The sequence below is a fragment of the Pelodiscus sinensis genome, chromosome 2 (assembly GCF_049634645.1).
Source record: "Pelodiscus sinensis isolate JC-2024 chromosome 2, ASM4963464v1, whole genome shotgun sequence".
NCBI classification, from domain to species: Eukaryota; Metazoa; Chordata; order Testudines; family Trionychidae; genus Pelodiscus; species Pelodiscus sinensis.
In genome coordinates, this window is record NC_134712.1 from 175793320 (window position 1) to 175935171 (window position 141852).

Consider the following 141852-nt stretch of genomic DNA (forward strand, 5'->3'; position numbering starts at 1 on the left):
GACCACACTAGATACATCTCTTCAGTTGATAGTGAACCATTGATAACTCTTCTTTGACTATAGCCTTTCAGCTAATTGTGTACTCTCCTTATAGTAATTTAATTGACCATATTTCCTTAACTTTCATATGAGAATATCATGTGTGACTGAACCTTACTAAAATCAAGATATATCATGTATAATGCTTCCTCCATCCACTAGACCAGTACTCCTGTCAAAGAAGGAAATTAGGTTGATTAGGCTTAATTTGTTCTTGACAAAACTATGTTGCCTTTAATTTATCATTCTATTATCTTCTACAAATTGATTGTTTAATAATTTGTTCCAGTATCTTTCCTGGTATTGACATTACGTTGACTAATCCAGAGATCCTCAAACTGGGGGACAGGTCCCTTTGGGGGTCATGGAATGTAAGGGTGGGGGGAGTGAAAAGTTTTTAATAGAAAACAATTACTGCATAGATTTTTACCCACAGCAATGAATAACTAGAAACGCTGATTATTTCTGGTGTTTGATTTAGTGGGTCTAATAAGGGTCTGCTAAATCGAACACTGAGGACCTCTCCATCGGTGCCTTGATTTGGTAGGAGTAAGAGAAGTCAACGAGACCATTTGCTTCCATCGACCTCCCACTGTGGAGACAGCGTAAAGCTCAGCTTAAGGAACGTCAACTCGAGCTACATTATTTACATAGCTGCAGTTGCATACCTTACGCCGACCTTTTAGGTCTAGTATAGACCTGGCCTTAGAGACTGAGTGAAGGAAATAAAACTAAGCCTACAGGATGAGATTGCTTGCATTTAGTATTTACAAGGTGTGATAGGCCATTAACCAATCTTTTGTATTGTGCTGGTTATTGATGGCACGCCTGTTTTTGGTAGTAGTTTGGGACAAGCAAGGGACTCTTCCATCTGAATTATCAAGTTTAAAGCAAACATTTTCAAAAAAATTAAGAAGAAAAACTTGCATAATTCCTTATGGATAGTATTGGTTTTCTTTGGTATAAGATTGTGTGCAGCAACTAACAAACATCATACAAAATCTAAAGCAGGGGTGAGGAATCTTTTTTGGGTTGGGGGCTGCTGCCCCATAGAAAAATCAGTCACACATATGTGAAGGAATTCACCACCAAACTCACCCCCCCCCCAAAAAACCCCACACAAAACAAAAAAACAACCAAACCCTCACTGATGTGGCTCTAGCCTGAGAGAGAAAAACACTCCTCATGTTCTCCTTGCACACCAGAGCCCAGGGGGTCCAGGCTAGTAGATTCTGTGTGTGCCAGCCCCATGGGGGACTGGAGGGAGACTGGAGTGCCAACATAGGTTCCCAATGTTGGGGGGTGGACCCCAAGCCTTGAGAGCTGGATCTAGGCAATCCAGGTGCCTCATCCGTCCCCTGGATATTAGGTACCCCAACCCTGCTCTGACCACCACATACATTCTTACAAAACTGCTGCCTATTTTGAGCAACTCAAATCACACAAGTGAACTGGTCTGGCCTCAAGTTTGTCCATTCTTAGCTAGTGCTGTGGCAGGAGCTGGCACCTGCAGCTGTGGCAGGAGCTGGCACCTGGCCAGCCAGCATCAGAGGGAGGTCACCAGAAGCCAGGGACCTTCATCAAGTAGCGAAAGAGGAACACACACCAACCTTCAGGAGGATCACAGGAAGTCAAGAGGCAAATTGGCTTAGTCAAGAGAATGCAGAAGTGGATGCATCTATATGCGGGAAGGGCGGTGGCAGAAAATAACTAGGGTGGGACTGACTAGGCACGCTGAGGTCTCCCCACCCTGCTATAAGTGAAGGCTGGTCTGAAGCCAGTGCAGGCACACATATTTCAGCATTATCTAAACATACCTCCCTGCTGGGAAATATGGTTAAGGGAGAAAACCCACATCTGTGCTGGGTGCGCTGTGGTCCTGCTTTGTTTGCAGATCACACAAGAGTTGGACGGAGGTGTGAAAATCCATTAGGGTTCAATTTCGGAGTGCTACACTGCCTGTCTCAGCAAGGTGTTGGTCACACCCGCTTGAGAACATCTAAAATAAACCTTTGGCTTTTATATTTGTTGCACCTAACATTAATGAACAGCAGCAAATTGCTGAAAGATGAAATAATTCAAAACCAAACCTTTGTCAGCAGTACTGCCTGTTACGCAGGGCACATCTACAAAGAAAGGCAATGCACTCTATAGGGCTGTGATTTCTAATGCACACTAACATTTAGCTCATTAATTGGTCAGTGTAGATTCTGCTGGTGGGCACTTATAGACCCCTTATGCACATTGATAGTACCACAACGCTTCATTACAAGCACTAGGGAAGTGTTAGTGAACATCAGCATCATCTACATGGGCAATTAATACCTAACATGTTAGTAAACTTTAAAAATCATGTCTCCACGGTGCAGCAATGTGCAATACGGGGACAACTCCATAGACTCTTTGCATGGCCTAAAAGTGGTTAGCATGGGTGTTAGCAACATCATGTTGAAATGAGAGAGAGCAAATTTGCTTGGAAAGATGAGAAAGGTAAACTGGTTTTTTCTCCTTTCACCAGGTGTGTGGCTCATGAACACTAAAGACTGAAAACAATTTATAGGTTTGAATATAAACACACACACACACTATAGCAGGGTCAGACAAAATACAGCCCATGGGCTGGATCTGGCCCACCAAGCCACTTTACCTGGCCTACAGTTGCAGCAGCAGCCTTAGTCAGATGCTTTGCCTGTCCTGTTCCCACATGCTACTCAGAGCAGCTGTCTGCAGGGCCCTGTTTGTGAATAGCTGCAAGCCTGGGGGGGAGAAGCTTTGCACACTGCCCTTGCCCGCAGGACAATCTTGCAGCTCCCATTGGCTGGTTTCTGGCCAATGGGAGTTGCCTATTTGAAGAACAGGCAGTTCGCAAAGTAATCCTCCCCCTCTCCCCTTGGGCTTGCAGCGGTTCACACACAGACACACACATAGCCCCACAGCCAACTGTTCTGGGTGACCTGCTGAGCCATGGAAGTCAGGGAACCTGCTGGGACACTGGGCAGGAGTCACCCAGGCAAGTGTTTCCTGCCCACTGCCCGCCTCTGGCACCCCTGCCTGTCTCTCCCCCCAACCCCTTGCCTCCCCGCTCCTGCGCCCTACCTCACATAACTCAAACCTCTGCCCCCATTCTGTGTCCATGCCCCCTCCCAGACCTTGCACTGCACTCTCTTCCCCTAGATCACAATCCCCTCCTGCGCTAGGCCACAACCCAAACCCCTGCATTCTCTCCTGCACCCTAGTCCCCTGCCCCAGGTCACATACTCCTCCACTCAGTCTCCCTCCCAGATCCCACACCCTCTTCTGCTGCAAAGAATCCCAAACCCTTTAAAAGCAACAAGGAGTTCTGTGGCTCCTTATAGACTAACGGATTTATTGGAGCATTAGCTTTCGTGGGCAAAGACCCACTTCGTCAGATGCACGTAGTGGAAATTTCCAGAGGCAGGTATAAATATGCAGGCCAGAATAAGGCTGGAGATAACAAGGTTAATTCAGTCAGGGAGGATGAGGCCCACTTCTAGCAGCTGATGTGGAGGTGTGAACACCAAAAGAGAAGAAACTGCTTTTGTAGTTGGCTAGTCACTCACAGTCTTTGTTTAATCCTAAGGTGATGGTGTCAAATTTGCAGATGAACTGTAGCTCTCTTTGAAGTCTGTTCTTGAAGTTTTTTTGCTGCAGGATGGCTACCTTTAAATCTGCTTGGGAGTCACCGTGGGGGCAAACCTCCTCGCGGAGCCCCTCTACACAACCTCCATCTACGTGTGCAGGTGACGGAGTCCTCCTTGGTGCGCCAGAGGTCGGTCCTGGCAGAAGTCACCAGAGTCGGAGACCTCCTGGACTACGACCAGGGAGACTGGGTGGATTTTTGGGCACTCGCTCAGTGCATGGGACTCTCTACCCTACATACTCCCCGGCGTGTACTTCAGGAGGAGAAGGACGCTTTGACACTCACTGCTTGGGTTTATCTTAACAAGGTCCTGCGAGAGGGTGCACCCCACCCACCCCTCATCCCTGGCCCTCCCAATCTCTCCATCGGCCTCTAGCCCTGTGTACCTTCCCAACCGCCTGCCCCTCATCACCCGAGCCGGCTGCACGCGATACAGCCAGTCCCCTACCAAACCACGCCAAAGAGTCACCTGTACATGCTCGTGCTTCACTAGCTCCACTTCCCCACCCTCGTGTCCCACCCAGACACCAAGTGGTGGGACCTCCTACCACCAATAGAGGGTGGGGAGCCCTGGTGGGCCAGCCTTTATTCGACCTTGGTTCCACGGCCCACCGGGGACATTGGCTGGAGAATCCTGCATGGCGCGGTGAGCACAGGCGTGTACTTGGCACGGTTCATCCCCATTCTTGACATTTGCCTCTTCTGTGGTGTGAGGGAGACCCTGGCGCACGACTACCTCAAGTGTGCCAGGTTACAGCCCCTCTTTCAGCTCCTCCAGAATGTCATGTTGAGGTTCTGGCTGCACTTCCCCCCCCTCCTCCTAGCAATGGCCAAATTGTCAATCTATAAAACCAGGGAGAAGAGGTTGGCTAGAGAGGGGCCTGCGACTGTGGGGCCTACAGGCAGTCCCCGAGTTACGCGGATCCGACTTAGGTCGGATCCGCAGTTACGAACAGGGCTTTTCTCGCCCTGGAGGACGGGAGCGGCGGGATGCCCAGATGCGCCGCGGTCCGCCGCCCCTGTCCTCCGGGGCGAGAAAAGCTGCTCCCCGTCTCCCTGGTCTGCAGGGAGATGGGGAGCAAAGCCTTGGAGCACACCCGCAGCGGGACAGCCCGGGCGCGCTTGGGCTATCCCGCTGCGGGTGTGCTCCGCGGCTTTGCTCCCCGTCTCCCTGGTCTGACCAGCAGACCAGGGAGATGGGGAGCAAAGCCTCGGAGCACGCCAGGAGTGGGACAGTCGTGGCGCATCTCGACTGTCCCGCTGCCCGCGTCTCTGCGGCTTTGCTCCGCGTCTCCCAGGTCAGCAGGCCAGGGAGACGGAGCAAAGCCGTGGAGGACTTGGACGGTCCCGCCACCCCCGTCTCCCTGGTCTGCTGGGGGGGAGGGTGCAGCAAGTGTCCCCCCCCAGGAGACCAGGCTTTTCTTGCCTACCCCATGGGGTAGAGCAGCTGGGGGCTGCCGGGTTGGTCCCGCAGCGCCACTCCGGACCAACCCGGCAGCACCCCAGCTGCTCTGCCCCAGGCATCCTGATTCAGCTGCTGCTGGTCAGTTTCAGCAGCGGCTGAATCAGGACACCTGGGGCAGAGCAGCTGGGGTGCTGCTGGGTTGCTTCAGTAGCACCGAGGAGCCGTGCTACTGGAGCAACCCAGCAGCACCCCAGCTGCTCTGCCCCAGGTGTCCCCAAGTCAGCCGCTGCTGAAACTGACCAGCGGCTGACTACAGGAAGCCCGAGGCAGAGTTGCTCTTCCCCAGGCTTCCTGGAATCAGCCGCCTATCAGTTTCAGCAGCAGCTGACTTGGGGACGCCTGGGTTTCTTAAGTTGAATCTGTATGTAAGTCAGAACTGGCGTCCAGATTCAGCTGCAGTTGAAACTGATCAGTTTCAGCAGCGGCTGACACCAGTTCCAACTTACATACAGATTCAACTTAAGAACAAACCTACAGTCCCTATCTTGTACGTAACCTGGGGACTGCCTGTATTTCTGTTCTTGTATCTGCTCACGTATCTGGACAGAGTTCCAGTAGGTGGCATCCACTGGCTCTCTCGAAACCTTCAATGGTCAGTGGGCGCTGTCTGGGGTTCTCTGCTCGGTATCCCAATCCGGTTCCCTCGTTTTAGCCCTTTGACCCTCACACCTGTCCCTGTTTTCTCATTATTTGTCCCACATAATCAGTTGGTTTCCTAGGTTCTGTGGACCCTCCCCGTAGGCTTGGGGAAGGTCCTTTAGGTCCCAGTAGGCTTGGAGAAGGACCTCCCGGACACCAAATAGTCCCCGCATATCTGCAGCACCCTGCTCTCAGGGTGCTGCACTTTCTCTTGCACCCTCCTTCCTTTTTGGGAGGGGGTGTCTGTGAAGAGAGGTTGCTGCTTTGGTGGCAGGCGGGCCCTGGCTACTATTACATTCTGGGCCAGGCCCCCTTTTTCTACCTGCCTTTTTGCTGGCAGCTTTTTCCCACCCCTTTACCTCAGCTAGTTGCTGAGGGTGCTGGGTGCACAAGGGTGGGGTGGGGAGGTCTCTGCTGCCCTGCCTTTGATGGGGGAGGCCCCCCTCCCATCTTCTTGGGGGCCTATTTTGGCCCCCCTTTCTTTTTCACCTCGGCAGGCCTGAACTCCATTCCTGATGCTGCTGCTTTCCCTGAGGCAGAGGAGGTAAGGAGGCTGCTTATGGGCAGCCCCTGGGGTTCTCTCTCCCCACAGCCTGCCCTGTGTTGGGAGGGAGACTAAGGGGCTTTCATCAGGATCCCTGGGTGGGGGCTGGTGTGGGTTTTGTGTGGTGCTGGGGACAAGGGGTGGTTCACCTCCCCCTGGTTCCCCTTCTCCTGCTTTCTACTGCTGCTCCCTCCCAAACCCCAGTTGCTGTAGGGGCCTTTTCCATTTTCAGCCCCACTGCTTGCCTCCCCGCCCCTCCTCTGCCCTGCTGAGCTCTTCAGCAGGTGTTGCTGGCCTGTTACTCAGGCACCTGTGATCCCATGGGTTCCCTTCCCCCAGCCGTGTCTAGCTCTACCCCGCCTCCCTGCCCCAAGCAGGCATCTCCTCACTGCCTCCCTCCCTTCCACTGCTTGTCCCACCCATCTTGTGTACCCATGCCCCCCCCTTTTCTCGTGTTTGGTGCCTGAGCTTCCCCCTCTTTTTAGTTACTCTTCCCACACACACAGATCCACTTGTCCCCATGTTCTTTAAATAATAATTTACCCCTCATATCCCCAGTGCAGCCGGAGGAGCCACTCTTTCCATCCTGTGCTGGGAGCTGTATTCCTTACTCCCTTTTTCCCCTTCCCCTTCTGAGGGTATGTCCACACTACCCTCCTAATTCGAACTAGGAGGGTAATGTAGGCATACCGCACTTGCAAATGAAGCCCGGGGTTTGAATTTCCCGGGCTTCATTTGCATGAAGCCGGCCGGCGCCATTTTTAAATGCCGGCAGTTCGAACCCCGTGCCGCGCGGCTACACGCGGCACGGAGTAGCTGGTTCGGATTAGGCTTCCTAATCCGAACTAGCTGTACTCCTCATTCCACGAGGAGTACAGCTAGTTCAGATTAGGAAGCCTAATCCGAACCAGCTACTCCGTGCCGCGTGTAGCCGCGCGGCACGGGGTTCGAACTGCCGGCATTTAAAAATGGCGCCGGCCGGCTTCATGCAAATGAAGCCCGGGAAATTCAAACCCCGGGCTTCATTTGCAAGTGCGGTATGCCTACATTACCCTCCTAGTTCGAATTAGGAGGGTAGTGTAGACATACCCTGAATTATTGCCCTCCCACCCACTTCCAGCCTACTAGTGAGGGAGGAAAGGAGCAGGGAACCTCCTTCCTCTCCTCCCTTTCTGCTCCTCCGTATCCTCCTCCTCTGGTGGGTGCATTCTGCTCCCGGCACTGTGCAGAGAACCAGACCCTAGTCAGATCAATTAGCTAACAAACAGACTCACTGGCAGGCTCCTTTCTTCCCCCACTGTCTCTGGTGGGGCTGGTATCAAGCTCGTGCCCTCTGGCCCACAGCACTGACCAGGAGAGGCCAAACCCTACATGTGCCAAAGCACCATACAGTGTTGCCATGGGGAAGCTTCTCTGCCCCTCAGCTTAGCTCTGCTGTGGCTGGGAGGAAGCTGTTTCAAGCCTGTTTGCATCCTGATACTGCACGCCTCCAGGGAGGGGCACTTAGCACCCTCTTCATATGATGTTCCCTGACCTAGATCCTGCCCCCAGGGAGCATGGGGCTGCTCCACCCCTAGGCACCCTCCCCTGCTGAACCACCACATTTTGGTCCAGTTCCCTGAAGCCCCTACACTCAAGTTCCCTGGGCTCTGGTGCTCAGCAGGGCCTTAGGGCTTAACTCCTTCTTGCCTGCAGTGTAGCCAGAGGACAGGAGGGCTACGTCTACACTGCTTCCCTTTTCCGCAAGAGGAAATGCAAATGGAGTGCTCATTTGCATATTGTTGCATTTGCATTTCCTCCTCAGATTCCTTTCGCACAAGAGGTTTTTGCTCAAAAAAGCACTGTGTACACGGCTCCTTTTTGCACACAAATCCCCTTTTGCACAAGAGCCGTTCTTCCTCATTTTTTCAGGAAGAACGGCCTCTTGTGCAAAAGGGTTTGTTTTTGTTTTTGTTTTTTTTTGCACAAAAAGGAGCTGTCTACACAGCGCTTTTTTTTGCGCAAAAACCCTCTTGCACAAAAGGGAAGAAGTGTAGATGTAGAAACACTGGGTTTGGGCTGAGGGGATGTTTAATTGCGGAGCAGAGGTTTGTGTTTGGGATGCAGCCTTAGCTCTGGGAACCTCTCATCTTGCAGGCTCCTAAAGTCCAGGCCCTAGCTTGAGCCAGAACATCTACTCCATAATTAAACAGCCCCTTGACCCAAGTCCTGCGAATCCCTTGCTACACTGGGTTTTAAATTGCTGTGTAGGCACATCTTAACATGACAGGCATGTGCCAGTTGCAAGAGGATGTAAGATGCCTGGAATAGTTTTGATTTTGTTGAAAGGCAGGGGAAGTCAGAGAGCCAGCCTCCTGCCCAGAATAACTTTCCCTCACGTTGCCCTTCACAGAGCTCTGAAAGTCCAGCCGCTGCGTTTGCAAGGTTCTTTCTACTAATGGTGAGCCCTTTCATTTGGAACTATTTAGCACAGGTCTACTTGTTCCCCCACCACTGTTCAAAGAACAGAGCTAAGTAGGCATCTTAAGGTGTCTCTCTTCTTATGGTAATTGTGCTGGCATGGTGATTTTTTTCTACTCTGCTTGGTAAGAGTTGAAATCACTGGGAGCTGAAATCATTTGCGACTCAAGGGCAGAAGTCACAGCCAAGGAATGGATGGGAGTGGATGGAGATTGATAGCCAGCAGGTTGGTAGCAAAGAGATTCGATGAATGGCCATCAGGCTGACGATGGAGAGGCATAATGAGCAGCCAGCAGGGCAGCACAGAGAGGTGAGACAAACGTCCAGCAGGGCGGTGGCAGAGGGCAATGAGCAGGTGGCTGGCGAGTGACCAGCAGAGTGAGTAAAATGCTTCTTTATCTCCCCCGCACTCAGGATGGGAGGTGAACTCAGTGGATACACCTCTGAACTCTGGTTCTGCCCTGACCAAAGGCAGCAACTGTGAGTGGGGTGCAGAGAAGGGCTGGGCGTGTGAAGGGGACATTTACATTGTTGGACTTAAGAACCTGAGAGTGAAAGGACATTGCCCAATCTACTGGGGTGGGACTGTTACTCACAGTTTGTTTATAAATTCTGTGGTGTTTTCCCAAATTAATGCCAAGTTGCTTCCCTCCCTTTTATTAAAAGTTTATTTTCTACACTCAGACTCTGGGCTTGTGAGTGGGGAAGCATTGCCTCCCAGAGGCACCCAGAGGCTGAGAGAGAATTTCCCAGGTTACTGGATGGAGGCTCAAGCCAGTTCTGTGTTGGACGGAGAGGAACCCCTAGATATTGAACATGGTCCTGGCTGCTGCTGACTCCACTTGGCATAAGGGTTACACAGGGACTTTATATTTCTCAGCTGACCTTCTCCGTAACAGAGATTATTGTTGTACTAGTCTCTACACTGTGGTCAGTGACCTGTGGTTGAACTGGGGCCTTATTCCTCTCATTCAGGCTATTGAATCTGATGTAGATTTGCTGTGTGAGTGGAACTCTGGAAGCCAGAGTGCCAGTGTTGTCTTCAAGTTGTCATTGTCAAGTCCAAGTCGACAAGTCACTACAATTCAAGTCTCAAGTCGAGTCTCGAGTCCCTAAAGTCACTTTTGAGTCAAGTCCCAAGTCGAGTCTCAAGTCTTAATTTAAAACATGTCAAGTCACTTTTGTACAAGCCATCAATATCAGCATTTTCGGACAATTTTTTCACCAAGTCAATTTAATAAAATTAGCAAGTCTCGAGTCACAAACAATGAACCTGAGTCGAGTCTCAAGTCGAATCACCTAGGTGATTTAAGTTGGACTTGAGTTCAAGTCGTGGGACTCGAGTCAACAACTCTGCAGAGTGCAAGCTGATTTGGACAGACATTGAAAATTAACATTTAAGGTCCGAATCAGCTAAACAATAGCTTCCTGTAGTAGCACAATCATGCCTGACTGCATGCGCAGAATATAGGAGTTCATGTGCTGGAAAGTGTCTCTTTTAAAGTGCTCTTTTTTTCTTTTGCATTCTTCATAAGAAAAACCTTCTGAGCCTTTTAAGAACATAAGAATGGCCATACTGAGTCAGGCTAAAGGTCCATCTAGCCCAGTATCCTGTCTGCCAACAGTGGCCAATACCAGATGCCCTAGAGGGAAGAAACACGAGGTAATTCTCACGTGATCCCTCCCCTGTCACCCATTTCCAGACAAAAAGAGGCTAGGGACACCATTTTCATTTTACCACAGTGTTGTTTTGTACATTCCTTCCTCTTCCTCTTACTGTGTAGGGCTTGTACATATGCTTGCTCTGACTCTGTCATGCTGCAGTGACATGAAATGAAATGCTGAATCTAATTTTCTCACTCAGGGTCAATGCACAGTGTATCAGCACCACCTTGGGGGAGAGAGGAACAGCAGCAGGGCTTGGAAAATGCTGTTAATTGATTTCCTTGCCTCTAGTGCAATATTTGTGAAATGTTTTGGCCTGTGGCCTCCCTGGCTCAATGCAAATCTTTCTGTGGACCACCAGTTGTTAACGGAAACTCGTCATTAATTACATACTTACATCAGAGCCATTTTGCTAGTGCAGCAGCAAGGGAGAAGGGTTTAATTTAACCAGCAAGAAAGGAAATATTAATTTAAATTATGAAACAGATTAAGCACTTTAACTTTCTCATGTTAATCAAACTTTACTTTAAATAATGTAAAATATTAATTTATGTCCAACACAAACGGTTCCCATGTTTTATTTATTTATGGCAGGGATTGGTATCCTTTTCTGGGTCAGGGACCACTGACCCACAGAAAAATCAGTAAAAAAAATCCCCATCCCACCTTGATATGACCCCCCAGCTGTGACACTTCACTCCTCTGGCTCTTCGGCCCCACCAGGGGAAGGGGAGAGACAGGGAGAACTAAGATTCAGGGCTTCCCACATAGGCCAGATTAACTCTTCTGGGGTTCTGGGGTCAGTGTATTTTGTGGACTTCCTTTCTCCCTGGCTCTGTGGTTGGGACAAAAATGAGGGGTTCAGTGTGTGGGACAGCAAGAGAGTTGGGGGTGCAGGATCTGGGCAGGAGGTGAGGTGAAGGAGGGGGTGAAGTCTGGATGGGAGGTAGCGTTCAGGAGCAGGCTGGGAGTAGGGTGTCTGGCCGGGGGAGGGTGCAGGAACAAGGGAAGGATGCAGGAGCAAGCTAGGGGTAGGTGTCTGGCCAGGAGGGAGGGTGCAGGAGCAGCCTGGGGGTAGGTGTCTGGCTGGGGAAGAGGGGTACAGGAGCAGGCTGGGGCGTGGGTAGGGTGTCTGGCCGAGGGGAGGATACAGAAGCAGGCTGGGTGTGTGGGGTCTTGGCAGGAGGGTTATGTGAGGGGGCTGAGGTGCGGGGGCTGGGTATGAGGGAGTGGAGGGCATTTACTTGCCTTTACATCCTGTGCTGGTCTCAGGTACCACCTCTCGCTGCTCCCATTGGCTGGATTCCAGCTAATGGAAGTAGCGGGGAAAGCCTCCAGGCAGCATGTCCACATGCAACTGTTCCCCCAGCCAGGAACGGGGAGAGGGAGGAGGAGTGCTTCTTCACTGTGTGCTGGATTGCACAGCAAGGCTCAGGACTGTCTTTCCCTCCCCCTCACAGTGGGAAGCTGGTGCACCAACCGTGCAGCAGGTGTAGAAGGCAGGGCAAAGCTGGAGCGCCAGCACGGGCTCCCTGTTGCAGGGGGAGAGGATGCTGAGCTTGAGCCATGGGCCTCCTGGAAAGTAACTGCAGACTAGAAGTGGTACACAGGCCACAGTTTGAGAACTCTGCTCTAGTGGCTGAGCTCGGGCACAGTGGAGAATGTATGAATAGTGTATCCCATGCAGGAATCCAGGAGTCACCTCAAAAAATCAACCCAAATCTGAGAATGGTGATGGAAGATCCTGAGAGCAGTGAGACACTGGGGCAAAGGACTAGGAGACAGGAGACCTGAGGTCTTTTACATTTTACATGCTGCCAAAAGTTGAAACTTTTCACGGCACTTGCTTCACTTGTCTTGAAGCTACATGGTTTGAGCTCGCCAGTCACTTCCTTTCCCACCTTGCACGTTGTTGATTTCTTCTTTGCTTCTCCCAAAAGCTCAAATTTGGGTTTTTCAAATTCAAAAGTAAAGACATGGTTGAGATCCTTTTCCGTAAATTGGCTATCAATCATAGGGGGCAGATCTGATTTTTTTTGTTGAAGCCATGGCCAAATCTTGTGCTGCTACTGCATCCAAATGTTTCTTGTTATGATCTTAGAAAAGCAATGAATAAAAGCATCACATTTTTTTTTATAATGTACCTGCTTGTGATGTGATATAACCACTTAAGGTACTTTGAATTTATTTTGGATTTTCTGGACAAAAATGATCACATTTTCTTTTTACACAAAACTGTTAAAGTATATTTTAATATTTTAACATGTTTCTTGCAGTTTTAATGAAGTAAGAAGTATTTTAATATACATAAGTAATATACATTTTTATTTATAAATTGCAAGTTAGTTTTTCTTATGAAATTTTGCTGTAAAAATATTTGAAATATTTTCCAAGTTTTTAATTAATATCTCAGAAACTCTTTAATATAGATATATCAATGAAATTTGGTATGTGCCGTAGCATTAGTACGTGCTATTGCTGTTCTGCAACATTAATTGTTGGGAAGTAACAAGGCTACAAATTACAAGGTTGAAAATAAACACATACTAATCTATCTAACTCAGCGTTTCCCAAAATATGGGCCGTGGGGAAAAAAATACCGGGCCTCAGCATGGCTGCCGAGAGGGGAACAGAGCAGGGCAGGCTGGGAGGAGGTGTGTGTGTGGGGGGGGGGGGGGGGAGGAACCAGCCGCCGGGAAGCAGAGTTGGGGGCAGCAGGGCTGTCCCACAGAGATGGGGGGTGGCAGGTGGGCAGCGGAAGCAGGGTTGGGGGCAGCAGGGCTGTCTCATGGAGATGGGGGGTGGCAGGTGGGCGGTCAGCAGAAGCAGGGTTAGGCGTAGCGGGGCTGTCTGGTGGAGATCCGGGCGGCCGGCTGGCGGAAGCAGGGTTGGAGGCAGTGGGCTGTCCCACAGAGATCGGGAAGGGCAGGTGGTGGAACCAGGGCTGAACGGGGGTCTGGCCGAGGGAGATCGGGAGGAGGAGGATGGGAGAAACAGCTGCCGGAAGCAGGGCTGGACGGGGGGCAGTGGGGTGGGTGGGGGGGTCGCCGGGAGAGATTGGTGGGGGGCGGGGAGGGAAGCAGCTGCCAGAAGCAAGGCTGGGCGGGGGCACAAGGGCTGGACTGGGGAGATCGGGAGGAGAAGTGGTGGGGAGAGAGGGACTGACCCGGGTACATGAGTGAGTTTGGCCTCGGGGATTCCATTTTGCCCCCCACCCCCACATACCCTCCCTCAAGTAGTTGCGAACTGCCTGGCTAGTAGACACACTCAGACAGCCTGAGCACATCTAGCAGCCAGGCAGTTTGCAGCTAAGGACTGATACACCTAATAATAATAAAACTTACCTAATTAGAAAATACTGGACATTTTATATGTCCGGTATTTTCTCAATTTGTTTCCTGGACAGAAGACTTAAATACCAGACTATCCAGTACAAAACTGGATACCTGGAAACTCTACCCCTCCTTGCACCCTCCCTCCTAGCCAGTTACCCTACCCCCAATCTGTTCCTGCCTCCTGGAGTGCCCATGTGGCGCCAGGTCCCCCAAGCCCTGGCCCAGGCTGGGTGGAGGATGCATCCAGGTGAAACACTGAAAATTATTCTTTTTTTATATGTGTTTATATTTTTGGGCTGCAAAAAACAGTACTGAAAAAAAAAACTCGGGTTCCAACTAAAGTAAAAAGTTTGGGAAACCCTGATCTAGCCAGCTTTCTATCCATCTTACAGTCCATTTCTCCAATCCATAGTCCCTTAACTTGCTGGCAAGAATATTGTGGGTGACTGTATCAAAAGCTTTGCTAGTGCTGGCACTGGGGGCTTTGGGAGGACCAGAAACAACTTAGTTGAATATTCATCATTTGTTTAATGAATACGCAAATATGCAAATGACTGTTACCGGTCCTCCAAAAGCTCGGGAATGGATTTACTGGTCCCTGTGTCAAAAAGCTTGGGAACCCCGATCTAACTAATCTACGTAAGTACTTACTCGCCTAACCGTGGCACAAGGGTGGGAGCAGTCTGCAGTGTTGCTGGATTTGTGATAATTATCTGATTCTTTAATAAAACATATCTCCAAAAAACTTTGGAATTTTGAATCTGTACATTAAATCTTGATTTTGGCCGAAGTGAGAATAACTGTGACATATTACGTAAAGTGGTAAAGTAGATGTTAATATCAATTGTTATACAATCTGAAACTTTTTGGCACCTGTAGGACTTTCTTGCTAAAATATCATTCATTTTGGATTGAAAATGAAAAAAAAAACCTGGAGCAGTCAAGATTTTTTTTGTGCTCTGACTCCGCTCCAGCTCTGGGCAAAAACCTGCAGCTCCACTGCTCCGCGCTCCAGCTCTGGGCTCCGCTCCAAAGCCCTGGATTTTTCAGAGGTGCTGAGCACCCACAGTTCCCATTAGCTTCCATTAGAACTGTGTCTGCTCAATGTCTCCGAAAAATCAGGCCTTAAAGGGGGAGTTTTTGAAACGTATTTACGTTCATAATGACACAGCAAGGTTCCTACAGGGATTTTAAAAAAGCACCCAAAGCACCTGGTATATCGTAAATGCTTGTTATGCCACTAGAGACAATGGGATTGCTGACACACCAAATTTAGGGGTAGAAATGTAGCCGTGTTAGTCTGGTGTAGCTGAAACAAAATACACTTCCTGAGGAAGTGGGTCTGGCCCACGAAAGCTCATCATCTAATAAACCATCTTGTTAGTCTTTAAAGTGCTACATAGTCCTGTCTTTTGTTTCAAATTTAGGGGGTAATCAGCTGGAGGGTTTTTTTTTTCAACTCATTGGATGTATATACCTGTTGGATTCAGGCCTCACCTGTAGCTTATAACAATCCATTATCCTCTAATTATCATAGCATTTCTATGCTAATAGGCCAAATTCAGCCCTATGTTAAAGCCACCCACTATGCTGGCACAAGACTAAATTCATCCAGCTACATTTACATGAGGTGTCCATGTTAGACACCTACCAGTATCAATGTGTCATTAATTCTGCTCTGGTAGGAAAAAGTCCCCATAAGTCTAGCTGTAGATGTGACAGACGCATAAGTGGGTAATAGGCAAAGATTATTTCCACTGATACTGAATCATTAATATCACCTCCGAGTCAGAACCAAAGAAAAGGCCAGATTCTTTTATTGGTGCCACCAGTGCATATCTGGAGTAATGCCAGATCTACACCACTGTGACAGCTGAAATTGGCCCTGAATATTTAATAATTTTAACATGAATGGATACGAGTCATTTCCTGATTGAATGGAGGCAGAGAGCTATCAATACTGATCTACCTTCGTGTCTGGTAAAGGCGGAAAGCAGCCTTCCGATTCCTCTCATTTTCTTATAACATAAAAGGTGAGAAGCTCATTTTGAGCTTGATGCCTGTGGAGTAAAGAGAAGAAGTTTGTAGGGTATAACTCTATATAATGCAGAAAATGCAACCCTTAATGGTCTCTCTCTAAACAGAAAATCCATGGTGGCACACATACACGTAAGGGCCAGGTTCACATAATGTTTGAGTCGTCAGATCATTCATATTTAAAAACCCCTCCAACCCATGCCCAGATCCTGTGCAGTGCTTTTGGAACCTGTGTCTCTCAAAGCATTTGACAATGGAGGTAAATATCATTATCCCCATTTTATAGATGGACGTAAGAACGGCCATACCGGGTCAGACCAAAGGTCCTTCTAGCCCAGTATCCTGTCTGCCGACAGTGGCCAGCGCCAGGTGCCCCAGAGAGGGTGGACCGAAGACACGATCAAGCAATTTGTCTTCTGCCATCTCTCTCCAGCCTCTGACACCAATTTATCCCCTGGCTAATAGCCTTTTATGGACCTAACCTCCATGAAATTATCTAGCTTCTCTTTAAACTCTATTATAGCCCTAGCCTTCACAGCCTTCTCTGGCAAGGAGTTCTACAGGTTGACTACACGCTGTGTGAAGAAGAACTTTCTTTTATTATTTTTAAACCTGCTACCCATTAATTTCATTTGGTGTCCTCTAGTTCTTCTATTTAGGGAACTAATAAATAACTTTTCTTTATCGGCCCTCTCCACACCACTCATGATTTTATATACCTCTATCATATTCCCCCCTCAGTCTCCTTTTCTCTAAACTGAAAAGTCCCAGTCGTTTTAACCTCTCCTCATGTGGGACCCGTTCCAAACCCCTAATCATTTTAGTTGCCCTTTTCTGAACCCTTTCCAAGGCCAAAATATCTTTTTTGAGGTGAGGAGACCACATCTGTACACAGTATTCAAGATGTGGGCATACCATAGTTTTATACAGGGGCAGTAAGATATTCTGGGTCTTATTTTCTATCTCTTTCCTAATAATTTCTAGCATCCTATTTGCCTTTTTGACCGCCACTGCACACAGCATGGAAGTTTTCAGAGAACTGTCCACGATAACTCCAAGATCTCTTTCCTGATTTGTTGTAGCCAAATTTGCCCCCATCATACTGTACGTCTAGTTGGGGTTATTTTTCCCGATGTGCATTACTTTACACTTATCCACATTAAATTTCATTTGCCATTTTGTTGCCCAATCACTCAGTTTGGTGAGATCTTCTTGGAGTCCCTCACCGTCTGCTTCTGTCTTGACTATCCTAAACAGTTTGGTATCATCTGCAAACTTTACCACCTCACTGTTTACCCCTTTCTCCAGATCATTCATGAATAAGTTGAAAAGGATTGGTCCCAGGACTGACCCTTGGGGGACACCACTAGTTACTCCTCTCCAATCTGAAAATTTACCATTTATTCCTACCCTTTGTTTCCTGTCCTTTAACCAGTTCTCAATCCAAGAAAGGACCTTCCCTCTTATCCCATGGCCATGTAATTTACACAAGAGCCTTTGGTGAGGGACCTTGTCAAAGGCTTTCTGAAAATCTAAGTATAGTATATCTACTGTATCCCCCTTATCTGCATGTTTGTTAACCCCTTCAAAAAACTCTAATAGATTAGTAAGACAGGATTTCCTTTTACAGAAACCATGTTGATTTTGTCCAACAAATTATGTTCTTCTACATGCTTCACAATTTTATTCTTTACTATTGTTTCGACTAATTTGCCCGGTACTGAAGTTAGACTTATCGGTCTGTAATTGCCAGGATCGCCTCTAGAGCCCTTTTTAAATATTGGTGTCACGTTGGCTACCTTCCAGTCATTAGGTACGGAAGCTGATTTAAAGGATAGGTTACAAACCACAGATAATAGCTCAGCAATTTCCCATTTGAGTTCTTTTAGAACCCTTGGATGAATGCCATCTGGTCCCGGAGATTTGTTAACATTAAGTTTTTCTATTTGTTCCAAAACCTCCTCTAATGACACTTCAATCCGGGACAGTTCCTCAGATTCATCACCCACAAAGGACGGTGCAGATTCGGGAATCTCCCCAACATCCTCAGCTGTGAAGACTGAAGCAAAGAAATCATTTAGTTTCTCCGCAATGGCTTTATCGTCCTCGATTGCTCCTTTTATAGCTCGATCATCTAGGGGACCTATAGGTTTTTTAGCAGGCTTCCTGCTTCTAATGTACTTAAAAAACATTTTGTTATTTCTTTTTGAGTTTTTGGCTAGCTGTTCCTCAAAATCTTTTTTTGCTTTTCTTACTGCAATTTTACAATAATTTTACATTGAGGTGAGGTAATTGCTCAAGGTCTCACTTGTTCAACAGGCCAGAACTGGGATTAAAACTCAGGTCTCTTGTATTTTAGGCAAATATATCTACTGGGCCATACTGCCTCCCAGACTGCCATTGCCAAAGCTGTTTCAAATTTGCTAGGCCCATCACCAACATAAATCCCCCTTCCCTATGCTCTCTGCACCATGGGTCAGTTGCCCATTTTTGCTCAGGACTTAGTTTTTAATAAAGAGGTGCTCAAGAGCACAAGCATTTTTTTAAATTTTCACAACTGATGTGGCAAATCCAGAGGAGCCAGAGCTATGAACTGTCAAGCGTAGAGATGCCAGGGCTCAGCCCTGGCACGTCCCAGCACAAAATTAAGCATTGTGTGTGCTGTGTGCAGTAGCTGGAGTTACATGGCTACCAGAGACTGCTTTCCACTGTTGTCACACTTCACGTGGGCCATGGCCTGATGTGATTTGGTTCTGATTGAATCAGGGGTGCATTTCCCTCTGCCAGAAACTTGCTTTATGCTGTCTTCCATTCAGTTCACTCAGGCTACATTTACACTACAAGTTTTCTCAGCAAAAAATATGCTAACAAGGGACTCGTTTGCATGAGTCACAATCTCATTTACATATTTCTGCCGATCCGTTTTTGCACTCGGGGATTTTGTACAAAAACAAGTAGTGTGGATGTTTTCTTTTTGCACAAAAACCCCTTTTTCCACAAGATTGGTATACCTCCTTATTTGGGGCATAAGGATCTTGTGGAAAAAGGGGGGTTTCGGCAAAAAGAAGACATCCACACTGCGGCTGTGTCTACACTGGCCCCTTCTTTGGAAGGGGCATGCTAATTTTGAACTTGGGAATAGGGAAATCCGTGGGGGATTTAAATATCCCCCGTGGGATTTAAATAAACATGGCCACCGCTTTTTTTTCCGGCTTGGGGAAAAGCCGGAAAAAAGCGTCTAGACTGACGCGATCCTCCGGAATAAAGCCCTATTCCAGAGGATTTCTTATTCCTACTTTGAAGTGTAGACACAGCCTGCTTGTTTTTGCACAAAACCCCCTAACACAAAAACGGATTGGCAGAAAATATGAAAATGAGATTGCAACTCATTGAAATGAGTCCCTTGTTAGCATATTTTTTGCCAAGAAAATTCGTAGTGTAGGAGTAGCCTCAGAGCATAACACTTTCCATCTGAACGTACCAATGAGCTTCCCAAACATGAATGAGTGTAATCACCAAACAGAGCTGTGATATAGGTAAATAGCATTAGCCACACGTTACAAATAAGGAGATTCAAGCACAGAGATGCAGGTGGGGAGAAATGTAACTTCAATTCCACACAATTTTCAGCAAATCCAAAGATCTTAAAGTATCACCAGGCCTTGTATTGGTCCCCTGCACAGGGTGACTGTCACTAATAGACTAAACACAGCCAACTGAAAACAGCAATCCAAGAGGAAACCATTGAAAAAGATACATCTTACTGCACCCCTAAATTTGCCTTTGCATAGCCGCTGAGGCACAGATAGGTGGTAACTTACAGAGATGGGGAAAAAAAACCCTCACATCAAGAGCAACCTATTATCTATCCCTTTTTGACCTAGTGGTTAGTGGAAGTTTGGGGCGCTGCAGGCTGTTTCCATTCGGAGGAGACACCAATGGTACAGCCACGTCGTTGATGTAATCCTGTTTGCAAAGAATATAAAAAGTTCTGTTTCCTTGAACACTGAAGGAATTAAACAGCAGGTTTGCTCCCTTCTCTAAGGACATGTCTACACTAGGAAATTATTTCAAAATAACTAAACTCAAAATAACTCCTGAAATAACAACATCGAAGTGCATGTCTCCTCCTCAGGAGAGCCTCAAAATTAGTCCAAGGCAGGCTCTGTTATTGTGGATGCGCTACCTTGACTTACAGCCCCAGGAAGCACTGGGGAGTAATGACTTTGAATTACTCTGGGAAGTAGTTATTTTGAAATAGCAGCAGCAGAGCATCCATACTATCGCAATTTCAAAATAAGCATTATTCCCTGAAGAAAGCAGGAGTACAGATTTTGAAATAGCCAGCCCATCATTTCAAAATAATGGGCTTAGTAGTGTGGACGCTCCACTTGTTATTCCATAATAACTCTCTAGTGTGAACCAGGGCTAAGTGTCTTTCAGTCAGTACTCAAAACTCCACAGCATTCTTTCCCTAGAGCAGTGGTCCCCAACCTTTTGAGGTTGTCGGGCGCCAGGGGGCGTGGCCGTTCGCCTGCCGGGCGCCAGGGGGTGGGGACACTTGCGCGCCTGGGGGCACCCCCCCCATAGCCACATGCCTGGGGGCGCCCCCCCCCATAGCCGCATGCCCAAGGGCGGGGCCCCCCCATAGCCACGCGCCCGGGGCCGCCGCTCCTCCCCCCCCCCGCAAGCGCCGCACGCCCGAGGCCGGGGCCGGCGCTTCGCCCCCCCCCCCCCCGCAAGCGCCGCACCATGTGCCCGGGGCCAGGCCAGCCCCTAGCACCCGGCGGGCTCATGAAAATGCCCCTGCAGGCGCCATGGCGCCCGCGGGCACCGTGTTGGGGACCACAGCCCTAGAGTTTGCTCAGAGCCACACTATGGTACTTGTTCAAGCTTTCTGGATTTTCCTTGCCATTTCTCTTGTGATTCTCTTCCCCACACAGACACCTGCACCAAAAAATACCCAGCAAAACTCCTCCACCCACATAATTTAAAATCCTGCATGAACTCATATGTGCCTCAGTTTTGCACAGTGACAGCTTTGCAGTTTGTGGTTTTGAGGCCTTAAAATTGTTTCTCACATTTATCCCAAATGAAAGGCGGCTGTGACACTCATCAGTTTCAATGAGGTTTAATCTAGTCTGTAACAACACAAATTAAATCGGGGGCTAATAGCCAGAATCCTGCAGCTATCTGAGGCCATAGGAAGAGAGAAATGGTCTCTGAGGCTATGTCTACACAGCAGTATTATTTTGGAATTGTTACACCTTGGTTCAGTGATGTAATGGGAGCCTCAAGGGTTAAAGCTGACTACCCAGTGAAAACTACTGGATGATGGTGAAACAAATTATTTTTATTAAGTGGAATGATTTTTTTTATCAAAACTAACAATTATCAAATGGGTTTTTTTTAAACTAGCAATTGCTTAATACTTTTACAGCGTAGAAAAGCTTGGGCACAATTATACTTAACTGATCACAATTCTTTTATTACAATTCACTTATATTAAATTACTATATCTATTTTGCTTAACGAAAAATACAAAAACAAAGCCCATATAATGATAATAAAAACTTTGTCCAAAGCTAGCCCCTCTATGGTTATTTTAGGGCAGCTGGTGGAGTTAGTCATAAATTTACTTTTACAACTTAACAACTCCTGGACTTCTATTTCTAACACTTATACTTAACTTAAATACAACACTATTACACAACACAAAATTATACAATTCACACAATTTGGTTAACAGGACTTGGATTCACTTTACAGAATTACACAGTGAAATTAACACAATTTAACTATTAATGAAACCAATAACTAATACATTTAAGCAATACTTACAAATCCAGCAACGATAATAACACAAAGACACACTAGAACTCGGAGCATGCTCAGGACTCGTGCACCCCAATATTTGATTTGAAGGGTGGAGAGGCAGCTTCAGGGTGATCAATCCTTTAGCCAGGCAAAAAAAGACACGTGCCCTCAATACACGGAACCTCCGTCGAACAAAGGGGTAGAGGGTCTTTTATACAAAAATTCGGTGTCTAATGCCATGCTTGGAAATCTAATAATGCGAGAACAACTTGAATCGAATGCCCTGGCTATTAAACGCCTCGGCAACCAAACAAGCAAGGAACTAAAACTACTTTCAGATAAAATTGAAGAAATACATGTGTATATTATGCAAAATAGATTAGCTCTTAATTACTTGTTAGCAAAAGAAAATAGTTTTTGTAGTTAGTTCTGCATTTGGCAGGGCCTGATAGGCTAGTGATGAGATGTATGCGTGATCCCCTCGTGGACAGGACAGGACAGGACAGGACAGATGCGGCATAGTTAGTGTGAGACAGTTGTGTTTTATTACCTTATGTTTTCTTTTTCTCTTGCCTCTAAGACCGGTCAAGCTACAGTTAAATGAGGCTTATCTGTAAGTGCAGCTGGGTATTATCTAGTTATGCTCACCTCCCTATTTTCTGGTGCTTCTGAGTTCCAGGATGCCTGTAAGGTTAAATTCTCTTTACAAAAACTGCATTGTGCTTCCCATGCTCCTCTGAGTATCTGGGTTTTGTGTGAGGGGCCTTGTGTGGCAGGATGGGCTATGCGCGAAGGCCGTGGACAGAAAAAGCCTGCTTTACAACAGGAATAACGTTGGTAGTCTAATGGTGTGAGCAGGGGAATGAGGAACTGGGAGTTCTGAGTGCTGTTTCAAGTTTACCATGAGCACACTGATCACCTTGAACAAATTTCAGTGCCTCAACATCTCTGTAAAACGAGGCCAAGAATCCTTACCTTTCTAAGAGTATTGCGAGGGTTAATGGGTATTGGTGAACTGTTTTGAGAGAGGCCAAGGTTATACCTCTTTTTCTGAGGCATAAGGATCTTGTGCAAAAGGGGGTTTTTGCACAAAAAGGAAATGTCCACATTGCTTGTTTTTGTGCAAAAACCCCTTGTGCAAAAATGGATTGGAAGAGATTATGCAAATGAAGCACAAGAAAATGCTAATCCGCGCTTCATTTGCATTGCCTCGTCTGGCAAAACTCATAGGCTACGTCTACACTGGCGCGATCTTGCGCCAGAGATATGCAAATGAGGCTAAGTGTGGAATATCGCCGAGCCTCAATTGCATATCTAATGAGCCACCATTTTTGCAGAAGAGGCTCTTGTGCTAGAAGGAGCTGTCTACACTGCCTCTTCTTGTGCAAGAAAAACCCTCTTATGCAATGCTACTACACTGATTATTTTCAGCAGTGTAGACAGCTCTTTCTGGTGCAAAAGCCTCTTCCGCAAAATGGCAGCTCATTAGGTATGCAAATGAGGCTCAGCAATATTCCACACTTAGCCTCATTTGCATACTTCTGGCGCAAGAACCCGCCAGTGTAGACATAGACAAGCCATAGTGTAGATGTAGCCCCAAAGAGCTGAGGCATGTGCCTTTTCCTCTTCCAGAACTCCAGAAGTGGGGAATGAGTCCAGGGTTGCGGTTCCAGTGGGGACCTGTCTTGAATCACATTAGTGAATTGATTTAATACTTATCACCATAGAAAACCAATATACAGCAGATACTACCAGTGCACTAAGATGTCTATTTCCTACCACCTGCCAGACTTCTGCTGAAAACCACAACAGTCATCAGACAGTTAAGGTGTCAGCAATGTGGGGAAAGCTGCTTTAGGATGTGAGCAATAAAAATGGTGCATCTTAGCTTTATTATGTCCTAAGCTTCAGAGCTCAGACTGTCTGGAAGTTACTTTGGAGCAGGGTTATGATCTCTCAGGGTCTGAGCCAAAGCCCGTGGCAGTTAATGGGGAGTCTCCCATCCCTTTTTGATTCTGGATCAAGCCTTAAATGTGCTTTGCTAAGCCACATACTTCCTGCCTGCTGCCTGTTGTCCCCTCTGGAATTCTCCAGTACCATGGAGATCGCTAGCTGCTGAACCAGGTCTCTTCCTATTGCTACATTGCTGCCCAGCGCAGGGCTGTAGCTTGCTGGAATAATTACTGAAGCCACTAGCTCATAAGGAGGGACTGAGCACATGTCTTCCAAAGACCCCAAACTATATGCAGAAATCACTTCACCAGGATCCAACACTGGGCTCTTGTGGAATCTGGCATACTGTATTGAAGAGCATACAGCAATGCTAGACATGCTACAGCTGCATGTTGGCAGAAATCCAGCTGCAGAAATCTTATTTAAGATACGCGAGCTAATGCTAAGTAAAAGCCCATTCTAGCAAAATGAGTAACAACCAAACCTCCAAATGGATCTGTGTTCCTGTTATCTTGGAGGAATGTTTTTGTACCATCCTTGATATTGGAATGCGGTTGTGTGAGCACTCTGTGCCTAGCACCTTAGGGAATGTGTGTTCTTGTAAAATCAGTCCTGCTCTTGTCAGATTCTGTGAGTGGGTCGTGCTCCTTACTCACAGCTTGTCTTTTATATCAGTAAAGCTATAACTACTTCTGTAGCCCAGGCCTCAGGCTTCATACCAGGCCTCTGATACAAGTGCCTATGCCTCAGGTTGTCTTCTTGCCACAGTCTCTTTTAACAGTCATTGAAATGGCCTCTGCTACAAATGCCATTCTCTTTGTACCTCTGTTCAGGATGACAACTACCTTTGATTTTTTGAGAGAGGTCACACCACAGCCTACTTGTCAATGAATTTTGGTTTGTTTTTTAATTTGAGAACAGTGTGACTATCTTCCCAGCTCATGTTCCCACTGATGACCTCCTAGGTCTGAGTAGTTAAATACCACTCTTGTACAGGTCTATTTTCAGAAGCAACCATGTTGGTTTAATTACTTCTTGGTGATCTACTTCTTTTCATATTTCAGAAATTGTGTCCTTCTGCACCGTGCTGTCTTTGGATGTGATTATCTGTGGTATAATGGGCAAAGCACCATGAGAAATGAGGCACTATATTAAACCAAAATGTCAGCCATATTACTTATTTTATTTTCTGCTTTAATTCAGCAAATGCTATAGTTCATGCTCCAAAGAACAAGTGGAAGATGGGGAAAATAACACCAACTAATGCTATTTCAGGATATGTATATTCTTCTGTTCTGTCAAAACAAATGAATCTAGAAAATAGATTTTCTTTGGTCAGACTTTGTTAGCCTTGTCAGCTAAAATTAAACCTGAATTATTTGCACTATCTTCTGCAAAAGTCTTCATGATGAGGTTTTTCTGATAGCTGCAGTGAAAGATATAAAGATAGCTAAGTGGCAAAAAAAACCATTGCTGCCTGACTTCCTGCTAGTGTTTATTATTTCATGTTGATCTCCATGTTTTTCAAAGCGGTTAACATCTTTGGGATGGTAATGCCTTTTCTTCAAGAGCTCTGATCAGAATAAACCAGTTCTTCTGACCCCCCTATCTTAATGCCCTTAATTAGGAAGAATTCCAGAAAGTGTTTTACAAACCAGTTTTCAATGGGAACTTCTCTCGGATGCCCAGATTCTGCATTTGGACTGATAAACACTTAGCAAGAGCAAGGAAAGTAATGTTAGAATAGTCCCTTTTTTACGGCTGAGGAACTTAGGCGCAGAGAAGTGATGTGACTTGATCGAGGTTTAACACTCAACAGAAACTGTAAGCAATAGCTTAAAATAGAAAATGAAGCATTATGTACTGTATCCAATTATAACATCCTGGAGAACTTCTGGAAAGCAACATAGAGGGGAGGGATAGCTCAGTGGTTTCAGCATTGGCTTGCTGAACCCACGGTTGTGCATTCAATCCTTGAGGGGGCCATTTAGGGATCTGGGGCAAATCTATCAGGGATGGTACTTCGTCTTGCCCTGCAGGCAGGGGACTGGACTTGATGACCTCTCAAGGTCCTTTCCAGCTCTATGAGCTAGGTATAGCTCCAACATATGATTGCCCAGAGGAGAACCTGGATAGCACTCTAGGGTGATACCTCTGCCCTGAAGAAAAGGGCCAGTGTTATTTTCCATGAATGGTTAGAACCGGGGCTTTGTATCATTTATATGACAGGAAAAATGTCTCACTTTCTGGGGCTTAATAACACCAGACTGTAGCCTTGTTTGGTACAGCTATTTCCCCACAAGTGTTTCACTGATGCTTGGGAGTGATAGGGAGACAAAACCATCAACACGTTGTGAAACAAACATAGCATCTGAGGCTTTTCTCAGGGCAAGTGTCTGCTTGAAATGCTTTAAGTCACTGTAGTGCTTTAATGAAGACGCTTTATGCCAAAGGGAAAGAGCTCTTCCAGAATCATAGTTAATTCATCTCCTTGAGAGGTGGTAGCCATGTGGGTGGATGAAACTCTCCTATTGATGTAGCACTGTCTGCTTGGGGAAGAGGGTTAGGTATGGATCATTTCCATCCCCGAATGGCATAGTAATACCAGAGTAATGCTACAGCGTAGATCAGAACTTCAATAGGAGTTTTGCCTGATTAAGAACAACGGCATAAGACCTTAGTCATGAAATACAAGTAGTGCAGAGAGAATACTGCACACACTCCATGGTATTCCTCAGTATCATTCTCTTCTTTGTGCTATATGGTACGTTAAGCCCAATGGAACAGTGTGTACTCACACATCCATTTTATTCCATTGATGTCATTGACTAGCTGAGAGGAGAGGGGAACCAAGATGCCACATTCTGTCACCAGTTACTGAGGAAAGTTCTGGGCCAGGTGTGGCCTGTAATCTACATCAGAATCAGCAGAGGCCGTGGAATCTGTCACATTAATGCTGACGTCTGAGCCAAAAGGTGGGGATTTCTGCATCGCATTTCAGTACATCTTGTGGCACTGCGGCGGAAGCAAAGACAAAGGTACATTTATTCTAGAATGTGCTGATGTGCAAAGCCAACTGCATCCGGAGCCCATTGTCACTGGCGTAATACAGTGTCAGCTTGCATTGTGACCTGAACAACTGCAATGGAGTCAGTGGAGCTGCATATCTGTAGCTTGAGGTTAGGACTTGGGCCCAAGTGAATGCAGAATCTGTTACTGTCATTTGCTTTTTGAAAAGCATCATGATTAAAGCTTGTGCTTTAGCTTGCTAGGCCGAGGTCTTCCAAAAGTAGACTTCTAGATTGGCAGTTTCCAAAGGGCCTAACACCATATTTAGGTACCAATTTTTCAAAACTGATGAGCACCCAGAAGCTCTTACTTAATTCAGGAGTTTTAAAAATTTGGTCTCTTATATTGGCCCTAACCATGAATTTGGGAACCTGCATATAAGCAACTGCTTTTGAAGTGTTTGGCATTAAATATCAAGTAAAGAAGAAGAGAACAGCCAAAACACAATTGAAATATCTTGGGAAGGGACTGTTACTTTGTTCTGTTTCTTCAGTACTGAGTTAATAACCTGAGCTTCTATGGCGATTGCAATACAAATGAATAATAATCAAACTTGTGATCGTTCTTAATTATATTTTATAAAACACACAAATAAGTTTTCAAACTATGAGAATTCAAAATTCTCTTCCAAGCATCTGATAATATTATGTTATGGCAGTGGTCCAGGACCTTCTTCAGGCTGTTCGTAGGTATACCGAAAATAAGACTTTTAAGCAGTAGTCTGATAAATGTCACAGAATTTGCTAAATTTGCTGGAGGATTTCCCCGTTTGTGATGCAGAAAGTAATACTGCTGTGACATTGATTTCAGTATACTGATAGTCATGCAGATTCTATAAAACTAACTGATGACTGTTTAAAATGTTTATTTTCAGTTAACTGGGTCTACAACTTTAAAATGTGGGCAGTCTTTATATGCCTTGCTCTGCATAACTCCAGGAACTTGAAAACTACTGACATGGAATGTGCATCAGGGTCTGACAAGATTTCTCTGGGAAACTGATCCTGCTAAAAACAATGCCTGGGGCAGTAGCCACAGTCTCAGCTTCTCCATTAGATAATGCTCTGGCTTCAGGGTTCCTGGTGGCAAAATCCACCTCAACAAGTATTTATTTATTTCTATTCCTGGAGGGTTTGAAGAGGTGCCTTACGATACCTAGAGATGCTCTAGCAAGCACTTCCTTAATGACGGGCCACAGCTGTGATGGTGACTTACAGGGTCCCTTTAGCCAAGTAGGCTATCTATACTGGGGAAGTTTGGCGAGCAAAGTGCTGTCACCGTGCAAAAGCTGCCAGAAGTGAAACCCCATCAAACTAGTTTTTCTGCTTCTCATTGTTGAAATGTGATGGCCACATTGCTAGCACCCTGTTGATAGACAGAGCAAAGCAATGTGGGTAAGCATCCCCAGAGCAGTGTTATGGGAAGGCAGAGCTGATCCCTGCACTTCCTGGGATTCCTTCTGAGTTCTCCCACTACATTATCAGGTGCTGGGAGCAGCATAATGAGTAGCTCTGTGAGCTCTTCATGAAACTCTCCAGTCCTCCCCCTGCAGCAGCAGTCTGCCAGCTCCTGTGCGTGTAGGGGGACAGAACAGAACCATTCCAATGATTTGCTCTTTTTTGTTCCTCAAACGGAGCAGCTCACTCAGCTGTCCAATACTTCTTAGAGCTTTGAAAGGGGAGGGGCGCATCCTTGCAGGGCAGCAGAGATCACAAAACTCTGAGAAAAGCATCAGGACAGGAATTGTGGGATACTAGTGGAAGCCATCCCCTCGACAAAACAAACAACAGAGTCCACACTAGCTCTTTGTGGACAATAAATGGAGGGGAAAAGAAAAACATTTCTAGCAGGGCTGGAAATTTTCTGTCATCAAAACATGATGTTTTTCCCAAAACTACGCTCTCACTGTTTTGTCACCAAAAAGCAGTTTTGCCACCATTGTAGATACGACCTTACACTTTTAACTGTTAAGTCATAACTCTTACAGTATTTTTTTACTGTCTCAAATGTATAAGGCTAATACAAATTCAATTTAAACCTGTCACAGGTTGTTTCTACTCCTCAATGTCCAGTAAATGGACACTTATGGGCTAAGTGCAACAACCCTGTTCTGTGTTTTATCAAGTTCCAGCACCTGCTTGCAAATCTCATCAAAATGCCTTTTATCTGTGGGAACTGCTCAGTACAACAAACCTCCTTCCAAAAACAACGAATACAAAACAACCCCCCCCCGACCCTTTCCTTCCCCAGCCAAGTAATATTCTGAGCAGCAACCCTCTTCTGGTTGAAGGTACGATAAGTCTGTAGAGCCTCAAACTCCTTTTCAATCTCAATAAGTTCAGAGCAGGGTGTGGTAAAACAGTAGAACTTTCAAAGTTCTCCTCTGAGGTCAGGAGACTGACAAAGGATGGAGGGTTTTCCCTCCCCCTCAAAGCCCTCCCTGATGTCCACAGACAAATCAGGTGAGTTTCTGAGTTGTGACATTAGCCTACTTACCAGGACCATCAACAGGGGGGCAAAAGGGACATTTGCCCTGGGGCCTGGCAATTCAAAGGGGCCTGGGGCTCTGAGCTACCACCACCACTATGGCAGCAGTGGTGGTGACCAGATCCGTAGGCCCTTAAAATGGCCACTGGAGTGCTGTGTTGCACACTCCATGTGGCTCTGAGTTCTGGAGAAGGGTCACACTTTGCTCTGGATGGCACAGAGGACTGGCTGCCCCTTCCACTCATGACCCTGCCCCTTTAGGAAGCCAAGGAGCTGGCCCTCTCTCACCTTGCTTCCTCTGCTGCTTAAACATGGCTAAAAATAGTATTGTCTATTAAAACAGCGGTTTTCAAACTATGGGTTGTGACCCAGTGCTGGGTTGTGGAGTGTCAGGCACTGGGTCTCATTGCTGCAAGGTGATCAAGTGACTAGGGGGGTACTAAGGCAGCTACCTGCCTCTCCTGGCACCGCCCCAGAAGCAGCCGGCAGCAGGCCCCGCTCCTAGGTGGGGGGAAGAGGGTACACAGAACTCCATGCACTGGCCCTGCCCTGAACTCTAGTTTCATACTCCCACTGCCTAGAACCTGCTGCTGGCTGCTCAGTCCCACCTCAGAGCTCACAGTCTAGTCAAATTATATTGGGTCGTGGGCATCAACAATTTTCTTTCACTTGGTCATGAGAAAAAAAAGTGTGAAAGCCACTGTATTAAAATATCCACAGGAAGCAGATTTCTGCGGCTTGCATCTCCCTTAAAATCCTCCCACTCGAGATGCACCGTAGCCTCTTACAGTTACACAGAATTCAGCCAAAGCTAAAATATTTGAACTCTTACTAAGGAGTTTATCTTTCTGCCTTACCAAACTTTCCTTGACCTAAGTAATTTGGGACACGCTGGTCCTCCTTCCAATCTATGCCATTGACTTTAGTAGCCTTAATAAGTATTTCACCACCTTCCCAAGACTCAGTCTTAATATAGTTCACTGGGGTTTCTACTCTCTTTACTGTTACTTTTGTGACTATGGTAGCGGCACTCACATTGGGGGGGGGGGGGTTGTAGGGTGGACCATGGAGTAACTTTTAGTTTGGGCCAATTTGGTTTTATGTGGCTTGAGCCCGACAGTAACAGACTACCTGCATTCCCTTAGGGTGGGGGGTTTACTACCTTGGGTCCCCCTGATGTAAAAAAACCCAACAACCTGAGATTAAGTTTATGCACAGACCCCTCTTTTCTTAACATGGGGGGCAAGAAATTTCCCTTCCTCTGGGATTTGCCTTTTTCATGAGTCCTTGATTAAACACATTCAACAGCAATTTCTGCAGCCTCCAAAAGGCTGGAAGGCTTTTTGTCACAGATGACTGCTTTTACCCCACCTGTAACTATCTATAACAATTGCTCCTGGACCATTATATAAAACAGTTTTTCATAATTACTTCTGTTATCCTGTTAAGCATCTTGTGCACATACTCAACATCAGTGATGTGATCAGACATGTTAGGACTGCTATACTTTCAATCAATAGGTTTCAGGGATAAAGGTAAATCTTTCAAGCACATTTTCTTTACATTTCTGATGTAAACAGGATCTGAGTGAATGCTTCTGAGTAAACCCAGAAGGCTCAAAACCCAAAACAAAAGTCCTCAAACATGTATATTTTAAAAATCTAATTATTTTAAAACCAATCTCATGATTCGTGATTACTGAAAGCTTGTGGATGGCAATACTGGTGTTTCTATTGAACAGCTTTTCATAAAGCCTAAAGCCAAAGTTAGACGGCTAAGCTCCAGTTAATAAGCTATGGGAGCACAGGTTGTGAACAGACTGGGACAGAAGAAGACTTCTTGCTACATGGAAAGATACCAGAACTATGAATGGGCTGTAATGTTGAGCTGGACTTTATTTTGGGACTCTGAGGACTGTTCAGAACTAGCTCTCTTATTAAACAGGTCCATTGGTAGGGTGGTGTTAATACAATAAATAATTGTTTCTGTTTCTAAACTAGTCCCAGAAGGGGAACCTGTTAATCAACATGACCGAAACCTGGGGTATGTCTATAAATACACTTGCTTTGCTTAGATGTGTTAGATACTCAGAAGATGGAGTGTTATTTTGCTCATTGTAGTCAATTTTAACCCAACACCAGCTGTGTTTGTATTAAATGGCAGGGATGGCTAAAATATGGTTACCAATGTTTGTAATTGTGTGGGAATACAGAAAAGTAGAACTGTGCTAAATTGTTTGAAATAGAAGGGCTCACAGTTAGCAGAAAATATTAGAGCTCTTGTCAGATTATTCTGGACAGGAAGCTATATGGCTTCCCCTGCCTGGAGTGGTTTGACCTTTCCTGCCCGCACTCCCACTGTTCAAAGAACAGAACTAACTAGGCATCATTAGGTTGGAGCTGTGTTTTTTTTATACCCTGTTTCCTAAGAGCTGAAATCACTGGGAGCTGAAATCATTTGAAACTGATGGGAAGAAATCACAGCCAAGAACTGGGTGGCAATGGATGGTGACCGAGAGCAAACAGGACGGTGGCAGAGGAGAGAGGCGACGAGTGGCCAGAAGAGCGGTGGTGGCATGATAAGGGGTCAGTACAAAAAGCAACAATCAAGGCGGCAATGGAGAGGCGCAATGAGCGGCCAGCAGGGCAGCAGCAGAGAGGTGAGACAAATGGCCAGTAGGGTGGCACCAGAGAGCAGTGAGCAGGCAGATGGTGAGTGACCAGCAGAATGAGTAAGATGCCTCCTTAACTCTCCCCCACAATCAGAGTGGGAGGTGCTTGCAGCTGCATCTCTGAACGCTGAGTCTGCCCTGACCAAGAGCAGCAAGTGTGAGTGTGGTGCAGAGAAAGGCTGGGCATGTGAAGGGGATGTTTACATTGCTGGACTTAAGAACCTGAGAGGAAAAGGACATTGCCCAACCTACTGGGGTGGGACTTTTACTGATGGTTTATGATTATGAACTCTGACTGGTGTTTTCCACGTTACTTCCCTCTCTTTTTATTAAAAGTTTATTTTCTACACTCAGACTCTGTACTTGCGAGTGGGGAAGCATTGCCTCCCAGAGATACCCAGAAGTGTAGTGGGAATTTCCCAAGTTATTGGGTGGGGGCGTAAGCCAGTTGTGTGTTGGATGGATGGAGAGGAACTATTAGATATTGAACTTGGCCCTGGCTGCTTCTGGCTCTACCTGGCTGTGGCCAGACAGACTAACCCCATATCATCCATCTTATTTGCCTCTCTGAAGCACAGGGCAGAGAAGGAGCAATAATATCAGCATAGTCTATGCTGGCTCATCTGATCCTGAGAAGCTGAAACACAGATATGTGGATAGAGAGCAGCTAAGTCAATAAGCTGGCCTCGAGGCTGCGGCTGGCACCTATGTTGATTCGAACACACACAGTCCCTGGAAGGGGAATTTCCCACTGAGAAAACAATGTCCTGTACTTCCAATTTAATCATCTCAATTCTCTCTTACAAGTGTAAATTAAGTTCACAACTTCCTTGTAAGAACTGGTCTCACAGCAGACAGACCAGCATCAATTGGCATTACAGATAAGAAAGAGAAAATACGTGACCCCATGATTATATAAGATGGGCCCAGCACACACTCACTTTGAGTGTCATTCTACCCTCTACCTGCTGGTCGGGTTAGGTGTTTGACCTCCCGAGGTTCTATGGGGACGCCCACCTCGTATTTTCGTCTTTCCTAGGAATTGAGGGACCGGCCCTGGCCTGACATGCTGGAGTCGAGAGGCACAGAAGGGGGTAAAAATGGTACCTGGATGTGGTCCTCTGTCTTAAGTGTACACATAGAAAGAGTAAGCTGTTACTTGGTACCATTATTTCTATTTTTCTATCTTTATCTTCTTTGTAACCATTTTTAAGACCTATATTTTGCTAATAGTTAAGAAATAGAACAATAGCCATTGCAACCATATGATTTATAAGCTTCCTCAAATAAACCTGTAACTGTTTAAGCTTTAACCTGCCTCCTTCAGTTGCTGTAACAGAACCAAGCACAATTTAAAAGAACTTCAGCCGGTCTAAAGGGACAGTTATAGGAAGAGCTTGGGCGTTTGGATCTGTGTCACTCCCAGGTGACAGGATCCACTGGGGCATCTTTCAGTCTTTCTCCAAGGCTGCCCGCTGCGAAGGAATTATGAAATTCTAGCAGCTGAAATCTAAGATGTAATAAGCTCTTCCTATATAACGGGGCGTCTGTTGGCCTGCTGGCCACCCTCTGCGATGGGACCCCGGTCCTAGCTGTAAAGGCACGGACGTTAAACCTTTTCTCGGAAACATACACACACACACTGCCCTGACCGTCGGCTGACAGGCGCCACCCCCAGGAGTGCAATTCATACGCGGCCCTGCCCCTGCGTGCCTAGCACATGCGCAGCCCCACCTCGGGCATGTGGCATATGCACAGCCCTGCCCCCGGGCACCCTGCGCAGCTGCTGCCCCCACCCAGTCCAGCAGCCCTGCGTGGCGCCCTCTACAATGAGGCACCCCGGGTGGTAGCCCGGTTAGCCTGTACCGTGGGCCGGCTCTGCACAAAGGCATCACCAGCGCATTTTTAATTTGCCAAAGGCACATTCCACTGTCATCCGGCACCTACTCAGCCTTTTGTGGAACTGCTCCTTGTTGCTGTCGAGGTTTTCCATGTAAGGTTTCAAGAGCAACAGCTGTAGGGGGTATACCAGGTCTCCCAGGATCACTATGTACATTTCAACATTCCCCACTGTAATCTCGTGATTTAGAAAGCCCTTTCTTGAAGCTTTCCGTACAGTTGAATCTTGCTGAAGATGCATATGTCAAAAAATGAGGAGTACAGGATCTGCCGTAAAAGCTCCCTGCTGTCAGCAGAGCCGCGGCTACACTTTACTTTTACTTTCGAAAGGGCATGTGGTCATCACAGATCCTGAACGTGAGTATGCAAATGAAGCCTGGGATATTTAAATCCCGGGCTCATTTGCACTTTTAAAGTGCTTGATTTGCATCCCTCTGTCAGCAGAGGGATGCAGACTAGAGGTAGCCAAACTAAATAGGTGGCTGACTTTTTTTTTAGTTCAGTTTGTGAGTTTGGGCTTTGTTGACTTGAGACATTTTATGTAAAAAGCTACTTATTCTGATGCCTGTTGTGTTATAAGATTGATGTTTACAATAATAACAACAACAATAATACTGTGTACATTTATTAAGCCATCTAGTTTTCCTATACAGGACAATCACCAACCCAGGCTCACTTCCTGAGAGGGACTCTATGAGATAGTGTGCCAATATGGATTATATGTATACACATATAACATGAGTGTAGCTCATGAGTCAGGTACAAGTTGATTCTTATGGCTGTGGATCCAAATTTTTGTATTTGCTCAGGGCTCTACTGGACACTACAAAGACAGATGATTTCGGGGAAAGTGGGGACTGGACTCCAACTTCGATTAATGGAGCATAAGCACAGAAGAGCTTCTGAGAAATCTGTGGGTGGCAGAAAAGAGAAAAGGGACCCAGGAAGATTGTGATCTGAGGTTTGTGGGAGTCATTTACACCTGTGGGAAATAAAAATAAAACACTTCTGTCCCTGTGACATCTGTGACGTGGCCTATAGATCAAAATGCTAGATCTTAATCAGAATGAGGTGTGATTTTTTTTGAGGTGAGCATTTATATTCTTTAGATACCGTACATCATTTATATTCTTGCTACTGACAAGCAATAGGTAACTTATTTAGATGTTTGTTATCCCAGTTCTGCAGCTGTGAAGATAAAGAAAAAAGAAGACATAATTTTTTATCATGAAGACAATTATCAAATTTATGAAGTGGCACTGAAATAAAAACCTCAGGAGTGACGGTAAGTATTGATGATAGAGGGGCATAAAAAGTTCCTGCCAGCTGTCTAATAATGTATGTATTCTCCACAGCTTCAACAGTGTTAGTAGCAAAACGTACCCAAAGTATCAAAAATGAATAGGAGTTAGAATATTTTACAAAGTTAAAATTATAAACATAAAAGGATACCTCATTATGGCAATGACAAAACTCACACATAATGTTTGATTACATAAGTAGCTGGTTGCTTTATGGGAAATTTTGTACCAGGTTTCAACAATGTGGGAGGCAGGTGACAGAAATTGATGGACAAATGTCTGGATCTAGGACAGCAAATGCTATGATAGTATCTTGATCTGTGTTGTGCTTAATCAACTGAGTGCTATGACTACTTTATGTGATTTAGTGCATGCTGGTACAGTGATATAGAAGATGTGTGTGTAGATATGTTTATAAAAAAGTGTATTCTTACCTTGGGTTAGCTAATTGACCATGGCTAACTTGGGTTAAACTGAAATGAATACATAGCAACTCAGCTTTTAATTCAGAACAGCAGCTCACATTAAAACTTATGAGGAAGTACTTGAACTTGAGCTGCTAGCCCAAGTTGTTGTGTCTTCTCTGCTGTTTTAACCCAGGTGAGCTAACCCGAGTGAAGAACACCACACACCTTTTATTTGTAGTGCAGCCATACTCTAAAACTGAACGTATTCATGGCTTGGCTAACCTTAATAAGAATTGTTTTAAGCTGGAGTCAGTGTTGCTGGTGTGCAAGAAAGGACATCCAATCTTTTGCAATATTCTTAAGCAGTTTCTCACTGGTTTTGGTGAGTGCTGATTAGCATTTTAGCATTTCTCCCTTGGGGTATGTCTACACTTGCACCCTCTTTCGATGCAAATGAAGACATTTGAAATTGCAAACAAAGCTGGGATTTAAATACCCCACGCTTGCATAATCGTGTTATTGTGCTACAGTAAACTTCCAATAATACGGCACCTTTAGGACCCAGGGGGTGCCAGACTATCAGATATGCCGGACTATCGGAAGGGGGGCTATGAGGGGTCTGGGGTGGGGTGGGGGGGATGCCACCCCAGATCCCTCATAGCCCCCCCCTTCCGATAGTCCGGCTCTGCCCCAAGCGTCCCTGATTCAGCCGCTGCTAGTCAGTTTCAGCAGCGGCTGAATCGGGGACGCCTGCAGCAGAGCAGCTAGAATGCTGCCTGGTTGGTCCAGTAGCGCCAACCCTTGGTGCGGCGAGACCAATCTGGCAGCATCCCAGCTGCTCTTGGGGACACCTGGGGCAGAGCATCTGGGGTGCTGCTGGGTTGGTTCCGCAGCACCGCTCCTCGGCACTACTCGACCAACCCGGCAGCACCCCAGCTGCTCTGCCCCAGGTGTCCTGATTCAGCCGCTGCTGATACTGATCAGCTGCTGACTCCAGAAAGCCAGGGGCAGAGCTGCTCTGCCTCGGGCTTCCTGGAGTCAGCCGCTGGTCAGTTTCAACAGCAGCTGAATCGGAATGCCTGGGACAGAGCAGCTGGGGTGCTGCGCGGAGCGCCACACCTCGGCGCTGCGGGGACCAACCCAGCAGCGCCCCAGCTGCTCTGTCCCAGGTGTACCCAAGTCAGCTGTTGCTGAAACTGATCAGGGGCTGATTCCAGGAAGCCAGGGCAGAGCAGCTCTGCCTCGGGCTTCCTGGAGTCAGCCACTGGTCAGTTTCAGCAGCGGCTGAATCGGGGACAGCTGGGGTGCTGCCGGGTTGGTCCCGCAGCCCCGAGGGGCAGAGCTACCGGACCTACCCGGCAGCACCCCAGCTGCTCTGCCCCCGGCTTCCCGGATTCAGCCGCTGGTCAGTTTTAGCAGCAGCTGAATTGGGGAAGCTGGGGGCAGAGCAGCTCCAATGGTCCGGCTGCCAGGAGCACTTCCGGGTTCCTGATGGTGCCGGACCATCAGGAGTACAGGACCATCAGATGCCGGACCATTGGAGTTTTACTGTATTTTGAAATAGCACTATTTCGAAATACAAAACGCGGTGTAGATGCAATTAATTGGGAGATCACCCTTCTTCCAAAATAACTGTTAACCTTAATCCTCATACAATGAAGCTTATTTCGGAAGAAGGGTGCTCTCCCAAAATAACTGCATCTACACCTTGTTTTGTATTTTGAAATAGCGCCATAATGCAACTATGCAAATGAAGCACGGTTGCAAAAGAGGGTGCAAATGTAGACATACCCTTGGGTGCCTGAGAACTGCATGTGTAAAACCCTCTGCATTGAGTCATGACTATGTTCTGTGCAGCCAATCTGGTAGTCAAGTGTTGGTTTAATGTGTGTTATGGAACTTTTTGATCAAAAATTTCAAAAGCATCTAGTAATTTTAGGTGCCTCCACTTTAAGATGCCCTGTGACGGGGATGGTGCCCTCTGTTCCGGTCCTCTCCAGCAAACGGCTATAGCACCTCCAGTTTGTAAACACCACGGTGTACTTTATTTGTTAACTCAGCCAGTACCCTTTCACAGTCCCATGCAGCAACTGTCTTTACAGTGACATATCAGCATCAGGATCCTTTGCCACAGAGGAGCAGGATCTCTCCAACGAAGAGATCTCCTTTTATCTTGGTCTTGCTAGCACCCCCCATTCTCTCTCTCCCATACCCTTGCACTTTCTTGCTGGGTGTTTTTCTACTCTTCCAGTTACTGGATTAACTAGCTCCGTAACTTTGGCCAGCACAGACTGATTTTGTGGTTGGCTCAGCTTCCCTCCATTGGGCCCTTCTCCCGGGAAACTAGTTGGGTTTACAGTGATCGGAGTGATAGTTCAGCTACTGATTCTCAGCCTTCTGTCACACTGCCCACTTGTTGGGAAAATAGGGCACCACATGGGGCTAGCCTGAGACTTCCACCCTCCTGTGTGGGGCTGGTCTGCACCATTCATCTGAGGACCCCCACCCTGCAAGAGGCTGGGGTTGGTGTAACTGCTTGCTGAAGCCCAGCCTGCCCGCTGCCCGAGTCCTGCCTCCACACCTGCACGGGGCTGGCATCACTGCCTGCTCCACTGCATGTTCCTCCACAGCCCACTCGTTTGACAAAAATGGGCATCTGAGTCATTTGCTCTTCTTCATTAATCAAGTTGGCAGAAGCAATGGGACAAATGTCCACTTTTTCAAAAAAAGTAGGGATGTCTGAAACAGGGCTTGAACAAGGGAACTAGGATCACCCCATCTACTTGTCTGGCAGAACAATTCCTCTTTTCCCAGGCTCTTATGCCTTTACTGGAGATGATGCTCCTCCTGGTGGTGTTCTTCCCCCACTTCCCCTGGTAGTCCTCCAGGATCCCTGCTGGGGTTTGCTCATTCTCCACATGCAAAAACCACAGTTGTGGGTGAGAATCATCCCCAAAATTCTGTCTTGACCCATAGGTCTTCACACCGGAGGCAACGCTGTAGGATACTCTCTGCACTTTTCCCCTTGTTTTGTGGCAGGGCTGTTGGCACCCTCACCCTCGTGGTTATCCAACACCTCCAGTTCTCTCAGGCCTCCAAACTGCTCCTGCTGCCCCCAAACACCTCATTCAGGTGGCAAGGTTCCAGTGATCACCCAGCTCCCACCAGAGAACTCTGGTTGTTCTTATTCTACAAGGTTAATTCTATCCTTTCGTACTTCTCCCTGTCTTTCTCTAGGGTTCCTCCCTTCGCTTTCTAGCTGGCTTGCGTTTCTTTGTCTGGTGGCTTTCCACCTCCCTCTCCCCATGTCTAGCTTTTCATTTCCCTTCCTTGATGGTTTAATTTTTCTCTAGCAGTGTCCCTAGATCCCTGCCTGCTTCCCTAATGGGAAAGGGCTCCAGACAGGGCCTAGGGAAATGGGTTGGGATACTGTCACTTCTACCCCCAGCCTCTTTCCATCTAAACTTCCCCTGAACTTCCAGAGGTACCTTGGTCTGTGGGTGGCTTTGGTTGAGTTGTTGTATGAGGCTGAAATGTTCTTTTCCCTGAAAAGACTAGCTTGTTCTCAGGGCCAAATTCTACCTCTTTACAGTCTATGCAGTTCTGTGGACTTCAGTGGGGATGTGTGGGATGTCAGGGCAGAATTGTGCCTAGATTATTAGCTAAGTAACAGGATTGTTAGATTGTATTAAATTCTGTGCTCTTGAACAGGTCCTCCCACAATGGATGTTTCAACTGGGACAGAACTTCCTCTTAATGATTCGGACGATTATTATCCTGAGGAGGGGGGTTCCATCTGCAGCCCAGAGAGAATCAAGGGATTTGAATCAGTGTTTTTTCCAGTCCTTTACTGTGTGGTGTTTGTGTTTGGCTTTGTAGGAAACAGTTTGGTCATTTGTGTTCTGATAGTTTGTAAGAAACTATCCAGAATGACTGATGTGTATTTGCTGAACCTTGCCATCTCTGATCTGCTCTTTGTTTTCTCACTCCCCTTCCTGGCTCACTATGCTTCAGACCAATGGACTTTTGGAAATGAAATGTGTAAAATAATATGTGGAGTTTACTACATTGGCTTTTACAGCAGCATATTCTTCATAACCCTCGTGAGTATAGACAGGTACTTAGCCATCGTCCATGCTGTGTATGCTCTGAAAGTTCGAACGTCTAGACTCAGCATTGTTCTAAGCCTCATGGTTTGGTCCATGACTATTTTAGCTTCAGTACCTAATCTTATATTTATCCAAGAATTTGATGAAGATGGCATTATGAAGTGTGCTCCATACTACCCGAATAATAGGACCACCTGGAAACTTCTAACCAATTTTGAAGTCAATATCTTAGGTCTTGTGATCCCACTTGCCATTCTCATTTTCTGCTACTCCCACATCTTGAAAAACCTGCAGAGATGCATGAACCGAAACAAGTATAAAGCAATGAAGCTGGTTTTCACTGTTGTAATTGTGTTTTTTCTCTTCTGGACTCCCTTCAATGTTGTGCTTTTTCTGGACTCTTTGCGAAGCCTGAACATCATAGATGACTGCAAGACAAGCAGAGACCTAGACCTGGCCTTGCAGGTGACTGAAACCATCTCCTTCGTCCACTGCTGCCTGAACCCACTGATCTATGCTTTTGTGGGTGAGAAGTTCAAGAAATATGTTCAGGAAATACTCAGAAAATTTTTATTGATTTGCAAAGACCACAGTGTCTTTCAGAGCCACTATAGTACCTCTTTCATGCACACCCAGTCATCACATACTTCTATTACTGACCCTATAATGTAAAATAGAATGGGATAAATCCAGACATTCAGGGATACAGATAGTGTGATATAAGTATCAGTGACTTTGAAAGAAAACACCTCAGGCAGCTCATTAAGTACATTACTTCAGAATAGTTGGGAGGACTTAGCTTTCAATAAAGTTTTCGGCTATTAATGAGTCTGGTATAAAAGCTTGGACAATGCAATAATAATCAGGGTTCTTATATGTATTAATTGTATTTATGCATCTAATAATTTCCTTATAAGGAGAACCATGCTGTTATCAATAGTATTATTTTTATTACTACACTTCCTCTCAAAAAAGATATTGTGGTTTTGCTCAGGGATCTATGGGCATGTGTAAGACATGTAACTAAACTGAATTAATGAATTAGCTTTTATAATACAGCATAATTCCTAATTCCCTTTATTTAAAAATCCTAATTACTCAAATCTAGAGCATGTTCATCCAGTAGCCTTATGTTCATCACACACATACACACACAGCTTCTCAGTTAGCCTCTTTGTACCTGTGAGCATAAATCAACAGCTTTGTATTTGTATAGCAGTTCTCAAGGAAGTTGTTTTTACTCTTTTTAATAAAATACACAGTAATAAGCTAACATCAGCCTGCCTCCCTTCATTCCTTGGATTTCCATATCAGTAAAACTGCGCCTCAAAATAGCACTTTCATTTATCTGAACTCCTATTTAGTCTAAAGTTTCAGATGTTCCCCAAACATCCATGCAATGTGCAGCAGCAGTAAAAAAAAGCAAAAGAATTTTGGGAATCAATAAAAAAAAGCAAAAAGAATTTTGGGAATCAATAAGAAAGGGATAAATAATAAGACAGGCCAGGTCTATGCTACAGAGAAGATCGAAGCTGCTGCAGTCGATCTTCTGGGGTTTGAATTAGTGGGTCTAGTGAAGACACACTAATTGGAACTGAGAGGGCGCTCCTGTCGATGCTGGTAGTTCCTTTAGGGTATGTCTACACTACCCCGCTAGTTCGAACTAGCGGGGGTAATGTAGTCATCCGCAGTTGCAAATGAAGCCCGGGATTTGAATTTCCCGGGCTTCATTTGCATGAAGCCGGCCGGTGCCATTTTTAAATGCCGGCTACTTCGAACCCCATGCCACACGGCTACACGCGGCACAGAGTAGCTAGTTCAGATTAGGCTTCCTAATCCGAACTAGCTGTACTCCATGAGGAAAAATTCAAATCCCGGGCTTCATTTGCAACTGCGGATGACTACATTACCCCCGCTAGTTCGAACTAGCGGGGTAGTGTAGACATACTCTTACTCCTTGTAGGAGCAGAAGTGGAAGGGAGAGTGTGCTCCTGTTGACCTCCTGCAGAGCGGACAGCACCAAAATTAAATTTAAGATACTTTGACTCAAGCTATGCAATTAACATAGCTGGAGAGATGTATCTTCATTCAAACTTATCCCGGGGGCTATGTCTACACTGCAGGCTTCTTGCACAAAAGCAACCGGTTTTGCGCAAAAACTTGCAGCAGAGTGTCTACACTACAAGCCTGCTCTTGCACAAGAAAGTTTACAGTAGCTCGTCAGAAGAGAGGGATTTTTGTGCAAGAGTTATTCCTCTCCCGACGAGGCATAAGCCTTTTTGCACAAGAACTCCTGTGCAAAAAGGCTAGTGTGGATGGAAACAGGGTTTTCTTGAGCAAGAAACCCCTATGGCTAAAATGGGTCTTCTCATCTCAAAAAAGATACTGTGGCATTGAAAAAGGTTCAGGAAAGGGCAACAAAAAATATTAGGGATATGGATCTGCTGTTGTATGAGGAGAAATGAATAAGACTGGGACTTTTCAGTTTTGAACAGAGATGGAGTACGGGGGATATGCTAGAGGGCTGTAAATTCATGACTCGTATGGAGAAAGTGAAAAAAGAAGAGTTATTTACTCCTTACCATAACACAAGAATTAGGTGCCACTCAATGAACATAATAGGCAGCAGATATAGAACAAACAAAAGAAAATATATCTTCACAGTCGATCTGCAGAACTCTTGACCATAGGATGTTGTGAAAGCCAAAATTATAACAGGATTCAAAAAAGAACTAGGTAAGTTATTAAAGAATAGGTTCCTCAATGGCTGTTAGCCAGTGTGCCCAGAGATCCAACATATGCATGTCCTTCACCTCTGTTTGCCAGAAGGTGGGAATGGGTGACAGGATGAATCACTCAATGCTTGCCTGTTATGTTCACTCCCTCTGAAGCACCTGGCACTGGCCACTGTCAGAAGATAAGATACGGGGCTAGATGGACATTTGGTCTCTCCCAGTATGGCCAATCTGATGATCTTGCATAGAACTCAGATGTATTTCCTCCCTGCTATAACCCACCCTCTCCAAGAGCTGAGCTAGAACCCAGGAGTTCTGATAGTGCAGAGTTAGTAACAAAGACAGAATATATTAAAATTCTAAACCTAACCGTGTCCCTTGAGTGATTTGCCAAAAGATGTCAGAACATATTCTTATGAGAGCTGAATGGGTTTAACATTTGTCATTCTTTTATAAAGAAACTAGCCTTGCCCCCTGTTGCCCCAGTCTTGCCTGGGGTCTGGGAGGGTCTGTGCAGGCCTCCCTTCAATGATTCCTGAGACACAAGAGAGAGAGGCAGAGGCTTTGTCTACACCCGTGGTCACCAACTGGTAGATCACGATCTACCGGTCGATCTCAGAGGCTCTAAGAATCGCTCTTGAGCCCTCTGTAGCCAGACACAAACCCCATCTTGTTTCCCCCTCCCCCAGAGAGCAAGAGAAAGGCAGTCAGCCTTTGATGCCCTGGGAATGCAGGTGTGCTGCCTGTCCCTGACTCCACCATAAACAGAAACCAGACAGTAAATGGGCTAGCTGACGACCCGGGGCCTCCCGTCGCCCTCATGGCTAGTACCAGTAATTGACACGCCTGCACTGTCCCAGGAGAGGAATCTTCGCCCATCACATACCAGAGGTGCCTATTGTCTGCATTTTCCCAGGTGTAAATTATGCTTTGCACCCTTCGTGGGAAACTTGGCATTCAAAGCCATTTTTCCTAATTGGTCACTTAAAACCAGGAAGAAGCCTACATGACCCAAGGGGTATAAAAGAGGTTCAGCAGCCCACCCCATTTGAGCTCCAATCATCTATACCTGCTGGCAGGTATTGATTGTCTCCCAAGGTCTGTGGGACGCCCAACCTCGCCCTACTTCTTCCCAAGGGATTGAGAGAAAGACACTGGCCACGCTAAGTCTGGAACGCAGGGGTGAGAATACAGGCAGTCCCCGACTTACGTGGATCCGACTTACGTCGGATCCCTAGATATGAACGGGGTGAGGCAACTCCCGCACATGCGCAGCAGCATTCCCGGGGCTCGCTCACCTGGGTCCTAGGATCCTCCTCGGGCTGGCTCCGACTGGGGTTCCGCAGAGCTGCAGAGCAGAGGAAAAGTGCCTCCCCACGCCCGCTGCCCCCCCGCCAGCAACAGGCTGCCCCCTCCCCTGAGCAACAGGCTGCCGAACAGACAAAAGCAGCCTCTCTGCCCCTCCTCCCCTCTATACATGCCGGGCTCCCGGAGCGCAGCAGCGTCCCCGGGGCTCGCTCACCTGGGTCCTAGAATCCACCTCCTCCTCCTCTTTGGCCGGCTCCTCCGGCCTGCCGGCTCCAACTGGCCTCTGCCTGCAGCAGCTGGCCACAGGGACAGGGATCCCGCAGAGCTGCCGGGCAGAGGAAAAGTGCCCCCCCACGCCCGCTGCCTCCCTCCCCCCCGCGGCCTCGCAGCCTCCCCCCCTGCCAGCAACAGGCTGCCCCCTCCCCTGAGCAACAGGCTGCGGAACAGCAGACAAAAGCAGCCTCTCCGCCCCTCCTCCCCCTATACATGCTGGGCTCCCTGGGCAAACAAAGACTCCACCAAAACAAACAAAGTGCTGGCCTCATTGTGTTAGCAAAAAAAGGACCATCCTCCTAGAACCCTAGGTGGTGTGTGGAAATAAAGCTATTAGCTCAAAGCATTGTGCAGAGCTGTTTGGTATTTGATGAGTTACTCCTTTAGTCCTGAGTTTGTCACAGGGACAGAAATAGATGTGAAATCTTCTGAACAGGGGAACAGACAGCAAAACAAACATTAGAGGGGAGTTAACCTTTCCCTATGCTATCCAAAACTAAAAAAAAATGTTTGGCTAGAGTTTCCCCTACAATATGTACCAGTTCCGACTTACATACAAATTCAACTTAAGAACAAACCTACAGTCCCTATCTTGTACGTAACCCGGGGACTGCCTGTATATACCTGCTATGTGTCTATTTTGCATGCATTTAATAAGAGCTCAGAGAACCAAAAGGGTTTCATGGTACCTGTAAGTGACTTCTTAGTGTAATTTCTGTCCTGTCCTTTGTAGTGGCTGTGTTATCTGTAACACAGCAGTAGCATTTAACAACTAAGTTTACCCTGTAACAATAAAATAGTAACTGTTTAAGCTTTAACCTGACTCCTTCAGTTGCTGTAACAGAACCAAGCACAATTTAAAAGAACTTCAGCCGGTCATAAGGGACTTACTGCCCTGACCGTTGGCTGACAGAATTGGCGTAGTCGGCAGGATTGTGCTACTGGTTCACATACAGCAACATGAAGCCTGTCATGATAAACATGGATTTTAGTGGTATAGAGAAAGGGTTTGCCCAGGAAGGTTGGGGCAACCCAAAATGGGATAGAGAAATGTTAGAAAAGGATTGGGGAAATCCTGAGGAGTTGTGGGTGCACCTCTGTAAGTATAGAACTGCCTGCAAGCTAAAGAATGGGACAAAGCCTGAATCTGTGGAAAGGAGCCACTTTCCATTTAGCAAGGAAAACAGGATCAGGCCCAGACAAGCAGGCAGAAATGGAAAACAGGATCAGGCCCAGACAAGCAGGCAGGTAACAGATAAGATTGAAAGCCTTGTGGTAGAACTGAGAAAAAGGCAGTAAGTACTGGAAATCTAAATCCTTAAAGCATACTTACAAGAGTAATATCTGAAACAAGGCCAGTTTTTATTTTAGAGATAAGAAAGTGTTTTAAGAAAAGAGAAACAGAGAATTTAAACTCTGCAGAGAATGGAGAGAATTGAGCAGTTGTGCAAATGCTAAAATGGTGTAGATAGAAAATTGTGGTTTCTTTACGGTCATTCTGAAGGAAAAATGGGCCCTTTTTCCAAAGGAATGTCTGTAAATAACCCAGGCAAATTTGACTCAAATCTGAACATTTGATTAGAGAGACTGCTAAAAGAACTCTAAAGGGTGGGGGTTCTATTGGAACTGAACTACCCCAATGAATAAAAAGGGAATGTAATTGTTGTATAGCTATGTAGAAATAGTGTAAGAAAGGTTCAGAGAGAATGTATGTGTAGCTGTGTGTAGATATATATATATATATAGTGTAAATAATATGAAGTTTTCAAGGTCCAGTAATCTTGTTTGTAGGTTTAAAACAAATTGGTTTGGTAAGACCATTTTAGTCCAAGTTGTTTAATGAAGGTACAGGAAAACTGTAAGCATAAAGAAAGAGTTACACTATATGCAAAGTTTAATGTGGCTAAGTAGTGTTGTAAACAAAGATTGCACATTTTCCTGTAAACTATAGAATGAGTAAAAACTGCAAACAGACTAAAATGCTGTGAAAGCTCCAGGAGCCACACCAGGTTGTGATTTCCTTTGTGGTGCAAATGCCCTAGCTGGCAGCACAAAGAAGCTTTGCAGGTAATAGCTAAGTTTGATTAGCAAACTAGCTGAGATCAGAAAGTTCAAATTGTAACCCTCCAGAAAGAAAGAAAAAGGAGGTATTGGTATTGCTGTTTTAGTCCCAATAGGAGGTTGGGTATACTAGAAAAGGTTTAAACGTAAGCAAATCTGCAAAGGAAAATTAAGGATTCTACTGAAACTTAATTGGTTAACTGCATAAAGAATGAGCTCTATATATTGTAACTCTATTTTGTGGGTTTCAAATTAACTAGTTTTATTTTGTTTTGGATAATGTCCTCTTGCTTAAAATTGCAAACAGACAAGGCACAAATTAGTTAGTGTTTGTGTTGGGCATTCAACTCTTAAGGACATTTAACTTTCTAGAAACCAAATTATTAGTTTAAAAATTCAAGCTTTGAAACTTAACTGTTTTTTTTCAATGCTGACTTGATAACACTTTTGGCTTCAAAGGAAAGTGGACAGAGAAGGCTGCTGCTGTCTCAGCAGACTTATACTAACTCCTGTGCTATATGGGCTGGAGCCACCCAGGGGATAAATAACTGGGAAATAGAAAAGCCTGTTTGGAGATTGGAATATTGGAAATGGATATACCAGCATGCAACCCCACATGCCTTAAGCATAGGTCATGTGGCAGCTCACCAAAAGAATAACACCCTGACTGCACAGCTAAATAACCTAGCAGATGCAGCAGTACAAATTTTTGCTGCCCAGGTGGATTGGGAACGCCTGTACATTTGGCTACATAAAACCTTGGGGGACACAGAGAGCTGGTGCGGCAGGCACATGCCAGGGGATGGCCTATCACCCACAAACAAGCCAGAGCTCTGGTACAAGCTTGCACCCTATGTGCTGAACTCAGAAAACATATAACAGAAAGGCAATGATTTGCCAGGCTAAAAGATAGAAAAATACTATGGGCAACCTGGCAAGTAGATTATATTGGTCCACCGCCCACCAGTAAGCAAGGGTGGAAGTATGTTTTAACTGGAGTAGAAATTGTTTCAAGAATTGGATTTGCTTACCCAACCCGATGGACAACAGGGTTGTCTACGATCATGGGACTAAGCCACTTAATAGCCCTTGTCCCAACACCCCAATTTGGGGACACAAACCCATGTACTGCACTCCTATAAGGGAAAGGAGTCTGGACCACTGCAGATACTGGGCTAACACCAATAACCATTACTGAGGCTTGGATTGTATCCAAGACCGGCAAACCTTATGTTTCATTACAGGAAACTGAGGCAATATCCCTGAACAGTGCTCCAGTGGGATGGATCCCTCCCAATGCTGGTGTGAATCCGGGAAACCACCATGAACTTTTTGTATATATATACCGCTTGCTGTTGTAGCGCTCGCAACCACTACTGTTAGTTACAGACTATTGAAATAAGACATGGTACTCCAACTCGCCATGGTCTTCTTCCTCATCCCAACTGCTACTGCTGTACCAGAACACCTTACTTGACTCCTCTGCTGGACTGGGAATCGAGTTTGTCCCTCTCAGCCCAAATGACTGGTGAAACAAAGTGACATCTTCCGATGGGGACCAGTATGGTTCGATGACAGCGACTACCGCCGTCCTCTAAATAACTCTGGGGGGAGGTCAAGGGCAGAAGGCAAGGGAAGTGGCAACAAACGGTATGGGATAAGACATGCTGTAACTAAAAATGTAAAGCCTCATGACTAGATTGGCTGGCCCAACACCTAGGACTTTCGTTAACTCCATTCCTTCACTCTATTGTAAATACTATATTAACCATTTTACTTATTGTAATTGCTTACTACATGCTTCTATGTATTGTTAGGCATTTTGTGTACACTGCTACCTCCTCTGCACAAATCTGGTATATGGCGTTGGGAAGCGATCCTAATCAATCCCTTGATCCAAATTATCTGATCAGACCCTGCTGATAGGGCGATTTTAGCTTCCTCCAAGGAGGGCAAAGGGTGCTGGCATCACCGCCATCTTGCGTTCTGGGACATAGTGAGGCGTGTCAAGGGGGTGGAATGTAGCCAGACACAAACCCCATCTTGTTCCCCCCCCCCCCGCCAGAGAGCAAGAGAAAGGCAGTCAGCCTTTGATGCCCTGGGAATGCAGGTGTGCTGCCTGTCCCTGACTCTACCATAAACAGAAACCAGACAGTAAATGGGCTAGCTGACGACCCGGGGCCTCCCGTCACCCTGATGGCTAGTACCAGTAATTGACATGCCTGCACTGTCCCAGGAGAGGAATCTTCGCCCATCACATACCAGAGGTGCCCATTGTCTGCATTTTCCCAGGTGTAAATTATGCTTTGCACCCTTCGTGGGAAACTTGGCATTCAAAGCCATTTTTCCTAATTGGCCACTTAAAACCAGGAAGAAGCCTACATGACCCAAGGGGTATAAAAGAGGTTCAGCAGCCCACCCCATTTGAGCTCCAATCATCTATACCTGCTGGCAGGTATTGATTGTCTCCCGAGGTCTGTGGGACGCCCAACCTCGCCCTACTTCTTTCCGAGGGATTGAGAGAAAGACGCTGGCCACGCTAAGTCTGGAATGCAGGGGTGAGAATATATACCTGCTATGTGTCTATTTTGCATGCATTTAATAAGAGCTCAGAGAACCAAAAGGGTTTCATGGTACCTGTAAGTGACTTCTTAGTGTAATTTCTGTCCTGTCCTTTGTAGTGGCTGTGTTATCTGTAACACAGCAGTAGCATTTAACAACTAAGTTTACCCTGTAACAATAAAATAGTAACTGTTTAAGCTTTAACCTGACTCCTTCAGTTGCTGTAACAGAACCAAGCACAATTTAAAAGAACTTCAGCCGGTCATAAGGGACTCACTGCCCTGACCGTCGGCTGACACCCTCTCTGAACTGTGTGCCTGTGCAGTATATTTAAATTTGATTTCCTCATTTGAGGAGCAGCTACTCACCTAGTAACAACACAGGTGAGTAGATGCGTGGAATGGTGGGAGCTGGGAGGTCAGGAGAGCTGAAACACCCTGGCCAGCTGTCTCTGGCTTTCAGCTGAAAGATGCTGCCCCGCGCTCCAGCTTATCAGGCGGCTTCTCCTCTGCACCTGCCCACGTGGAGCGTGGGGCACCCTGGCTGAGCACCATGCCAGCTGGCCATGGTGCTCAACTAGAGTGTACCATGCTCCGTGGGCAGGCGCAGAGGAAAAGCCGCCCAATAAGCTGGAGCGCGGTTCAGTCTCCTCCGGGCTGAATGCCACAGCCAGCTGACCAGGCAGCTTCCCCTCTGAACCAGCCCATGTGGAGCATGGTGAACCTTGGATGAGACTTCCCTCCATGGTTGGTGTAGGGAACTTCCTGCTCCCAACTTTGTTCCCTCTCTCCTGCCCCAAACCTGTCCCCTGCCCTCTTGCCCCATTCCTTCTCCCTTGCCCTCTGTGGTGGGCTCCCCCCGCCATACCCTCTCCTTCCCGAGATTAAAGCAGGCCCAGAGGCCATGTTTTTCACAATCGCTGGCCCTGAGGCCTAGTCTGCAGTCAAAGCAGGCCCTGAGGCCTAGTCTGTGCCCTGAGGGGATGGGGTAGGTAGGTCCAGGCCCTCCCTCTCTACCGGACCCCAACCCAGGGCCCTAATAGTGGCAGGTGGTTCCCTCCACCGGCTCGTCGGGGAGTTCTCCCCAAAACGCGCCAAGCCCACTGGGGGGTTCCCTGCCCCTTGCCCTTGGTTGCTTCCTACGCCAGCCCTGTGGCCGATGAGACCCCACCCGGCGATGCTGGGCTGGCGACGGCGGCAATGTCAGCAGGTCCCATGTCTGGGGCAGCAGCGAAGGGGTTGTCCACTGCAGCGGGGCAGGCGGCCCCCCGGAGCTGGCGTTGGGGCCGTGCTCGACCCAGGGACGGTAGCAGCAAGGCGGCAGTCCCCACAGCTCTGGTTCCAGCAGCAGGTCTGGCTGTGGCTCTGCAGCTTGGGCCGGAGCTCCTTCCTCCCCAGAGGTCCACCCCAACTGAGCAGCCCGGCAGCCTTTTATGCTGAGACTGCACTGCGAGCATGCCCAGCAGGGCTGTGGGGGAGGGGCGTATTCTACCCAATAGACAGGCTCTCCTCCCTCCTGTTCAGTGCGGGGCAGGCTAGCCCCATCACACACCCCCACCCCGCTGCAGAAACCAGTTCCCCCTGGCACCCTGTCCCCTACTGCAGAAACCTGTCCCCCTGCTCCCCCCTGCAGAAACCTGTCCCCCCAGCACCCTGTCCCCTGCTGCAGAAACCTGTCCTTCTGGCACCCTGCCCCTACTGGCACCCTGTTCCCTGCCCCAGAACCCACTAGCACCCCTCCCCAGTACTGTGTCCCCTGCTCCCGAATGAGTTTTCTATGTGTCAGTGACCCCTGACTCAAGGCTGGTTCCCTGCCCTTCTCATAAATAAAGACAATGCAGAAACTTTTTGTGTTTAACATAGTGTTTTATTTAGAAATGAAGCCTGGCCAACAAACCCCCAATTGGGGCCAAGCCCCCATCTGGCCACAAGCACTCCTGCATTCCCCCTTCCCCAGACCCTAGATCTGAGCCTATCAAACACTGGAACCCCCTGCCTGAACCCCTCACATACCCCAACCCAAATTCCTGCACCCTCACATCCACAAGCCTGTGGTTTGCTTAGTACCCCAACACTGCCCGGCCTGGAGTCCCCTCCCCGAGCCAGCGTCCCCTTTTCCACCACCTCCTGCATCCAGATTTCCTCCCAGAGCTTGCACTGCCCACCCCTTCCCACACCCAAATCCCTCATTCCCACCCCAGAGACTACACATCCTGTCTCAATCCAGTGCGGGTCCGGCTAGACTGCAGGAATTTTTCAGGATTCTGGAGCTATCCCAGAAAAACTCTTCTGCATCCAGGGTTGCGTTTGTTCTTCTGCTTTTTTAGTGGAAGAGCAAACAGGCTCTTTTGATCACCCCTATACTCCTCTTTCCACAAGGAATAAGGGGGCTTCCAAAAGAAGGGTTTTTTTCTGACATTTGGTCTAGATCTTGGCTTGGTCTGTCATTTAAAAAGTGATCTTGGGTGTAAAAAGTTTGGAGACCACTGGTCTACACTATGAGCTTTGCCGGAAGGAGCAATGTAAGTGAAGCACGGATTATCATTTTCTCATGCTTCATTTGCATATTCTCTTCCGGTTCGTTTTTGTGCAAAAACAAGCAGTGTGGACATTTCCTTTTTGTGCAACAACCCCCTTTTGTGCACCATCCCCAGGAGGCATAAAGATCTTGTGCAAAAAGGGTTTTTTGTGCGAAAAGGAAATGACCACATTGCTTGTTTTTGCACCAAAAGGGACTGGAAAAGAATATGCAAATGAAGAGTGAGAAAATGCTAATTCACGCTTCATTTGCATTGCCTCTTCCAGCAAAGCTCGTAGTGTAGTTGTAGCCAGAGAGAGACTAGCAGATTTACTCGGCATTGTTTGGGTCTTTAACTCAATTAAAGGTTTTGGGGGTGATTCTGGAACATAATAGGAAAATGTACAAGCCTTTTAAAAATCATATTTTTCAAAAATACAAGGTTAATATTATTAAGTTAATTTTTATTTAGGATTGCTTAAATTGTTATTTTTTCTGTTTAATTTTTTAGTAATATTTTTAAAATGAGAATTCCATCAAGTGTATTTTTTCCCCGATGCACTCTTATCATATGCTATGTTTTAACAAAAAAGGGCTATAGTCAATTTGGGTTCTGCGGGGCAACCTGCACTACTCTGCCTTGGCAATAAACGGTGATGTCTGCGTTGTCCAAAGTGTGGATTTCTGGCCTGTCTCAAGCCTGGTATGAGAGACCACGTCAAGAACACACAGGACAAGCGGCCTTGTACTGGTACTTCTGTTTCTGTTAACGAGTACAGATGCAGCCATGAAACTGTCAACTGTGCACATAGCAGCAACATCCTGAGTAGCAGGACGTACCCCAAATAGGGGCATTGGGCATTTTACGTATCCTACACAACACTAATCAATTGGTAACTATTAGAACGACCAAGTCTTGCTTTGCTATAAATTGGACTTAGTAAGAACAATCAATGGGAGGGAATGGGCAGGACTGACCCATATGTCCTGCTCGATATAACTAGAAGTAATTAGGCCCTTCACACTGGCGGCCCAGTGCATGGCGTTCCAACGTGTGGGAAGAAAAGGAACCACAACCTTCTGCCTGGGACTGTAGGTTGTATACGGGTGAAGTGTAAATGAATTAGCTTTTATTATTGTATATAGTAGATCTTTTAGTAATTGCTTTTGCATTGCTTTGCACTGTATTATTTGCATTAGAATGTATAGTATTTAAGGTTTAAATTGTATAGTAATAGTTCTTAAGGCTTGTAAAACTTAAAACAACTGTATTAACTGCTTAAAGTTTGCAATACATAAGAAAGTGGTTAAGTAACCCTAAAGTGTACTGGTTTCCATTAGATCTAAAATATATCGAACCATATGACAGGTTCCAATAATATTCTTCTAATTTTCCAAACTTAAGCATTGATTTAGCTGTGACAAAACACAGCACTACTCCAGATTTCTCCATTGTTATCTCTTTTCTGAAGTTTCTTGAGAAGCAAGCCTATTCCAGGTTCATCCTATTTTTCTTGCTCATCTTGGTTCGGTCTCTTTCAACATTTGCTCAGTTATGCCAATCTTGAGGACTGTACTTGATTTGGTGATTCTGCCTCTTTTTTGTTTGGTTTTATGAGAAGCACTCCCATTCTTGGCACACCCTGTTTTCCTGACACTGTTTTAAGTTATAATAAGAGGAAGCTAAATACAGAATATGGTGGTCTTAGCTGTTACCATTTAGAAGGAGTTTTTGATCAAACAGAAAAACTCTCTAAATTAAAATATATAGCAGATGACAAATACAAGATCTTTAACTGTTTTTCCCCAAAGATCTTGTAAAAAGTTCTATCTAAAAATAGTACTTAAAAAAAAAAAAAGCTAGTGCTGAAAATAGTTGTTAAAATGATGTAATAACACTGGTTAGTTAAAAGGAACATCCTGAAGACTTTTGCTATAATCTGGACGAGGGTGACTATTTAAACATTATTATCTATACTTATTTTATTTTTATTCACTGTATTTTGTGCACTTCCAGAGGCAGCGGGTGTTCCATTGATTAGACAGTTATGGTGCAAGGTACAGGGCTTTGGTCAGAGTTGATTCCATGACTAGTGTCTCTTTCACAGGGTATCCATTGACGTTAAAGGTTTTGTGAGCCAGGTTGTTGTTGATCTGAAAAATAAAGCCTTAATCAATAAATAAAAACATAATTCAAACTTTCACTGGTGCATGATGTTACTACACACAGAATCTGCTATGGGGTTGAGAGGGGTGGAGGGAGGAATGTAGGCCGGGCCCTAAGGAGACCATGCATCTTTGGAGCTTTGGATCTTGGAACATAGGTATCTAAATGTGCATTTACAAGTTAACAACAGAAGCAAAAGTTCCGTTTGAGGCAAACCTGTTACTGCATTCCCACCTGGGGGGAAAAGGGAGTTACTCACCTCGTGCAGTAACGAGTGTTCTTCGAGATGTGTGTCCCCGTGGGTGCTCCACTCTAGGTGAAGGGTCGCCCTGAGCCGCAGATCGGAGCTTTTCAAAGCAGTTTTCCCCCTGTTGAGCCACGCATGCCCAGAGGGCGTCTCGAGCCCTTCCCGCCCTCTGCAGCGCGCGGCTCAACCCCCTCCCTTTCAGTTCCTCGTCTCCGCCCGAGTAATTTAGACTCCGTGCAGAGGGGAGGAAGGGAGGGTCGTGGAGCACCCACGGGGGGACACATCTCGAAGAACACTCGTTACTGCACGAGGTGAGTAACTCCCTTTTCTTCTTCGAGTAGTGTCCCCGTGGGTGCTCCACTCTAGGTGACTACAAAGCAGTGTTCAATATATGGCTGGAGGGAGCCGGAGTCAATGTTTAGCGGTGGTAGAGAGCACCGTTGTAGCTACTGCTGAGTCCTGTGTAAGTTGCGGTAGGATTGCATAATGTCTGGCAAACGTGTGATCTGAAGACCACGTTGCTGCTCGGTAAATATCCCTTAAGGGGACATTGTTCAAAAAGGCTGTAGAAGTAGCCGTGGCTCGAGTGGAATGTGCTCTTGGGGGGCACTGTAGTGGTTTATTGCCCAAGGTATGACACTTGACTATGCATGTGGAGATCCATTTTGAGATTCGTTGTGATGACAGGGGTGTTCCCTTAGAACGCTCAGCGACTGATATAAAAAGTCTTTCGGATTTACGAAATGGTTTTGTTCTTTCCAGGAAGAAGGCGAGAGCCCTCCGAATGTCCAGGGTATGCAGAGTGGCGTCCTTCTGTGATGCATGCGGTTTCGGAAAAAAGGTAGGTAGTACGATCGGTTCATTTACATGGAATTCTGTACAGACCTTTGGCAGGAATGTTGGATGAGGTCTAAGTATGACCCTATCCTTCGTAAAAACTGTGTAGGGGGGTACTGCCATTAATGCCCCAATTTCACTCACCCGTCTAACAGACGTGATAGCCAATAAGAAACAGACTTTCATAAAGAGAAATGGGAGTGGTACTGTAGCCAGAGGCTCGAAAGGAGGTCCAGTAAGTTGGTGGAGAACAAGATTTAGGTCCCATAAGGGGGGTGGTGCCTTATGGGGTGGGTATACGTTGTGGAGCCCTTTAAGGAATCTTTTAGTGATAGGATGGGCAAATATGGAGAATCCATCAATGAAAGTATGGAACGCTGTTATTGCAGAAAGATGTACTCTTAAAGAAGAAATTGAGAGTCCTGATATTTTAAGGTCTAGAATGTAGTCCAAAATCATATGTAATGGTGCATCACGGGGATCTACCCTGGTTCGCTGGCACTAGAGGGAAAATCGAGTCCATTTCTGTAGGTAAGTTTTTCGAGTGGACTGTCTCCTACTGTGGAGGAGGATATCTTTCACTTGTTGGGAACAGTGATTTTCTATCTCCGAGAACCAGAGAGTAGCCAAGCCTGGAGGTGTAGGGTGTGGAGCTGTGGATGCAGTATCGTTCCATTGCTCTGAGATATTAGGTCTGCCCGGTGAGGTAGCGGGTAAGGAGGGTGAACTGCTAGCCTGTGCAGGTACGGGTACCAAGTTTGGTGGGCCCATGACGGGGCTATCAGGATGACTAGGGCTCCGTCTGTGCAGATCTTGCGTGAGGTTTTCGGGATTAACGGTATGGGGGGGAAGGCATAGTGAAGGGGGGCTGTCCATTTGATTAGAAAGGCATCCCCTAGGGAATGTTTGCCAAGTCCTGCACGTGAGCAGAATTGGGGGCATTTGGCGTTCTGGGTAGATGCAAAAAGGTCTATGGATGGCCATCCCCAATGGTTGAAGATTGAGTTTGCGACCTCCGTGTGTAACTCCCACTCGTGATCTGAGGTGAAGTTGCGGCTGAGTGAATCTGCTCTGGTGTTGTTCACCCCGGGGAGGTAGGATGCTACCAGGGTGATCTGTTTGCGGATGCATGAGTTCCACAGGTGGATAGCCTCTGCACAGAGGGAGCGGGAGAGGGCTCCACCTTGCTTGTTTATATAGAACATTGTGCAGATGTTGTCCGTTAGAATGTGGACCGTCTGATTGGCAATGTCGGGGGCGAAGTGTGCGCAGGCATTCCTTACTGCTCGCAGTTCGACGAGGTTGATGTGTAGTCGTGCCTCGGATGGGGACCACCTTCCCTGAACGCCTTGGTCATTCATATGTGCTCCCCAGCCAAGGAGGGAAGCATCTGTAGTAATCTGTACAGTGGGTTCGCTCTGTTGGAATGGAACACCTGTGAGGAGGTTGTTCGGTATCGTCCACCACCGTAAGGAAGCAAGGACGTTTGGTGGAATAGTCACCGTCTTGTTGAGGGAGTGTCGTGATGGTATGTATACACTTGCTATCCAGAGTTGGAAGCATCGGAAATGCAGACGAGCATGGTGGACGACATAGGTGGTGGAAGCCATGTGGCCCATTAGTTGGAGGCAAGTAAGAGCTGTAGTGGTAGGAGTTGTAAGCATTACACTTATAATTTCTTGTATAGTTATGAAACGTTGCCAAGGTAGGTATGCTCGGGCTGTAATTGAGTCCAGGCGCGCCCCAATGAACTCTATATTTTGAACTGGGTGCAGTGTTGATTTGCTTTCGTTGAGTAGAAGGCCTAGACGATTGAGGAGTGATGTGGTTGTACTTATCATGGAGGCAGTTTCGTCCTGTGTTGAGCCCTTCAAAAGGCAGTCGTCTAGGTAGGGAAATATGATGACATTCTGGCGTCTGAGGTACGCAGCGACGACTGCTAGTACCTTTGAAAATACCCTCGGAGCTGACGAGAGGCCGAAGGGGAGGACATTGTATTGGAAATGATCCTGGCCGAGAGTAAAGCGTAGATAGCATCTGTGGGCGGGATGGATAGTTATATGGAAATACGCATCTTGTAGGTCGAGGGCTGCGAACCAGTCCCCTTGATCTAGCGCAGGAATGATTGTTGTAAGTGTGACCATTTTGAAACGTTGTTTCTTGAGAAACCTGTTCAGTTTGCGGAGGTCTAATATTGGCCTCCAGCCCCCCGTTTTTTTCTCGATCAAGAAGTAGTTCGAGTAAAACCCTTTCCCGTGGAACTCTACTGGTACTTTTTCTATGGCTCCGATAGAAAGGAGGCGGTCGATCTCTTGTTTTAGTAGAGTGTCGTGAGAGGGGTTCCTGAAAAGGGACGGGGTAGGGGGAAGGGTAGGTGGGGTAGTGGTAAATGGGATAGTGTATCCTACTCGAATTATTTCTAGAACCCAGCGGTCCGATGTTATGGATTCCCATTGTGGAAGGAACGGCCGCAAACGGTGGGTAAATAGGCAGCCATGTTGTGTTATTGCTAGATCGTGAGGGAGGTAGTGCAGACCCTCGACCACGACTTCAAATTTGCTGTTTGGAGGACTGGGTAGTTGGTGGGCGACCTTGATTAGGTCGTCTTCTCTGAGGTCGTTGCCTTGGTCTAGTGTCCTCATAGGGTCTTTGTGGCCAGTTGTATTGCTCATATCTGTAACGATTGTAAGTGTTATATGGGGTGTATCATCTGCGTTTGAAGGGCGGTGTGTACATGCCCAGTGTGCGAAGTGTGGTCTTTGAGTTCTTACTGTTATGTAGCATTTCGTCTGTAGAAGCTGCAAATAATTTTTGCTTATCAAATGGCAAGTCTTCTACTTTTGGCTGAAGTTCGCGGGGAACTCCAAACGATTGTAGCCAGGAAGTTCTGCGCATGACTATTGCAGTCGCTGTAGTTCTAGCTGCTGTGTCAGCAACATCCATTGCCGTTTGGAGGGCAGTGCGAGCGATGGTATGGCCTTCGTGGACTATTGCTTTCAAGATGGCTCTTTTGGATTCAGGGAGATGTGGTATCAGTTCTCCCAGCTTCGAATAATTATCAAAGTTGTGATTCGCTAAGAGGGCAGAATAATTTGATATTCTTAGTTGTAGGGTAGAAGAGGAATATATTTTCTTTCCAAAGAAGTCGAGTTTTCTATGTTCTTTGTCGGTACTGCCATTCTTGTATTGTGGTGTCTTCGCTCTTTGCTGTGCAGATTCAACCACTAAAGAGTTTGCTTGTGGATGCGTAAAGAGGAAGTCATTGTCTTTCGGAGGAACGAAATATTTCCTATCAATCTTTTTGTTAGTCGGTTGGATGGATGCTGGTGTCTTCCACAGATCCTCAGATGTTTCCATGATTGCTTCATCAATCGGCAGGGCAATCTTACTATGTAGCGTAGGATGCAGGTTCTTTAATAAGTGGTGTTGTTTCTTTTGAACTTCTTGTAGGGAGACATGCTGACTTGATGCTACCCGCTTAAATAGCTCCTGGAACTGTTTGAGGTCATCAATCGCTACAGTATCTGATGGTATCACTGCATCGTCCTGTTGGGTACTCAGGTCATCTGGGTGAGTGATGTTTATAGATTGAATATCGGATTCATTATCCGAAAAGCATTCCTCCTCCTCCTCCTGCTCTGTGTGTGATGCAGGGGGTAGGGGCTGTGGATGAGGCAGACCTCTCCGAGATGGTGTGGAGTGGACTGAGGACCGGTGTCTGTACGGGTCCCATTGGTCCCAGGGCCCCCATTGGGGTGGATAAGGTGGGGGCGGGTAAGACCAGTAGGGGTGCCACGGGTTTTGTTGTGGTCCAGCCCCCTGATAATAGGAACGAGACCCCCTTGGCGACGTCTGTCGCGAGGAATGTGTCGTATGGCGGTCATCCTCTAGAAAGGGAGCGCCGTGAAAGGACACTGGGGACATCGATCTGGCAGGGGAATGCCTTGCAAAGGATGTCCCTGGTGAGCAGTCAATGGGAGGGGGGCAGGGGTGTTGCTGCCTGCTGTGAGTGTCAGACGGCAGCTGAGAGAGCTCTGTAGCAGACTCCTGCAGAAGCCTCCCCTTATCTGCTGCCGGTGCCGGTGTAGAGCTCTGGCTTGCGATCGCAGCCTGCGCCTGCTCAGTGTTAGGCTTGGTTTGTTGCGGTGCGGGTTGTTTTAGCAGCACCGGGGTTTTTCGCGGTGCCGGGGCTTGTAGCGGTGCCGCGGTTTGAAGCGGCGCCGGCTTTTCTTTCCGCCCAGGTTTGTCAGCGCGTTCTCGGGATGGCTCCGAGGCAGCGCGCACCGGTATTGACGGCAACCGTGAGGATTTCCCTTCTGCTTTATTAGCAGGGGTCCTCATATTTCTTTGTCCCTCTCCCTGAGTCTTGGGGGAGGAAGAAGGCGGGAGAGAACGAGAAGGTGAAGTTCTTTGTGCCGCAGGTTTCAGTGGCAGGGGGTTTTCAGCTTGTGGTCCCCCTTGCTCTAAAGGCTGAAGAGCCTTATCAAATAAAATCATTCTTAGGCGGAGCTCTCTGTCTTTCCTAGCTCTCGCCGTGAGGGAGGCACAGTGCTTGCAGCTGTGGGGTGAGTGGCTTCCCCCAAACAGCGGATGCATTTTGTGTGGCCGTCAGAAGCCGGCATCGGCTCGCGGCACTGTTCGCATTTTTTGAAGCCTAAGGAGGCAGACATATTTAGCTCCCCGCTTCTTTAAGGGGTTGTATTTCGTTTCTTGTCTTTTGTGTGGTTATATGACTTTTTCTTTTTTTGACTGAGAAGCCAGGAGAGAGAGAGCCCCGGTTCACCCGGGGCTCCGGTCTGAAGAGAGTTCAAGTCCCCGAGGGGGGATTTTGTCGTCAGTTTTGCTGTGCTAATAAACTATTTTGTTTTTACTTTTCCAAGAGAAAAAACACTAGGGAAACTAATTTGGAGTAAGAGGGGAAAAACTATGTAACCTAACTAATGGAAGAAAATACAGTCTGAGAGACTGTGAGGGAGCTCCTGCTCGCTCCGTCCGCTGACGAGGGCGGTTAAAGAGGAACTGAAAGGGAGGGGGTTGAGCCGCACGCTGCAGAGGGCGGGAAGGGCTCGAGACGCCCTCTGGGCATGCGTGGCTCAACAGGGGGAAAACTGCTTTGAAAAGCTCCGATCTGCGGCTCAGGGCGACCCTTCACCTAGAGTGGAGCACCCACGGGGACACTACTCGAAGAAGAAAGGAGGAGATGCATGGGAAGAGCAGCCAGTTACAGTGTGGTTCCTTCCTCTCCTGTTCAATATGTTGGCAAGACTCAACAACATCATACAGAGGCAGCCCCTCTACCGTTTTAATGGTTCCTTTTCCTTTGGATGGGTGAGTTAGAAGCTGTTTTCTTTACCTCGCCTGAGATTCAGCTAACACCTTTCTCTTCAAAGGAGCATTAATCAGAAACTTTCTGAGATGAACTCTGTAGAGTTCATCGAGCCATTCTAGCTGTAGGTTTTTAACTCCAGGAATGAAGGAACATCTCCCCACTTCTCATCAAACTGAAAACTAAAAAGTACTGGGCCCTGACCTGTCAACCACATCTCAAGCTACCAGGAGAGTATGTAGGAAAATCTACTTATCACCTTAGCTGGGCATCCCCCACCCCCTTGTATTCCACTCTAACCCTCTAGGCTACGATTTTAATCAGCTTGTTTCCAGTCACGTACTGTATTTTGTTGATTTTTATTTTGCTGACTTTTCTTAGTATCTTAATGCAAGCTTTGCCAGAATTCAATTTTGTTTATCACTTCAATGGCTAATAGCTATGTTTATTTTTAACCATTTTTAAAAGATTGCATCAATTTAATTTTTCACAATGGGGTGAAATTATTGGGGGTGGTCAAACAATTATTTAAAGACAACAGATGCTGAAATTCCAAATGTTAAACTTTATTAACTGTTAAAAACATAAAGCACCATCATCATATGGTAAATATCCTTAGATCAATGAATCAGACCTGTTTTTATTATTCATTCACTAGTCAATTTGTAACAAGCCAAATTCAGAAGTCTAAACTGGAGTTTGACTCTAAGGGTGCATCTACACAGCTGGGCTTAACTCGAAATAAGCTACGCAAATTGAGCTAAGTCAATTGTGTAGCTTATTTCAAAATAGCTTATTTTGAAATTGGGGGCATCTACACAGCACTTATTTCAAAACAGAGCACTCTTTCTCCAACTTCTCTTGCTCCTCATACAATGAGGGTTACAGGAGTTGGAATAAGAAGTCCTCCAGCTTGACAGTATTTTGACATTATTTCAAAATAACTGCCTGCTGTGTAGACACGGACTAAGTGATTTCAAAATAATGCTAGTTATTTTGAAATAATGTGGATGTGTAGATATATCCCAACTTCTCAAGCAACATTCTTCTTATTTTGCCTACTTCTAAATTTTTATCATCAGTGGAAATATATTTTTCACTGATTTGTGTGTGTACAATGAAATTGATGTTTACCTACTGTATGAGTAAAAACCTAATCCTTCCAAACCTATTTATTGTTAATGATTACTGTTATTGTTAATGTTTGTTAATTACTTAATGTACTAAATCTTCAACTCTTGTAAATTGATATAGATCCAAGGATCTTGTCCAACATATACAGTAATTAAGAGTGATCAATAAAGGAAATTGAAAATACTGAAGTTGTTCCATTTTGTTGCTGTTACAGTTGCTTATTTGTATAAAGAAAACCTGAATGTACATTATTTTTTAACATTTGGGTGGGTGTCAGGAATGCAAGCCCCCCCCACTGTGCTTCAGTGCCCCCTGACTGTCCTCATCTAGCCCATCTCAGGGCAAGTTACAGTCTGTATGGGTTGCTCATCATTGGCATTTGTCGCAATGGCTCTGCTTATCTAGTCGGCCTCATGATAGGCCCGCAAACCAGAGGCTTTGCCTCCAGCCCCTAGCCAAGGGGAGTCTTGGCTGGCCCGCTTCCAGCCTTTGCTGGCTATCCCCAGCTTGTCTCCCTCCAAGGAGCTCCTGCTTCCTCGGCAGTCAGCCCTCCACTGGCCCCCTCCCTAAGCAAACTGTGCTTCTCTATATACACCTGCCAGCTGGGCTCACACTTGCCCTAATGGTTGCAGCTGGCTTCTACAAGCCAATTGTGCTGCCTTAGATAGTTGCCAGCTGGGCTCTCCCTAGCCCAAACAGATTCAGCTAGCCTCTGCTCAGGGCCTGAGTCCTGGTCTTAAAGGGCCAGTGCAGGGCAGGCGCCCTGTCACAGTGGGGTTATGCCTTTTAAATATCAGGAATGCCAAATTAAGTCTTCCCTGATTTTTTGATGATGATATCAGTAACATATTGGGAGTTTACAAAAACTGTTATTGAATGGGCATACCATCCTTTCTTTCAAGTAAGTTTGAGGTGATGATGGAAACAAGCAGCTACACAAACAGTTTTAGAACAATCTGATTAAAAATCCCTTCTCCTAACTGCTTGGTTATCAATCTGTTGTTTCTTGAGATACAATAATTCAACTTTTTTGCCAGTTGCAAATAGGTAAAATTTCCTATATAGTATGACAGTGCAAGGCCTACATACCACTTAAATATCGCTGGAATGCTATTTTAAAAATGTGAGTACTGCATGGACCTTATGCTGCTCTTCAGAATAAGAGTAAATTTTACCCTTTAAAATCTTCTAGGATAAACAAAGTCCAAATTTCCAAAGTGAAAAAGCAGAAAAACTTTAAAACACCCCAAAATAACTGCCCTAGTGTAGCCTGTCTTCATACATTGCAAAGAAGCAAGAATGAGCAGACAGCCAATTGGTTTTCCTTTGCGGGTCACTTTGAACATATTCTTGATGCAGTTTGGTTGCATACTTACTTCTGTAAATAAATCCCCAATATGCCTCTTCATGCCATGCTCTGAAAAGACCTCATCCATTGCTTCAATCATTCTAGAGCCTTTTTTCCTGTTACGTAAAGAAACATAACCTACAGATGGAAAAAGCAGAAACAGCTCTTCAATTTACATTTTTCCTAATAAAAGTTGATTGCCAAAATCAACTTAAGAACTTGTAAAAACATGTGAATACCAGGTGATCATTAGTCCTAACATGGGGACCTACAAGAAAAGAGGGAAGTAATGGTTCTCCTCCGCCTTCCTATGCAGCCATTTTAAGATGTTATTTACATAGCTGGAGATGCATACCTAAGCCAGTCTTCCCCCAAAGCTATAGACCTGGCCTATGTCTTCTGTGGAATGCAGGCACTATATTGCCACTGCTTACCACCATGAGCGAGCAAGTAAAGAAGGGGTAGAGAGTTGGCAGATTGGTGGTGCTGCTACCCACCCTCCCAACGCTTGTCAGCTTCAGCTCTTGTAAACAGTTGTAACTAAAGTTCTCGCCCAATGGAGGCAGAAATTAAGGGTGACGACCACCAAAGGAAATATTAAAATACTCAAGTTGTTCTATTTTGCGGTTGCTTAGATATATAAAGAAAACTTGAACAGGTATTTATTTTTTTAATATTTGGGGTTAAAATGTGGGTGAAGATGTGAGGAGGCTGCATGCCTATGAGGCAAGCCAGGCAACACCCAGCAGTGTAACAGGGCTCTTCCTGAACTAGCAAACTGTAATGCTTCCTTTACAAACCACACTGCACGCAAATGCTGCTCACCAATAGCAAGGTAATATAGCTCCTAAAACCAATACTGTCTCTTCCAACATTTTCAGTAGCTAGCGCAGGACAGAGCTCGCCCTTAGCGACGGGAAGCCCAGGAAAGTGCAGCTCGGAGTGGTGGGAAGGGAGAAGAAAGGTGCAGAGCTCCTACAACCCAGGCTTACCACACTGCAGTGTCCACTCCTGCACCTCTCGTCCTGCAGGGTTGGCTGGGCTGGATTTGCATATGGTCACAATTCTCCTCAGTTTTGGGCCAGCACCCCCCATCCCCCTAATGCAGCTCACGTGCAATCAGAATTGCAATGTCACTCACTCAAATTTGGCCCAGCCACCCCCCGTCAGGGAGGGCAGGCCAAACTTGAGCAGCACTGCACCCCCTCTTGCCAGGGCTATACTGCAACACCCCGAGTAGGGAGACAAGCCCAGCCAGTTCTGCAGGACAGGGGCTGCTTCAACAGGTACAGGAGATTTTGTGGGTGAAAGCTAGAAAGTTTCACAAACCCCAGTACTGTTAGACTTGACGTTCACATACAAACTAAGAAATACTCTCTCCTAGGAATTCTCTATGCCTTGGTGGGGGGGGGGGGGGGGGGGGGTGGAAGCTATTGGGTATACCTTGATAATGGTGGTTGATTTGCTTGGGATAGGGATGACGTGTTTGAGAGAGGGTGTAGATGAGTATGAAGAGATGTGTGCAGTGGTGTGGCTTTTTTTCTGCATGTCTTGGTTTTTGTGGTTTTGAGGTAGCAAAAAAAATTGTACTAAGGTGAAATAACACCTGAGACTTGTATGTCATTTTAGCTCTATTAATGGAAATGCTGCTTTGCAAAGAAAAGGATTGTTGTATTTGCAATTAAAACGTTCTCTACTCAACTCCCTAGATAGGTCACCTCTAACCTTCTCACAAAAGAGATTCCTGTTCAAATCTTTATTGTTGAACAATATAGTTTTGTTTTGTGTGTATTAAAAGAATAGAGAGGGGTAACTAGTGGTGTCCCCCAAGGGTCAGTCCTGGGACCAATCCTTTTCAACTTATTCATAAATGATCTTGAGAAAGGGGTAAGCAGTGAGGTAGTAAAGTTTGCAGATGATACAAAACTGTTTAGGATAGTCAAGACAGAAGCAGACTGTGAGGGACTCCAAGAAGATCTCACCAAACTGAGTGATTGGGCAACAAAATAGCAAATGAAATTTAATGTGGATAAGTGTAAAGTAATGCACATCGGGAAAAATAACCCCAACTATACGTACAGTATGATGGGGGCTAAATTGGCTACGACAAATCAGGAAAGAGATCTTGGAGTTATCTCATGATAGCATCTAGATGGTTCATCAGTCTTTAAGTGTTTCCTGACTCTTTGTAGTTTGCTAATTAATGGTTCTTATCTGCCCCCTTTGACTATCTAGTCTTTAGGTTTTCATAGACTAGTCCTGTTCCCTATTACTTTGGCTTTCCCTTGATATATTTTTTACCCACTGCCTTTTCTTGTCCCCCCCCCCCTTCCAATTTTCCCTTCTTCCACCCTCCCTCCTGTCTCCCCTATTTATTTTGGTCCTAGACTTCCAACACTCTGGTCATCTGAAGAAGTGGGCTATGCCCATGAAAGCTCATGATACCATCTGCATGTTTTGTTAGTCTTTAAAGTGCTACCAGACTCTCTGTTGTTTTTTCAGAATATACTAGTCATGGATTAAACTGAACAATGCCTGCTCAAATTCCAATGGAAAATGTGAGACACTGTTTTTGATCCCATCATGATATCTCAGAAATGCTGACTACCTCCCTGCTGTTAAAGTTTATTATCAGATCAGGATGAGATTATCTCAGCATTTCCATTAGACCCAATTTCACCATCTGGGGAAATGAAGTCTCTTTTCCTCATACAATGAATACTGGATCTCCCCACCATTCTAACAATACCTCCCTTGCTAGCTCTGGCAATTTCTCCCCACTTTTCTGACTCCAAGCCAAACATTTAATAGATTTATTTGATTTTCTCTGTTCTCCTGAGTTCTGATTGCCATGACCATTGTTTTGGCTATAGACATGGATTCACATTCTCTATCTGTATCTGATTTGAATATTAGCCCCCCCTAGAGGCAAATTATATTTTCCTCAATTTAAATCTCTCTTTTCTTTTTCCCCTTACTATGAAATACAAGTTCTTGAGAGCCTCCAAAGCCTGTGTCAGATATGCTTTTGTATTGAAAGACCAGGGTTTAAAAGTTAAGAGATTCTAGCTTTTGGTTTGAACATGTAATGTGACCTTTCTGTAAAATGGGGATAACTACTGTACTAAATTGGACCTGAACTAATAAAAAAGACATAGAGCCAAAATAAAATGATACTTAGAGCCAGAAACTGCATTAATAAAAGGCTAAATTCGACTCTCACAAACCCCCACGGGAATCAATCACAATTCATATATGTAACTGGAGCCTATTTTGGCCTTGTTATCTCTTACCTTTTTGAGTAGAATACACAACATAGTAATCACTAGCTGTTGGCAGTCTCCTGATAGCTATCAAGTTATAAGTACAATCAGCTTCCTCAAATACCTGTTCTATTTCTTCTACTCCATGATCTTCTTTTCCTGTTATTATGACAAGGAAATATGTTTAAAACACACTGCCAAATGATTGACTGGTGCCAAATTCTTTCCAAGTGACTTTCATATGTTTATACACTTGCTTATATACATGCTGTTTATACATGTGTTAGGCTTATAAAAAAGGTACAAAGTATCAGACTATTTCCCCATCTTGGCACTCCCACTTATATCTACTGTAGGAATGCAAGGACTGAGATGGTGGTAATGCGGTTAGGTAGTGAGCTGGATTCTTAGATAGCAGAGATGAGGAAATTTCTGAGGAAAATACATGTTTTTATCAAAATCAGAAATGTTTACTTTTTAAAACACAAAATTATAAAATGAATAACAGGATTTTTAATTTTTTTTGCATTTCAATTTTCTGATTTGTCATTTTTCCTTTTTTCACTCTTCATTTTAGCCCAATTGCCCCTCTCTTTATTCAGTAGCAAATTGGGGGGAAATGGGATATAAGAAAAAAAAGGATAAAAGAGAAAAATAAAAAAATATTGAAAACAAACATTTTTTAAATAAAAAACTCGATGAAAAATTTTACTAAACTTTTGTAAGCAACAATTATGTAGCTCAGTAACCTGAATAATTAAAATATTTGTATTTTAATGTATTCATTTATTAACTGCTGTGCTAGACAGTCTCAATATTTGAGAGGAAGATGAGGCCTTAGCTGTGGTAGCAAGTGGTTTCAGCAGGACAATGTCTAAAGTGTAAACAGCAACAGCTCAAGTTGTACACAAGTGTGGAGCTTGGCTGATGTTTGACTTGCACAAATACCTGAAACCACCCTGCACTCAGGTAGAGTCAGATTTTTGTTACATCTTTCCCTCAAAAGGGCCTGTTCTTGGGAGCTTTCAATCATTAAAATAATTTTCAGCTAGGTATCTAAACTTATAGGTACTTCTCTGAGCCCATTAACCCTATAAACCTGCTTGCCTATTGGAACCCTGACCCCTGTACCTAATTTTTTTTTAATAATTAGGTTGCACAGCCTCCTATTCAAAAATGAGTGTATTATTTCTCATTCTGTGTATCAGTTGTGATAAAACTGCACTTGTGGAATATTGTATCTTGAATATAGCAAATCCTCACTCACAAGAATTTCATTATTTAAATGGGGCTATTCAAGGGACTGAAACACTCCCACCCCTAAAGCTGGCTTTTCTAAGCAGATGGAGATTTGTATTCAATACCCTTGAGGATACCGTGGGGGCAAACTGTTGAACCAAGAGACTGCCCAATAAGAGCAGGCATTAGTTGAAGTCAGGCCTTGTGTACCTTTTTTATGCGGAAGGGGTTTGTTGTGAGTTTGTGTGCTATTTTCTACTACATAAGTTTTGCTACCTTTGAGGCTCCTGTCACCTGCACCCATTCTGCTGGGTTAGAAGAACAAGTTAGATTCATTTTGGCCCTTTTCAAATGTCTTTTAGTGGCCACAATTCATTGCTGCCCCCTGTCGGTGGAATATTTATCCTCTGTGCTATTTTCAATGCTGGATGCTTCAAGATTGAGAAACCAGAACCAGGAGTGCATCCAGTTTTTCAACAGTAACACAATAATACAGAGGACTGCTGAAGTCACAGGACTAGATTTAATAATACACACTGTAGATACTTTGCAGAGACCTGAAAGGAAATCTTCATAGAAAGAGGCTGAAATTCAATACTACTCCGGCAAATAAATATTTAATGTCTTGCTCACCTCCTCTGCATGCCTGAATGATAAAGATTTTAGGTTTTTCTTGGAGCTTTGGGCATTGTATATTGTTGAATAGTGCAAATACATCATCAAGATCGACTGTGACACCATCTTTCCCCTGAATGAGGCCATGACTCCTCCCATGACTCATAAGAACTATGAGGCAGCAGCTAACTTCATCCTTGGATTGATTGATTTGATCCCGGAATTCTTCCAATGCTGGCAATATTTCCTGTCACAAAAGGCTGTTAGATGCACTCATCAAAATAATTAATTCTCAAAAAGAAGTTATTTATGAACAACTGAAATAACAATAAGACTAAAGGATCAAAACAATTAGCCACAAAAAGTAATTTTAAAGCCACTACTATACCTTGCAGTGGCATTAACTCTATGCAGTGGGTCCATGTCTGAGTCCCAAATGCTACTATAATACAAATAAATAACAAAAAGCTGCATTGTGCCAGCTCCCCACCACCACAGCCTTGCGATTCAGAATTCTTCCCTTCTAGATCTACAATCCAAACCAGCTTTAGAAACCAAACTTTTTGTGTTCAGTACATTCCTAGAACATTGGCTGTATCTATACTTGATTGATGAACTGTTGATTTTACACATATGTGGTTCTGGGTGAATTACCAAAAACTTGATTGGTTAAGAGTAACATGTTTTGATTTGAGAAATACTATCCAAAGTAAAAGTTGGTGTGAAAAGAACCTTGAATTAATATTAGTAATGCCATCTGAATTCAAGAAAACGGAATTATCTTAACTAGATTCCATTCCTATATTAGGTATAAAATTTTCTTGGAAAATGTAATTTATTAGATTTCATTTTTAAAATCTAACTGGCACCTCAGGACATTCCTAAAAGTTTATCTTCATTTGTGCTTTCAACATGAGATCATAATCAGATTGGTAAGGACTTTTTACTCTAAACTGTTGTAGTTGAGCAATACACTTGATTTTATTCATTTAAAATATATCCAGGAATTACAGATTTTGAGACAAGGAAGACAAAGATGTTGGCATTTGTATTTTTTTCCGGGTAAATACTCTCAAGCCCCCATTAATTTACCTCAAATGAAGAAATCACAGGAGCAATGGTAAAGAAAGAATTTTGAAGGGTAACTGATTACATAAAACATGAATTTTGTTTAATTTAAAAATGGTCCAGAATGGGGATGTGGTGATGGAGAGGCCATGAACCCTTTTGCCTCATAATAAAAAGGTTCTGAAAAGTTTGCATAATAATTACACGTTTACAGAATTTCATAACTTCGTAGTGACATTTGCCTGTCGCTAATTTGATTTTATTCAACTCCTTAAGAGTTATGAAAGTATTTAGAAGTCAGCGCTGTGGCTGTGCCCCAGCATTCTCAAAGGTATTACCCTATTCCCTCTGAAATCAATGGCAAAATTCCAATTGATTGAATGGTAGCAAGATTGGGTGGGCTCGTTTGTAAATAGGGTTTACAAATTAGCTTTTACAGCCTTGCATGTTAATACCAGGAACGAGCTTGAATTCTAAATGCAAGCATTGCCTTTTGCATATGTGGATTTTGTGGTGCTGTACCAACATCATATGGTACAAAGACTTTGCTGGTAGCTGGTGTAACAATATTTTAGAAATTAATCATATACCTCAGGCACATAGAATCAAGCTCAGAATAAGGCTGAAGTTGGAGCCCAGAGATCAAGAATTAAGGTGCAGTTACAGAAGGTCGGGAATCAGACACATCATCGGCACATCACTGGGTCAAATTCTGCTCTCCATTACATAGATCCAGCTTCCATTGAAATCAATAGGGTTGTAGAGGTGTAAGCAAAGGTAGAAACTCACCCAAATATTGTACTTGCTTTTATAATCTTAGGAAACACACAAAGGAATTATGATAGAAAAGGGCCAATTTCAGCAATGCTGTAATGATGTTATCAAGATGTCCTTGGCTAACAGCTTACTGGAGAGTATATAAGGATCTGTGGGACTACAACCCGGTGGAGCCTGGGACACCTGGCATGCAAAGCCACAACTGGGAGCATTGTGGAGAATAGACACCACAGTAGTACTACCCAAAAGGATCTAAAGCACTCTGAAACCCTCTGATTGGCCAAGTGCACTATTAAACCTTTGAGGGTGCCCTGTCTAGTAACCATGCATATTCCTGACATGCTGTAACTGCACCTTAGTTCTTGACCTCTGGTCTTTAACTTCAGCCTTACTCTAAGCTTGACTTTTACCTCCTGATTCCAGCCTGGTAACTACCCGTGGTCTCTGGTCTCCATCCCTGGCCTGACTGATTCTAGCTTATTAATCTTCACTCTGGCAATTACTCTGATCCCTGCTCAGTGATTACCACCTTATGTCCATCCTTACCTGGTGTGACTGCTAGGCTACACTGCCTCTGCCTTGGTTTCTTACAAAGATCACAATGTCAAAAAGAGTATGCCTCCCACAGAAGAGCAATCAAAGGTAGGGGCAAAGCCCCATAGTCTAATAATGTAAAGCAGACTGGCAATAAAAGGGTGAATGGGGAAGGAAGAAAAACACTCCCATATATTCCTCTAAATAATTAATTTTTTTGGGCTTATCTAGTCTCAAGTCAAGCCTGGAATCAGAGGGTATGTCTACACTACAGCGCTAATTCGAACTAACTTAGTTCGAATTAGTTAGTTCGAATTAGCTTAGTTCGAATTAACGCATCAAGACTAAAAAACTAGTTCGAATTAGCGTTTTGCTAATTCGAACTAGCATGTCCACATTAAGTGGACCCTGAACCGGGGTTAAGGATGGCCGGAAGCAGTGCCGGCAGGGCATCAGATGAGGACTTAGAGCGTGGAGCTGCTGCCTCAGGCTAGCCGAGGACTGTGCTTAAAGGGACCCGACCCCCACCCCGGACAGACAGTTTGCAGGGGTGCCCCGCTTGCTAAGCAGTCCTGGCTTGGATTGCCCCGAGTACCCACACTGGGCACATCACAGCACTCGGCCATCAGACCGGTTGCACTTGCCGCAGGCTGCCATCTGGGGAGAGGGGACAATTGGGGGGCTGCAGGAGAGCTTCCACCCCCAGAAGCCCACAGAGCCAGCCCAGTCCTCCCCATCGGGGGCTTGTACCCCATTCCTCCCTCACCTCCTTCCACTTACCCCTCCCTAGCCCCCCTTCCTGATGTACAAAATAAAGGACAATTGTGTTCAAAAATAGAATCTCTCTTTATTGAACAAAACTGGGGGAGACTGGGAAAAGGAGGTGGGAGAGGGGAAGAGAGAGGGTGGGAGAGGGGAGGGCAACTACAATGATGAGGGGTTTGGAATAGGTCCCATATGAAGAGAGGCTAAAGAGACTGGGACTTTTCAGTTTAGAAAAGAGGAGATGGAGGGGGGATAGGATAGAGGTCTATAAAAGCATGAGTGGGGTGGAGAGGGTGCATACAGAAAAGTTCTTCATTAGTTCCCATAATAGAAGGACTAGAGGACACCAAAGGAAAGGAATGGGTAGCAGGCTTCAAACTATTAACAGAAAGTTCTTCACAAAGCAAATAGTTAACCGGCAGAACTCCTTCCTGCAGGAGGCTGTGAAGGCTAGAACTAGAACAGAGTTGAAAGGGAAGTGAGATCAAGTCATGGAGGTGGGTCCATGGAGTGGTATTAGCCAGGGGGTAGGAGTGGTGTCCCTGCCCAAAGTTTGTGGAAGGCTGGAGAGGGATGGCACGAGACAAATGGCTTGGTCACTGTCTTCAGTCCATCCCCTCCAGGGTTCCTAGGGTTGGCCGCTGTCAGAAGACAGGCTATTGGGCTAGATGGACCTTTGGTCTGACCCAGTACGGCCATTGTAAGCTCAGGGCTCAGGGTCGGGGGTCTCAGTGGACCACCTTGATTTTCATGCACACCTGCTCCTGGGTGGCCAGGTTGGCAGCTCTCCTGCTCTAGACGGCCACTTTCCTGTGCCTAGTGCGGAGGTTGTGGACGAGGTCCACAATGTCCGCACTAGCCCAGGCAGGTGCCTGCCTCTTGCGGTCCTGGGCAAGCTCCTGGGAGCTGCCAGCCTGGTCCCGGGAAGAGGGGGAGGGCTGGGGGGCATCGGGTGGCTGGCTCGAGCCGTGCCAGGTGCAGGGTCTGCTAGCTGGGTGCTGGCAAGCTTGCACCTGGCACAGGCACCGTAGCCAGCCCGTGCCCCTTTAAGGGGTCCGGGGCCGGGAGGGGGGCAATAGAGTTTCCCTGGTGTTGGCCAGAGTGGCCAGCAGGGAAAGCTGGGGAGGGCTAGCCTCCCACTAGTTCGAATTAAGGGGCTACACACCCCTTAATTCGAACTAGTAAGTTCGAACTAGGCTTAGTCCTCGTACAATGAGGTTTACCTAGTTCGAACTAAGCGCTCCGCTAGTTCGAATTAAGTTCGAACTAGCAGAGCGCTAGTGTAGCGCCTATCAAAGTTAATTTGAACTAACGTCCGTTACTTCGAATTAACTTTGTAGTGTAGACATACCCAGAGAGACTATTCCAGTCAGTCTATAGTCACACAGCTGTAGGTAAGGAAACTGTGTCCCCCAAGCATTTGGATTTGTGGGGTATTGGAAGAGGGGCGCTCATTTGCTGAAGTTCTACTGCCATCCAGGGAGCTGACGTTTAAAACATTTCTGCATTAGACTGTCCCTTTGTCTGGGAAGTACAGGCTGTGAAGGATCCACACCCATAGCTTCAGGTACTTGAGTTATCCCAAGCTCTGTCTATAAAAGACAATCAATATTTCTGGTGGTGTATTTTCTAAACAGCAGCTAGTACTGACTTCTACTTCACCACAGTTTCAAATAGCACCAAGTGAGCCATCACCGGGGGTGTGGGAGGCATTCTATGTGACGCTCTCTGCTTGGCATGGAATAATTTTAACAACTTACCTGCCCATTAGGATCTATGCACTGTCTAGAAGGTGTTTCAAACTGGAACTGGTCAAACCACGTATTCATTATTTTAATATCCTTTTCTGCACCAGGCCTCCTTGTTGTCACACACATCAGAAAAGCCATACGGTTTTTGCTCATGTCATACTTATCCTGTTAATTCAAAGCATTAAATTAAATTGTTTCATCAGATGAATGGTTTGGAATTGAATTGAACAAAGTTTCTGTAACACAGTATGTTTTTTTACATGAAACACATGGCAGAGGGCTCAATCCTGCAACTACTCTGCTAAGAGAAATCCCACTGACTGTGGGAGGATCTGTAGGATTGGCTTCTATAGCTTCATCCATGACATCAAACTGATGGGTTGCTAACAGCAGGTATCTGCAACAGGTGCAGATGAACTAGTGCTGAAAATGATTTCACTGTAATTGCAAATGGGACCACACTATTTTCAGCACCATTTTATAGAATGGTCCAGACATTACCCTATCAGAATCTACTCCTTACTGCAGCACAAATCTGGGATAATTTTTTCTAAGTCAATGGAGTTACAAGGTATAAAACTCACAGGTGAGAATTTGGCCTATATTTTTTAGTTAGAAAATCAGTTATCTTTAAAATGATAAAAAGAAGGTTAAAGAAATGTGTATTTAAGGATTTGGGTTCAAATTATTTCTGGAGTTCAGATAATAAATCAAAATAAATTCCTGAAAAAAAGAGGAAGAATGGCTTTTGTGCAAAAATAGAGCCTAATTAATTATGCAAATGAGGCATGGTGATATTCCACACTTTGCCTCATTTGCATTTTTTTTGTGCAAGATTGGGCAGTGTAGACATAGCCGTCAGGTATAGCTGCACTACAAAAGTTATCCACAGGAGAAAGCTGATATTACAGGCCTGATTCAGAAAATGTAGCAAGAATAGATGTTTTTCATTCCTCAAGTTTAACAAGTAATTCTTAGACTTTTGGTTGATACATGAAAAGGAGATAATATAGATGGTTCTATTCATGAAAAAATTCTGTTCTCAGCTACACCTGGGCAAACCTATTGAAGTCAGACATAACCAGTGTCTCTAGAAAAGTGGAGTGAAATCCATAAACCATTGAAGTCAAAGGAAAATTTTGCCATTGACTTCAAAAGGGCCAGGATTTCAACCCAAGTGCATATATTATTCCATATCTGTGAAAAGCTAGTTTTCTACAACTATATAGAAATGTGGTTATTAGTAAAATGACTAGTAACTTCCTAAAGTTACTTTGTGCTGCTGCTACGCTTGAGCTCTAAGGCCCAGTTCCACAAAAGTATGAAGGTTCCTAACTTCCATTGAAGTAAATGGCAGTTAAAAGCCTGAATACTGGTCTACGAGTATCATGCTTCTACCATCTCTCATTCCTTGTATTTTGGAATGTAATAACATTGACCAGCATACCTCTGGCATCCATATCTTAGGCGTAAGTATACCTTCCTTTTATTGTGCATGTGACTCTGATTTACTTCCATTCTTTTCCTGATTTTCAAAATTCTCTCAGGATATTATCTTGCTCCAGAAGCAGGGATCCATGCCAACCCTCTCCATGACAATGCCTGACATTGGACTAAGGGAGAGGAGAGTGACTAGTAGATCCATAATCATGCAGATTCACTATCCATAGTCCCTCCTGTGGGCAGTGCATAGGGAAAGCAATCAGTACCATCATCCATGGGCTACAGTTACTTACAGCCATGAAAGAGCTAACAACCGAATCATGCAAACACACCTGCACGTGCGGATTAGTGCCATGAATAATCCCATTCATTGTGATGGGGTTACATGGTAGTAAACCCTACAATTGGCTGTGTTTACAGGATGAGGTATGAGCTGTGCACAAATCACCTAATCTTCCAGGAAATCCCCTTCTGGAAATTCTGCTTAACCTGGCTGTATTCAGACCACAGACCACAGTATAGTAGGTTAAACAAACGACAGAATGCTATCTATATCAATCTGAGAAAACTGCAGAACGATGCAGGGAAATTGAAATATTTACAAATACCAGGCCTATTTTGCTTGCTGTCACACAAGGGCAGCTCCTACTGATGTCCAGAAAAGTTGTACCTATAAAACTGGGAGGAGACTTGGCCCAGGGGCTTCACAGGCTTTGAACTGTTCTGAGAGAACTGAAAAATAAATGCGGTTACCAAAGCATCATGGTCACTTTGCTCAGCTCTTCTTTTAAAACTTGCATCACTTGTCTGACTTGTGGTGTGTTGTTCACCAGTTCTCAGTACAGTAGCTGTGAGAATATTTAAAACAATAATTTGCAAGTGCAGCTCAAATGGCGGGTGATGCTGTTTTTTGTAAAACTTTTATTACTGTATCCTATTTTTTGTAAGTTACAATTGACACACTGGGCCATGCAAACTGCTATAGAGACAAATCAGATTCAGAATACCACCCTTCCCCCCCCCCACCCCTCTCCATGCTAAATGCACACACCACTGCAGGTCCAGGAATATGCTCTTCCCTCCTCAGCAGCTTGACCAGGTCAGTTAAGCCTATGTCTGAACAAGGCTCCCCCTCAAGTTTCTCACTGTTGCTCCAGCTCTGCCCCTGGTGGCAACAGTGCCAGGACTTAAGGCAGCTGTCAGTGCAGTAAGCACCGTGTTGTCAAAGCCTCCTCAGATCAAGTTTACTCGACAGAATAGTTATAAAATTGCTAGTGCCTTGTCTACACTAGTTCTCCTGCTGGGGCCACTACAGGATGAACCTCTCTAGTCCAGCACCTTCAGGACCTGACCTATCCAGAAGAGAATTTGCCAGGCCATGGGAGGTCAGTATTGTCTAGCAGCATTAACAACACTTCCCCTGCTTCCTAGACTCTGAGAAGACATTTAAGGGTAAATTAGAGCTAAGCAACAGCACAGAACACTGAGGCTACGTCTACACTGGCCCCTTTTCCGGAAGGGGCATGTAAATTTCACTAGTCGTCGTAGGGAAATCCGCGGGGGATTTAAATATCCCCCGCGGCATTTAAATAAAAATGTCCGCCGCTTTTTTCCGGCTTTTAAAAAAGCCGGAAAAGAGCTTCTAGACTGGCCCCGATCCTCCGGAAAAAGCGCCCTTTTCCGGAGGGTCTTATTCCTACTTCAAAGTAGGAATAAGAGCCTCCGGAAAAGGGCACTTTTTCCGGAGGATCGGGGCCAGTCTAGACGCTCTTTTCCGGCTTTTAAAAAAGCCGGAAAAAAGCGGCGGACATTTTTATTTAAATGCCGCGGGGGATATTTAAATCCCCCGCGGATTTCCCTACGACGACTGCTGAAATTTACATGCCCCTTCCGGAAAAGGGGCCAGTGTAGACGTAGCCTGACAGCCAGGACTGATGGCTGTAAACAAACATTATGGGACCACGGGAAACTTGGCTACACTCATGACAAGTGGACATCGGGCTAACTAAAATCATGTCAGAGGATGGATGTTTCCAGATCAGAGAGTTCTGGACTAGCGAGGTTCAACCTGTACTATGGGAACTGAAATGGTGGCATCATCAATAAGAAAAAAGGCCTAGAGGAGAGAAGCCCCAAAGAGAGTCTCAGCCTGGCCCACATACTGGGACTTTGCTGTGCAGAACTTCATCTCAACTGGAAATGAACTTCTAAAGCTTTCTCAGGGATGGGGAGTGTGTGTGTGTGTGGGGGGGGGGGGAGGATTATTTTGCATGTAAGTAACTGACGGCCAGAGAGCGCCTGCTTTGGAAAGGGAGATTGTTCCCCCACCCTCCCCACGAAAAAGGTTGATAAAAAATAGGAAGAGGAGCGATCCCCGGCTCTGTTCTAGCAGCGGAGCCCTTCGCCCCTGCGTGCACCTTGCTGAGTCCCGTTGAAAATAGAACCCAAGCCCCGCGCAGCGCCACGCACCTGATGGCGTTTCAGGTTACAGCCCGCCTGCCCCCCCCCCCTTTTACCTGGCGCTGCTGCTGCTCCCGCCTTTTCCTGCCCGGCCAGCGCCTCGCTCAGGTGGTGGCGGCCCACGCCGCAGAGCGCCCCTCGTAGCACCTCAGCGGCCCTGCCCGCGTAGCGCTCCGCCAGCCCCTCTGCGCCCCCGGGCTCCGGACCCTGCAGGCAGAGCGCGCAGCGCGCCAGCTCCGCCTCGCTCAGCTGCGCCAAAGCGGCTCGGATGAGCGGCTCCATCCCTGGCCGGGCCGGGGGGTCCCAGCTCGGTGCCCGCGCCCCGCCCGCTCTCCCGCGCCTCTCCGGCAAGCAGCGTCCGCACGGCTGCGCCTCCAAGCCCGGGGTGTGGGCCGGGATTTGTGGGCACGGGAGAGCCGGCAAGAGCCGCTCCCCAACGCACCCCACCCACCCCCGCGAAACCCTGGCTCCAGCCCTGCCCAGGCTGGCCCTGCCTGTCTGGCTGCTTTGCAATTGTCACTGGCTTCCAGTGTCCCCTTTGTGGGAGCAAAATGCAGGACAATGTAGCACTTTAAAGACTAACAAGATGGTTTATTAGATGATGAGCTTTCGTGGGCCAGACCCACTTCCTCAGATCAAATAGTGGAAGAAAGTAGTCACAACCATATATACCAAAGGGTACAATTAAAAAAATGAACAAATATGAAAAGGACAAATCACATTGCAGAACAGGAGGGGGATGGGGGGGGGGAGGGGGAGGAAGGAAGGTAAGTGTCTGTGAATTGCTGATATTAAAGGTAGGGAGAGTGGGATGTTTGTGAGTTAATGGTATTACAGGTGATAATTGGGGAAACTGTCTTGGTAATGGGTAAGAAAGTTCAAATTCTTGTTAAGTCCTTGTTGGCAAGTGTCGAATTTTAACATGAATGACAGTTCAGAGGATTCCCTTTCAAGTGCAGATGTAAAAGGTCTTTGTAGCAGAATGCAGGTGGCTAAGTCATTTAGAGAGTGTCCTTTCTGGTTAAAGTGGCAAGAAACTGTTTTCTCTTTGTGATCTTGTCTGATATCTGTTTTGTGGGCATTAATCCTTTGGCGAAGTGTCTGAGATGTTTGTCCAATGTACATAGCAGACGGACACTTTTGGCACATGATAGCATAGATTATATTTCTGGATGCGCAGGAATATGTGTTCTTGATCTTATAACTCACTTGGTTAGGTCCAATAGTGGTATCAGCAGAATGAATATGTGGACAAAGCTGGCAATGGGGTTTGTTGCAAGGGAAGGTACCAGGGTTGGTATTAGTGTGGTATGTCCTGTGGTGGTTGGTAAGAATCATTTTGAGGTTAGGTGGTTGTCTATAGGAGACTATGGGTCTGTCTCCCAGAGCCTCTTTGAGTATGGTATCCTGTTCCAATATAGGCTGTAGTTTATTGATAATGTGTTGGACAGGTTTAAGTTGGGGGTTGTAGGTGATGACAAGTGGTGTTCTATTGTTGGTTTGTCTGAGCAGCCTCCCTTCTCTGGGTGCCTGAAGGGTGCCCCATCAAAATGATGGGCGCTGAGGATACCACTGTGCAGCCAGGCCCCTGGTGTAAATGTTGTGAGGGCCAAAAGTGTAACAAGGCTCAAAGAAAAAAAAGTGAAGTTCATAGAGCTGCTAAGTCCCTCAGGGGCTGTCAGCCAAGATGATCAGAGATGCAACAGGATGTCCTGAGTATTCTTACACCTCTGACCTAGGACCACCATGGCTTCCTGAAAGAGAGGGGCCATGGATCTCAGCCTCTCCAGGGCCCTGTCTCCAGAAGCCAAAGCTGCCCTGGGAGGGAAGAAGTGATAGCAGCCCCCAGCTTATCTCCTGCCAAAGGCAGTTGGAGGGTCTGTGGTTCCTTGCAGATGCCCAACTGGCTCTTACCCTGACCTGGTTCTGGCTTCCATCTTGCAAGTGCAGCCTTGGGAGCCAAAGAGCTGCAGCCCGGACATGGAAAGAACTGTGTACGCAGCAGTGGGGAGCTGCAGGCCCTACATCTGACCTGGGTGGGACACAGGCTGCTCTCCAGCTCCCCTACTATGGGCAGGTGGAGTTCTGCAGTTCCATTGCCACTCCTATACACACTAGGTGCCAGCTTCCAGCCTGGCTGGGTGATAGGGTCTGGAGGGGGAAGAAGATAGATGGGGGCTGGGCCCATGGACCCCATGTTCTCACATCCCTGCCTCTGTCTTAAGATGGGACTGGATGTCAGGAGATCTCTGGATAATTGCCCTGTTCTGATCATTCCCATGTGGTGCCAGCCACTGGCAGAAGACAGGACACTGAACTAGAGAGACAGTTGCTCTGACCTTGCTATGGCCACTCTTATATTTTTAGGTCATGTCCACTGTACTAATCTAGCAGCAAAGCCCAGCTACTGTGCACATGTTAGAGCGTAGAGCATGGCCCTTAGCCAGTACCTGAGCAGCAGTAGAAGGGGAAAGGCACCCTGGATTTTTTTGGAGGAGGGAAACCCATTGCAGGCTCTGTTGACATGTCCCAACAGCCTGTCAGTGGGTCCTGGTGCTGGTTGGCTAGGGTGAGAATACAGAGGTAGTCCGCTGGTCCCTACAACGGGAGCTCATCAGTCCCTGGGGCTAGCTTTCATAAAGCCTAAAGCCAAAGTTAGACGGCTAAGCTCCAGTTAATAAGCTATGGGAGCACAGGTTGTGAACAGACTGGGACAGAAGAAGACTTCTTGCTACATGGAAAGACGCCAGAACTATGAATGGGCTGTAATGTTGAGCTGGACTTTATTTTGGGACTCTGAGGACTGTTCAGAACTAACACTCTTATTAAATGGGTTCATTGGTAGGGTGGTGTTAATACAGTAAATAATTGTGTCTGTTTCTAAACTAACCACAGAAGGGGAACTTGTTCATCAACCATGAGAACAGATGTGTACTGTTCTTAAAGTGCCTTGTGAAGGGAAAATAAGAGAGGAGTCATACCAGGACCAAGAGGGCACTGAGAAGGCAGCTGACCCTTTGTTTAACATTTTTTTACCTGCTACCATTTTGCTGTCGTGTGTGTGTGTGTGTGTGTGTGTGTGTGTGTGTGTGTGTGTGTGTGTGTGTGTGTGTGTAACAGAACAAAAGAACTAACTTGATTAGTCTCATTAGTTTGAGCTTACAAACAAATATTCATATTTATCCTTTTGTTGTTTTTTCTCCAGCTAAACTCCCTAATACAGGGGTTCTCAAACTGTGGGCCCTGACCCCCCCAGTGGGTCGTGAGCAACTTAAGAGGGGGATTGCATCACCTTAGAGAGGGGCCATGAGCAATTTAGAGGGAGGGGGTCACGGTATCACACAGTTTGAGAACCCTGCCCTAATACATTTAGTGCTAAATTCTGTCCCCAAATCAACAAGTGTGGCCTCCATTCTTAATTGTACCCACAGACCCCATCTGAAATCAGTGAGACTGATGGAGGGTGAATGGCAGCAAAATTTATTCCTCAGTCACCACCGTTAGGAAAGATTGCCAGGAGATTTGCCAGAGTCTCTCAGTATCACCTGGAGCAAGAATTAATCTCTCCATGCTTCAGTTCTCCATCAGTAATATGGGTGTGATAATACTTAATTTATCCTAACCCTGGATCTATCTTTTTTATTGGGATTATAAAATATTTGGGGTAAGGACTGTCTCCGTCTGTGTTTGTACACAGCATAACACAGTGAGCTGGGACAGTAGCTGGCATTACTGTCATATTTTTTTTCTCCGTTCACAGCTGTTGCTTAGAAAATTTTCAACTGAAAATTTATTCCACCGAAAGCTGAGGTTGCCTTGAAAATAATTTTTTTTCGGGAAAATATATTTTTCAATTGATTTGAAATACATTTAAAAGATTTGCTTTCGGTTTGTTAAACCGATGTTTTGTCACACTAACTGCAGTGCCCAGCATTAACCAACTGGGGTCATGTGAGCGCTGTAGCAGGAGGGACTCCAGCCGGGAGCATGAAGCTGGTTTTCTCACGCCGGAAGCCGACTGGCTTAGGCGCCCGTGCGCACCTCCGGCTCAAGGATCTTTACGCAGATTCACTCTGGAGGCTGACATGACAGAGCTGTTCTAACGCCTTTCTCCTGTGTATCCAGCGGCACAAGGAAGAAGAGTGGAGCGAGCAACATGGAAGCACACGGGGACTAGCATTTTGGCGTGTCATTGAAATCAGAGTGCAAACTGATGGCTGGCCGCTTGTGTGCAAACTACTGAAGAAAGCCCAGATACTTTCGTGCTGTGGAAATGCATGTGGGAGATCACACAAACGAGGATTCCTGGAATTTAACGGTGAATGCAGACATTTGTTTTGTTGTAAAAATTGACCCACAGAAGACCAGCTAACGGTTGGGAAGGAGCATTTGGGTTATAAGCGTTTGAGTAACCCTCTGTGGCAACTATTCAGAAACAAGACAAGAGTCTGGAAGGATTTACAAGAACTGTCAATACAAAAGACTATTAAAAAGAAACTGCTTAATGAGGGAGGAAATAACTAGATAGGTGGGAGACTGGAAAAAGCGGAAAAGGCAGAGAAATTAAGGAGCTTTGTGTGCGCCTGTATGCTAAGTATACATTTAAATACTAACAAAGAGTAAAATAGTTCCAATTTAGGGTAGTGTACAGTTTTTCTAGCAAAAACAAAACTTTTTTTAGCGTTTTTGAATTGCAGACATTTTTTTAAAAAAGTCACCACATGTGATTTGGGTTTGGAATTAAGTGGCTCCTCCCTGATGTAAAGATGTCAACAGGATTTATTAGAAATTATGATCACTTAAACTCTCATACATCTTATTTGCTTTCTGCCCCTATTCGGACCCGGTTCCTTCTTGTCTCCAGAGAGAAGTGGGTCGGAGAAAAATCTGTTTAAAAATATCATCCCCGTTTGTGTCCATCTTCTTAAATGATCCAAAAAAACAGTCCTCCACTGCTCCAGGCTCAAGATATAGGAGACAAGATGGAAACACTAATGGTAAGGATATGGAAGAGGGCGGGGGTTTGAGCGTGCGTGGATGAGTTTCTGTTTGAATGCCACAATCCCTTGGATAAAAAAGATCTGGAGAAGGAATGGAATGAGTGATGCCCTATCATCCTGAAAAAAAAGTATATTTTCCCCCTTTAAGCATCTGTTTTGCATGCTTGTTTTTTCCAAAGTCCTCTGTATTGGATGTTGCAGGATTTTTCGTATTGGAAACAACTTTCATTTTTTTCATTGAATTAATTGTTTTTAGTTCAGTAGAGATCACACTGGGGTTGTTGCCCGGTGGGGCTGCAGTTCAGTATTAGAGGTTGCATGGCTTACAGTGGGGAGCAGTGCAGAGTTGCATGGTGCATAAATATGCAGAATGATAAATGCAAGGCTACACGATGACTGGAGCCAAAGAACTTGTGTGTCCTTTGGTTGAGTCCGGAGCCTTGGGTGTGGCCGGTACTGGTGCAGTTGGAGCACCAGGGAGGCAGTATAGCAATGAGATGCAATATAACGGGGAGTGTACAGTATGCAATAGAAGTGGATGGGTCCAATGAAATGTCTCATCTATTTAAGGATTGTCGCCATGTGTGTGGTGGGGTGCCGGGCGCTCTGAGCCGCAGGGCAGAACGTGGCCCCGGCGGGAGCGCGCCTGGCACACAGCTGTGGCCGGTCCCACTCACACTCTTCGAGTGGGGTGGGAGTAGAAGAGTTAATAGAACGTTGGGCCCTTCCCTTCTCCTGATTGTCTGGAGCTCGGCCACCGTGACTGCCTGGCTCCGCGGGAGGGTACTGATGATGTCAGTGCCATGTATGTCCCTGGAATTGGCGTTGAGGGAAGGAATTGCTGTGGTTGGGGGCAGAGCCTATTAACTTACCGCTGCCCAGTGCCTGCGATCCCAGCCCATCTTCTAAGCTAAGCAGTGCTGGGTTGGGCCAGGATATGGATGGGAGACTCCCACTTCACCTCACCACTTCCCTGCTGTGCTCTTGTGCTAGGTATGTTCCTGCCTTCGCCAAGGGGAGACTCCTCTGCTGTGTTCCATTGCCATCTGCTAAGATGCCTAGGCCAGACAGTGTGTACAGGAAAACCAGGTCCTCCAGAATATTGTCTTTTTTCCTCTCCCCACAAAAGATCCCGTAGTTATCAGGGTCTCGTAACGCCTGGGGGTGAAGCCACTGCCAAGACAGGATGAGGAGATTATTGTTTCTGTCCTGTACTTTGTTTTCTACTCAATCAATGAGGATAATGTTGAAGGCGCCTCACATGGGAGTCCTGTGATATCCCTCAGCAGGAGAGAGAGATCCTGTAAATATTAGAAGCCACTTGGACATAAGACTTATTGTTCCAACTAAATGAATGCTAAGAGAAGCCAAAAACAAAAATGCCGGTCATGAGGTTTTCTGTCGTGTCCAAGCAGTGTTATGTTGTAGGCCTTGTTCCTTCATAGGGCTCTGTGTGGTGGGCACAGGAGTTCTTTGTTTTGGACCATGTGAGGTGCTTTTATTTGAAGTAGGCTTCTGGCTTGCTTCCTGGCTTATGCTTAAGTGCTCTCTAGATCAGAAAAGAACCTGCCTCAGGAGCAAGATTAGGAGCTGAAGGAGTGGGGTGACGATGAGGAGAAAGAGAGGAAAATAATTAAGTCTATGTTTCTACAGGCTCTGGATCTTTTGCTGTTAACTCTCCTTTGAGCACATCCTGACACCTTCCCAGTTACTCCTCACTTTTTAATATTCACTTGTTAGAGCGCAAATTATTTTTTGATTTCTCCAGCATGGTGTGTATTCTGTATTTTGCATTGCAGTTATCCCTTCCTTGCATCTGTCAAGATGCCTATGTATGCTTTTATTTTTGTTATGGTTCTTACGCTGCACCCTCTACTGTGGTATATGAGTGCATAACAATGAAGAGGAAATACATACAGGAAAAATTAAAAAGCACATGTAATACCTTTCACACAATTTGTGTCTATGCACTTCAGAAGCTTTTAGGCAACTATTCCTGTAGACTGACTGCTATTGCATAGTGTACAACCACTAAGTACTTTCCCTTGCCTTCAGAAATCAGCCATAGAGTAAGTGAATACTCATTTCCTGCTGCGCTGTTTCTAGTTAAATTTTTATATAGGACTTTTTTTTTAAGCCAGAACTTCTCTTTCAGACGCATCCAGTGTTAAAGGCCTTTGTGTGCGGTTCCATCAGTGGAACCTGCTCCACCCTTCTCTTCCAGCCCCTAGATCTGCTGAAAACCCGTCTGCAGACCCTGAAGCCTTCCATCAATGGGTAAGTGCTTAAAGCTTCCATTATTTGGGTGGAGGGAGGGTAATTTTCTTGCTTGCCAGGGCCTGCAGTTGAAGGTAGGGTCTCAGATGTTGCTAACAGTTGGGCAGGCAGAAGAGAAAGAAGGAATAGGTTATGTGTTGGGGAGGGGTGGTACTTTGAAGGAGCCTACAAAGTGAAAGATCTTAGCGAGACCCTATTCTCACCTAGTGATATTCAACCATTGCTGTGAGCACTGCATTCATTGTTGGAACAGCTGTCCTAGGTAGGCCCATGTGGTTTTATTGATGCCCTCCATGCTCTGAAATATCCCATATGATCTCCACATGCCTTTATCACATGGGGAACTGGTATGTCAACATCTAATCAACCTCCCCCTCTTCTCTGATATATTTATCCATGACTCCATCCATTCTTAATGACACTGCAGTCACTCCGGTGGTGATGAACTATGATGTCACTAATCAGTAGACTCTGATATCATAGTTGTTTCCATAGTAGTAATATGCTGTCAAAATCCACAGATAATCCCAGTGGGAGTGAGTGTGGCATTGTAAACCATGGATGGAGAGGCAGTATTGAATGACCAAGAAAGAGCAGGCTGAATAGAGAAAGAGTTTCTCAAGGCGCTGTAGCATCTCTAGAGTGTCCTGGGTGGGTGAGTGAAGGAGAACTGGGACAGGGCTGTAGAGTAACAGCTGCAATGCATCTATGTAACTGCTTTCTTGTTTTCCTTCTAGATCAGGTCATGTTGGGATGGTAGCTTTGTTCATTAGGGTTGTTCGTACTGAAAGTCTCCTGGGGCTCTGGAAAGGGGTTTCACCAGTAAGTGATTATTTTAACCCTAACTTTTTCTTTCCTAACATGTGTTAGTACCTATGGTTTAGAATTTTAAAGGTACTGAAATGTTGCCTCACTCAGAATGACTTCGATGTCTGTACTATTTTCAAAAGTGACTTTAGTACTTGGGAGCCATCTTTCTCACTGAAGGGCAGCAGATCTGAGGTTCCAAAATGCCCAAGTCACGTTTAAAACTGGGAGGTAGCTGTGTTATTTAGACTGTACATCACCGAGGAAAGACATGTCAAATACATATAGAGGCTGAGATGTTTTAAGATATCTACAATGGCTGGTGCACTGGCCTAAGTCTGTTGCAGTTCCTGCATGTGCATGTAGTTGGGAATAGAGTCTTTGGGTGAAATCTTGGCCACACTGTAGTCGATTGCAGAACGCTGAGTTCAGTGGAGTAATAATTTTGCCCTTCAACTCTTCTTTCTTCAGAATATCAGCTTTTTTCTTTCAAGGACTATCTCCTGTTCCTGAAACTTCCCAGACAATTTAACACTTCCTTCCATTGGTGTTCTGTAGTGCAGGAGTAATCAACCTTTTTCTTTCTGAGGCTGCCCCTTCAGTGTACTATTAAAAACTCCCATGGCCTAGCTGTGCCACAGGAACTGATTTTTTTGGGGGGGCATATAAAAGCCAGGGCCAGTGTTAGGGTATAGCAATCAGGGCAGTTGCTCAGTGCCCTAGGGTGCAAGGGGCACTGTGAAGCTAAGATGCTCCTGGGTGGTGGGATTTGGTATCTTGGGCTGTGGTCCTGCATGGTGGGGCTTTGGTTTTATGCTCTAAGTCTTAGCTAGCCATAGTTGATGGACCCCCTGAAACCTGCTTGCAGTCCCCCAGGAGGCCCCAAACCCCTGGTTGAGAATCACTGCTGCAGTACGTTTTCATTCCCTCTTATTTTCTCACCATTTTTCACTTTTCTGCAGTCCTTCGCAAGATGTATTCCAGGGGTTGGGATTTACTTCAGCACCTTGTACACAATGAAGCAGTGCTTTTTCTCAGGTCGCTCCCCAACAGCCCTAGAGTCTGTCTTTCTGGGTGTTAGCGCCCGTACAGTAGCAGGAGTTTGTATGTTGCCCGTAACCGTGGTGAAAACACGATATGAGGTGAGTGCAAGTTTTCATAGTCCTAGAAATTTCTGTTCAGCTTTCATGTTGTAATATCATACCCTCATCTATAGCACAAAAATTGAGTCTGCCTGGTATATCAGAGACCAAAAAACAGAGACCCTATAAGCTGCTTCTATACTGTGTATGGTTCTTAAATACTGCAATGGAGATATGGTCTGAAAACTAAATGGACTGAAATTCTTCTCACTCAAACACCAGGGCAAGTAATTTTATATTTTACTTGCTCAACAAGAAAATATTTTTATCATCATTTTAACAAGAATGGAAAGAGTAGCTGTTCTGTGGTTAATTTTTTTGCAAGGCTGGTCTGTAATATCTACTGTATATTTGGTGGACATTTATTTTATAATGTATTAGTTCCATTTCACAGATTTGCTGTTCAGGAGCTAAGGCTTAAATTCCCCTCATCTCGTGTCCTTGGTGAGGATTGCTGGAAAAGCACCAGGCTTAGCCCTGAGACGAAACTAGGGTTAACTCTTCCAGCCAATAGAAGAGAATGGAGGGGGAGAAGTAAATTGCTATACACTGATCAAATATCAGTGCTAACGCATGTGAGAAGTTATGGTGTTGACACTGTATCAGGACTGCGATTCTCAGGTTTTGCTGTGATGTCACTAGAATAGTTCCTGTGTCATTTTGTGTTTGTTTATATGTATGTGTGTGTGTGTGTAGATTTTATATATAAATCCGCATGCATGCGTGCACGTGCACAACTGCAATATATAATTGGCCTTGGAAAAGGAGAAATATGGCTAGCTGACAGCATTTCTGTCTATGTAGCCATCAGGTGAAACAGAACCCCTCTTGTGGTGGTGCATATGAAGCATTAGGAGTCAGGGGAAAGTATCCACCCCTTTTTGTGTTGAAAGGAAATTTCACTTTAAGGCTTGTTTAGTAATGACGTGTCAGTATGACTGACCATCTGTCTGTCATGTAGGTAGTTATTTTTGTGTGTCCTCTGCAGAGTGGGAAGTATGGCTATGAGAGTGTATATGGAGCCTTGAGGAATATTTATCGGACAGAAGGCACCCGGGGCTTGTTCTGTGGGCTGACAGCAACGCTCCTGCGCGATGCACCTTTTTCTGGCATCTATTTGATGTTCTACACCCAGACCAAAAAAGTTATGCCTCAGGGTAAGGCTAAATGTGGCCGTAGAAACATAGTTTGTGGTTTTTCTCACCCTCAGTATCCTTAGGTTTCTGTCCACATACTTTACTTTGGCCTTTTTCTATATGGTTAAATTGATCCTTTGTAGGGCTTAAGTGGGGCATTAGCCTTTCACTTTTAGAACTGCATGGAGGAGTCTCAAATGAAATGACCAGGATCTCATGTGGGTGCTCAGGTGACTCTAGTCTAGACTGCACATAGAATGTATCACACTTCATGTGATCTGTTGAGTTAGCCTATGAACAAAGTGAGACAGATACATTAGGGCTGCATTTGCCAAGCAGAGGGTACTGTGGGTTAGGGATGAGATGTTAGCAGAGCTGTGTGTGGGGAAAACTTGATCAATAACTAAGGGTGTGTCGAGACTACAGGGTTTTGTCGACAAAAGTGGACTTTTGTCGACAAAACTATACCTGCGTCTACACTGCCGCTGAGTTCTGTCGACATAACGTCGACAGAACTCAGCAGTTTTGTTGGCGGCTGTAAACCTCATTCTACCAGGAATAATGCCTTCTGTCAACAGAGTTCTGACAACAGAAGGCATTATTGCATGTACACAGTCCTTTGTGTCTCTACTGTCATGTCAATAAAGCAGCTTGCTTTGTCAACAGAACTGGATGTAGTCTAGACGCTCTTTGTTGACAGCTTTGTCGACAGTATCTGTCCACAAAACTTCTGTTAACAAAAGCCTGTAGTCTAGACATATCCTAACATTGCTAGTCACTCATTTTCATGCATGCTATATAGTTTCCCCACACTCCTGCAATCTCTGCTAAATTGAGATTAGTTTGGTTTTGATATGAGAGCTTTCTCCTCTGCCGCTTCTGCCATCTAAAACACTCATTCTTTATCTCTGTGTCTCTGTCGGTCATCGAGAGAATGATTTCTGTTCAGCCAAAATTAGCATTGGTGTGTCTATTTTCTAATCTCCTTTTTATAAAGTTTCTTCTCTGTAATCTCTCACTCTCTTCCTAAACAATTTGCTTTATGATTTGGTAACAATTAGGTTGGGATACAGCTTATAAGAAAGCCACTATATATGGCACAGAATTGTACTGTATATTATCTGAGTAAGATGTGTTTTGCTCCATTTCAGACCAGGTGGATCCAGCTCTGACCCCCTTAGTGAACTTCAGCTGTGGAATCTTTGCTGGAATCCTGGCCTCACTGGCTACACAGCCTGCGGATGTAATCAAAACCCACATGCAGCTGACACCTGAAAAATACCGCTGGACGGGGCAGGCCATTGCCTCAATCTTCAAGGTGAGGCTGAAAAGATTGTGTTAATATATGATTTTAACCTTAGTTCTGGTCACTTTATCATAGGGATGTCAACGTGTAGTCGACTACACAACTAACCAGTAATCCATATCTAACATTCCTACTTTACCATTGATGCAGGTTTGATAAGTTTGTCACCTTCATCTAAAAAACAGACCTTCAGATGAGTCATTACTAGGTATTTTGCTGTGAAAGCTGGGTAGCTCCTGAAATGCTTCTAATGTTATGCTATAGGAGTTGGAACTTTTCTATCTATGGGAGATGGACTTCTTGGTCCACATACAACCTGAGGCAGTAGTGATTGAAGTTACTACCAACTGATGCCTGGTTTGTGGTCTGAACCTGGTTCCTATTGGGCAGATGAGCACCTTTGGGAGCAGGTAGCTCCCAAAAAACAACTGTTTGTTCCTTGCTCTGCCTGAGCTGTGTGAAAATTAATCTGCTAGACCAGTTTTTGTCAACCAGTGGTACGAATACCCTTAGGGATACTCAAGAGAAGTCTGTGGGGTACATGAACACAACTGAAATTTAAAGAGAACTGAATTTTTGTTTTAAGTTTTACAGCGTTTTATTATTTTTGTAGTTTTTACACCCAAAAATTTCATCACCCGCCCGGCTACGATTAAGTTGTTTAAACAAATGTGTTGCAGTGGTAGAAAAAATGTTGTGTCTGAAAACTGTAGGTACTGCGGGTACTTAACTTCTTCTTCTTCTTTTTTTTTTTTTTTAAAGAAGTATTTTATAAAAAAAGGTTGAGAAAACACTGTGCTAAACAGCTTCTCCACCACCTGGTTATTCCTGGTGCTCCACCCTCTTTTATTTATGTACACAGGACAAATCCCTTGAAAAAGCAAACACTCTGTAGCTAAACGAGGGGAGTGAGTGAATGAAAAGGGGATGACAGTTCTACACATTTGAGCATGTTACAGTCACCCCCCCCCCCATATGTAATTTTAACTTGTATCCTGAGCCATCATATAACTAGATGTTTCAATTCACCTTTTGGCACTCCTTTTTTAAGAGCCCTTTTACCCTTTGACTGTTGTTAATAGAATGTACTTACACAACTAATGTGAAATCAGTAAGCAAATAACTTTAGAGGATCTGGGCATATCCATTCCTGGCTGCTGGCAGCTGTGGCTTATCACTGTAGAACTCCTGTGATTATCAGACAGAGGCAGGAGGACTTTTGTAATATGCTGCTTTATAAACATGAGCTTCAAGGATAAATGGGCTATAAAACAATTATCAGTTCTTTGAACACTAGAAGCAAATGTACATATCTGTTATAACTGGGTGGGGATGTACTGGAGTGGATACCCCCAATGGAGCACTGCATTGGGCTAATGTCCAATAGGTATTTTTGAGGCCAAAGTTGTGATTTGCAACCCTTATGATTCAATTATAGGAGTTACACAATATCAGCATTGGGTTACAGTTGTCCTGACATTGAGTTACCTTACTGTGAGGTGACCCATGGCTAAAATAAGAGCCTGCAAACTCAGTGTGAAAGATTTGGGGCTGAATTTTACAGATCAAGTCCATATCAATTCTCTTCCCTAAAAGTTTTTGTCTGTTTTAATCTGGGTTTCAGCCACAATTCTGCTTAGGCTCTGTTTGCTCCCATTCAGAATTTCTTTCTGCTCAATGAATGTAAATCCTATGCAGAGCTTTAAAAATGCTTATGGGCAATTCTGTGAATATTAATTGACACAACATTTTGAAGTGAGGCAGACACAATATTTTGAAGTGAGGTAGGTCACTATGTTAAATCACATAAAGTAGTTTTTGTCTATTTCTCCTTTTTTGCTGGGCAGAGTTGAGGTTTCCCTGTATGTCCTGATTTCCATACCTTTTCTTACTGTTCTGTCCTTTACCTCACCATGTCACTGCTGTTGATTGATGCTAGAGATCCTTTCTCTGTTGCTCTCTCCTGGACTGAGTGCTGTGTGAGCATGGATTTGTCAGGCACTAGGGGACTAGCACAGATATTTCAGTGCAACCATGGGCTATGCCATCTAGTAGATGTCTCAGAATTAAGTGAGAGAGTTGTTTATTTTGTTTCCTTCTGCAGGACTGTGGATTGATTGGCTTTTTCCGTGGTGGAGTCCCCCGTGCCTTGCGGCGCACTCTGATGGCAGCGATGGCATGGACTTTATATGAGCAGATGATGGCAAAAATGGGACTAAAATCTTGAAAGACTTTTAGTAGAGACCACCAGTCTAAGCCCTTCTTCTGCTCACAGGGATCAGATGGAGAAACTGGTGATTTCCCAGTTGTGCATGGGTGGACCTTTGTTCCACTGTGGTAGTGATATAATTTCGGACCAGGAGAGGACCAGACTGCCAAACATGCCCTCTTTAACACAGGTACAAGTGGGGGAGAGAAATCTTTCACCATGATCTTCAGAGCAAAGAATTTCAGGAAGACTGTACCATTTAACTTCCTTGGCAGATGAGAAGGTTTTGGGGTCCTATGAACTGCATGGTTACAATAAAGATTGTTCAAAGAAACCCCTTTAGAATAGTCCTGTGTGCCCTGAGAAGCCTTTGCATAGAAGCCAGCTGAGGAATTTGGGGAAGAAGTGATTGGACTTGGACTACAGAGCTAAGCAACTTTATATGCTGGTGGTGTGCCCACTCTATGATTGGAGGCCATGTGACATGCACCCTGTTACCTCTCAGTGCACCCAAGGAAAATGCACCAAAGAGACTGCTACAAGGGGTACAGCATAACCATTTGTTTCAGAGCTTGCATATTATATTAATACATGCATTAGAGTGGCAGGGGGGAAATGTGTGACTAAAAGGAATGCGTGGACATGTGCTCTTGGCATACTTTGCACGGTAATTTTGATATTGGATATTGTCATTGAGATTCCCGAGAACCACTTCTGTTGTGGCTTTGCAGCCTTTATGCCTCTTCCCTTGTGCTTTAGGTTGTATTTCCCACAACATGACCCAGAGTCTTAGAAGAAAACATTTCCCACTGGCTTTATTCTTTGCCTTACAGGCATTTGTTATGTCTACTTACATGACTCCTATGGCAGGGCAAAAACACTGACTATCTTGACATATGACTTCTAGATGAGAGGTAGAAGGACAGAAAATGGATCTGCAAAATGGAATCTTTTTTAAAATTCCATTTACTGCCTCTCTGTACAAGCTGTTTTTCTTGCACTATTTAAATTGAACTGTGGCTTTGGACCACTATTCAAGTTTAATTGCTGTGGAGGTAAATGCATCTGTAATAAAACATATCATGTAAGAAGTTTGTATTCTACATTGTCAGTTACATCTGTGGCTGCAAAATGGACTAGCATCAACTCTTTCCTCCCAAGTGAGGGGGATGTGTAGGTTTCGTGTCAGAGCCTTTCTCTCTCTTGTTTTTAAAACATGGGGACAATTAGGAAACAGGTGGCAAACAAACTCCCCAGTGTGCTAGGGACAGCTACATTGCCTTTGTTTGTGAGCAGTTCTGTGGAGCAATGAGGACAAACAGCCTTATGGGAAATTGCAGGAGAGATAGGTTACATCTAGATGGCAAAAGAATAAAACATCCCCCTCCAGTAAATTTTAGAGCCCAGCTGAAGTGATTGCAGGCTTGTGTTTTGGGGCTAAAAATAGCTGTGTAAGTATTTGGGTTTGGAGACCCTTCCTACTCACTGGGCTATTTTTAGCCCTATAACATGAGTCTGAATCAGTTGACTCTAGGCTCTGAAATTTGGTGCTACAAGATTTTGGGGTTTTCTGGCTTTGTAGACAGCCCCTACTTGTCTCTCCCTAAGCTGGGGCACCCCCAGCAAAATCACATAGTATTGCTCTTAGAACTTCCATTATTATTTATATTTTATAGCTCCAGTCATAGAGCAGCATCTCACTCTGACAGGTATTGTATAAACAGAACCAACCAAACCACAGCTCTTGCCCCAAAAAGGCTTCCTGTCTGTGGGGAAGGAACACATCTCCTCTTTTGTGTCCCTGGCTTTGAGCTCATGCCCTTTATCTGGGACACCCGCAGTAAACATTCATATCAGAAAAAACACAACTAATTTGGCAGCCCTTGCAAAGAAGATATAGCTAGCCTTAATTGATAGCCCTAGATACTGACTAAAGGGCAGGCAGAACAGGAGTTTCTGTTGCTGAAGGAAGCCTGCTGCACAGAAGCTAGGGGATGCTGCCAAAAGCATTAAGTCCCTGCTGCAGCTGATCTCTGCCAGGCAGTCCTGTTAAATTGGTTTCCTAGGCAAATGGCTAGACCCTTGTGCAGACACTTTATCTGCCGAGCCATTCGTGTACCAGGATTGGGAAGGGTGGGCTATAGAAGCAGGAGTTATTTCCCAATAGCATCTGTGAGTGCCTCCTTGCCTGACTGCTAGCAGGTAACTCTGGCACGGAATCCAGGCACAGCAGTAGTACCACAAGTTGTGCCCTGCTCTCCAAACTTGCAGTTTCTCCAACTACTTTCCTCCAGACCCGTCGAGATATAAAGCACATTCATGTTTAAGCTGCTAAAGATTCTTCTGGTCTTTTAGAAGCAACATGCAATGGAATCCCTAACTTGGCAGTCATAGGAGGAGAGGAAGGTAACGTCTATTAATTGTACTTCAGTCCTTCATAGGAAATGGTGAATTGCAGATCCTCTTTACCAGGCTTTCATGAGGAAGCTATCAATCTCTAGGCTGCATTTCAAAGAGAATGTGTGAAAAATGTTTGGAGCTTTGTTCTTCACTGCTGTGAGTCCTGCAAAATCATTCACACCAATGGAAAGGATAGGGGGATACTCCCCTTACAACTCACTCTTAGTGGAAATGACTACATCAATGAAAGGCCCTCCTTGTGCTAGGTGGTGAACAAACAACAAAAAAGTCCCTGCCATAAAGACTGTCCAGTGTAGTGCCCTAGGTCTGAACGCAAACGATGCAAGGCAGTGCAGGAATCAGGATGTACATTTCAGCCAAAAAAAAAAATTCTTATTACTAAGCCCATAACAGCTAATGCATGGCCTTATGCTATCATGCCCCTTCTTCAGCTCCTCTAACAGAACAGGAATATGAAATGTAGCAATGCCAATTCTGGTTATCTTTTGAAAGCTAATCTAAATTACTGGATTAAATGCCCCCACAGCTGTACTTTTCGCAACATTGTACAAATGTTTCTTTGTAAATAGAATTCCTGCAAGAGACATGTAGATCTTTAAATTTCCACACAAACCTTCTACTATTGCATAAAATCAGTCTTCTGTTCTTCATGATTCAATTCCCATGCATACTATGCAGACCCCCACTAATTCTACAGCATCTGCCTCCATTCGGGTTTTACAAATGGCACCAACTGATCTCCCCTTTTCCACAAAACATGCTTTACCAGCCTAGGTCTGTTAGTGCTATCAGAAAAAGAAGAGATTTTTTGCTGTATTCATTAGCAATGGGGCAGAAGAAACATGGGGTGGAGTCCACAGTTGGGTGCTTATCTGTTGTACACAGCTGCTCCTTGATGAGGTTCAAAACCCTGGCCTAATATGGAAATAAAGCAAAGGGAAAAGTAGCAGGTCAAAATGTTTCTGAAGCACAAAGCCATCTTCAGGATACTGAAAGACCATTCTAAAGACCCCTTACTTCATGCTGTGCATATCTAAAACTAAGACCTGTGATAGGAAGGCTAAGGAGAAGAAAAACTTTGAACTGGCACAGTATAAACAAGGCTATCATAGGTTTCAACAGTACCTTGTATTCACTATATGAATTCTAAAGCCATTATTTTTATTAGGGATGTAAAAGAGTAGTCGATTATTCGACTATCTGATAAGCCTAGCCTAGGCTTATCTGGTAGTCGAGTTGACTACTCACATTTCCCTTCCCCCCTTGCTGCCTCTATATCAGAGGTGATTTGAACTCCAGACTCTCAGCTTCCCTAGTTGGTGACCTAAATTGTCAATCCATTAGCTGAACCTGGTAAGTAAACCGTATTTAAAAGTAGGCTTACCATATCCTACAAACAGCAATGATATGCACATTATATATCAAAGAGAGCAGCTGACATCAACTAATAAAAAGAATGACTAGTTGAAGAATTACAGTAAAATATAAAAGACCCATTACATTCTTTGAGGTAGCAAATTAGCTACTGGGGCTCCTTGAACTCCTACCCCAACCCTGTGACTGAGCAGCAGCACTGGGCAGCATGGGGAAAGAACCCAACTCCCTGGCATCCATGCCAGGTGTGGCTACAAGGGAAGCTCCCCTGAACTCCCAACCCATTCCCAGGCAGGCAGGGTGGCAGGTCCTCCAACTCCCAGCTCTGATAGAGGGCCACAGGGGAAGCCATTATCACTCTCAAGACTGGAGAAGCCAGGAGTAGCAGGGGAAGGTCCCCCCCCCCACACACACACACGTAGAGACTGGGGAGCAGCAGGGGAAGCCCCCACACTGAGACCCCATTGAGGCACTAGTACTGGAAGAGCTCTTGCTATCTGCTGCAGCCTCAGGGCTGAGGGAGTTCTTCCCTTCTCTGGTCTTGGGGCTGCAGTGGGCAGGGTGAGGGAGACTGAATGGGAGGAGGACCCTAGGTGGTGGGGTCACAAAAATAGGGCACACAATGAGGGCAAGATCACAGGTGAAGGTGGTGTGGGAGGGGCTTCCCACTTACTCTAGACCAGGAGGACTCCAGGAAACCTTAATCTACACCTGCATAGTCATTTTACAGTATTAGTACAGCACCAAGCATCGCGAGACCTTCACTGGGGTTTCTAGGTCATAGAATTCACGGTCAGAACAGACCTAGCTAAAGCCAATAGATTTACTGCAATACTACAATTAATTGGGGGGAGGGGGGGATGGGAGGAGGGACTTCTCTCTAACTTAATATCTCAACTCCTTTGCTACCAAATGGCCATCTCTTTCCCCATTTTAAATAATTTTATCCCAAATTGTGACTCTGTAAGCTTTCACAATCTAAAGGAGAGTTAAGCTATCTCAGGCTATGTCTAGACTGCTGCTTTTTCTGACAGTTTTGTCGGAAGAGGCTTTTCCGAAATTTGACCTGTCTACAGTAGGCCAAATTTCGGAAAAACCTCCTCTTCTGGAAGATCCCTTCTTCCTTGTGGCACAAGGAAGATAGGGCTTTCGAAAGAGTGCATTTGCTCTTCCGCAAAAAATGCCAGAAGAGCAGATGTGTTCCCTGGACATGGCTGAGTTTTTCCGGGATACATCCTCTAGGATGATGAACAGCTTAGAAAAACACCTATCAAGGATGATCTAGACATACTTCTGTGAGAGTCCCTTCCAGCCATTCACTTCTATTATATAGAGAAGTGAAGAACCTCAGGCCTGGGGAACGAATATGGCCTTTGGCTTGCTTGGATCCGGCCCGAGGTTCAGGTCCCACCCCCAGCATTGGGGAGCTGGCATAGGTGGTGCTCCAGCCCCCCCTGCTGCCTTACTGCAAGGCTGCAGACTGGGACTTCCTAGGCTGTAACATGCAAGGGGAATATCTTTCTCCTTTTTTAAAAAAATTATGTTGGCTTCTTACTTGTGTTCAGCTCTGGACTGATTTTTCTATGGATCAGTGACCTATAATGCAAAAAAGGTTTCCCACCCGTTACAGAGCACTACCAATTTCATGGCCATGAAAAACTGTCTCTCAGACTGTGAAGTATGCCCTTTCCATGAAATCCTTTTCCCTGTGCTGCTGGGAGCACTCTAGCTGGGGCTTCTAGCTGCTAGACTGAGCCAGACTGCAGAGGGACAGAACTTATCCTTCCCCTACATGGCTGCTCTCAGCGGGGAGAGCAGACACACTTCGGCTGTGTCTAGACTGGCAAGTTTTTCCGCAAAAGCAGCTGCAAGGAGCTCAGTGGTTAATGCCTTCATAGCAGTTCTGAAAGCAACACAGAAATGAGGGTGGAAATCCTATGTCCCCTCCTCCCACTTCATGATACCCTTTTGAGTGAGGTCCCCCACCTCTATTATAACAGTTTGAAATTTCAAATGTACACATCTGATATCTTGACACTGACTAGTTGTAAAAGCCCCATGACCATGAGATAGACCACAAAGGATTAGGATCATGAATTTGGTAGCCCCCGGCTAGTGCTGAGTTATTCACATGCAGCAGCTCAAAGCAGCAGTGCTCCAAGAGGACAGCAGGACTGTCCCTCACAAATCATCAAGTGGGTTCTTTTCATAAGAACATAAGAATGGCCATACTGGGTCAGACCAAAGGTCCATCCAGCCCAATATCCTGTCTGCCGACAGTGGCCAGTGCCAGGTGCCTCAGAGGGAGTGAACCGAACAGGTAATGATCAAGCGAGCGCTCGCCTGCCATGCACCTTCTCCCTCTGACAAACAGAGGCTAGGGACACCATTCCTTACCCATCCTGGCTGAAAGCCATTGATGGACTTAACCTCCATGACTTTATCTAGTTCTCTTTTAAACCCTGTTATAGTCCAAGCCTTCACAACCTCCTCAGGCAAGGAGTTCCACAGGTTGACAGTGCGCTGTGTGAAGAACTTCCTGTTATTTGTCCTAAACCTGTTGCCCATTTCATTGGGTATCTGAGCTGCTGGGAGGCAGCTGCTTTGTGTCGTTTCCAAGCTCTTCCCTGCCACAGGGAGGGCCAAGACCCTTGTATGGGGGGGGGGGAGCAGGGGTGAGCCGCTGGGGGCGGGGTCTGGGGTCGCAATGGCGGGGGGGGGGGGGGGGGAGTGTATCACGTGTCCGCTCTAGGGCCCCAGGCCTGCTCGCGGCTCTCCGAGCCCCGCTCCAGCGCTAAGCCCGGGTCCGCAGCACTCGCAGCTCTGCCGCCTCCTGCCGGGTGCGGCCCAGGGCTCCAAGCCCACGTGACCGTTGCTAAGCGGCGGGACTTCCTCCCGCTCCGCAGCAACCAGGTGACCTTCGACCCCCTTGCCTCACTTCCGCTTGCGTCGCTGCCGCTCATTGGCCCACTGGGACCTATAAATGAACGTCACTTCCCGCCGCCTCTCTCTTTCTCTCGTCGCGCCCGGCGGGGTCTCCATACGGCGTTGTCACCGGTGAGTTTTGCGGGGCCGGGGGGCCGGCCTGCCTGCGAGGCCGGGAAGTTTCTGGGCCGGTTCCGGGACCGGGAGGAGGCCGCGGTTCTGGAAGCGCCTGGGCCGGGGCCCCCAGAGCTGCCTTCGCGCGGCGGCTCCGTTCCGGCTGCTCCTGCGGCGGGGGGAGGGGCGCGGAGCGGTTGCACGGACTGTGCGGGGGAGGCTCGGCAGCTGGGGCGACCCCTCCCCCACATGCCGCGTGCGCTCGCCTGGGCCCGCCGCAGCCAATCAAAGGTTTCCCCTGGAACGTTTCTGACGCCTGCTGGCCGCGAGGCCCAGACGTGCTCCGGCGTCGCGCGCATCCCTCGTCCTGCCCGCGACATTCTCTTCTCTCCTCCCTCCCCCCCCCCTTCAGGAGGAGGCTGCCTGGCCGCGGCGTGCTCCGCTCTGGTGGGGGCGGGGTTGCTCGCTGCAGCGCGTGCAAAGCGAGTCAGCCCCGAGCCAGTCACGTGGTTGCATATCTAGCGCTCTATAGCTCTTAGTCCCTTCTTGCTGTAGGTGCGATGTTGCAAACTCAATTAAAATCGCAAACAGCTGTGGCTTTACTAGGCCTCCCCAGAGTAGCAGCCAAGTGCTTTGCCTATTGCTGACTTTATGGGTTGTGCCTTTACGGTGGTGATGAGCTACCAGCTGCTGCTGTGGAGAGTGATGCGTCTGAGAGAGAGCAGTGAAAGGGGATAAAACACAAATCTCTGCTCACAGCAGACTTACTGAGTACTGGCGAGCTGGGAGATAAATTGAGATTGGCCTAGGGGGGTTGGATTGGGTGGTACTGCTTTGTAACCGAAGCTTGGAAACAAATAGTTGCATCCTGCTTCTTGATACCCCAGGGTGGAATGCCTTTGGAAAGGTTGGGATTTTCATTCTCTGGCTCCCGAGGTAGCCTGGCCTAACTGCTCTTGGCCCTAAATGAGGTTCTGCATGAAAAGTCTCTTGTAGCTCCAGTCAGGGGACGCTGATTTAACATAATTGTACAAATTGTTCTTAAAAATCTCCACTTTCTAGGAAGTCCCATAGTTACCTCAGTTCATGCTGTAAGTTTTTGGGAGGGTGAACTGATTTGTTGTTCCAGGTTCCCTGTCGTTACTTTGAAAGGGGGAGCTTTAACAATGTCCGGAGGTCTCGATGTCCTGCAGATGAAGGAGGAAGATGTCCTCAAATTCCTTGCTGCAGGGACCCACTTGGGAGGTACCAATCTAGACTTTCAGATGGAACAGTACATCTACAAAAGGAAAAGTGATGGTAAGTACTTAGCAGTGCTCTAGGTCTTAGAATGGATGTTTTAAATTTCCTTTTGATATTTCACATGTTTTAGTGCAAATCTCATCACTAAAACTTGTTTACTTATTGTGCAGTACAGCGATTTACATAATGCAAGAAGGTATACTCTGCCTAACCTCTTTAGGTAATGTTGTTTTTATTAATTTAGGTATTAGTGTAGAATACTCATTACCTGTATCAAGCTGTGGATGCAGCAGTAGTACATTAGGAATGGTAAGAATGAAACCGTACACATACCACTTGTGCTAAACTGAAGCTTGAATTTTACATGTTCCACATTTGAAATTGAAGCAGTCTGTTTTCAGATTTTTACTCTTAACAGACAAGTCCAGAGAACACTAAATGTACAGTGTCCTGAAAATTTCTACAGCTAGCTCTTTTTCCACACTAAGAAAATGAGTGGCAAATGGCAGCGCTGATTTCTCTTATTGTAGTTTTCTGTACAGTCTGCTTTGGTGATGGATTCTAAACCTAGTTGAACAAGTCGTAAAAATAGATAAGCTAAACCTTTTTCTAGCAACTTCTAATATGGCAAATAGCTTGGGAATTTACACTTGTTCTAAAAGGTATTGAAGAATGATGCATTACTAAGTTGATCCACATTGTTCTTCAGACAGTCACTTCATTTTCTCCCGAAAAGCAATTTTCTTTATATTTGCAGCTAGGTCCAGCATCATCTTGACACATTTTCCTTTTTTATCCAGGGAATAAATTTGAAGTATTCCCAGGTATGGTCTCTTTTATACCCAGAAATCATGACGTTTTTTCTGTGCCAAGTGTTGGGAGAATATAAGAAGCTGTGCATGTACAGAATGTTTTCCAGTCTGTTCCAATGTTCTTTGTTGCCTAATTCCTTTTTTATATTGTCTACTTTTAGACAGTATCTTAACTGTCATGTTTGTTCACATAAGTACAGAAGGAAAAACAATCCTATCCAGCCTATGTCTGTTCTTGCACATTTCTCAGCAGATTACCACACACTGAAATGCTAGAACTTTTAAGGAGGAAACTGGCTGTTAGATTGGACAGACTCGAGCCATTCATTTTTGAGACTTAATGTAGGATTGGCACACGTGTGATGAGATTTAATTGTAATTAAGGAATTTAGTAATTTATTGACTTTAAACTGATTTTAATAAATATATTTTGGTTTTTTATATTTTTCCCAGCTTGGTAATGGTGTTTGACAGGGTGAAGTAAGAATTGCCAGATAGTTAGGTCATAGGTCTGCTTATCCAGCGTTCTGTTTTTACACAATGGCCAGTGCCAGGTGCTTAATAGGAAACAGAACAGGTATCCCCCTATCACCCGTTCTCAGTTTCTGGGTTCATTTAATTTAACATCACTCTCATAATGGACCATAATTTCAATTTGAGCTATTAGGAATATTCTATCCATTCTGATGAAAAAACTTGCTACATTTGCCATCTCACTCTTGCCATTATCACACTTAAGTCATCAGCAATGTCAATGTCATCTTTCATTCAACATATCTAGAGCCCCGTCACTGGTTCATTATATCTGACTGAAAGTTAACTTGCAAAGCATCTCGTAAAACTTGGGTTTGTACATTTTTCTGATTTTGATGGGCACAATTTTCTCAACTTTCATTTCCTGCTTATGGTTTACTTTTGAAACAATCTAGTCTAACCTAATTAAGCACAGCCTTCATACTTGATGTGTGTTTCCAGAATTTTAGACCTCCACCGATACCTCATAGGGCAAATAAAGACCGAGTAATCTCTCATGCAAATCACTTTTAATATTCAGTAAGTTGCCTTGGTTGGTTTGTGTTTCTTACTGTATTGTCTCAAATGGTGTGCCATGCTAGCAGGAATGGCTTGACTAGAACTAGTAAAAAAAGGGGGAAAATGTGTTAGATTTTTAAATCTGTAACTAGATCTTGAAAATCAATTTCATTTTTTTTCTTCCAACATTTATTTGTTGACCCAAGAACATTTTTGTCAAATGGGTTAAAATCAAACATCAGAACAGGAAATTTTCGGGTTTTGGTTTGAATAACAATTTTGTGCCTATGTTGAGATGGATTGCTTGTCTTCAGATTGCACACGGTTAAAGCTCAGATGAGGCCAGTTACTGACCAGTGACCTCTGGAGTGTCGGAAGTGTGCTACAGTGAAGTGCATGGCAGGATATTCGCTAACACCAGAAGAGGTGCTCCCTCTATGACTGGGGTTTGATAGTAATCACTGCCACATGCTAGTTAAGTTATTAAAAAAGTGCAGTGCCAATGAGATCTGTAGTTGATGGCTATTGTGGATGCTGATAATGCTAGGTATCTACATCATCAATCTGAAGAGGACTTGGGAGAAGCTACTTCTGGCAGCCCGTGCCATTGTTGCCATTGAAAACCCAGCTGATGTGAGCGTCATCTCTTCCAGGAATACTGGACAGGTATGAACCTGACTCTCAGGACACCAGGACTGCATTTTTTAGAATAGTGCTTACTGCCATTTTTCATGCCATAGCTGTCAGTCTGGCTTAATAAATGGAAGCAGATGCTCTGATATCTGAGCCTTATTTGGATAGACTTCTTCAGTTTGGGGCATGCAAAGAATGAATGCCCATTTCCAGCAGACTTCACAAGGGTCAAATGTTTACTTTCTGCAGATAAGTTGAGTAGCTTAGTGTGCCTTTCTATTTTTTTTTAGGCGGGGAGGGAAGGGGGAGGCAAAATACAACACGTGGACCAAATACTCCCCATGGGATCCTCACCAGGCTCCCTGAGTGCCCTGTCCCCATATGCTGCTGGAAGCAGCTCTCTGAATTCTGTAAGCTTGGAGAGGAGGGAGAGACTTGTGCTCTGCTCCATCACAGAACTGTCTTCGCTCCCATTATCTGTTCCCTGCCAATGGGAGATGCCTGTCCCCCTCCCCTCTGGGTTTACAACATTTGGAGCTGCATATGACCCCCAGAGCCAATTCAGGGGCATGGAAGGCAAGGATCCGGGCTGAGCCTACCTCTTCACCCCCAGTTCTTCCCTTTTGACCCCTGCCTACACCCTACCCTCTCCCAGAATCTGCAACCCCCTCCTACACCATTCTTCTAGATCACAGCACCCCCCAATCCTGCACTCACAATTCAGATGAGCGATGTGAATGGCTAACCTGTAAGCCTCCGCCATACCAATTAACAATTGAGGGCTTGAGCAGATCTCTGTCTGTGGCAGTCTTAAGTGGTTAAACATAATATTTAATTGGCTAACTGATTGAGATTTTTACATTCAAGTTCCTTGTGTCTACTCCTGCCCCAGGTCACAACACCTTACAGTCCCTCCTATACTCCTGGATCCTGCATCCAGTCTCCTGTCCCAGGTTACAACCCCCTCCTGAACACATACTCCCCAGATTGCACACCCCTTCCTGCATGCCGATACTGTCCTCTAAGCTCCCTTCTGCACCACCCTCCATCCCAGACTCCATACCTCCATTCAGATTATGGGAGAGTGCAGCTCTTAACTACTTGACAAATTGTTTGAGTGGCCCCCCCATCAAACTATTGCCCACCCCTGCTTTAGAACAACAATGATGAATGTGATAGGGCTAGGGGACAGTGATTAAACTTGGAGATCAGTCATTGATTCGCTTGTTTTAGTGAGTTGCATTTGATTTTTTTATTTCTTGATCTTGGGTAAAACTTGCTGTTTCAGACACTCCTGTTAGAGGCCTGGTGTGTTCTTTTTTTCCAAGTCCCTGGGGAATCTGTCACAATGCACCTCGGCATGGGTTGTTGCTGAATGAGATGGCGTCTCTGGTTTTCCGGCACTGCAGTGTTTTCACATTTCATTTTAATAAATGTTATAGTACCTCCTCTCACCCTTTAAAACTTGATGCTGCCATGAAGGTAGTTAGGATAATTTGAAGGGTAAATTACTTGCTAGTTTGGACTTACAGCTACTGTTAAATTCTCTGAGCTGGTAGAGGGGCCAAGAATTGTTCAGACTCAGTGCCATTCTTGCATATGTCTAATAGGTAAGCAGAAGAACTTAGTTATGTATGGATTTAGTTGCATACTTAAACTGCATCCTGTTAAAGCTTGGATCTGCCATTAGTTTCTTGCCAATGACCTGGGGTGGCAAGTGTGCTACAGGAATTTTGCTAACACCAAAAGAGGGTCTGTGTGACTGGAGTTTGATGGCAGTCACTTCCATATAGCAGTGTAGATGAGAACTTATAGGCTTAAAGAATTGTTTCAATAAACTAGATTGAGTTTGGAACACTCAGATTTCCTTTGTTTCCAGAGTTCTGGACTGTCTGCTTGCTTACGTGGCATAAGATTTTACTCCTTTGCTTCAATCATGCAGAGCTGTGATAATTGACTGCTGCTCTAGTTTGTTTCATGGCATGGGAGTTCAGCTGCAGACAGTGGAATTAAGATGGAAAGAGAAATTTTAAACAATGAGTAGTCTAGCAGCACCTTAAAGACAGACAAAACATGTAGATGGCGGTTTGAGCTTTTGTGGGTGGAACCCACTTCACCTGAATGGAGTTATTAAAGATCCAGTTCCAAAATAAATAGTGGATGGAGGGGGGAGAGGAGTCAGTTAGTGTTCATGCTACATATGGAGCTGTTAGAAAAGGTGCAAATTCTTAAGTATCCATTGTTTGGTTTTTAAGTAATGAGGATGTGGAAGGTAGTGTGCTAGCTAGGTAATGTCTTTATTCATGCTTTTTTGATGGGTCCCAAACTTGTAAATGAACCTAAGTTCCAAGGCTTCCCTGTGTATTTGGCTTGTGGCACTGGCCTGAAACAACACTGACTTAGAGATCCATTAATGGGTGCCCAGGCAGGTTAAAACGTTCTCCCAACAGGTTTGTTTTGCCTTTTTGGATATCTGATTTGTGTCCATTAATTCTTTCCCATAGAGACTGTCCAGTTTGGCCAACATACATGGTATGGATCACAGTGGATGTGTAGTTAAATGAGCCTCTAGAAAGAGGGTCATTCAGAAATACATAATCTGCTTTGGTTTTCACAGGATGGGGACAGATTCTCAATCCAGCTGTTGAATTCTGGTTTTGTTTTTATTCCTTTGGGTAGCGCGCTGTTCTGAAGTTTGCTGCGGCCACTGGCTCTACACCAATTGCTGGGCGTTTCACCCCTGGTACCTTCACAAATCAAATCCAGGCTGCCTTCCGTGAGCCACGCCTTTTGGTAGTTACAGATCCCCGGGCAGATCATCAGCCATTGACTGAGGCATCTTATGTTAACATCCCAACCATTGCGCTATGCAACACAGACTCCCCACTGCGCTATGTGGATATTGCTATCCCATGCAATAATAAGGTAATTACCCTGCTCTGGTTTTCAGTGCTTTTCCCTTCATAGCTCACTCTAGAACAGCGATTCCCAAACTTTTCAGCATCACGCCCCCTCCCAAAAAGAAGCAGCAAAACTTAGGGTGGGATTGATGGGGATGTGGCTGGGTTGCCTTGTTCCCCCCTGGAGTTTCTTCATGCCCCCAGTTTGGGAACCCATGTTCTAGATCCATGAGGACTAGAAGGTTACAGGCATTTGGTAAGTAGCCGTTAAAGCCTTTTGGCATGGGGTGGGGGGAGTGGGTGTGAAGGAGGGGACTGAACTTTGCACACAGTTAGAGCTTGGAGCTGAGGTCAGTTTCTGGCCAATGAACTCGCAAGTGTAGGACGTGTGCTACAGTAACCATGGCAGGATTTTTCGCTAACGCCACAAGGGCCTTTGTGGTCCAATGAGTGGAGTTTGATAGTGATTCTTGCAACATCTCTTAAATGTGAGATAAGTGAAGCATTAAGACATGTCTTCCATCTGATGGAGTTGCTCTGGAACATCTCTGTACTTCTCTAGAATTGCCCCAGTGATGTGGCCTTAAGGGAACAGGCACACAGGGTGTGGGTTAGATCTTTAACTCTGCTATGTTCATACTACAAACCTAAATCACCCTGAATATAAGTGTGTGCTCTAAACTATATCTGAGGTTAGTCTTTCCTACTTATGTTTTTTTAATTACCCCATAAGCATACCAATAATCTCTATTAATTTTTGAATATTTTGGGGTGTTTGTATGACATCTAACCAGAGGACGCTTGTCTCGCTGATCTATGTACAGTCCGCCCGGGGAGTTAGCAATTGATCCCATTCTAACTTCTTCCAAAAATAGTGTAAGTGCTTCTACAATCATGGACTTTCTACTGTTGATTTGCATTATCTTTACCTTGCATGTGATGGACTTTAGAATTGTTTAGCGGTAGGGAAAATAAGCATGACCTCCTTTAAGAGGTTTGGATTTAGTGTGCTTTCAAGATTTCAGCTATGTACCCTTTCTAAAAGATTAGTTTTGAGCCACGAACTAGACACCAGTTTGTGTTTCAGGGAGCCCATTCAGTGGGTCTGATGTGGTGGATGCTTGCTCGTGAGGTCCTGCGCATGCGTGGTACCATCTCCCGTGAACACCCGTGGGAGGTCATGCCTGATCTCTACTTCTACAGAGATCCTGAGGAGGTAAAAATGTGTGGATTGCTTGGGAGTGTGCATTATAGGGGAGGGTATGGAGACAGCCTTACGGATTACATGAGCACAGTTTCTTTGGAATAGAATCTGTAAAATAGTTACAACCTCACTTTTACCTTCAGTTAGTGCAAGTTAGCTAATGTAGGAAGGAAGCTTTCCTGCTGAGATTTTTTTAATCTTCTCTCTGGTAGATTGAGAAGGAGGAGCAGGCTGCTGCAGAAAAGGCAGTTACCAAGGAGGAATTCCAGGGTGAATGGACAGCCCCAGCACCTGAGTTCACTGCAGCTGCTGCTGCTGCTACTGCACCTCCTCCTCAGCCTGAGGTTGCAGACTGGTCTGAGGGGGTGCAGGTACCATCTGTGCCAATCCAGCAGTTCCCAACTGGTGAGTTTTGAGAAATGTCTAAAGGAAGAGCTGATGGCAGAAGTAAAAGTTTTTATTGGGGGTGGGGGAGTTTGAAGAAGCAACTTGGTGATTCTCAATTGTATGGAACTTTAGAGATGCTCATAGAGCTAACCATGTGTATGGAGTGAGTTTCCTTACATTCTCGTTTAGTTTTGGGTAGAGATTTAAAATGTATAAATAAACTAACATGAAATGTAACACATCTAACTGAGCCGCATGGTGTAAACATCACTGACATCCCTAGTTTTCGGTGTGGTTTGTATTTGCCAGACACTTGCTGCAGATGTCTCCTGGCCAGCATGGCTGTGTATTGAAGGATTTTGTATATTAATCTAGGAGATTTGTATAAGTTAACCTAACAGCTTAAAACTTTGGTTCATTGTCACTTAATAGTCACAGTACATTCTTTCAAATGGGACAGAAGAACAGTCGACTACAAGTGTTCTTGTCTGTTCAGATGCATAATTAAATATGTATGGTACTAGTTAATGGTGCACATGGGGCAAGTACAATTGCTGTAGATGTTCCTGACAGGCGTCTTGTTGTTTCAGAGGATTGGAGTGCCCAGCCTGCCACTGAAGACTGGTCTGCAGCTCCCACAGCACAGGCCACTGAGTGGGTTGGGACTACCACTGAATGGTCTTAACTTCCATACAAGTACAGCGAAAGACACAAATAAAAGATCTGTTTCATACATCTTACGTTTCTGGTTCTCCTTTCTAGTAACTCTATATTGATGGCTTCTAAATCTGAATTGGCTACTTTTGTATATACTTTTGTATACTTTAGATATAGGCAAATTTGATATGGGCATTTACCTTTGGCATCCCAATCTTGGCAGCCTATACATTTCCCTCTGTAAAGTCTTATTGTGCTTTTTCAGAGACAGATGTGTTAAAGGGGGGAAAAACTGTTGGACACTAAAACATTTAACATTTCTTATAAATTTGAACCTTTTTTCAGTAAAATCTGAATTTCTGTGCTGTGTAAGTAGACTCCCTACAGTCTTCACTGCTTAGAAAATAATCTTATTCTAAGTAAAAATTGATAATGCTGGGGCAGCGACTACATATGTTCCTGTAAAGAAAAATCTAAACTTCACTCATTTCCTTACACTGCAGTTGTTTGTGTGTTGGCTCAGTTTGTGTAGCTGTAGATCAGGGTTGGCAACCCATTGCTTGTGAGCTAAATATGGTTCACTAGGGCCCCCCACAAGACTGGGAGTGCCAAGGTCAGCTTCCTGTGAGGGAGTGGAGGGAAGAGCCCTGAGCTTCCCCACTGAATCCAGTGTGTGGGGAATCCATGTGCAGCCCCTTTCCTTTCCCCATTGTGGGGAAACCAGGAACCAAAAATGGCTCCATATGCATAGCCTCTTGCCCAGGAAACACTTCCAGCAGGCTTCCCCTGCAAATCTGGCTTGGCAAATGGGAGCAGTGGGAGGCCGTGTTACACATGTCATGAAAGCAAGTAAGTGCCCCCCTGTGCCTAGACCTCCAGGCCACCCTGGACCAGCCCATTTCTATCCTTTGGCTGGACAGTTTTCCCCCTGGCCAGACACCTAGCCCACCATCTCTATCCTATTCATTGGCAGCCCTTTCCTGCACACTTACCTTCATTTTTGGCCCCACCCCCAGAGCCTATGGGGCCCCACAAAATCCACTAACCCTAGAACACCAGAAGGGTAAATCTGGCCTGAGGCCTTGAACCTTAGTCTTACCTGCTCCTCCCACCATGGGGCTGGAGGGCCAGGGGAGTGAGGTGTCTTAAGTTGGGGGCACATCAGTGAGGGTTGGGGGGTTTTGGAGGAGGCATTTTGCTTCTCACTTGTGTGATCTCCAACTGATTTTTCTGTTAGTGGTCCCCAATCCAAAAAAGGTTCCCTACCCCTGTCGTAAATAAAATTAAACCTTTTGTATTGAACATGAACTAATCTTTTTACTGAAAATGAAGTTTCATAAACAAACAGTTAAAATGCTTAATCTGTTTAATTTAAATGAAATCATTCTTCCTAGCAAAATGGCTCAAGTGTAATTATGTAACTGAGTTTCCCTTAGCAACTGGTGGTCTGCAGAAAGGTTTGCATTGAGCCATGTTGTTCACAGGCCAGAAAGTTTGAGAACCACTACATCAGAATATAAATGCTGCCTGGGTTGTGGCTCTAGCTGGGCAGTGGCAGCTGAGGGAAGAGGGAGGAGAGTGGGCTTGAACTTGCCTCAAAGCCCTATTGGCCCTCGGACATGGAGTGGACCTCCATGGCCCCTGCCAGCAACAGGGCTGGACATCCTGGGGTCACGCACTCACTCATTTCCCTGAACCCCCTCACTCTCCTGAGCCACCCTGACCTGAGTCTGCTGGCAATCCAGCATTGCCTACCCTGCAAGATTGGAGCAGTACCCACTTCCTGTGCTGGGGGAGCCCAAAACTCCATGCTGCTTCAGGCTTCCAGGGAAGCGTGCACATGCTGCTCCTCCCCTCCACACAGGAAAAGCTGGAGTAGAGCCTAGGGCAGGAGACCAAGCATGGTGTGACATGCCACTTGGGAAAGGTTGCCTGACCCCTGGTCTAGCAGCTCAACATGGTGAGAAACGTGGTTGATGGAGAAGCCCAAAGGGGGAGGAATTGGGATTCCACTGGTTCAGTTGTCCCATCCAAGAGATTTTCACTTCCTAAAAGCTGTACTAAAACTCTCATTAGCTGTTACATAAGAGGCAATAAGCAAGCTATTTGAGATTATGCCATTGACTTTCATATTAGCCAGTCTTGCCTCCAAGAGATTGAAAGGAAATACTCTGAAATAAGAGCTGAATTATCTCATCTAGGAGCCTCAGAGTTGCTGTGGGAAAGTCTCCACAGTGCACATCCTCATCCACAAGATTTAGTCCTCATCTTTTAAGTTTGGGAGGGCTGGTGAGAATATGGTGTAAGAGCCATGAGTATGTAGGTTATACATCACTCTGCATCTTTTATCAAATCATCTATTTCCTCATTAAAACCTAATCCTGACAGACCTCACTCATACTCTAACTCAGGCACTACTCTGGCTAGACACCTTTTGAATATTCAACTTTTGTCTTAAATGTTCTGTAAAACTTATTGTTGCCTTTCTCTAATAGAGCACATGGGTGGTCATTGCACTCATTGGAGAGCCTTTGACACTTTCATTCCTAATTTGAGACCCTTGGTTCTCTCTCTAATGGGTAACAAGCATGTGCAGCATTCCCAGATTCAACTTTCAGGTTCCTTTCTACTGTAAAGAGAGGGAAAAGATGGGAATGACTGAGTGAAAGAGAAGGGGGAGTGAAGTACTGGGGAAGTAAGGCAGAGCAGACATTACTGTAACAGGCCCTGATGCCTTACTTTGGAGGAGAGAATGGTGGGTGACAGGTGGCTTCACTGGGGCAGAAATAAGAATCTCCAGCTGCTGAAATCCAACTTTGTCTAATGCATCCTAGCTTTTCCTCAAACTTGATGACCACAACCTTCATACATAAAAACCTTCATTCACAGTGCAGTTAGGGTCTAGTAGTTCCTGTTGGTTCCTTTAAAGCCACGGGTGAGCAATAATTTTTGATGGGATTTTGATAAGTGGCCAAGGGCTGCTCTTCTCTATGGAGAAGGCATGGGGTCTGCAGAAGGGAGGTTGGGGTAAGGGACTGGGCTGCAGGGGATGGTGGGTGATCTGAAGGAGTTTGGGTGAAGGGAGGAGGTTATGAACTGGGGCAGGGGACTGGAGTGCAGGGGCTGGGAGAGTATGGGTGCAAGAGAGGAGCCTGGCTGCAGGGAGTGGGTGCAGGGTCAGGAGGGAAGGTGGGGTACCAGAGGCAGGTTCTATCTGGGAGGTGCTTACCTAAGCAGCTCCTGGTCAGCAGCAAACTCAAAACAGGCTGGCCTGCCAGCATCCCACAGCTGTCTGTTTCATGTGGCTCTGTGCTTGAGGGGAAGGAGGCACAGAAGCTCTCTACGCTGTCCCCACCCTGAGCAAAATTTCAGCTAGAAATTGGGCAATGGGAGCTGAGAAATTGTGCTGTGCTGCCCTTTGCGAAATCTCAGCTCCCTGGTGTCTGGTCAATAAGCCCTGAGAGATTGCTAGTGGCAGTCCAGGAAGCCTACCCCCCAGAGCAAAACCACAGGGAGCAGCTGCTTTGAGCAATGAATGCTGCACTGTGCTCCAAGGGTTGGTGGGACACATCTTGCTTTAAAGCCTATTAATTTTTCTGCTTGTTTGGAGGCAACTGTTTTACCTCAGTGCTGATGATGCCTCCATATAGAGAGCTCTTGCCAAGCTTTCTACAGTTGTTAACACAGCTATAACGGTGAGGATTAGGGATGTAAACTGTAGTCAACGTGACTACTGGTGTACCCCTCCCTTGCTGGGGAAGAACTGGTGCTATCTCTGCAGTGCCACCCGCCCCTGCCCCCACATTGCTGCCTCTATCAGGGCTGCTGGTCCTGGTGCAAGCTGGGACTGAGCGAGTCCAACTCAGTCCCAGTTTGCATTGGTCCGGGACTGCTGCAGCTTTGCATTTAAAATGTACTAAGAGCCACCTGGCTCTTACTATATTTAAAATGCAGAGCTGCAGAGGTCCCAGCTCAAGCTACTCCGGGACCTACCCCTGATGGGGCTCTGCAGTTTAAATGTAGTGGGAGCCAGGCTGCCTGAGCACCAGAGCTGCAGTGGGAGTAGCTCCTTTGGAGTGCCTTCTCAACTAATTGTGTAGTAGTAATTTGTATCCACTACACAGTTAGTGGATATCTGCCATTGAACAGCCTTAGTGAGGATGAAGGAGAAGAGGGGTCCTAGTAGCTTTCGCGTGGACACAGCAGACTCTATATCCACATCTTCTCCACATGGCACTTTCCACTGCACATGTTCCTACCTCTGCCTTAACTCGTAGTGCAGATTGCATCATCCATCCAGGTCCCTACAAACTTAGACTCAAAGCGTGGTTACTCCATGGCTCTTGGGATTTGAGATGACATTTCTCAGAAGTACACAGCATATTGGTAAAGCACTGTAGGAAAACTGTGTGTGTACACACTTTAGATCATGGTTCCAAGAGAAACTGCACAGCCTTTATTGCTTTTCCTTATAAAATCCACATTCTCTATTTCCACACATCCCATCATCAAACACTTTTTAAATGGCCTCTCAAATTCCTATCCAGATGTGTGAACCTGCCCTATCATAGGGCCTCATTCTGGTCCTCTAAACCCTCAGACTGCATTTCAAGCCCTTAGCTACAAGCTCCTTCTTACACCTTTCTATGTAGGTTGCCTTTCTCATGGCTATTATAGCAGCTAGAGCTGTGCTGGGAGGGGGACACAGGGGAAAAGCTTCCAGGCAAAGCTGTTCCCTGTATTGCTGTTTCCCCAGCTGGGGACAGGAGGATCTGCGTATCATGGAGCTGCTTCCTTCCCTCCCCAAGCAAGCTATGCCATAGGCTTCCCTGCCCATGAGAGTCTAAACTCTTCAGCTACAGAAAGATCGAAAAACTCTGATACTGGCTGTAGGAAGCAGTGGCCTAGCTGGTGGTGCAGCTTTCGTTGGCTGAGAACAGGAGCTGCAAGCAGCTGTAATTGCAGACTGTCAGGTATGTCTGACAGGCTACTGGGGCTAACCCTAGCAAACTGGCCCACAGACAGCTTATTGCCCACCCCTGCCATGCCTACCTCTGCACTGCTGCTGGCAGTGGTGGTACCTTTGTAGCTGGGTGCCTGGCCAGCAGTCATTGCTCTCCAGTCACCCAGCCAGTGCTTAATGTGCGCTGGGGCTGAGCTTCAACGTATCTTCAAAACTAGTTAAGCACTTGGGGGAGGTAGCAAAACTGGCAAGTGATTGGATGTGGGGGGGGGGGGGGGGGAGACAGGGGGCCCACTGTGAACATGGCAATGTGGGAGCATCCAGGAAGGTCAGAAGTGCCAAGATAGAAGTTTGCTCCGGTGCCTTTTTCCCTTAAGGCCAACCCACTATGGACATATGTAAGACACGTAACTATAACCTGAATTTATGATCAAGGTTTTAGAAGTAAAATTCCAGTTATCCAAATTCCCTTATCCAAAAATCCTGGTTACCTAATGTGTCCATCCTGTAACCTATAGTAGCTCATCACTCTTGTAACTTCTCAATTAGCCTTATTGTGCCTGTAAGCACTAACCAAGTTTTGTTAAGATTTGTTTTGCCTTGGGCCCATTGTTCTATTCATATATGTGATGTGCATCACTGTATCCTTGAGATTACTGGATACATTATTGGTAATATTCACAACTCTATGGCTACGTCTACATTGGCCCCTTTTCCGAAAGGGGCATGATAATTTCAGAGATCGTAATAGGGAAATCCGCGGGGGATTTAAATATCCCCCGCGGCATTTAAATAAAAATGTCTGCCGCTTTTTTCCGGCTTTTAGAAAAGCCGGAAAAAAGTGTCTACACTGGCCCCGATCCTCCGGAAAAAGTGCCCTTTTCCGGAGGATCTTATTCCTACTTTGAAATAGGAAAGCCGGAAAAAAGTGGCGGACATTTTTATTTAAATGCCGCGGGGGATATTTAAATCCCCCGCGGATTTCCCTATTACGATCTCTGAAATTAACATGCCCCTTTCGGAAAAGGGGCCAATGTAGACGAGCCCTATTGTACTACTGTAAGTAGAACAGAGACCACATGCTAATACTTAGGATTAATCTAAGAAATGTTTTGGATGGTAGATTTTATTGATGGGCATTAAGTGTAGTAAAGGGAAAGAGAAAATGCCTAAGAACTAGAAAAGACAGTGATTTCACAGTGATTTCACATCTTTTTGTACTGGTTGACTTTATTTATAAATGGTTGAAAAATGTTTGCCTTCATCTTGTAAAAAGAGTGTTTTCTAAAAATGACTGCTGTTGAAAAAAATTGTAATTCCATAAAAAAGCTGGTTAACTAAATTTTTTTTCTATAATTGATAAGGTGACTTTTCAAAAGGCAGTCAGCCTGTTAAGGTGCAAGGTACAAAGCTTTGGTCAGAGTTGATTCCATAACTAGTGTCTGTTTGACACTGGAGTTATTGTGCTCAAAGGTTTTGCCAACCAGGTTGCCGTTGATCTGAAAAATAAAACAAAAATAAGAAACAGAATCCAAATCTTCACTAGTGAATGATGCTATTCTTACAGAATTATGGAAGGGGAAGGAAGGGAGGGGGCATTTAGGCTGAACCCCACAATTAGGCATCTTTGGGTCCTGGAACGTGTCTAAATCTGCATTTTCAAGTTATGGCTGGGGGAATTTAGTACCCAGACTTCATGCTTTTGGCTGCTTTCTTGGTTCCTTCACAGAAAAATGGAAGACCAAAGAAATATGTGGGGAACATGCATCCCCCCTTCCTGGGTAGCCTGGGCACCCTGCTGGGAGCAAGGCAAGCCAGCTGCAGATCATCTTGGGGGTGGAGGAGGGAGGCTGAAGCATTCATGCACACCATTCATCCATGGAGGGATAAGGGGTGGAGGGTTGGTCTCTGTCTACTAACTAGTGAGATAGTAACAGGGATAGACTGACTTGCTTTCTGCATTTCTGGCTTGGAGGCATAGGGTTGTGTGAAGCAGGTTCTGTCCCTCAGGAAGAGCAGGAATGTAACTAAGTAGACAGGCTGCTAATTTTTCCATTGTTAATTAGCTGACTAAGAATGGGAACAAATAAGGCTCCTTTACCTTTCAAGAATGATGTAAAGGAGCCTTATTGTAAATGACAGTACGGCAATCTCAGCAAGGAAGTCTGAGGGGTGGCCATGTTAATCTGTTATCTGCAAAAATGAGGAGTCCTGTGGCACGAGAGACTAGCAGATTTTAGATAAACTTAAACAACAGATGGTCTGGTAGCACACTAACACAATATGTAGATAGTATCATGAGCTTTCATGGGAACAGTCCACTTCAGACAACTGGAGTTTACTAGAGCATAAGTTTATGAGCACATAAGTTTTTATTATATTTTATTAATATAAATTAATATGAATTTTAATTTAAGTTTATTAGAGCATAAGCATATGTTCATTGGAGCATAAGCTTTTGTGAGTAAAACCAACTTCATTAGATTAACTGTAGTGGAAGTTACAAAAGCAGGAGTATATATAAGGAAGAACTTGCTTGCATTAAACATGCTAATTGAGTCGGTGGAAATTGATCATTCACAGCATTTGGTGTGCAGATCTGAATAGTCAATGAGGGGACATTGCTTTTAATGCATTAACCAGTTGAGATTCTTATTCAATCCAACTGGAATTCATTTGCAAATTCAACATTATGCAATTCAGCTGTCTCCCTTTTGTGAACTGTTAGTGAAATTCTTTTGCAGAAAGATGGGGGCTGTGTATGTATGTGCATGCGTGCATGTCTGTCCATTCTGGCTATCTAATTTCATCCATTTACCCTTTGTTGTAGAGACTGTCTGGTTTGGCCAATATACATTGCTGGCACTTGATGGCATAGATCAGGGGTTCCCAAACTTTTTGACACAGGGACCAGTATATCCATTCACGAACTTTTGGAGGACCAGTAATGTTCATTTGCATATTCATTAATCAAATGGCTATTCAAATAAGTTGTTTCTGGTCCTCCCAAAACCCCCAGTACCAGCTTTAGCAAAGCTTTTGATATGGTCACCCACAATATTCTTGCCAGCAAGTTAAGGAATATGGATTGGATAAATGGACTGTAAGACAGACAAAGCTGGTTAGACCAGGGTTTCCCAAACTTTTTACTTTAGTTGGAACCCTTTTTTCCAATACTGCTTTTTGCAGCCAAAAATATAAACACATAAAAAACAAACTGAGAAAATACCAGACATATAACATGTCTGGTATTTTCTCATTAGGTAAGTTGTATTATTACTAGATGTATCAGTTTGTAGTTTCGAACTGCCTGGCTGGTAAATGTGCTCAGGCTGCATGAGTGTGTCTACCAGACAGACAGTTCAGAACTACTCGGGGGGGGGGGGGGGGGAGTGTGTGTGTGTGGGGACAATAGAATCCCCAGACCGGACTAACTCATGCTTTTGTGGGGGGGAGGGGAGGAACAGGGGCAGTGTCCCAAGATCTACATATGGCCGGGTCAGTCCCACTCCACACAGGCCAATTCATTGCTCCCCCCCCCCCGCTGCGCCTCTGTAACTCGCCAGCACTTGCGGGTTCAGGGACGCGGGGTCCGAATCGGCCTAAGGCCGGCCCTGCCAGCAGCCACTAGGCATGCTGAGGCCTGGTATTTTTTTCCCGCGGCCTGGTACGGGACCGCAGTCCATAGTTTGGGAAATGCTGGCATAGATCATGTAATGAATGTGCAGGTGGATGAGCTCCTGATAGTGTAAGTCACACCATTCAGCCTCCCCTTTTCCTCACATAAGGAAATGGTGGGGAGTAAAAAGGGGGGCGAGGAGCCAGCTTAAAAGTCAGCTGCTCCCAGTACTGTATCTGTGGGGGGTGAGGGAGGCAGAGGCACAGTGGAAATGGCACAAGCAGGGACTGAAGCAGTCTCGGTTCATGCCACTTCTCCTGCGATTCTGCTTTAGAAATGTAGAAAAGTCCCACAGGGTGCAACGGGGGAGTCCCCCGCTGGTCCTGCACTTCCTGTCTGCCCCAGCAGGGCTCTTGCTACAGTTGAAAGGCAGAGGTGCCCTTATGGACTAATCCCATCAATTTGATTAGTTAATCAAAATTTAACGTTCCTAGGCTGGAACATGAGCAGTGCTGTGGGGGAGCTCTGAGCCTCAGAGACCAGATTCAGGAAAGCTGAGAGCAGCATCCAGTCCCTGGGCTTTGAGGGTCCCCATTTCTACAAACAAAATCCAAATTTCTGAACGGAAAACGGAGAAAGCTTACCACATCCAAAACATGCATTAGCTCATCTTCATAAATCACCCAATTAGTTTTCTCTAGCAGGAGGAAGCATTCTCTATGCAGTTTTGTTGCATACTTACTTTAGTAAATAAATCCCAGATATGCCACTCTGTGCCATCCTTTGATAAGACTTCATCCATTGCTTCAATGATCCTGGAGCCTTTTTCTGTATTACGTAAAGAAACGTAATCTACCAATGGAAAAAAGCTTTGTCAATTTAATTTTTCCTACTAAAAGGTAATTGTCAATGTGAAACTTGGTAACTTCTATTGGTGGCCACTCCTGCACCTCATGTCTTGGAAGGCTGGCTGAACTTGGTGCTTTGCTGTAGATATTTTTAACTGGCTCCTAGCATACAGTCTCAGTGCTTTTCAGGTTTGGCCTAGCCCTCAACACAGCCCACCCGCAACCAAAATTGCAACACCTCTCGCTCAAATAGTATGACTATCCATAGCATGTGTGCAGTTCATTTATCTCAGGGTAGCATCAACAGCTACCTTGTGGTCTTCCCTATATATCACGAGGCAGAAGCTACCTTGCAATGTGGATATGTGAATGTGAGCCCATCTTAGTCAGCTGTGACTAAAGCCAGCAATTACTCATGGTAAGCCTGAGAACTGAGTACCCAAACTTTCCATCTTAATTTTTCAGAGGCCACTCAGGTTTGCTGATGATTATGACCTGTATATTGCTGAGGACCCAAGGGCATGGTTTAAGCCCTGTGATCCCTCACACCTCCAGTTCCCACTGTCTTACTTCTTTAAAATGTAATGCAGTTCATTAAAACAAACTGTTATTACTGAAATCTGGAAAACAAAATGCAAACACCATGGCTATGTCTACATTGCATCACTTTTTTGTAAAAGGGATGCAAATTAGACGTATCGCAATTGCTAATGAAGTGGGGATTTAAATCTCCCCTGCTTCATTAGCATAAAATGGCTGCCGCTTTTTTTCGGCACGGAGCTTTGCCGGAAAAAAGCGCCAGTCTAGACGCGGATCTTTTGGAAAATAAAGACTTTTTAAGAGGGATAAGGGATCTTTCGGAAAAGGCTTTATTTTCTGAAAGATCCGCGTCTAGACTGGCGCTTTTTTCCGGCAAAGCTCCATGCTGAGAAAAAGCGGCAGCCATTTTTATGCTAATGAAGCGGGGGAAATTTAAATCCCCGCTTTGTTAGCAATTGCGATACGTCTAATTTGCATCCCTTTTACAAAAAAGGGATGCAATGTAGACGTAGCCCATTACTCTCCCCTCCGGGTCTTCCCACCCCAATCTGACTCTCGTAGTCACAGCTTAAACTAAACACTGCTCACTCAAATTCCAGTGGAGAATATGGCTCCCTATTTTTAATCATAATATCACTAAAGCCTTAGTCCATTCATGTGACACCAAATTTTAGTGGATTTTTCCTGTCTTATTACTTATGTAAAGTAAAATTCTCCATTAGAGCTGTATTTTGCCTAGTTTCAGTAAACGCGTGGGGGGGGGGGAACCCCCACCAACCACTTACTGGGTTTTCTAATGATGGACCAGATTTTTAAAGATATTTAGATGCATAAAGAAGCAAAGGGAGACCTAATGGGATTTTTCAAAAACACCTATGAACATAACTCCCTGAATAGCTCTATCAGCACTGCATACACACCCTTCCCACACACTGACCACATATTCCAGTAAAGCATGAGTGCCATACTGCTGGCCCTGTACGCTCTCAGTTCCTTCTTGCCAGCAACTCCAACAGGGAGATAGGCAGGCAGATGATGGACTGGACATGAGCAACACAGCTTGAGCAACAGTTATGAATGGTAACTTTTTTTCTTCTGAGTGTTTGCTCATGTTGATTCATATATGAGTTTGGATAACTGCTGAGTAATTGCATAGTGGAAAGTAAACGAATGGATGGACAACCAGTTTGCCACCCTGGTCACGTGGACAGTAATAACTGCTTAGGGTGCACCTTTGCTTGATGGTAGCAGAAGAAAGAGCAAACAGTGATGCAAGAAGAAATTCTTTGGGTAGATGCTGGGTGCCCTTTCATCCTCAGTCACCAAGATGATTGGCAGACTTACAGACTAGAATGCTAGTGCCCTCCTAACATTCAAGCACACAGTCTACACTCCTCTTCTGACCTGTGCAGCTTTGGAAAGAAGACTGGTAAATACAGAGGCGGTTCCAAGAGCAATTTCCTAGACTTTGCGGGCTGAAGTCATTGTGACCAGGAATGCATAAGTCTAAGATAGGTAAAGACTAAATAGCTACTAACAACTAGGGATGTTTGAGTGTAAATAAGTAAACATTTAACCAACAAGTGCGGCGGCTTTGCTGCAGGTAATGCAGTATGAAGCTAAGCTTTATACTGCAACTGCAGAGCCTGCAGTTCAGGTAACAATGTAACAACTGAGATTTTCACCAGTTACACTGTTACTCTATTACACAGTTTTTAACATCCCTACTATTAACTATGTACAGATTAGGTAGAACAAAGGACAGTGAAGAAATGTTAACACTTTTGCTAAATGGTCTTGCTCCAACTATCATGGGCGGTAAGAAACTGAGAGGACATAAGGTTGGTGGTGCTTAATATGTCAGCTTATGAGTGGAGCACTCAATGGGGTGCTCCAGCCAACCCTACAGATACTAAGGCAAAAGTCTCTGACGATTGAGTTGTGCATACACGCATACGTTGTATGGAACTGACATGAGCAAGCACCCAAAAAAAGCTGGTTATGCCAGGAACACTCAGTTGATTAAAATTCATGCCTGAGACCAGTGCAACCTTCCCATACAGAAAGCCTTTAAATGTAGAGCCAAATGAAAAAGTCTTACATTGTTTGAAATTAATTATTTTCTGACACTCTCCCCTCCCCCTTTGTCCAGGATAACCTGAGACTGCCCCGACATACTGTGTCAGCTATCTCTGTCCTTCTAAGGCAGCATTTCTCAAATGCAACGATAGCCTCCTGAGATGAGAGTGAGGAGTGAGGGGGAAAAAGCATCACCTCTGATTTCTTCTAGATGCTCTGCTCAGGTGAGGCATGATGAGCAAGGTGAGTTCCTGACCCACCAGGGAGGTGGGAAGCAAGAAAAGGAGCAACGGGACTTGGGCTTCAGCCCTGGGATGGTTAGATGGCAGGCCCTAGTGGTGTTTCTTCAGGAGCTTGACTGTAGGGCCCCAGCTGCATGGCCCTGTGTCCATCTCCACACATTACAGCTGGTCTCACATCCATCTACCCACATAAATCTTGATCCCTGCTGCCTCTCGCACCCCACCCAGAGCTTAATTTGTCCTAGACTTGCTGAAAGAGTGATACTTCTATGTTTATCAATAACACTTTTCATGGTTTCCCAATTAGGCACTAAGTGTGCTGTGAAAAGTGATTTTAAAAAAGCCCTATATAAATTACAATGACTTTGTTGTGTATGTGTGTGTATTTATTTGTCCTTCCTAAAGTATTTTAGGAGAAACTATCAGTGCAGCCACCAGCAGGCATTGGTATTTGCACTTTGGGGCCACCAAAATATTTGTTGGGCGAACCTCTGCTCTAGGCTGCTTGTCAGGCCCTTGTTCCAGGTCATGTCACAGCTGTTAAGAGCTTATCATTATAACAGGGTGAGTTTACATCAGCTTTTGGACTAGGCCTAGTTTCATCATTACGGGAAAATGTCTTTGTTCCTCATACAATGACTATTGCCCTCTTGTTCTAATAACATTCCCCTTCCTAATTTTGACAAGGTCTTCCCACTTCTCTGGCACCAAGTCCAGCATTTCAAATCCCTTTGGTTTTCTCTCTGAGTGATTGAGTTCTGATTGGAATGTCGATCCTTCTTGGCTATAGGTTTGAGTTCATATTGTCCATCTGTATCCTGTTTGAATATTAGCCCCAAAGGGAGACTCTATTTTCCTTAGTATAAATCTGTTACCCATTTTCACTTACTATGTAATACAACTTATTGAGAGACCCCAAAACCTATGTCAGAGAGGGATTTGTACTTGAAGAACAAGGCTTGAAGTAGAGATAAATCTGCCACAGGGTTCCCTGTGTGACCTTAGACAAGTCATTTAACCTCTGTAGAATGGGATAATCTGTACTAAACTGCAAGTGGACCAAAACAAAAAGACATGAAATGATCTATCATACCATAAATTAGTCAGAAAATGCATTTATAAAGGGCCAAATTCATGTATGTAACTGGGGTCTAATTTTACTTAATCTCTTACCCTTTTGAGTGGAATACACGATAAAGTAATCACTAGCTGTTGGGAGCCTGAAGTGAGAAGTATCATCAACTTCCTCAGGTTCATCATCTGTTTTTTCAACACCAGAGTCTTTCTTTCCTATTGTAATGAAACAAAATATGTTTAAACACACTAATGTAATTACCTGGTGCCAAATTATTTCCAACTGACTTACCTTGTATAGTGTATCAATACTCTATAAACAGCAGCCTATACATGCATCTTTTTTTTTCCCACATCCTGGCACTCCCACCTATATTTACTATAGGAATGCAGGTACTGGAATATGGTGATAATGGTGTTAGCTACGTAGCTGGATTATTAGATAGAGTCGAAGGAACTTTTTGAGTAAAGTACATTTTGATTTAAAATATTGTTTTAAGCAATCAAATTCTTTTGTTTAAAATATAAAATTAGAAAATGAGTAACAGGCTGCTCCCTCTCTTTTTAGTTCACTTTTCCTTCCTAATTCTTTATTTCAATTGCCGCTCCCCTTCATTTGCATGCTACAAAAAGTGGGGAAAGAAGAAAAAAGTGTAAAAGAAAAAAAAATCAGAAATATTGAAAATAATTTTTGAAACAAAAAGAATTGATGAAAAAGCCAATAAAATTTTTGATTAAGCAAAAATTTTATACTCAGTAAGCTGAAGAATTGAAACAAATTCAAATATTGTAAGGATTCATTTCAAATATTATATGTATTGACTGATTTTGTTTTCAACCAGCTCTACTAGACCGTCTCAATGTCTGGGAGAAAGGTGAGGGCTGGCTGTTGGGGAATGGTTTATTGGAGAACAATGACTAAAGTTGTGAGTACAAATAGTTTGTTTGAATTGCTTAGAACCTAAAGTGTTGCAGATCTGGGGTACATTCAAATTTTGCTTGAATCTTTACAGTAGTCCGAAAAATGCCTTGAAAGAGCCTGGTTTTGAGTGCCTTTTATCTCAATTTTGAAGGTCTATCTCCATTTTGGAGCTCTATGAGGTTCAGATGACTAGAATAAGCTTCAGGTAAGTATCCAAACTTTCAGATGCCTGTGTGAATCTCTCCTTGTGACCCTATGTTAAGTCAGGAGACTGCCCAATAAGAGTAGGCACTAGCTGAATCAGTCCTCACATACCTTTTCCCTGGGGTAAAAAGATTGCCTTCAGTTTCCCAGTTAAAGCCCTGAGGATCACCCCATTTTCAATTATGTAAGGTTTGTAACTTTGAGGCCTCCCTTTCATCACCCACATTCTGCTGGATTAGGAGGACAGTGTTAGATTTCTTTTGGTGCTTTGTAAAAGGAAGTCCTTAACTGGCCAGGGCACAAGAGGCACTGTGCCCCACTTTAGATGGAACGCATGGTCCGTGTGGTTCTTTCAACACTGCCTGCTTTGAGATTGAGAGATGGGAGCTGGATTCTCTCTTGAGTAGCCACACAAGTACCCAGCACTACACAAGCCTGGGCTACAGAGAATAGCTGAGGATACCGGGCTAAATTTTAATGAAATCAGGTTGGGGAAGGATGTTAAACTGTGATAGCGACTACACGATTAGTCGATAAGGGGGCCTTCTGCAGAGTCACAGCTGGAGCTGGCTGGAACCAGGATTGAGTAGTCTTGGCTCACGCCAGTTCTGGACCACTGCAGCTCTGCATTTTAAATGTATTAAGAACCACCAGGAACATTTAAAATGCAGAGGCACAGCATCCTGGACTGGCATGATCATACAGAGGCAGCAAGATAGAGGGGGGGAAGCAAGTAGTCGAACTCCATTCAACTACTCACTTACATCCCTAGTCCAGATGCAGCCCCCAGCTTGATTAGATCTGGCTCCCAAGGCTCAGGGCTTCCCCACCCCCAAGTATTGAGGAAATCCGTGCTGGTACTCCAGCCCCTTCCCTCCCGCTGTCCTACCGCATGGCTCGTAAACACAATCTACTAGCCTGGGCCCCCTAGTCTCTGGTGCATGAGGGGAATGTGAGGAATGTCTGTCTGCTTCTCAGTCAGTGAAGGTTTGATTTTTTTTCTTTTCTTCTCAGTTTCTGACTGATTTTTCTGTGGATTTAGTGGTCACTGACCCAAAAAAGGTTCTCAGTTCCCCACCACTGCTGTAAATACTTTAAAAGGACCTGAGATTAAAGCTTCTTACAAACAGGCTGGAAAAAGAAATTCAATGCTACTCCTGCAGATGCACATTTAATTCTGCTCACCTCCTCTGCATGCCTGAATGATAAAGATTTTAGGTTTTTCTTGGAGCTTTGGGCACTGCATATTGTTGAATAATGCAAATATATCATCAAGAAGAACTTCTTTAGTATCATTCCCTTGAATGTAGCCATTTCTTCCATGACTCATAAGAGTGATGAGGCAGCAGCTAACTTCATCCTTTGATTGATTGATTTTGTCCCGGAACTTTTTCAACGCCAACAGTATTTCCTGTTACAAAAAAATGCACTGATCAAAATAATGAATTTTCAAAAGATTATTATTAACATTTGAAATAATAATAAGGGTAAAGGGTCAAATTAATTGGCCATAAGAAGTATTTTTAAAACCACCCCCATACCAGTGGGTCCATGACTGGGGTTCCTAAATGCTACTATAATACAAATAAATAATAATAGCCAATTGAATGCTGTATTATGCCAGCTCTTCCCGCATAGCCTTGTGATTTAGATTTCTTCCCTCTCTGATTTATAGCCCAAACTGGCAAGTGCAGTGAACAAGGCAGCAGCCAAATGGAGAATTTGCCTGGGAAATGTCAGAAAGGAGCTCAGTTAAGTGTGGCTTTTGGGGGGGCTGTGTTTTATACTGGTGGGGTGAGTATCCAAGTGTCTGTCTTGGATCATTTGTTTGACTTGCTAGTTGCAGGGACTGTTTGACCGTGTGTTGGGCAGTTTGAAAAGTGTGAATTTGGGAGTGCTTTGTTCCAGGTGGGCCTTTGGGGGGCTGCCTGGATTGGAGGCAAGGCTTTGAATTAGGCTTCCTGTTTGGCGGCGGCAGCAGCCTTATAAAAAAGGCAGCCAGAGTGAACAGAGTGAGCAGCCAACATGGTAGTGGCCTACAGGGGAGTTTGCCTGGGAAATGTCTGAGGAGCTCAGGTAAGTGTGGTTTTTCTGGGGGCTGTGTTGTGAGCTGGTGGGGTGAGTGTCCAAGTGTCTGTCTGTCTGATCATTTGTTTGACTGATGCTAGTTGTATGGACTAGTGAACCGGAGCAGCTAACAGAGTTTCATGAGGAAGTTGCTCAGGTGAAGGAGGAGCGATTATGGGACGCTTGGGGTAAGTGGCTGTCTGTATGTTTGTGGGTTGCTTGCTGGTTGCCTGAAAGATACTGTGTGCTGCACTTTTGTTTGTCTGTTTGGAATTCTATGTGCTGAGCTGTAAGTTTGAAGGACTCTGTGCTGAAACTGGCAGTTGGAAGCTATGAGCTGGTTACCTGAAGTGTTTGTACACTAATGCAAGAAGCCTGGGCAACAAACAGGAAGAACTGGAGGCCTTGGCCCAGACCAAGAAATATGATTTAATTGGGATAACAGAGACTTGGTGGGATGACTCGCATGACTGGAGCGCTGTCATGGAAGGGTATAGACTGTTCAGGAACAACAGGCAGGGGAGAAAAGGAGGAGGAGTTGCACTATATGTAAGAGAGCACTACGATTGCTCTGAACTCCAGTATAAAGAGGGAGAAAAACCTGTTGAGAGTCTATGGGTTAAGTTTAAAGGAGCAAACAACAGCATTGATGTTGTGGTTGGTGTTTGCTACAGGCCACCGAATCAGGTGGATGAGGTAGATGAGGCTTTCTTTGGACAACTGAGCGAAGCTTCCAGATCGCAGGCCCTGGTTCTCGTGGGGGACTTTAATCACCCTGACATCTGCTGGGAAACCTATTCTGCAGTACACAGGCAATCCAGGAAGTTTTAGGAGAATGTTGGTAAAGAACAGGTTAGGAACTATTTAGAAAAGCTAAACGTACATAAATCCATGGGTCCGGACTTAGAGCATCCGAGGGTACTGAGGGATTTGGCAAATGTCATTGTGGAGCCTTTGGCTATTATCTTTGAAAAGTCATGGAGATTGGGAGAAATCCCGGATGACTGGAAAAAGGCAAATATGCCCATCTTCAAAAAAGGGAAGAAGGATGATCCAGGGAACTATAGGTCGGTCAGTCTTACCTCGGTTCCTGGAAAAATCATGGAAGGGATCCTTAAGGAATCCATATTGAGGCACTTGGATGAGAGGAAAGTGATTAGGAATAGTCAGCATGGATTCACAAAGGGCAAGTTGTGCCTGACCAATCTGATTAGCTTCTATGATGAGGTAACTGGCTCGGTGGACATGGGCAAGTCAGTGGATGTTATATACCTTGACTTTAGCAAGGCTTTTGATATGGTCTCCCACAATATTCTTGCCAGCAAGTTAAGGGATTGTGGATTGGATAAATGGACGGTAAGATGGATAGAAAGATGGCTAGAAGGCCGGGTCCAGCGGGTAGTGATCAATGGCTCGATGTCAGGATGGCGGTCGGTTTCTAGCGGAGTGCCGCAAGGTTCGGTTCTAGGACCGGTTTTGTTCAATATCTTTATTAATGATCTGGATGAGGGGATGGATTGCACCCTCAGCAAGTTTGCAGATGACACTAAGCTGGGGTGAGAGGTAGATACGCTTAAGGGCAGAGATAGGGTACAGAATGACTTAGACAAATTGGAGGATTGGGCCACAAGAAATCTGATGAGGTTCACAACAAGGACAAGTGTAGAGTCCTGCACTCGGGACGGAAGAATCCCAAGCATAGTTACAAGCTTAAAGTGCAGCAGGGGCTTAAAGTGCAGCAGGGGAGGTTTAGATTGGACATTAGGAAAAAATTCCTAACTGTCAGGGTGGTCAAATATTGGAATAAATTGCCAAGGGAGGTGGTGGAATCTCCCTCTCTGGAGATATTTAAGAACAGGTTAGATAGACATCTGTCAGGGATGGTGTAGACTGAGCTTGGTCCTGCCTTGAGGGCGGGGGGCTGGACTCGATGACCTCTCGAGGTCCCTTCCAGTCCTATTATTCTATGATTCTATAAGCTGGGGACCAACCAGTTAAATAGTAGTTCTGCAGAAAAGGACCTGGGGGTTACAGTGGATGAGAAGCTAGATATGAGTCAACAGTGTGCCCTTGTAGCCAAGAAGGCTAATGGCATATTAGGTTGCATTAAGAGGAGCATTGCCAGCAGATCCAGAGATGTCATCATTCCCCTTTATTCGGCTTTGGTGAGGCCGCATCTGGAATATTGTGTCCAGTTCTGGGCACCCCACTACAAAAAGGATGTGGACGCATTGGAGAGGGTCCAGCGGAGGGCAACCAAAATGATTAGGGGCTGGAGCATATGACTTATGAGGAGAGCTGAGGGACTTGGGTCTGTTTAGTCTGCAGAAGCGAAGAGTGAGGGGGGATTTGATAGCAGCCTTCAACTTCCTGAAGGGAGGTTTCAAAGAGGATGGAGAGAGGCTGTTCTCAGTAGTGACAGATGGCAGAACAAGGAGCAATGGTCTCAAGTTGTGGTGGGAGAGGTCCAGGTTGGATATTAGGAAAAAACTATTTCACTAGGAGGGTGGTGAAGCACTGGAATGGGTTACCTAGGGAAGTAGTGGAGTCTCCATCTCTAGAGGTGTTTAAGTCTCGGCTTGACAAAGCCCTGTCCGGGTTGATTTAGTTGGAATTGGTCCTGTCTAGAGCAGGGGGCTGGACTTGATGACCTTCTGAGGTCTCTTCCAGTTCTATGATTCTATGAAGGGGGATTTGAAATCTAGAATCCTCTGTTCATTGGTCATACCTTAACCATGGGGGGGACAGGACGGGACGGGACGGGGCTGGGCTGGGCTATCACGAAGGACAGGGCTATATAAAGCTTGCTAGTAAGTGACCAGGGAGCTGGCAAACAAGAGTAGGTAACATGGAGTTTTGTGATGGAGTGCAAATGGGGAGTTTGAAGGAGGCTAGGTATACTTGGCATTCTTTAAAACTTCATACTAAGCTAAAACCAAACCCTGTCAATCTATCTGTATGAGAAAATGTAGTCAAAAGCCCAGCAGCTACAACTACTCAAGAGAGAGATCTTGGAGTCATTGTGAATAGTTCTCTTAGCACATACACTCAATGTGCAGCAGCAGTCATAAAAGGCAAGTGGAATTTTAGGAATAATTGAAAAAGGGATAGAGAATGAGACAGAAAATAACTTATTGCCTCTATATAAAACCATGGTACGGTCACATCTTGAATACTAAGTACAGATGTGGTTGCCTCATCTAAAAAAAGATATATCAGCATTGGAAAAGGTTAAGAAAAGAACAACAAAAATGATTCAGAGTTTGGAACAGGTGCCATATGAAGAGAGATTAAAAAGACTTGGACTTTTCAGCTTAGGAAAGAGGAGACAAAGGGGTGATATGGTAGAGGTCTATAAAATCATGACTGGCATGGAAAAGGTGAATAAGGAAAAGTTATTTACTTGTTCCTATAACCAAAGAACTAGGGTCACCAAATGAAATCAATAAGTAGCAGGTTTAAAAAAGACACAAAAGAAGTATTTCTTCATGTAGCACACAGTCAACCTGAGGAACTTCTTGCCAGAGGAGGTTGTGAAGACCAGGACTGAACAGGGTTGAAGACAGAACTAGATAAATTCATGGAGGTTAGGTCCATCAATGTCTATTAGCCAGGATGAGTTGGAATAGTGTCCCTATCCTCTGTCAAGAGCTCAAAATGGGTGGCAGGAAAGGTACTGCTTGATAATTCACTGTTCTATCACACCCTCTGGGACATCTGGTATTGGTTGCTGTTGGAAGATAGATACTGGGCTCGTTGGACCTTTGGTCTGACCTAGTATGGCCATTCTCATGTTCTTATGACCAAACAGTTCTTATGACTGTATGTTGGACAGTTTGAAAAGTGTCAATTAGGAGTGCTTTGTTCCAAGTGGGCCTTCACGGTTGACTGAATTGGAAGCAAGGCTTTGAGTCAGGCATTCTGCTTGGAGGCTGCAACCTCAAAAAAAGAGAGACAAAGCGAATGGAGTGAGCAGCCAACAGGGAAGCATCCAGCAGGGGAGTTTCCCTGGGAAACATCTGAGAGGAGATCAGGTAAGTGTGGGTTTTAGAGGGCTCGGTTTTGAGCTGATAGGTGAGTACCCAAGTGTATGCTTGTCTGCAATCATTGTTTGACTGTGTGCTTGTCAGTGTGAATAGCGCGGCAGTATGACAAGTGCAGCAGATTTTAAAAGTGTGAATTGGGAGTGCTTTGTTCCAAGTGGGTATTCTGGGGTAACTGGATTGTAGGAAATAAAGAGAAACAGTAAAATGGGGGGGAAAAGTCCCATTCAAACTCTTCATATGAAGACAGACAGCTAAAATATAACACTTTTTATAAGTGCTTGCATACAAATGCTAGAAGTCTAAATACTAAGACGGGTGAGTTTATGTGCCTGGTATTAAATGAGCATGTTGACATTATAGGCATCACAAACTTGGTGGAATGATAATAATCAACAGGTCACAGTAAAAATATAGGAATGACAGACTAGGTTGGGGTGGGCAATAATTTTTTGCTCGGGGCCACTTGAAATTTTTTTGAAGTGGCTCCAGGCTGCACCAGAAGAAGCGGGGCCTCAATCGGAAGGGGTGGGGCCAGGATGCTTCCAGGCTTCCCCACTCACAGACCATGATTGGTCTGGGAGTGAGGAAGTCCCTTTGCCCCCCTTCCCACTAATTACTCATGGCCCTGGCAGAGCTGGAGAAGGCTTCACATGTGTGCAGAAGTGTGCAGCATTTCTAAGTTCTGTGCGCTCTTTGCAGGGCAGGGGCAGAGTGGAGGAAACTTCATGCACTGCCCCTGCTCCCAGGCCCTGAGGACAGAGAGCAGCAGGGCCTCAGTGGGCTGGATCAGCCTGCTTTGCAGGCCAGATAGAGCCCGCAGAGGACCTTTTGCCCACCCCTGGACTAGGTCATGCTCAGTAAGAAGGAAGTGAAACTATTTGTGAATGAAAACAGAGTCAAATGTATTATACGTATTATATGAAACAAACTGAAACACAAAAATTCTATGGATAAAAATTCCATACTTGAATTAGGGATGTGAACAACTAGTCGCTTCCCCCACCCCTTGTTGCCTCTGTCAGAAAGAGGCAGCAAGGAAGTGGGGGTGGGGAGAGGATGGGGTGCATCAAAGCAGCAGTGCTGTGTGGAGCCCGAGGCCAGACCTTGGGCTCCATGTGGTGCTGCTGCTTTGAAATACCGCATGCAGCCTGGGGCCAGTCCCCAGCTCACCCTGGGCTACACATGGAATTTCAAAATGGCAGTGCCGCATGGAGCCCGGGGTCAGCTAGGGACTCTCCCGCTGACCCACGCTCCATATGGCACTGCTGCTTTGAAACACTGTGTGGAGCCTGATGCCAGGCTCCCAGCTGACCTCGGGCTCCATGCACCGCTGCTGCTTTGAAATGCCCCATGCTCCCTGCAATGCTTACACTTTGAAGGCAAAGGTGCCCTTATGAACTAATCATATAGTTGATGCAAATTGCATTGACTATTTGATTAGTCAATCAATCTAAATTTAACATCCCTAACTTGTATAATAAAAGTATAGCAATAGAGTTATACTACTGACAACCTGACCAGGATGGTGATAAGTGACTGTGAAATGTGCCAGATTAAAGACTACAAAAACTGAAAAATAAAAAATGAGGGAATTTCAACTATCCCTATATTGACTAGGTGCCTGTCACCTCAGGATGGGATTCAGAGCTAAAGTTCCTAGACAACATTAATGACTGCTTCTTCAAGCAGCTACTCCTGCCTTCCACAAGGGGAGAGGCAATTATTGATATATTCATGAATGGAACATGGAATCTGATCCAAAAAGTTGAACAATGATCATAATAAAGAGTAGTATCTCAGAGAGTGAGAGAGGGTATGTCTACACTACCCCCCTAGTTCGAACTAGGGGGGTAATGTATGCATACCGAACTTGCTAATGAAGCCCGGGATTTGAATTTCCCGGGCTTCATTAGCATAAAGCCGGCTCCGCCATTTTTAAAAGCCGGCTAGTGCGAACCCCGTGCCGCGCGGCTACACGCAGCACGGGCTAGATAGTTCGAAATACATAGCCATTCCGATCTATCTAGCCCGTGCCGCGTGTAGCCGCGCGGCATGGGGTTCGCACTAGCCGGCTTTTAAAAATGGCGGAGCCGGCTTTATGCTAATGAAGCCCGGGAAATTCAAATCCCAGGCTTCATTAGCAAGTTCGGTATGCATACATTACCCCCCTAGTTCGAACTAGGGGGGTAGTGTAGACATACCCAGAGAGAAAAAGAAGTGGAGGGGAAGTATTTTCTGAACGTCATATAGTACTGACTTCTGCTTCACTAGAGTGTCACATAACACCAAGTGAGCCTTCCTTAGGGTCTGGGAAGCATTCCATGTGAGGCTATCTACCTGGTATGGTGTAATTTTATTGACCTACCTTCTCATCAGGATCAATGCACGGTTGAAAAGGTTCTTCAAATTGGTACTTGCAAAGCCACTTATTCATTCTTTCAATATCCTTTTCTGCACCTGGTCGCCCTTTTTTCACGCACATCATAAAAGCCACACGTTTTTTGCTCATGTCATACTTATCCTGTTGATTGAAAGTGTTACATTAAAACGTCAGAATAGATGGCTGGTCTATAGCTTACTGAATAACATTGCTCTAACAGTATGTTTCCTACATGGAAAAAAAAGACAGTGTTCAATCCTAGAAGTACTCTAAGAACAATCCCTCTAGCCATGAGAGCATAAGTAGGATTGGCTTCTGTAGCCTTGTTTATAATATCAAACTGGCGTGTTACTAACAGCAGGTATGTGCAATTGGTACGGGTGAACAAGTGCTGAAAATGGTTTAATCAAAATAGCCGATGGGACCAAACTATTTTTAGCACCCTTGCAGAGAATGGTCCAGACATTCCCCAGCAGACTTTCTTCCTTTTTACCTCAGCATAAATCAGGATTAATTTTAATCTAAGCAAATGGCACTATAAAGTATAAAACGTGCAAGTGGGAGGAGAATTTAGGCCAAATTTTTCAGTTAGCAAACCTCTCTAAAACAGTTCATAGCGGGGTTAAAAAAATACGTTTAAGGTTTTTGGTTCAAGTGATTTCTGTATTTCAGGTAACAAACAAAACAAACTAGTTAACCTTATCCCTAAATATTAAACTCTGAGATAGTTGCAATGTAAAAATAAATCACAGGAGAGAGCAGACATTACAGGCTTGATTCAGAAAAGGGATTCAGAAAAGTATGGATTCTTAAGACTTTTGGTTGATGCATGAAAACAAGATAAACATCAGATGCTTTTATTCATAGAAGAATTATTTTGCTCTAAGTTACACCCATGTAACCTCATGGAAGTAAAGTACAATCTGACATGGTGTTTCTAGAGAAAATGGTGTAAAATCCACATCCCACTGAAATCAATGGCAAATTTTGTCATTGACTTCAACAGGGCCAGAATTTCAATCAGATGTGTATATATTATAGAATAATTGCATATCTAGTAAATACTAGTATTTTACAATTATACTGAAAATATGGTTATCAGGAAAATCACTAGTAATTACTAGTAATTTTCTGAAGTTTCTTTGTGCTGTTACTATACCTAAGCCCTAAGGCTCAGTAGGATTTTAATAAAGTTGACATGAGGATGATGATTACCGATTAACCAGGTAAGTGGTTAATCTTTCACATCCCTAAATGAGTAATGCTTACTGGTGCTGGTTAACCAGTGGAGGCTGCTCAGACAGGGGACCCACCATGGACAGGGACTGCTCTGGAGGGGGTTGGGAACCAGCGGCAGCCTCAGTCCCAGTGTGGGGTTGGAGGTGGGAGCTCAGATCCCGCTTAATCAGTTAATTGGGTAAATGTTAAGTCAACCTAACATTGACTGGTTAACTGATTAACTGGGATTTTACATCCCTAGTTGACATATATATTTCTAGCATTCATATCTTAGGTGTAGGTATAGCTTCCTTTAATCTTGCATATGACACTGATGCTTCCATTTTTTTCCTGTTTTTCAAAATTCTCTCAGGATATTATCCTGCTCCAGAAGCAGTGATCCATGCCAACTGTCTCCATGACAATGCCTGACACTGGGCTATGTACTTACTGTGTTTACAAGATGTGTACTGAGGGGAGGATTTATCTTCCCCCTCTTCCCCCCAATCCTGAGGAAAGATCCCCTTTTGGAAATTCCCCTTAACCATGCCACAGTGTAGCTAGGTTAAGCAAACTATTGAATGCCATCTTTCAATACTCTACAGAAAATACTGCAGAAAGTCAACAGAAATTCAAATACAGGCAGTCCCCGGGTTACGTACAAGATAGGGACTGTAGGTTTGTTCTTAAGTTGAATTTGTATGTAAGTCGGAACTGGTACATATTGTAGGGGAAACTCTAGCCAAACATTTCTTCAGAGCTCAGTTTTATTCTCCCACACCTCACTTCCCTCAGTCCTTTATTCTCAAGCTGAGGTGTCTGCTGAGAAAAGCCGCTCCGTGTCTCCCTGGTCTGCTGGGAGGGGACGCTAGCTTCGCGTCTCCCTGGTCTGCTGGGGGGAAGCAGCTAGTGCGGGGTTGCTTCACCCTGTTTGTAAGTAGGGATCCGATGTAAGTCGGATCCATGTAACCCAGGGACTGCCTATATTTACAATATGAGGCCTATTCTGCTCTGTCACACAAGGGCAGCTGCTGTTGAAGTCCAAGGTAATTGATTCCAGAGAACTGGAAGAATTTGGCCCAGGGGCTTGTGTTCTGAGAACTGAAAAATAGTTACCAGTTTGCCTTGGTCACTTTGCTCAGTTCTTTCTTTAAAACTTGTATCACTTGTCTGATGCGTGGTTTGCTTGTGACCAGTTCTTACAGCATCTGTATTTAAAAACAAATAAATTAAAAATGAAGATCAGATGATAGGTGAAGCTATTTTTGTATGACTTATAAAAAAATTAGGAAAGGCAAATATTAATAAGTCGCAGCTGATGCATTATGATGTCTGTGGAGGTTTGAAGTCTAAATACCTTTTGAATATGAACCTATGAGCCCCTTGCTTGTACTATCTCTGGTTGGTATTTGGGACAACCAGATTCAGGGTGTGTCTACACACAAAGTTATTTCGGAATTATGGCCGTTATTCTGAAATAAGTATGCGAGCTCCTCCACACCAATTCTGTTATTCCGAAATACTTTCAAAATAACACGGCTTATTCTGACTTCTGTGAACCTTATTGTACAAAGAATAACGACTATTCCAACATAGCTATTTTGAAATAAGGTATGTGTAGACACTCCACTTCTTCTATTTCAAAATAGAATGACTCTGGTGAGGGGCTAAGTTATTCCTCCTGGGGCTCTAAATCGAGATAGCACATCTACATTAGGGAAGCCTGCCTTGGACTAATTTTGAGGCTTCCCTGCAGTGTAGATGTGCTATTCCAAAATAAGCTATTTTGGGATAACTATTCTGGAATAGCTTATTCCGAAATAATTGTGCAGTGTAGACGTAGCCTCGGCGTCCTCCTTCCAGATGCTTAATACACACACCACTGTAGGCCCAGGAATAGCTAAGAATGCTTGGGAACGACATAAGAATGGCCATACTGGGTCAGACCAAAGGTCCATCCAGCCCAGTATCCTGTCTGCCGACAGTGGCCAATACCAGGTGACCCAGAGGGAGTGAACTGAACAGGTAATGATCAAGCGATCTCTCTCCTGCCATCCAGCTCCACCCTCTGACAGAGGCTAGGGACACCATTCCTTACCCATCCTGGCTAATACGCAGGCATTTTCTGGTAAAATTTCTTCCTGTTGCTCCAGCTACACCATTTGTGGTAATAGTGATACCACAGTACTATCAAGTTTACTTGACATCAAGATTAAAATACGGCCAGCATCTTATCTACATTAATTTCCTACTGTTGCTACTACTATGTGACCTGAAAAGGTGGCAAAACCAATATGAAATCTCTGGCCAAAAAGGCCAAGTGTGGAGTGTGACAATGCACCCCATACTTATCATAGTGATATTATGCACTTATGAGAGAGGGAGGGGCAAACTATTTATGAGCTTACATTATATTGTCTTGCATTGCATATCTGATGTGAGGCTGGGGAGCTGGGAAATTGGTGGTCTGTTCTTGAGTGGTTTAGGAAAGTGCTTGCGTAGCAGGAAGCAGTGGTAGAAGACACTATTTTTAGTAGACCAGAGATTACATTTGACTTGTGGCCAGGTTCTCATGAGAATAGGGCCTCTGGGAATTTGGTTTTTCACCCCGAGGCTATTGGGTCTGCTAGTCTGGCCTGTAAAGCTGTCACAACCACGCAGTTTCAATGGGATTTTTTGCCTCTCTGGTGTTTGAGCTGAGCAGGTATTATTGTTTCTGAAGTAGCAGTCAGCCTTTGTTTACTGCCAGGAGTTACTCTAGCTCAGGTGTGGCCAACCTGAGCCTGAGAAGGAGCCACAGTTTACTGTAGGTCTTTGGCAACGTATATTGGTAATTTGTCAGCTGTTCTCGTCAGGTGCCTCCTCTCCCATCTCCATTATCTTCTGTCCTCCAGCAGCCCCACGGATCAGTGCCTCCTCTTCCTTCCCCACACCTCCTGCCCACTGCAATCAGCTGCTTCATGGCACTCAGGAGGCTCTGTGGGGCAGGGAAGGAGTGAGGGTGCAATATGCTTGCAGGAGGTGGAGCCAGGAGTTGAGCACTGGAAAGTTGGCACCTGTAGCTGCAGCCCAGGAGTAAGTGCCTGAGCAAGGAGCTTATTAACTTCAGAAGAGCCACAGATTAGCCACCCCCTGCTCTAGCTGCAGTAGCCACTCTTTTTGGCAGTTTAGTCCTTGCCTGAGGAGATTACTGCTGTTGAAACAAACATAAAAAGGAAGATGAACTGGCAGCCTTTGCAATCTGAGTCCAGCCATTTCCTCTGTATCAGGGTGCAAATCAGGGATGCCATTTCTGATTTGGGGAGGGGGGAAGGGGAAGGCAAGTGTCTGAAAGAAGGAGGGGGGCAGACTGAGTACAGAGGCTTCAACAGTGTTACTGAGCATGCTCAGTACAAGCAGAGCACCAAATGGATTGGGGGGGGGGGAACCAACCCCATTCACCCTATCCCACTTGCATCAAGTCCATTCAAGGTCTAGCAAGGTACTGGAAAACTCTACTTTTTTGGCAAATAATTTAGCACTTAGCTGACATGAGCACTGTATCCAATTCCTATATAAAAGAAAATTAAATTTTAGAACCAGTCAGCTCTAACACAAACATATTCTGACATCTTGTGGCAAGTCATGTAAGGGACACTGGTTAGCCATAAAATTTTAATGTATATTCTTACTTTACCAATTCAGTGGAGGGAGGGAGGGAGGGAGGGAGAGAGACATTTCAGTGCTATATAAGAACATTTTAATATTATTTTTCCACACTGGTCATGATTTTCTAGGTATCTAACATATCCCTCACCCTTTAGTTATTTCTTTTCCAAGCTGAAAAGTCCCAATCTTGTTAATCTCTTCACATACGGAAGCTGTTCTTTATCTAATTTCTGTTGCCCTTTCTGTACCTTTTCCAAATACAATGTATCTTTTTTAAGATGGGTTGACCAGATCAGCACACAGTATTCAAGATGTGGGCATACAATGACTTTATGTAGAGGCAATATGATATTTTGTCTTCATATATATTCCTTTCCTAATGATTCCCAATATTGTTAGTTTTTTCATTTTTAGACTGCCTCAGCACATTGAACACATGTTTTCAGGGAACTAGCCACAATGATTTCAAGATCTTTTTCCTGAGTGGTAACAACTATTTTGTATAGTTAGGATTATATTTGCACTTATCAACACTGAATTCCATCTGCCTTTGTGTTGTCCAATCACCCAATTTTGTGAAATCCCTTTGTAGCTCTTTGCAGTCATCATTGGATTAGTCCCTCTTCACCCCTTTTTCAAGAACATTTGTAAGTTTAACAGTGATCCAAATGCAAATCCCAGCAGCACAACACTCATTCCTACTCTTCCTCTCCCCCACCCCTATCTTTTAAGTGGAATACCTGGAGGCTGTCTACATTGGCACCCTTTTCCGGAAAAGGGATGCTAATGAGACAAATCGGAATTGCAAATGCCGCAGGGATTTAAATTTTCCCCGCGACATTTGCGTGAAAATGGCTGCCGCTTTTTTCCGTCTTGGGGCTTTGCCGGAGAAAAGCACCAGTCTAGATGGGATCTTTCGGAAAATAAAGCCTTTTCTGAAAGATCCCTTATTCCTGATTTTAAGACAAATAAGGGATCTTCCGAAAAGGGCTTTATTTTCTGAAAGATCCTGTCTAAACTTGTGCTTTTCTCCAGCAAAGCCCCAAGCCGGAAAAAAGTGGCAGCCATGTTCATGCAAATGTCGTGGGGGATATTCAAAAGGGGGAAAAGGGTGCCAGTGTAGACACAGCCACAATGTTTTCACGATGACTACTGCCTGAATGCCCAGCCTTTTGTTATTCTTAATCACCCTGACTTTCTCCTTCTCACCTCAGACTCCCTGCCCCACTGGGAGCAGCTGAAACTCTGTTGCAGTTAAGAACTGCCTCTGGAGTCAGGGATTGCAGCTCTCAGGTATAAAATTCAGAGGGTTCAAACTTGGGGGGGGGGAAGGGCTACTACAACCAACCCCCAATAAATAGCACCCTTGGTGCAAATGCCAGCTCAGGGTGAGGCCTTGCACTTTTTTTTAATTGTGTGACAATACGACAGAGATTTCTCAATCACCTTTAACTGCTACTTGCCATTTTGTATTCCCCAAGATAAACGAGGGGGCACTTGAACCGACCTTTTCGGAGGCTGCCTGCATGTATGTCAGCTCTCTGAATATAACAGGGGGAAAAGAAAGGTATGACTTTCATTTTTTATCCCCAAATTTGGTGCTTTAATTCAGTCCCTTCTGCAAGCCCAGCCTCGGGCATACAAAGAAAGACACGCCCCATTTTCTTTAGAAAGCGAAAGCGATACTGTTATTTTTTCAGACACCATTTCCCCCCCCATTCAAACACCATTGCAGTAGGGGCACAAGAAGGAGGCCTGAACCAACCCCCCTGCGTCCCCAGCCCATGTCCCTGCCCACAGCTAAGGGCAGATGTTGGGTCTGTGGTTCCCCAGCTCCCCACACGTGCCGGGGGGGAGGCAGCACGGGAGCGGACTCCACGTCCAGTTCAGCGGCCCACGGCCTCGCCGCCTTCAAACCCCGCCCTTGCTCCCCAGCCGCCTTTACCTGCCGCCTTTCCCGGACGGATCCTGTCGACCAAGTCGTTGCGGGGGATGCAGGCGAGCGTCTCGCTCAGCACCTCCGTGGCCGTGCGCGGGTAGCGCTGCACCAGCAGCTCCGCCAGCGCCGGGTATTCCTGCACGCCATCCAGGTCCGCCTTGCTGGGGCAGTGCGGGTCATTCTCCCGTTTTCGCAGGTGGAACTTGAATTCACGCAGCTCCTTCGCGTCCAGCTCCTTCAAGATGCCGAGGATTTGTCTCTCCATCCCGCCGCTGCCGCGCGCCTCTCGCCCCCGCCTTCTCCCGGGCGGGGCGGAGCCTCCAAACTCCGCCCGGCTCCCTACTCGGGCCCTGGCTCCTGGCATGCAGCGTCCGCTGGACGTGTCGGGGCCCACAAGGGAGCAGCCAAACTGCTGCTCGTCGCTGCGGAGTCACAGGGTGCTGGCCCCTGTCCAACGTGCTGTCAAGAGTGCCCTGCTGTCTCCTGCCATCAGCACCGGCTACGGAGAAGTAGGTGGAACAGCTGCAAGGGCCACAAAGGGGGTGATGGAGACTAAAGTGCAGCTTGTCCTCGACCTGGCATTTGAGACCCCCTCCCCCAAAACTGAGTGGCATTGAAAGCTGGCACAAAGGAGTTGCAACACTACTCAGCTTGGGCTCAACCATTTCTTTACTGTGGTGGCAGGTGGCCAGGCCAAATATGAGTGAGTGGCACGGTGACCCGGTGTGCAGGAGTGTAGCTCTACTCACGTTTGGCACAGTAGCTGCTCTGTCACTAGCCAGGCTCAAATTGATTGATTGGCGTGATTGGCACTGTAACCCTCCCCCCCATTGCAGGTTTCAAGTTTTGGAGCAGAGAGCCAGGCCCATTTCTCTAATGCCCTAACACATCGCCACCCAGGGCTGTGGGATGAGCTTACTTTCTAGCATACACACACCTTCCTTGGCGGCCCCTCACTGGTCATTTTTTGGAGCAAAGACACCTCCAAAACTTTTCTGCAGCCTTGTCTGCAGTCTAGAAAGGATCCATCACAGGCAAATGGCTTTAGTTCCCCCATCCTAAGTACAGTAGACAGTTTCCTTAGGTTTAGAGATACATTAAACATTGGGCTGATACCTCAGATAGGTGGTGCATAGCCTAGCCTGCCAGCCTTTTCTTGACCTTGGTAGACTCTTTAGTAGGAGAGGGGGAAAACCCACATGATTTTAGATAGGTATTGTTTTAAAAGGCTGCAGTTGTACACATCTTATTTGTGAGGTCCCAATGCCCTTGGAAATAGGTGGTATTATGCTGTCTGTATTGTAAAGATAGATGTCTTCATGTTGGTTATATTCTAGCTCCAATTAACCCACGGAAGAGACCAATTCTAAACACATACTACGTCTACACTGGCAGCTTCTTGCACAAGAACTGTTTTGCAGAAGAGTTCTTGCACAAAAAGTCTTCTACAAGAGCTCATCTACACTGGCATGTGCTTTTGCACAAGAGATGTGCTTTTGTACTATGGCAGTGTGGACGCTCTCTTGCGCAAGAAAGCTCTGATGGCCATTTTAGCCATAGGGGTTTCTTGTGCAAGAAAATCATGTTGCCTGTCTACACTGCCTTCTTGTGGAAGAGCTCTTGCGCAAGAGGGCTTATTCCTTGTGGGGAGAGGAATAACTCTTCCAGAAGAAGCCCTGTTTTCTGATGCTAGACTGTAAATTTATTTGCGCAAGAACGCGCATGCAGTGTAGACACCTGGCAAGTTTTTGCACAAGAACACCTGAACACCTGGCAAGTTTTTGCGCAAGAAAACCTGTTCTTACACAGGAAGCTGCCAGTGTAGACATAGCAATACAGTAAATGAGCCATGTCTAAGAGGAGCAGAGGCATCACTAGATCAGGCTGGGTCTATATTTGAAAGCTAGTTATTCAAGCAATATCCACTTGCTGCAGGAAGCTGTGCTCCTGGCTTAGTTCTTCACTTACTGAGAGGGAAGAGTACCTGTTGCTAACATCTCAACATAATGCTAGTGCAGGGGGTGGGCAACCTATGGCTCCTGAGCCAAATATGGCTCAGTAGAGTGTCAAATATGGCTTTTTACAGCTCAAGCTCAGGCCCACACTTACTCCTCACCCACTCTCCTGCAGCAGGAAGTCCACCCTGGTGCATCCAGCCTCATAGCCCCTTGCAAAATTGCTGCGCTGACTTCCTGCAGATGTGGGGGAGGGAGGGAGAGAAAGCCCCAACCCTACTCACCAGATCCAGCTTTCAAGGAAGAAAGCTGTTGCTTCCCTTCCCCCAGCTGGGGAAACAGCAGCAAAGGGACGCAATTCCTGGAGGCTTTTTCCATGGCTCCTATTGGCTAGAAAGCAAGTAAGCGGTTCCCCCCCCCCCCCACTCCCCAAGCTGAGATTCTGCACCCTTAGGCTGTTCACTCACTGCCCTGCAAAGACTCTGCATTCCCCAGTGTCACATTACTGAGTTGGAGGGAAGCAGCCAGATCGCTGCTGCACCCGTAGGTGGGGGTGTTGGCCCCAGAAATTGGTAAAAAGGGAGCCATGTGGGGTATTGAATGGGAGCTTGTTGTTTTCTGATCCTGTGTACACTGTTTATGTGAGTATATAATGTCTGTGTGTGTAGAGCTGTAATCTGTGTAGAAGCTGAATATTTCTCTGAATGTGGTTAAGCATGGCTATGGACAGGCTGAGTAGCCAGGCCCTGTGGGACAATAGCACTTGATGGGCCAAAGACACACCCAAAGAATGAGCAGCCAGCAGGGAACACAGAGATTGGCCTCTGACCAGGTGACCTGCTGGATACTAGAAGAGGCCAGGAAGGAGTATAAAGAGGCCATGTGGTCAATGCCATTTTTGTTCTCAGCTCAGCACTTCATCCCAGAGGCAGCACTGCAGGGATTGAAGAGCCCGGAAGACCTGGGAACCCATCCTGATCGTAGGATGTGCAATAAGAACTTTTAAACCAGCAGCTGCAACATCTCTGCTAGAGCCTGCATCGAGAACTGGGAGATTCGGTGCATGTAACGTACTGTACTTTAATAACCTTACTCTCAGGCTTTTCTTTCTTGTAATAATAAACCTTTAGATATAGATTCTAAAGGATTGGCCCAGCGTGATTTGTGGGTAAGGTCCAGAGGGTAAATTGACCAGGGATCTGTGGCTGGTTTCTTGGAACCGGACAGAACTTGTTCGGGGTAGGTGGGATTGGGTGCTAGGACCCCCCACCTGTGTATGAGGCCCGGGGCCATCTGGGGCACGGATATTGCTGGGGTGTCGGAGGGGTTTTGCTCGGGAGGCTTCAGGCAGGTTGCTGAAGCGCTCTGTGAGACTGGTTTGTGGCCTGTGTGGAGAGGTCGCCAGTCGGGGGCTGTAAGGAACCCCGGATTTGAGCAATTCGCCCTGAGCGGACGCACTCAGCTGTGCCCAGACAAGGCCCGGTCAGTCACAGTGGCGTAGTCGGCAGGATCCACAGATCTTGGTCAATTGAGCTTTGGGTTCAGGACCCCACGCTGTCTAAATTTGATTTTTGGTGTTGAGAGTTTGGTTGATTAAAGAGCCGCTGCGATGAACCCGGAATTATATGAGAGTCTGAGCAAAAGTGCTCTGAAGGATTTGTGCTTGGGGAGAGGCATTGCCTTTAGGAAAAGGGCCTCTAAACTAGATCTGGTAGTGCTGTTATTAACCAGAGATGTGGATGAAAAGGAGCAGAAGCAAGCCAAGGAGGCTGCTGAAAGAAGGCGGAAGGCAGATGAAGAAATTGCTAAGAGAAAGCAGGAGATGGATCGGGAACTTGAGATGAGGAAAGCAGAACATGCAGAGAGAATGGCAGAGTATGCAGAGAGAAGGGCAGAAAGGGCCAGACGTCAGCTTAAGGAAATGGCGGAGCATGCAAAGAAGATGGCCCTAGCCGGGGAGGAAAATGCTAGACTTGACCTCCAGCTTAAGAGACTAAAAGAACAAGAGAGACTGTATGCTCCTGAAGGTTCAATGTATAACTCTGTGGGTATGCGGTGTGCTTATGGTATGACAGACGTATTTTGCCCAGCTGATGTGATGACCCAACCCCAAAGCATGTGTAAATGCAAACCTTGTGTGTTACCTGTAGCTAACAGGGAGGTTTGGGAAGGGGGTGCATGTGGGTATGAAAAGTTTCCTGGAGCTGGTCAGTCTCCCTGTAACCAAGGGGAAAGTGTCTCTACATGTGAGCCTGTGGGTGAGGGCCCGTCTGATGCCTCAGAGGTGAGGCTGGAATCAGAACCAGGGCAGGAAGAGCCCAGAAGTCAGGGAAATGTTTCTCTGGGGCAGCCTGGAGTGGCTGGCCAGAGTGAAGTTTTAGTTGAGGTGTTGGTGGCTGGTGAGGTTTGTGGAATTGAATCTGCACAAGCTGAAATTGAGTCGTGTGAAGCACAGTGTGTGCAAGCTGGCAATTTGGCTGGTGGAAGTAGCAGTGGGGCAGTAAAGGAATCTGTCCCAGTGGCTAGCTGTATGCCTGAAATTAGCCAGGAGTGTGGGGACAAGGGAGAAACTGTCTCTGGTTGTCTGTCTGTGTGTGGGGAAGAGTTTCTTCCTTTGTCTGAGGAAGATGCCCCACAGCCTGTGAAGGCTGAGAGCAGTGTTGTTGTCCCAGAGTTGGGTCTGGATATGGCTAAGGCCCAGGAAGGGGGTGGCCCAAGGTTTGTGTCTGCTGGGGAGAGGGATGAGGTGACTCAGGTAGAGTCAGTCAGTGTTTTACCAGAACCCCAGAGACCAGACAGTGGTGACCCTGATATTGTGCCTGATGCTGCTGTGTTGCTGGCAGAGGGGGGAGCTACTCTGTGGGAGCAGGGAGACCCCTTAGCCCAGGCACAAGGAGAGAATGAGGGTGTGTTAACTCTGGTGCCTAATGATGGTGCGGACGTTTACAGCCATCTAGAGAGCTGCACAGGGAGTGAAGATGCCTCTGACCCTGTCTCTTGTGGGTCTGTCTATGTGCCTGAGAGGGGATTATCTGTGAATCCACCTGAGGGGCCAGAGATAACTCAGGGAGTAAGGGAAGTGCAGGAGGAATTGGTTGGGGCTCAGCAGGGCAATGCTACTGCAGAGCCAGGGAAGGGTGAACTGCTGCTTAAGGAAGCTCATAGGGAGGAGAGTCCTGGCAGTGCTTGTGGCAAGCAGTTTGCTGTGACTGAGGGAGGTGACAGGGCCTTGCTGGGAGAAGGCATTCAGGAGAAAGCTCTGCCTGTAAAAGGCAGCAGCTTGGTGTGTGAAGCACTTGTTGCAGTGCCTGACAGACAGAACTTGTCTGTTAACAGTGACTCCACTGACTTGGGTTTAGGGAAACCCAGTGTGGATGGTGGTGGAGAAGTCTCGGAGGGACTGAGGGTTGTTCCAGATGAGGCAGGAACATCCAGAGAACTGGAGCAGGCTGCTAACCCAATGACTGTGGGTGACCAGCTTGCTGGGAAGTCAGTGTGTGTGGGACAGGATTGTTCCCAGGTGAAGGAGGAGAGTGGGAAGTTAGTGTCTCAGATTCAGGAGAAGGGCTGGGTAGCTAAGTATGTAGAGCAGAACAGCTGTGTGGTCACTCTCCCTAGGATGCAGGAGATGGCAGTTACGCTCCCATCTCTGGACACTGTGGACACTCATAATCCATCAGGGAGGTTGATATCTGGTTCCATGGGGAAACAGAGGTTGGAGGTGGACAGAGGAGAGACTTGGGAGTCTACAGCTTACTGCTGTTACCCCACTGAGTGGGGGAAGGGGGAGAATTCCAGGGCCATTGTGAGCCAGGGAGTCACGCCCAGCCAGCCCATTGTCTTGCTCAGGCCAGAGGTTTCAGGCCTGGAGCCCGGAGGACAAGGGGGAGGGGCAGGACTTGCTTTGGCCAAGAAGATTTGCAGTTTAAACCTGAAGGGCCAAAACTGCAATGGTGTGGGGCCAGAGAAGGGGCCTGACGGAGAATTTCAGTATACACCTGAGATAGGATTGTTCTTGTTACTGATGTTAATTCCTGTAATGTATTATTGTTGCAGAGAATTGTAACGGTATACAGTGTGCATGAGCTTATGAAAATACCATGTAATCTGTCTGGAGATGTACCAAACGACAGACGGTATGTAAGGGGACATTGTGATGTTGCTATTTCGTGGTTAACACTTGTGACTGGTCGTGGAACTTCTTACAGGACAAAAAGGGTTCCAGCCAGAAGGTCCTGTGTAAGAAGGGAAACTGAGGCACACCACCATTTTGTTGGGGGAGGCCTGTGATGCCCTCAGTGATGTTACTGGCATCACTTCCTGCATCAATTTTGCGTTGGGGGTGTCACATTACTGAGTTGGAGGGAAGCAGCCAGATCGCTGCTGCACCCGTAGGTGGGGGTGTTGGCCCCAGAAATTGGTAAAAAGGGAGCCATGTGGGGTATTGAATGGGAGCTTGTTGTTTTCTGATCCTGTGTACACTGTTTATGTGAGTATATAATGTCTGTGTGTGTAGAGCTGTAATCTGTGTAGAAGCTGAAT

The 141852-nt window shown here is 45.6% G+C and overlaps 5 protein-coding genes, 1 long non-coding RNA gene and 2 other non-coding genes across 13 annotated transcripts; 5 read left to right on the top strand and 3 right to left on the bottom strand.

Moving 5' to 3' along the window:
* Window positions 1-12442: 12442 nt before the first annotated feature.
* Window positions 12443-22041, bottom strand: LOC142827273 (uncharacterized). The gene is made up of 3 exons (XR_012901898.1): window positions 21687-22041; window positions 15778-15868; window positions 12443-12569 (listed from the first exon to the last, which is right to left on the bottom strand). It is a non-coding gene; the product is annotated as an uncharacterized LOC142827273 (long non-coding RNA).
* A 7045-nt stretch (window positions 22042-29086) lies between these two features.
* On the top strand, window positions 29087-41237 carry LOC102446119 (C-C chemokine receptor type 8). Of its 4 annotated transcripts, XM_075921849.1 has the most exons (5): window positions 29087-31756; window positions 32882-32989; window positions 34551-34702; window positions 34922-35026; window positions 39161-41237. In XM_075921849.1, the coding sequence occupies exon 5, from the start codon at window positions 39172-39174 to the stop codon at window positions 40228-40230; it is 1059 nt and encodes a 352-aa protein (XP_075777964.1). In that variant the 5' UTR covers window positions 29087-31756; window positions 32882-32989; window positions 34551-34702; window positions 34922-35026; window positions 39161-39171; the 3' UTR covers window positions 40231-41237. The 4 variants fall into 4 exon arrangements, with proteins under 4 accessions (XP_075777964.1, XP_075777962.1, XP_075777963.1 ...); XM_075921847.1 differs by having other exon boundaries at window positions 29087-32989; XM_075921848.1 differs by having other exon boundaries at window positions 32882-34702.
* Window positions 41238-51164: 9927 nt separating this feature from the next.
* On the bottom strand, window positions 51165-76404 carry LOC102446511 (caspase-14-like). Its single transcript, XM_075921850.1, has 7 exons — window positions 76045-76404; window positions 74282-74376; window positions 72095-72250; window positions 67209-67437; window positions 65367-65495; window positions 62102-62211; window positions 51165-53168 (listed from the first exon to the last, which is right to left on the bottom strand). The coding sequence occupies exons 1-7, from the start codon at window positions 76268-76270 to the stop codon at window positions 53061-53063; spliced, it is 1053 nt and encodes a 350-aa protein (XP_075777965.1). The 5' UTR covers window positions 76271-76404; the 3' UTR covers window positions 51165-53060.
* A 3586-nt stretch (window positions 76405-79990) lies between these two features.
* On the top strand, window positions 79991-91817 carry SLC25A38 (solute carrier family 25 member 38). Of its 3 annotated transcripts, XM_006121761.4 has the most exons (8): window positions 80002-80306; window positions 80853-80985; window positions 83144-83265; window positions 84003-84087; window positions 85035-85214; window positions 86203-86371; window positions 87502-87668; window positions 89761-91794. In XM_006121761.4, exons 2-8 carry the CDS (start codon window positions 80917-80919, stop codon window positions 89881-89883), a joined length of 915 nt encoding a protein of 304 aa, XP_006121823.2. In that variant the 5' UTR covers window positions 80002-80306; window positions 80853-80916; the 3' UTR covers window positions 89884-91794. The 3 variants fall into 3 exon arrangements, with proteins under 3 accessions (XP_025039738.2, XP_075777966.1, XP_006121823.2); XM_075921851.1 differs by lacking the exon at window positions 80853-80985 and having other exon boundaries at window positions 79998-80306; window positions 89761-91801; XM_025183953.2 differs by lacking the exon at window positions 87502-87668 and having other exon boundaries at window positions 79991-80985; window positions 89761-91817.
* A 4743-nt stretch (window positions 91818-96560) lies between these two features.
* On the top strand, window positions 96561-105644 carry RPSA (ribosomal protein SA). The gene is made up of 7 exons (XM_006121762.4): window positions 96561-96717; window positions 97829-97998; window positions 100333-100451; window positions 103098-103343; window positions 104406-104534; window positions 104735-104927; window positions 105500-105644. Exons 1-7 carry the CDS (start codon window positions 96644-96646, stop codon window positions 105592-105594), a joined length of 1026 nt encoding a protein of 341 aa, XP_006121824.1. The 5' UTR covers window positions 96561-96643; the 3' UTR covers window positions 105595-105644.
* On the top strand, window positions 100100-100257 carry LOC112545561 (small nucleolar RNA SNORA62/SNORA6 family). The gene has a single exon (XR_003089067.2). It is a non-coding gene; the product is annotated as a small nucleolar RNA SNORA62/SNORA6 family (small nucleolar RNA).
* Window positions 103640-103799, top strand: LOC112545560 (small nucleolar RNA SNORA62/SNORA6 family). The gene has a single exon (XR_003089066.2). It is a non-coding gene; the product is annotated as a small nucleolar RNA SNORA62/SNORA6 family (small nucleolar RNA).
* Window positions 105645-111739: 6095 nt separating the features above from the next.
* LOC102447420 (caspase-14-like) lies at window positions 111740-135669 on the bottom strand. The gene is made up of 7 exons (XM_006121763.4): window positions 135362-135669; window positions 130885-130976; window positions 128536-128691; window positions 121243-121468; window positions 119031-119147; window positions 114891-115000; window positions 111740-112028 (listed from the first exon to the last, which is right to left on the bottom strand). The coding sequence occupies exons 1-7, from the start codon at window positions 135618-135620 to the stop codon at window positions 111921-111923; spliced, it is 1068 nt and encodes a 355-aa protein (XP_006121825.2). The 5' UTR covers window positions 135621-135669; the 3' UTR covers window positions 111740-111920.
* Between the last annotated feature and the right edge of the window lie 6183 nt (window positions 135670-141852).

Coding starts and splice junctions, on each gene's coding strand:
- LOC102446119 (XM_075921846.1), top strand. CDS start 39,172: ATGGATGTTTCAACTGGGACAGAACTTCCTCTTAATGATTCGGACGAT.
- LOC102446511 (XM_075921850.1), bottom strand. CDS start 76,270: ATGGAGCCGCTCATCCGAGCCGCTTTGGCGCAGCTGAGCGAGGCGGAG. Junction 62,212..65,366: donor TGTGTATTCTACTCAAAAAG/GTAAGAGATAAC, acceptor TTCCATCTGTAG/GTTATGTTTCTTTACGTAAC. Junction 53,169..62,101: donor TTGGGGATTTATTTACAGAA/GTAAGTATGCAA, acceptor TTTATTTTTCAG/ATCAACAACAACCTGGCTCA.
- SLC25A38 (XM_006121761.4), top strand. CDS start 80,917: ATGATCCAAAAAAACAGTCCTCCACTGCTCCAGGCTCAAGATATAGGA. Junction 80,986..83,143: donor ACAAGATGGAAACACTAATG/GTAAGGATATGG, acceptor CTTCTCTTTCAG/ACGCATCCAGTGTTAAAGGC. Junction 86,372..87,501: donor CAAAAAAGTTATGCCTCAGG/GTAAGGCTAAAT, acceptor GCTCCATTTCAG/ACCAGGTGGATCCAGCTCTG.
- RPSA (XM_006121762.4), top strand. CDS start 96,644: ATGAACGTCACTTCCCGCCGCCTCTCTCTTTCTCTCGTCGCGCCCGGC. Junction 96,718..97,828: donor TCCATACGGCGTTGTCACCG/GTGAGTTTTGCG, acceptor TTGTTGTTCCAG/GTTCCCTGTCGTTACTTTGA. Junction 104,928..105,499: donor AATCCAGCAGTTCCCAACTG/GTGAGTTTTGAG, acceptor TTGTTGTTTCAG/AGGATTGGAGTGCCCAGCCT.
- LOC102447420 (XM_006121763.4), bottom strand. CDS start 135,620: ATGGAGAGACAAATCCTCGGCATCTTGAAGGAGCTGGACGCGAAGGAG. Junction 130,977..135,361: donor CCGTCCGGGAAAGGCGGCAG/GTAAAGGCGGCT, acceptor TTTTAAATACAG/ATGCTGTAAGAACTGGTCAC. Junction 128,692..130,884: donor AAAGTGACCAAGGCAAACTG/GTAACTATTTTT, acceptor TTCAATCAACAG/GATAAGTATGACATGAGCAA.